The 122,142-nt window shown below is 37.9% G+C and overlaps 9 protein-coding genes and 1 non-coding gene across 12 annotated transcripts; 5 read left to right on the forward strand and 5 right to left on the reverse strand.

Annotated features, from left to right (window-relative positions):
* Window positions 1-31,911: 31,911 nt before the first annotated feature.
* On the reverse strand, window positions 31,912-34,825 carry LOC137012081 (uncharacterized). Its single transcript, XM_067375111.1, has 2 exons — window positions 32,570-34,825; window positions 31,912-32,055 (listed from the first exon to the last, which is right to left on the reverse strand). The coding sequence occupies exon 1, from the start codon at window positions 34,823-34,825 to the stop codon at window positions 32,756-32,758; it is 2,070 nt and encodes a 689-aa protein (XP_067231212.1). The 3' UTR covers window positions 31,912-32,055; window positions 32,570-32,755.
* A 121-nt stretch (window positions 34,826-34,946) lies between these two features.
* Window positions 34,947-39,473, reverse strand: LOC137004594 (uncharacterized). Its single transcript, XM_067365078.1, has 2 exons — window positions 39,410-39,473; window positions 34,947-38,897 (listed from the first exon to the last, which is right to left on the reverse strand). The coding sequence occupies exon 2, from the start codon at window positions 38,664-38,666 to the stop codon at window positions 34,947-34,949; it is 3,720 nt and encodes a 1,239-aa protein (XP_067221179.1). The 5' UTR covers window positions 38,667-38,897; window positions 39,410-39,473.
* Window positions 39,474-49,407: 9,934 nt separating this feature from the next.
* On the reverse strand, window positions 49,408-49,858 carry ighv4-2 (immunoglobulin heavy variable 3-33). Its single transcript, XM_067365089.1, has 2 exons — window positions 49,813-49,858; window positions 49,408-49,724 (listed from the first exon to the last, which is right to left on the reverse strand). The coding sequence occupies exons 1-2, from the start codon at window positions 49,856-49,858 to the stop codon at window positions 49,408-49,410; spliced, it is 363 nt and encodes a 120-aa protein (XP_067221190.1).
* Window positions 49,859-51,589: 1,731 nt separating this feature from the next.
* aldh3b1 (aldehyde dehydrogenase 3 family, member B1) lies at window positions 51,590-59,644 on the forward strand. The gene is made up of 10 exons (XM_067382148.1): window positions 51,590-51,836; window positions 52,735-52,907; window positions 52,990-53,100; window positions 53,262-53,382; window positions 55,560-55,645; window positions 55,773-55,854; window positions 55,946-56,338; window positions 58,300-58,466; window positions 58,545-58,644; window positions 58,737-59,644. The coding sequence occupies exons 2-10, from the start codon at window positions 52,746-52,748 to the stop codon at window positions 58,937-58,939; spliced, it is 1,425 nt and encodes a 474-aa protein (XP_067238249.1). The 5' UTR covers window positions 51,590-51,836; window positions 52,735-52,745; the 3' UTR covers window positions 58,940-59,644.
* A 565-nt stretch (window positions 59,645-60,209) lies between these two features.
* Window positions 60,210-65,496, reverse strand: clpp (caseinolytic mitochondrial matrix peptidase proteolytic subunit). The gene is made up of 7 exons (XM_067382149.1): window positions 65,400-65,496; window positions 64,941-65,042; window positions 64,418-64,489; window positions 64,218-64,314; window positions 61,576-61,763; window positions 61,383-61,488; window positions 60,210-61,267 (listed from the first exon to the last, which is right to left on the reverse strand). The coding sequence occupies exons 1-7, from the start codon at window positions 65,409-65,411 to the stop codon at window positions 61,041-61,043; spliced, it is 804 nt and encodes a 267-aa protein (XP_067238250.1). The 5' UTR covers window positions 65,412-65,496; the 3' UTR covers window positions 60,210-61,040.
* A 3,005-nt stretch (window positions 65,497-68,501) lies between these two features.
* On the forward strand, window positions 68,502-70,741 carry si:dkey-204f11.64 (uncharacterized protein LOC100537752 homolog). Its single transcript, XM_067375126.1, has 3 exons — window positions 68,502-68,657; window positions 69,409-69,535; window positions 69,638-70,741. Exons 1-2 carry the CDS (start codon window positions 68,571-68,573, stop codon window positions 69,532-69,534), a joined length of 213 nt encoding a protein of 70 aa, XP_067231227.1. The 5' UTR covers window positions 68,502-68,570; the 3' UTR covers window position 69,535; window positions 69,638-70,741.
* Window positions 70,742-71,957: 1,216 nt separating this feature from the next.
* Window positions 71,958-93,412, forward strand: carm1 (coactivator-associated arginine methyltransferase 1). Of its 2 annotated transcripts, none has more exons than XM_067382147.1 (16): window positions 71,958-72,139; window positions 75,584-75,709; window positions 75,856-75,962; window positions 76,179-76,283; window positions 77,720-77,830; window positions 80,540-80,717; window positions 81,546-81,636; window positions 82,562-82,643; window positions 83,642-83,727; window positions 85,311-85,400; window positions 86,066-86,203; window positions 86,291-86,380; window positions 86,472-86,584; window positions 86,717-86,797; window positions 88,116-88,184; window positions 90,094-93,412. In XM_067382147.1, exons 1-16 carry the CDS (start codon window positions 71,977-71,979, stop codon window positions 90,231-90,233), a joined length of 1,770 nt encoding a protein of 589 aa, XP_067238248.1. In that variant the 5' UTR covers window positions 71,958-71,976; the 3' UTR covers window positions 90,234-93,412. The 2 variants fall into 2 exon arrangements, with proteins under 2 accessions (XP_067238248.1, XP_067238247.1); XM_067382146.1 differs by having other exon boundaries at window positions 86,717-86,815; window positions 90,094-93,411.
* LOC137018232 (small nucleolar RNA SNORA74) lies at window positions 83,338-83,535 on the forward strand. The gene has a single exon (XR_010894860.1). It is a non-coding gene; the product is annotated as a small nucleolar RNA SNORA74 (small nucleolar RNA).
* A 997-nt stretch (window positions 93,413-94,409) lies between the features above and the next one.
* On the reverse strand, window positions 94,410-100,722 carry yipf2 (Yip1 domain family, member 2). 2 transcript variants are annotated; one of them, XM_067375139.1, is made up of 10 exons: window positions 100,655-100,722; window positions 100,429-100,509; window positions 100,279-100,346; window positions 100,053-100,198; window positions 99,863-99,943; window positions 97,706-97,793; window positions 97,443-97,559; window positions 96,740-96,906; window positions 96,473-96,655; window positions 94,410-95,358 (listed from the first exon to the last, which is right to left on the reverse strand). In XM_067375139.1, the coding sequence occupies exons 3-10, from the start codon at window positions 100,307-100,309 to the stop codon at window positions 95,254-95,256; spliced, it is 918 nt and encodes a 305-aa protein (XP_067231240.1). In that variant the 5' UTR covers window positions 100,310-100,346; window positions 100,429-100,509; window positions 100,655-100,722; the 3' UTR covers window positions 94,410-95,253. The 2 variants fall into 2 exon arrangements, with proteins under 2 accessions (XP_067231240.1, XP_067231250.1); XM_067375149.1 differs by having other exon boundaries at window positions 100,600-100,674.
* A 580-nt stretch (window positions 100,723-101,302) lies between these two features.
* Window positions 101,303-102,827, forward strand: timm29 (translocase of inner mitochondrial membrane 29). The gene is made up of 2 exons (XM_067375157.1): window positions 101,303-101,483; window positions 101,832-102,827. Exons 1-2 carry the CDS (start codon window positions 101,387-101,389, stop codon window positions 102,485-102,487), a joined length of 753 nt encoding a protein of 250 aa, XP_067231258.1. The 5' UTR covers window positions 101,303-101,386; the 3' UTR covers window positions 102,488-102,827.
* The last annotated feature ends 19,315 nt before the right edge of the window (window positions 102,828-122,142 follow it).

The following is a 122,142-nucleotide window of genomic DNA, read 5'->3' on the forward strand; positions in this document are numbered from 1 at the left end:
CTAATGTCTGACTGACACAATGCTAGAGTTACTGTGGCAATCCCCTTGTTTATCTTCATTAATCTCGGTGTACTATTTACATGTTATGCCTCTATTGCTATATTATATGGGTATTATATATATATTGTTTGGCACTTGGAAGTTTTGAGCAGATATATTCAGTATAATCTGTTGCACGTGTATTATTGCCAGTCACGTTTATGTACACGTGACACCCCCTAGCGGCAGTTTGTATGCTTCCGACTGTTAATAGTGTGAATTTCATCTGTTACTGTTCAGTTATCAGAATGAATGTATCTGGATATTTATTTAATAATGCTGTTATTCATAATTGTTATTTGTTTGTTTCAGAACCACACGCATGTATATACCAGTGATGGAGTACTCGAGTCCTGGACTCGGACTCGAGTCCGACTCGAGTCACTATTCTTTGGACTCGAGTCCGACTCGAGACTCCATTCTCTAGACTCGTGACTCGACTTGGACTCGCGGACTGATGACTCGTACTTGGACTCGGACTCGAGGATATATAAAATCGGACTTGAGCATTATTTAAGTTTATATATAATATTATATAAGGTTTCGTGCCCAAGACCGGCCGGGATCTATTTTTTTCCCCTCAGAGACACTGCTACCGCTCGCTCTCTTGACCACACACTCACTGACGTCACTCACTTTACGCTCGTGCATGATTCGCGGGCTAAATGTTCAAATTTGGAAAATTGAGGAAAAGACTGGGACAACTTCAAACTTTAACAGACACCTGTCACGGATGCACCCAGAAAAGTAAGTAAAATGCTTTCCATTGGCTAACGTTAGCTTTTAAAAAAACTATTATTGACTAATGCATATATGATAATAAACAGAAGAAGCTAGGGTTGGGCGATGTTTACACAATTTTTTTGTCTGTTGATAACTTACTAGTCACTGTGTCAGATCGGATTACATGATTTTTTTTGTCTGTTGCGATAGTCACTGTCAGATGGATGACGCAATTTTGACTCCTAAAATCCTGTGGTGTAGTGGTCAAGAAACATGTCAGACTAACGTTACACGTTGCTTTCTGACCAGTCGCGTGCTGTCACACACACACATTCACTTGAACACATACAAACGCACCCACGCTAAATCACTCGGTCACTCACAAGCGCTCTCTCTCTCTCACACACTCTCTCTCTCATATCGTATTGATTTTTACATTTTAAGTATTTTTAAATTTAATTTTAAACTCGAGACTCGACTCGGACTCGAACGCCGGGGACTCGAGACTCGACTCTGACTCGAACTCTGGTAATGGTGACTCGACTTGGACTCGACTCGGACCGTTCTTTGGGGACTCGGACTCGAACACTGGGACTCGAGACTCGACTCGGACTCGACAGTTGGTGACTCGACTACAACACTGGTATATACATATTGAAAGACTGTATGCCCGTGCCTACTGCAACAGTTTATTAAACACCCTCAATTCAGTTAATGGTCTGGTTCCTGTGTTCTGACCGACACCCGGGAGCGATTGCCACACCACATTAGATCCAGCAATAGAACTCAAATACAGTCCTTTTAAGTCTCCCCAACAATTGTGGTCCTTCGAGCCGGAGGTGTGGCAGTTTCTTTTAAAAGATGGACGATAGATCTTCAACCAGACCCAAGCGTCAGACTTATCCACCACGTCATTATGATGAGTATGAGATGGGGTATGTGCTTCCACCACGATATTCGTCTGAATCAAGGATCAGTAGGCATGGGCAAGAAGAGGAGTTATATTCTCCTGAGGAGGGAGCAGCCAAGATGACACCCTCTCCATTGAGTGACCATCAGACACTGAGAGATGCTGGTTATACAGAGGAAGACCCATATGCTGAAAAGAGACACCGCAGATACAGAACTGGTCCCGAGAGTCAGCTAGCTGATCAGTACCAAAAGAAAACGCATGCTGAGAAAAGTAGAGAATTTACTCCACACGTTTGGTCTACAACACAGCGAAGTCTGCCTCAAGCATCCCAAACGGATCATTTGCATCGAAGAGAAGAGCAGTTGAGTGCCACCTCAGCAGAGATCCGAGAGACCAGATCAGAGTTAAAGTTACTTGCTGAGACGGTGCGCAGTCTTCAACAGACCCCTCAACCAGCTATAACACGCTCTCAGTCCAGTACATCTGACCCACTTATGCCTGCTCAAACCCCATTATCCCCTCTAGACCATGGATTTGTGCCTCCTCCTTGTGCAGAGCTGGTCAGCGGTGAAGAAATCGGCGAATATGATGAAGTAGACTGGCCTGACCCTCCCCCCTGGCCAGAGCCAGAGGAGCCACAGCCTATTTGTGATGCACCTATAGTTGACCTTCTGGAGAAGATGATGAGTGAGCTTCAAGTATTAAAGCAAGCCGCTGTTCATCCAAGTAGACCTCTTACAGCCCCAACAGTGAGCTTTCCTGTCAAAGACTTCAGCCCTTCAGTCCCCCAGAAAAGCAGGATGCTTTCGGGGCATTCAAGTCAACGACAAAGCCTTCATCCTCAGCCACCTCCCAGAGCCGGTTCAGCTTATACATCAGAGCAGTACGAGAGTTACCTTCAGGGTGAGCATGGCACAACCTCACAGCCATACCTGCCGAGGAGGGCCCAGCAGAGACCCCCAATCGATCTTCAGCACCATACCGTCCCCCACTCTGAGCCGACATACCGAGGTCCAATGCCAACGATCCCCTATTTCAGTCACAGAGACCCCAGCGAGTTTGCTAGATTAAAGATCGCGTTGGAGAATCTACTGCCCCCAGATGGGACGAAGCTGTTTAAATTCCAAATCCTAGTGGATCACTTGAAGTTGGAAGAGGCAAGGCTAATAGCAGATTCGTATCAGAACTCCCCCACACCTTACCGTGATACCATGTCAGCTCTAAATCAGAAGTTTGGCCAGCCCCATCAGATGGCATTGAACAAAATAGCCAGTGTTATGGACTCTCCTGATATTCGACGGGGTGATCAAGCTGCTTTTGAGAGGTTCGCCCTACACATCCAAGCACTTGTAGGCATGCTTAAATCCCTTGGTCCCCCCGGAGAGATAGAGCTACAATGTGGATCTCACGTAGCACGCCTGTTGAGTAAGTTACCAGGCGCAGCAAGTTCCATCATCCAGGAACAACATATACCCTGACTGATCTCTCTGAGTGGCTGCAATATGAGTCCTGGTGCCAGGAATATGACTGTTTGTCACCAGGGAAGACCACCAAGGAGAGACAAGTGCTTAAATGGGAGTCTCGCCCGAAGAAGTGGACCACCACTGTATTGCATGGAGCCAAAGAGGTGATGGAGAGAGAAGTTTCACCAGTGCATATGAATCCCCCTACCAAACCCAGAGTTAAGCCATACTGCCCATTCTGTAACAACTCTGATCACTTCTTGAGCCAATGCACAGAGGTTGTAAAACTGACTAGAGACCAGTTATCAGAGTGGATCCGTACCAACAAAAGGTGCTGGCGATGTGCTAGATCCCACCAAGCTGCAAAGTGCAATCTGCGGAAACCTTGCAGCATTTGTCAAGGGAAACACTTACCAGTGCTGCATGAAGTTAATTCTAGGACATCCAAGACTGTGGTCAAGTCAACCAAAGAGGAGAGCTGTCTAGTAAATACGCCCTCTGAAGTGCTGTATGTGGACAGACCAGTGGATGGCAGTCGTGTGCTATTAAAAGTTATTAAAGTACTACTCCACCATGGCAAGCGCACCTTGAGCACCTATGCTGTCTTGGATGATGGCTCAGAACGGACTATGCTCTTACCGGCTGCAGCACATCACTTGGGTCTTCGAGGGGAGCCCGAAGACCTTGCCCTGCGGACAATACGACAGGATATTCAAGTCCTTCACGGGTCCATGGTGTCATTCCGTATTTCTCCTGCCGATAAGCCTCAGCACAGCTTCCTTATCACCGGTGCCTTCACCGCAGAACAGCTTGGTCTTGCACTCCATACTTACCCCATAGACAAACTGCAGAAGAAGTACAAGCACCTTGTGGGCCTCCCTATACAGGCATTCAAGCAGGTCCAGCCCTTACTGCTCATTGGAGCTGATCACCCTCACTTGATTACTCCCATTAAGCCAGTGAGGTTAGGACCCCCAGGAGGACCTGCAGCCCTGAAGACACGGTTAGGATGGACATTACAGGGTCCAACTAGATTTGTCGAGCAGTCCATTCACCCGCAGCAGTGCTTATTGACCTCCACCGTTCCCCAAATGTCAGAGCTCTTCAGGAATGTTGAGAAACTGTGGCAAGTTGACGTACTTCCCTTCAGGAATGAGAAAGAGGTTACCAGGTCCCTACAAGACCAAGAGGCCCTTCATATGCTTGAATTAAAGACCATCCGAGTTGAAGTAGATGGAGTCTTGCGTTACGCCACCCCTCTGCTTAGACGCAAAGATATGCCACATTTCCAAGCCTCAAAGGAAATGGTAATGCCCAGCCTCCGGAATACTGAACGGTGTCTTGCTAAAGATCCAGAGCGAGCCAAAGCATACAAAGCTGAAATTCTGAAATTGACCCAGGCAGGCACGGTCAAGAAGTTGAGTTCCAACGAGCTGACACAGTCAGGGGAAACATGGTATATCCCACATCACATGGTGGCCCACAATAATAAGAATCGCATCGTGTTCAACTGTTCTTATCAGTACCGAGGTCTGAACCTAAATGAGTGGCTGTTACCTGGACCCACATTAGGACCCTCACTCCTAGGTGTGCTGTTACGATTCCGGGAACACACCGTAGCCATAAGTGGTGACGTGAAAGCTATGTTCCACCAGGTTCGCCTGCTGCCTGAAGATCGTCCCCTTCTAAGATTTGTCTGGCGTGACATGGAGGGAGACCGAACTCCATCAGTATTTCAGTGGCAAGTCCTGCCTTTCGGTACCACGTGTAGCCCGTGCTGTGCCACTTACGCCATGCAGCACCACGTCATCAGTCACAGCCAGCCAGAGGACGATGTGAGGTTTTCCATTGAGAGAAGCTTCTATGTTGATAATTGTCTCCAAAGCATCTCCTCATCTGACCAAGCCAGAACACTGGTAGATAAGCTAAGGGAGACACTAACTTCTGGTGGATTTGAACTCCGCCAATGGGCCAGCAATAAGCCAGAGGTTATCAGCCACCTACCCAAAGAAGCCCGATCAGACAGTCTGGAACTCTGGCTTGCTCATGACAGAATAGATAATCCTGAGTCTGCTCTGGGCCTCCGCTGGCACTGTTCTACGGATACACTGGGGTACAAACATCGACCAGTGAATTATGATGCTCCTACCATGCGAAACATCTATAAGGTCTTAGCCAGCCAGTACGACCCTCTCGGGTTCATCCTGCCATACACCACCCGTGCCAAAATACTAGTGAGACAGCTTTGGGACAAACACAGAGACTGGGACGATCCCCTACTGCCCCATGATTTGCTACAAGCCTGGAGAGACTGGGAAGGAGAGTTACAAGTCCTGCCAAGAATCACCTTCCCCCGAGCATACGTACCTCCTGCCATGGATGAGAGAAGCATTACTCGGGAAATACATGTGTTTTGCGATGCCTCAGAGCAAGCCTATGGAGCTGTCGCTTACCTGAGGACAGTAGACAGTCAAAGTCAGGTTTATCTCTCCTTTGTAGTAGCCCGTTCGAGAATTGCACCTAAACGACTGCACTCAATGCCCAGATTGGAGCTATGTGCTGCCCTCACAGGAGCCCAACTCACTAGATTGCTGGAGCAAGAGCTTACTCTGCCAATCAGCCAGACTACCCTCTGGACTGACTCAACCACAGTCTTATCCTGGCTACAATCTGAGTCGTGTCGATTTAAAGTCTTTGTTGGCACCCGAGTGGCAGAAATTCAGGAGCTCACCGATTGACTTTCATGGCGATATGTTGACTCTGCAAACAATCCTGCGGATGACCTCACCAGAGGAAAGCGGCTAAAAGAACTGGCTGAGCCTAACCGATGGTGTCATGGACCACCCTTTCTCTTTGAAAGCCAAGACAAATGGCCTACCACGCCAGCAACAGTAGTGGACAAGTCTCATTCAGAAATTCGCAAGTCTGTATTCTGTGGAGTCGCAACTACCATACCTGATAAGAAGCCTCACCTTCCAGATGTGCATCAATACACCACTTGGAAGGAACTTCTACAGGCCACAGTGCAGATGCTTCATGGGGCGGCAGGGCAGAGTAGAACCCCTAATGCTGACGACTACCGGAAAGCTGAGATTCTTATCCTGAGAGAGGCACAACAGGATAGCTTTGCAGAGGAGTTCAGACTATTGCGAAATGGGAAACCAGTCCCACGAAGTAGCCGTTTACTTACACTGTCTCCAGAGCTGGATGAGACTGAGGAACTCATTAAGGTCGGTGGAAGATTGCGCCGATCTGAAGACTTGGACCCAGCTGCTGTGCATCCCATCATCTTGGATCATCGCCGCCCCACCACTAAGCTTCTGATTCAAGACTATGATTCCCGACTTTGTCATCCTGGTACAGAGAGAGTGTTTGCAGAGATCCGGCGCAAGTTTTGGATCTTACGAGGACGAGAAGCTGTTCGCCGATATCAGCATACTTGTACAGAGTGTCGTCGATGGAAAGCAAGCCCTCGAGTCCCTAAGATGTCAGACCCAGCTCGCCTACGTCTTTATAAGCCAGCATTCTACTCTACAGGGATGGACTGCTTCGGGCCCTTTATAGTAAAGGTGGGCAGTCGCACCGAAAAGAGGTGGGGAATTATCTTCAAGTGCCTTACAACAAGATGTGTACATCTTGAAATCCTCACCAATTTGGATACGGACTCCTTCTTGATGGCCTTGAGAAGGTTCATCGCCAGACGAGGGACACCAGCGGAGTTGTTCTCTGACCAAGGAACAAACTTCCGTGGAGGAGAAAGAGAGATTCGAGAGGCCCTTGCAGAATTGTCCCCAGAACTCCAACTTCAGCTCGCCAAACACAAGATAGTTTCATTTTAACCCACCTGGTGCACACCACTTTGGCGGAGCGTGGGAAAGGGAAATTCGTTCGGTGAAAACTGCACTGTACAGGGTAGTAGGCAGTCAAGCTGTTACAGAGGAAGTTCTTCACACTGTTCTCCTGGAAGTGGAAGGCATGTTGAATGCTAAGCCATTGGGATAAGTGTCCTCCGACCCTAAAGACCTTGACCCGGTGACACCCAATGTTCTCCTGATGGGGCGGCGGGACGGATCCCTCCCTCAGGTGGTCTATCCTAAATCTGAACTCCTGAGTAGGCGCCACTGGAGACATTCCCAAATTCTAGCCGACCAGTTTTGGTCTAGTTTCATTAAGAACTATCTCCCAAATCTGCAGTCCCGCCAGAAATGGTATGCCAACCCTACAGATATTACCCCAGGATCAGTGCTACTGATGGACCCACAACTGCCCAGAGCGTGCTGGTCTGTTGGTCGTGTCACCAAAGTTTACCCCAGTGCTGACGGACACATAAGGACAGTGGATGTAAGGATCAATGATAGAACCTACACTAGACCTGTAGCAAGGTTGATTGTTCTACCAGAGGTTCCTGATGAAGAGGAGAACTAAGCCCTTATACCTGTCCCTAAGTACTGAACTGAACATCTATTCAAGAACGAATGTGCTACACACATTTGGGGGCGGCTGTATGAAAGGTAGTGCAGATGATGCAATAATCATGTATGCGCATCTTTGACGCATATTGATGCGCTCCAACTCTCCCTGAGCGCACGCGACGACCACGGGCAGCGCAATGTTGCGTGCAGATTCAATAAAGACGGAGATTCGAGTGCATAACATGGGACTGCGCTGCTGAGAGAATTCACCGTGTTCGGAGAGTTTTATTCTTATATTGTGTGCGTCAATGCTGAATAGTAAGTGTTTCTATCTTCATCTGTTAGTTAATAATTAAGAAAATCACTTTGGTGTGTTATATTTAGATATTAATCGCTAATGTCTGACTGACGCAATGCTAGAGTTACTGTGGCAATCCCCTTGTTTATCTTCATTAATCTCGGTGTACTATTTACATGTTATGCCTCTATTGCTATATTATATGGGTATTATATATATATATATATTGTTTGGCACTTGGAAGTTTTGAGCAGTTATATTCAGTATAATCTGTTGCACGTGTATTATTGCCAGTCACGTTTATGTACAAGTGACACCCCCTAGCGGCAGTTTGTATGCTTCCGACTGTTAATAGTGTGAATTTCATCTGTTACTGTTCAGTTATCAGAATGAATGTATCTGGATATTTATTTAATAATGCTGTTATTCATAATTGTTATTTGTTTGTTTCAGAACCACACGCATGTATATAAGTATATACATATTGAAAGACTGTATGCCCGTGCCTACTGCAACAGTTTATTAAACACCCTCAATTCAGTTAATGGTCTGGTTCCTGTGTTCTGACCGACACCCGGGAGCGATTGCCACACCACATTAGATCCAGCAATAGAACTCAAATACAGTCCTTTTAAGTCTCCCCAACAGCGCTATTATTATGTTTCAAATATCAACCACTGGTCGATGACCATAATGTTTGTATAAACTGTAGGTAACAACTATTAAAATGTACACCTAGGTCATAAAAACCGTAATGATACCTACACTTAAATATTTTCTTCTCAGTCATGTCATCAATTGCTCTTGAGCGAAATCTCCTCCCATCCGTTGTCTGATCGGCATTTCGCAAGTATTCCTTGGTAGTTAAAGTGTGCAAAGCCTGCATCTATGCGGGCTTCACGGAAGACCGCTTCAAGGGTATAAAGGAGGCGCTGATGAGCACACTTCAGAACGTTAAAATGCTGAATGGGACGGCCTACGGACTCGTAGACTCTGCGAACACGTGCAATTTAAGTCCACGAGACCGAAAGTCCACATGAAGTGCGCTATAGAGTGCCCCAGGGATGACGCGTTTTTGTAGGCAAAACCCGGAAGCGATTTAGCATTTTAGGACTTCCGGTTCCAACGCCGTAAAGTCTATGGGTTTTTTTAATGGGTTTTTACTAAATCGCCTGAAATAAGGTCTGTGGTTAACAAAGCCTCTAAATACTTTCACGTTTTGATCTATGACATAAAACACACCAGTTATAACCCACTTGTGATTTTTTTTTTTTTTACTTTTACTGTGTCTTAAATTCGGCGGTTGCTAACAAATTGCTAAAAGGGACTACTACCTTTGGCGGGGACTTTAGACGTCATCATGACAAACAGGACATTTGGACCGCATTTCTCACGAAAAAGTGGATAAGCATTCATACACAACGCATATCATAATCAGTGAGCATGTTTTTAAATAGAGTTGTTTTCTAAATAAAGTCTGAGGACGCTTGGTGGTGACGACGTTGATCCGCGACCTTGGTGTGCTGTAGTCCGTTTATAGCCTACTGTTAGCCTTTTATATCTGACGACTTTATTTAGGCTTCAAAATCTATAAATGTTAACTTGTAAAGGTTATCTTGATAGACAAAATGTGTAAGTGTCATAACCCTTTGTTAAACACAGAGCTTAATTTTCTGCGATTTTTCCAAAAGTCTATGGGGAAAATTAATAGGCTTTCAGTCGAGGGAACCCGTGCGCTGCTAACTTCCGGGTTGGCCTACAAAAACGCGTCATCCCTGGGGCACTCTATTTGGGACAGGGCCTAGGTGGCGACAAGTGACTGTGTTTATGAGTGAATCATTGAGTCGTTCATTCAACATATTCGTTCAAAAACACTGATTCGTTCAGGAAGTAAACTCCACTATTGTGTGTTGCTCTGAGGTGTGGTGGTTAATTTGTTGTGGCTTCGTTTGGAAATATCTTCAGTGATACAGCGAAAATAGGCAAAGTAACTGGCAATACTGTCTAAAATGTATTTTTCTTAATATTATATCTTATTCCTAATGTTTATCAAACTATTGTATAAAAATCAATATCAAAATTGTGACTTTGTTCTGAATTGGCCTATAATCACGTCTGTGCTGATAGCAACAGCCCTCCTGCTTGTGTAATATTGTTTAGTTAGTATTTATATGAGCATGTTTGTTTTTTGATGACAGAGGGAAGCTTATAGTAGCCTATATGTCACTGTGATTTTGATTCAGTAAAATGCAGTCATGAGCCTCTGCAGGTCAAATAATGGCCTAGACCAGAAATAGTGTATCACAGCATAAGCATAATTCACACAAAACGGGCAGGACTGTATTGGAAACAATGGAAATTTAAAAGTGCCCACTTTTTCATTGCCACCTTAAAATGTTAGAACGAGTTTTGCTAATTGATTATTTTTATGCAATGCAATGAAGCTGATAAGTTAAAATTTATCATCTGTTTATGTGAATGAGGAAGTGGTTTTTGTATTGCTTTGACCCTGAACTCATTCACAGTGACTCTCTAGCACAGTAATAGACAGCAGTGTCTTCAGTCTTGAGGCTGTTCATCTGCAGGTACAGTTGACTGCTGGAGTCATCTCTGGACACTGTGAACCTTCCCTGGACTGACTGGGAGTAGTACTTCTGAGAACTGGATGTGCTGATGTATGCAATCCACTCCAGTCCTTTTCCAGGACTCTGTCTGATCCAATAGAGATTGCTGAATGTAAATCCAGTTATTGTACATGTAAGTTTATGAGACTCTCCTGGTTTTTTAACCACTGTTTCAGACTGAGTGAATGTCTGACATTCAGTACCTGTGGAAAAAGAAACAATATTAAATGTTAGAAACATGTTATAATGTTACATTGTTGCACTCTTAATGATTATCTTATGCAGTGACTCACATGGTAAAACTGCCAGAATTACAAATACAAGAATCTTCTTAAACATGGTGTATTTTAGTTTAAACCAGAAAGACAGACTTTGTTCCTAGAGTTCAGATGTCTGTTCAGATCACAAAGATTGACACATTTAAAGAAGGAAGCTGATTTGCATATATTAAAATCAGAGAACTGATGGTATGAAAGGCTGACGTATGTTTGGTCCAGATTTAGATTTTAATGGTTAATGTTTGAGATCTTCATAAACAGACCGTTATTTTTTTAATATAAGAGATAAAAGTCATTTTTGTGTATTGTATTATTTTTCATTTTTCATTCTTTAATGGATTTTAATGTAATTGTTTTTAATTATAATATGAAATTCAGATATGACTACAAACCCCATTTCCAGAAAAGTTGGGATATTTTGTAAAATCAAGATTCTGTGATTTGTTAATTTTCTTGAACATTTATTTAACTGACGAAAGTACAAAGAAAAGTTGGTCAGTGAAACATTGAAAATCATTGAAAAGTGTATTTTGTAAATATAAACCCATTTTGATGGCTGCAACACACTCCAAAAAAGTTGGGACAGAGGCAAAATAATAGAGAAAAGGTTATAGAATATCAGAGTTAAACAATTTTGAAACAGTCCACAATAAGCAGGTGAATTGGTAATAGGTGAGGGGATCGTGATTGGGTATAAAAGGAGCATCTCAGTAGGGCTGGGCGATATGGCCTTTTATAAATACCGTGATATTTTTAGGCCATGTCACGATACGCGATATATATCTCGATATTTTGCCTTAGCCTTGAATTAAAACTTTGATGCATACAATCACACCAATATGATGATTCTCTATGTCTACATTAAAACATTCTTGTTCATACAGCATTAATATATGCTAATTTTAAACTTTCATGCAAAAAAGGGGATATCACAACTAAGTCAAAGTTAACAATTGTATTTATTAAACAGTGAGTGGCACTAACATAAAATTGTCAACAGAAAGTGCATGTTTTGTGCAAAATTGTACGAGACAACATTTCAAAACAAGACATTAGGGCACGCTTGTGCATGCTGTAACTCACATGGCATTTCAAAACAAAATTAAAGTGTGAAAAAAAATTATTTAAAACAAATAAAAAAGTGCCCTTTTGTGCATGTTGTCATTAAGATGACATTTCAAAACAACACTAAATTTAAGTGCACCTGTTGTGCATAATGCCACTAGGATATTTAAAACAAATATATATAATGCGCTTTTGTGCAGGATGTCACAGGTAATTTCAAAATCAGTAAAATAAAAAATAGCTGAATAATAGAAAATCAAATGTTGGAAAAGAAAGTGTATTTATAAAAATGACCCTCCTTTTAGTTTTTTAATAAACAATCCTATGGTTTCAAACACAATACCTAAACATAAAACAATTCACAAAAGGTGAATCTGGTCCATTATGGAAAAGTTTGCAGCTTTAGTTTTGGTTTCTTCTGCATGAAATATATGGCACAAATAAAAAGTAAAAAAATATGTAGTTGTATTTCGCGCATACTATGTTGTCCCTTTGTTACAACAACCAGGGAATACCAGGTTGTTTAGAGGTTTTGTGCCAAAAACACAAGCCTATCAACGGCGTCTGGTTTGAGAGATGCTCGATGGCATGTAACTATATTACCACTGGTACTAAATACCCTTTCCGATGGGGAACTGGTGGCGGGCACACACAGATATTTTTTGCCACATTTTTCAGGTTTGGGAACATTTCCTTATGGTCGTTCCACCACTGCAATGGATTTGCTTCACTGTCAACATTAACAGACTGCAAGTAGGCAGACAACTCTTTTTCAATAAGCTCTCTCTGCGACAGTGTGGTGGAAGATGTTGCTGCAGTTTTAAAGAAGTTGCCCAGGGATTTCTTTCTTAGTGGCTCTTCTGGCTGTGATACTGTTGTTGCATCTTGAGGCAGTGAAGCAGCCAACTCAGCTGTGCCCTGGTCAGTCTCATAGAGCATTGCCTCCATCTCGGTTATGGCTCTGCTCTTGATGGCATCCACCTTTTTTTTCTGTGCAGTATGTTATCTTGAACCTGGGATCCACTAAGCCTGCCATGTCCAGCAGGTCGTTAGTGGAAGGATCAGAATACTTCTCCCTTAGGTAATCCAGGATGGAGGCTTTGATAGACTGGGTCAGTGGGGTGTCATTCTCCTGACGTGCCAAGAGGCTGGACTGGAAGAGATGGAGAACAGGCTTGACATAGGACACTGTGACATAGCTCTCACCGGATAGAGCGTCGGTGAATTCCAGGAGAGGTTTGAGAGCCTTGTGCACTGACTCTAGAACTTCCAGGTCTTGCCAGGTGAGAACGAGATGCCGGGTTTTCTTGTCTGCGGCCAAGACTTGAGAAATAGCTTGCTCCTGCTCCAGTACCCGCTCAATGATCTTCTCTCGGGATCCCCACCAGGTAGGAGACTCACTGATGAGCTGGTGTGCCGGGAGATTTAGCTCTTGCTGCGCTGTGGCCAGGTCTCTCCTCCTCTTCCAACTGAAAGAGAAGCTGCTCACTACAGCAACAGCACGGTCAATACGGGGGTACTTCATGCTTCTCTCTGAGAATGAAAACAAACATTTAAAATGTTATAATAATTTAAAAGGGTATAGTAATTGTGAAGAAATCCACTCAGCCTAACACTAAACTAATTCTTGGTAATTATTTATTTATATAGTACTGTGTAAAAGTGAAGATGCTATCAAAAAATATGTTTTGTTATGGCAGCCTTCCCCTCTGCATATATATTTTTTTCGAGAATTTGCACTCCTGTTGCTGTTTGTTATTCTGCACAAAACTTCTTGCCAATATATAAGAAATATTGCTGACTTGTGCGTTTCCAGCGCTCACGTTGAAAAAGGAAACGTCTTTTTTAGACATGGAAAATCGATTTTACAATCGATTCAATGAACACTTGTGTCTTAAAAATCGAAAATGATTTTTTCACAAAAGTGACAGCCCTACTCATATATCAATAAAGATAATTACTATTTTATCACAGTGGTAAAAAACACTCATCAATTGCAAGATGCAGGCGATGGCCAAAACACTGTAGACGTGTCCAGTTGTTCAGGCTCACAGCTTTGACGATGTTAGCGCCGTTATCGGTGGTGATGCACACCTGACGAGCTTCATTTAAATTCCATGACATGAGAGCATCTTGCAGGCCTTGTGCGATTATCCCGCCAGTGTGATCCTCAGGAAGAAAGCTCGTCTGAAGGCACTTGCTTTTCAACTTCCAATTGTCTAGTGGACCGTCAAACTGAGATATGGCTCACATGTTCGGCTGCTCCATATGTCGGCAGTTGTTTAGAAGTGGGTCACATTTACAAGCTGACTGGCCAGCTCTTCCCTCACTTTAATGTACAACTCAGGCAGCGCTTTCTCTGCAAAATATTTGCGACCCGGCAGATTATATCTTGGGTCAAGTGTGTTGATGAGCTTTCTGAACCCGGGCTTTTCAACAACATTAACCGGGGCCATGTCTTTCGCGATGTGGTGGGTTACTGCACACGTTATCTCCTTCTGTTTTTTACTGTTTTTGTCGTACGGCGTTGATCTGGAAAGAGAAGAGGCCAGACTCAGTTGCGTGAGTGCTGGTTGCTTAGGCACTTTCTTTGATATTGCACCGCTTTGAGATGTTGTCGTGCGGAGTTTCAAGCACTCTTCATTTTCTAGCGGGTGGGTTCTCAAATGGTGATATAAATTTGATGTACTGCTACATTTTGAAGCGATGCTTTTGCGACAGATTTTGCATATCACCGTTGTTTGTTCAACATCTTCCCTTTCTTGGGAAGCAAGACAATGTCAGGCTTCATTCTGCACATGCTGAAACAGAGTGGTTTCTAGACGCTCTACACCATAGAGGGGATGTGCTTGACTGTCTGTCTGCAGTCCAGATCTGACTCCTGTTGAAAATATATGGCCCATCATGAAAAGGAGAATCAGACAAGGATGACCAAAGACTGTTGAGCAGCTGTCTTGTGTCAGGCGAGATTGGGCAAAAAATTCACTTGCAAAACTTCAACAATTAGTATCCTCAGTTCCCAAACAATTAAAAAGTGTAAATAAAAGAAAAGGTGATGTGACACAATGGTAAACATGCCTCTGTCCCAACTTTTTTGGAGTGTGTTGCAGCCTTCAAAATCAAAATTTGTTTATATTTACAAAATACACTGGCCCTCTTCGTTTAGGTGTCACACTTACCTTCTTTACGGTCAAAAGTGAAAGAAGCCTTGGAAAATAACTTTTTTGTTCCTCAGGAAAACCAATGTAATATATTCTTGTTCTATAATATTTTTTGATTAATATATAAAATTTTGAGGGTATTTTATGATACTATGCAATATTTATACAATTTTTATTAACTATTTTTCCCCATTGAAAATAATATAATTTTTTTTTTAACATATTTTTAAATTATTTTTCAATTAAAGCAGTATTCCATGTTAAAATAGAGACAAGGCATTTAAAATAAATTTTTTTGAAGGTAGATTAGTGCCATTTGGTGAGAGTAAAAAAAGAAAAACTTATGCAATGCCATGTCGTAACCACTAGATTCCCATAGAGCTCTATATAAAATTCTCTAGTGGTTTTTGGACACAAACACTTATTTTTATTAAGTTTTGGATATGGATTTAAACTTAGACATTCTCAAAGACTACTTTTTGTCAAGGTTTAGATTTTTTTTTTTTCTTAATGTTGATTTGAAGCATCGGTTTTTGCATTAATTTTACTACAGTCAAACCTGAACATAGAGGGCGCCATTTTGTTACATGTAACATCAAAATTCAATAAAAAAATAACAAAAATGAACAGGTGTGTTTTATAACAGCTTAAAAAAATCTGTGTTTGATCTGATTTCATCCTCTTATTTGAGTTTTGGCTCAATTTTACCATACTATTACAGCCACACTGGTTCATTTGTATGTGTATAATGGTGTGTTGTGTGTGTGTTTGTCTGTGAATGTGTGTAAGTGAGTGGGTGTTTCTATTTTGTACTCTTGGTGTTTTAGAGTGTAACCCCTTTCTTGCAGTTCATTTTTTACTGCTTTGTGGCTGAATTTTTGCTTTTATTTCACACATTTGCATAAACTTGCTCTGTCTTATAGTCGTGCTGGTTCATATATATGTGTGTGGGGGGAGGGGGGTGGGGGGGGTGGTTGTGTCTATTTTGCACTCTTGGCATTTCAGAGTGTCCCCCCTTCAGTGCTGCACACTTTGTTTCTGCACAGTGTCTGATTTGTAGTTTGTACCAACAAAAGATTCTCTGAGTTGTTGTATTTTTTCGTATTTCCCATTCATTTCCTATGTCGGTCATTTTTGACCGAAAAGAAGGTAAGTGTGACTATTTTTTTTTACGATGCCTTAACATGTCCGAATCATGCCCTTGATTTTTTTTTTGTGTGTTCATATTGGTAATGCTACAAAAGTCACCAAGTGTCATCTCATTCCGACAAAGCTACGATTTTTAACAATTCAAAATATAAAATCTTTCGGTCAGAAATGACCGAAGAAGGCCAGAGGGTTAAGTTGGTCAGTGAAAGCATTGAACATCTTTTTTTTTGTACTTTTGTTAGTTAAATAAAGTTTAAAGAGAATTAACAAACCACAGATTCTTAATTTTATTGCATGTAGTCTACATTTTTTTTAAATAACACAATATTGAAAGTTTAAAACCACTAAAAAACAACACTCTAAAAAATGCTGGGTTAAATATGGACAAACACAGGGATTGGGTTGTTTTCACCCAGCCATTTTTTTCAACCAATTTTGGATTTATTTTTTTAGCCAGTAATATATTAATATAGTAAAAGGCATGTTTTTGCTCACCCCCAAATAGGGTCAAATTTGTGGGGTATTTTAAACTGAAACTTGACCAGACCAGAGACTTATATTACACCTTGTGAAAGAGGGCATAATAGGTGCCTTTTAACCCAACCTGCTGGGTTTGTCCATATTTTACCCAGCTTGGGTAGTTTTTAACCCAACATTTTTTAGAGTGAATAGACAGATATCAATCCAAGTGATGCATTACTGCCATCTATGTTTGGCCAATACTGTTGTAAGACTCACAGATTAAAGTGCTTCAGTTCATTGACAGACACAGATCTGTGCTGTTGAAACAGTTGCTAAAAACTCAAACACAGGGTCAAAACAAAGACAAAAAACTCTTTTAAAGTTTCCTTTGAGTCTGGCGATCTTAAAGAAAGCAAAGCCAATGTTGTGAGACACATAGAAGAGATTACTGATTTTTTTTACTTCATATTGAAACATATAATACTTTATCTGTAAATCTGTTGTTCTATAAATCTGTTGTTATAAAACTTTTGAAGAAAAACATGACGAATACTCTAATTTGTTCAATGATGATGTTTTTGTACAGGGAGGCTGTTTGTGTCTGTCACTGTGATTCTCTGGCACAATAATACACAGCTGTGTCTTGAGCTTGCATATTATTTCCCTGCAGTGTTATTGTGTTACTGGAGGTGTCCCTGCTGATGCTGAACTTGCTTTTCAGTGAATCCTTGTAGTATAAGCTTCCACCAGAGCTGATCAATCCAATCCATTCCAGAGCTTTTCCTGCAGGCTGACGAATCCAGGCTGTATGTTCACTAGTAACTGAATATGAGACTTTACAGTTGATAGTTAGAGTGGCATCAGGACGGACAGTCAGAGACTCAGGCTGAGTGAGTTCATATGAATGAATACCTGTATCAAATCAAATAACAGCTGTTAGTAAAATAGCATGAAGTTTAAAGATGGTTAACAAGCTTTTTAGCAACAATATGATGCATCACACAGAAAAGTAGATAAACTTACAGGATACTACTGCCAGAAGCAACACTAAAGATGAAGAGATCATGGTGTGTTTCACAGCACAGTTTGTTCTTCTCTCCCTCTAGTGATCAGATGAATGTATAAACTGACTCATGTCTGGTGTTTAAATATGCAACAGAAGATTTACATAAACACAATAATCAACTCAATAATCAAGCTAATAATCAACTCCACAAGCTCAAACAACAAGAATATTTGGATTACATGAAGAGGCATCATCACACTGTGCTGAACTTTTAGTTATTATTGATATGGTTGAAGATCATTAACAGAAAATGTAAACAGTTTATTGTGACTGTAAGTGATTCAAACTATCAAAATGTAAAATGTATTCTTCGATTGAATTTGCCCTGATCAGAGCATTTATGCCAATTAAAGATATACAATGAATGTCTTGTTCTTTTTTCTTCAGACTAGAGATTTTATAATATTTATTGCATATATTAATTATATTTGTGTTATTTTATTGATGTTACATCTGACAGCAACAACAGCAGTAATAATGTATGTTTCTGTTGGGTCATCATCAGAAACACTTGCTTTTCTCACCTGTTCAGTGAATTTAAATAAATATTAAGTTTTAAAATTAGCATGAAGATTGTCTGATCTGGTTTCTGCAATAGACCTGTAACAGTGCCTGTCTTGTTATTGAATAAGCTAAACTAATAATCTTGAATATTAATAACAAGCATAAGCGCACTAGCTGTCCTGACAGCTGCTAAAAAGATGATTGCGTTGAGATGAAAACCTCTTCATTCACTTTCTGTTAAATGATTCTTACTTTTTTTTTTTCTCCTGCTCGAGTTCTTTTGACTGTTTTCTTGTGATTTTGAAATGCTTTGTAATGTTTTGTTGTTTTCTTTTCTTTTCTTTCTTCTATTAAAAATTAAGCAAGAAACATTAATCCTATACAATATCTCTGATCTGCTGGACTCGCCTTTAGAGAAGAGCTTTTGTTAATTTTGTGCTCAGAAAATGTAAGTATTACTACTAAAGATAAGATTACCACAGAATGAACTGCATTGCTAGCACACCCCAACACTAACACACAATAATAATGATAAATGCTGACCAGTACTTAATTATATTACTTTTTTTTAATGAAAATTATGATTTTGCACTCAAGCAATGAATTAATGAAAGAATTAATCAAATAATTATATTTTATTTACTGACAACAATAGGAAACATAAATGAGTAAAAGAATGAATAAGTAACCATCACAATACATAAATAAATATACAATTCAACAACACATGAAACAAAGCTTCTTTTTTTTTTCAAACTTATTGTTATCTCAACATAGCTGTGCCAAAACTGCAGCTTTATTTTGATGAAGCAGCTGACCACCTTCGCCTGTCTTTGCCATCCAAGAAGATGTGCGGGACAATCTGGCTGGCGCTGTGTCTGCTCCAATCATTTGTGTGCTCTCCATGAGCATTACTACCTGTAAAATATTTAAACAGATTAAAACGTTTTACAATTCATGTCAGCGTTCTGTTTCTTGCCATATTTAATTTAATATTTGTACAATTAAATGCTAATTTCTGTTGTAGCATTATTACTTTAGTGGTGTGGTGGCCTAAACCACTGAACTGGTAAGCAGAAGGTTGCTGGTTCGATCTCCGTATCCGTCACCGTCCTTGAGCAAGACTCCAGGTTATTCCACATTGATCGTCCCTGTAATAAGAGCACTGTAAGTCACTTTGGATAAAAGCATCTGCCAAAAGCATAAATGTAAATGTCATTTTTGTAAATCCTTTTTTGTTAGTGTCTTGGGCACAAACACTCAATAAAGCTGCTTATTTCTTAAAGTTTACGTTTTAAGGTACTACTATAATATAAATGCATACATACATTTCATACAGTTTCTATTTGGGGACATAAAGGCTAAGTTCACCCAAACATATAAATTCAGTCATTATTTACTCGCCTTCAGGCTGTTCAATCCCTGCTCGTTTCTTTTTCCCTTTTTTCCCCACAAATGCTGCCGTCACCTGCTCCACCACAAAAGCTCATACAGACATCAAGAATAAGAAAAGTGCTGTAATAACTCTGTTTAAAATTTACAATAATTAAAATAAACTACAACTTAAGTTTTAAATTGTTTTTTTATTCATTTCTGTAGTATCCTCACTCAAACCCTTTGATGGCAGCATTCCTTCATCAGCCTCTCTCCACCGGATAAACACACATGTGATCATCTGTCCCTGTAACATCCAGACAAGACTCAAGCTTCCTCTGAGATTTATGTGCTCAATACTACATTTACATGTTGAGGTAGTTGATGATGTGTTAACTCACTTTTTATCCAACACAAATGTTCCTTAATTTATCAACAGTACTAACAGACAAATAAAATAGATAACTTATGTCTAGTTACTTGAACATTAGTTTTTTACATTACTTGCATTCATGTAATGTAAGCAGTGTTGACAACAGTGAATTCTACATAACAGTACACACACATCACTCAGACGTCTATTTCATGTTGTGATGTGCTTATCATCTGCAATATTTATTGAATATTTTCCTGTCAGGTGTTAAATAAACATTTAGAAACTTTAGCAACTTTATGATGTATATGGTTTAGATTTCATGTAAATCCACTTTGGAGACGAACGTGTGCTTTCTGATGCTCCCCTGTTAGCTGTACATAATAAAACGTGTTTGTAAGTTTTAAAAATAGTTTTATTGCTAAAAAAATAACCAAAGAAAAAAATAAAAAGGACATTTCATTAATCCTACAATATCTCTGATCTGAAAGTGTAGTATGGCTAAATTGACAGTATTCATAAAAGTATCCGGATGATCTACAAAATTCTGAGGTGCACATCCAGTGGACTCTTTACTATCCCATGAAGCCACAGGAGAGGATTTGTGAATGCCAGTGAATTGACCAACTCACGCTGGTAGATCACATGACAATGACAACATTCATTCTGCACACAATCATACATACAGAATTTACTTTTTTAACATTTGTAAAGTAATTACTTGTTCAAAACAAGTACCTACTCAGAGGGCCTGCAACGTTATCTCACACTACCAATTCGTACATGTTTTACGAGGTGGCAGACCTCTATGGCCAGCTTCGACTCCTGCCTCCATATGTCAGTGTGATGATTCCCAAACAAAATGTTCTGAGTGATACCAGTCCACAGTCTGACTTGTGATGCAGCCTTGAAACATAATCACACCATGTTAGTTTGTTTGGCCAGAAGAGGACTGGTCCCCCAACTGAGCCTGCTTTCTTTTTCCTCTTTCTGTTTTTTTTCTGTCACCGATGGAGTTTGGGTTCCTCTGGCTTGCTTAGTTGGGGACACGTAATATTCAGCAATATTTTTGACTGTTCTGACACTATTGGATGAGAACTGAGCTGAGCTGGATGATGAGCTGAGCTGGCTGTTTTCTCCAGAGCTGATATATAGCTGAACTGAACTCATTTCATATTTCATGATCTTTACACAGTTATTGAACAGAACTGAATCAACCCTGAACTGTCTTCAGCTGAACAATGACACTATTTTCTTTTTAGAGCTGCTTTACAGCAGAATTTAACTATAACCGTTTTTCCAGGGTCGGTCCGAATGTTTCTTATTGCACAAACGTTCCATTCCGTGACAATCCAGGCCAGCTGGTGCAGTTTCACTGCATAACGGCCGCTCTTTGGAATGAAATATAAAAGCATCAGTCGTTGCCTTGGTAACGCAACAGTTTACTGATGATATGAGATGTAAATAACTATTGCGTTATGGAGGATAATCAAATGTTTCTTTTAACTTTATTATTAATTGGTGTTTACGTCATGCAAGTAGAGCGCTAGCCAGAGAAGCCAGACAACAGACGAGTGACCAATCCTGAGTGGCGACGTCACATCATGGATTCTACCAGCACAATTCAGCTTAGACAACCGTGCCGAGAATTGCAGAAAGTTAAATTAATTAGATATTACACATAATTTGGTAGTAAAATTTAAAGTGTTGCACATGTAATTGGTGCAAGGATGAGTATATATATTTTATAAAAATACCCTTAATTAGAAACATCACCATTACTAAATTGTGTTGTCTGTTGCTTAGGGACCGACACTTAGAAGCAGGCACGTGCACACATACAGTACAGTCCAAAAGTTTGGAACCACTAAGATTTTTAATGTTTTTAAAAGAAGTTTCGTCTGCTCACCAAGGCTACATTTATTTTATTAAAAATACAGTAAAAAACAGTAATATTGTGAAATATTATTACAATTTAAAATAACTGTGTACTATTTAAATATATTTGACAAAGTAATTTATTCCTGTGATGCAAAGCTGAATTTTCAGCATCATTACTCCAGTCTTCAGTGTCACATGATCCTTCAGAAATCATTCTAATATGATGATCTGCTGCTCAAGAAACATTTATGATTATTTTCAGTGTTGAAAACAGTTGTACTTTTTTTTCAGGATTCCTTGATGAATCGAAAGTTCAAAAGAACAGCATTTATCTGAAATACAAAGCTTCTGTAGCATTATACACTACCGTTCAAAAGTTTGGGGTCAGTAAGAATTTTTATTTTAATTTTTTTGAAAAGAAATTAAAGAAATTAATACTTTTATTCAGCAAGGATGCATTAAATCAATCAAAAGTGGCAGTAAAGACATTTATAATGTTACAAAAGATTAGATTTCAGATAAACACTGTTCTTTTGAACTTTCTATTCATCAAATAATCCTGAAAAAAATATTGTACACAAATATTTTGTACAATTGTACACATTAAATGTTTCTTGAGCAGCAGATCAGCATATTAGAATGATTTCTGAAGGATCATGTGACACTGAAGACTGGAGTAATGATGCTGAAAATTCAGCTTTGATCACAGGAATAAATTACTTTGTGAAATATATTTAAATAGAAAACAGTTATTAGGGCCCAAGCGAAAATTCGCGCAGGGCCCTCTTGTTCTTCTAAGGATTATTATTATTATTATTTTTTTTATTTTTTTTTTTTTTTTCCGTCTTCCGGGGCTTTTTGGGGGCCTTAACATGCTCAAAAACTCTTGAAAATTGGCACACACATTGGAATCCGCGGCCATTAGGACGCCGGAGAGGCTGGTACCCGGGCGTGGCAGGGGGGCTCGACAGCGCCCCCTTGAAAAAAGTCTGAAAATTTGGTCCATATATTAAACACGCTTGCACGTATTAGTATGAAACTCGGTACACATATAGACCTCATCGGGCCGAACAACTTTCGCGCTCTAAGTTAATCGCCACGCCAACAGGAAGTCAGCTATTAAGGGTTGTTTGAAAAACGCATGCTCTGGAATTTGATATACTCCTCCTAGACGATTAATCCGATCGCCACCAAACTCGGTCAGCATGAAGTCAAGACACTGATGATTAAAAATTGCCAGGGGATTTTTGATATCTCGAACGGTTTGGCCGTGGCGAGGCAACGAATTTATGGCGAGAAAAAGGAAACAGGAAATGTGTTATAACGTCTTAATACATATATTGATCTTTATGAAACTTCACGAGTGTGTTCGTTATAGGAGTCTGATCACATGGATGTGACTATTGTGAGTCAAAGTTATAGCGCCACCAACTGGCAGCAGGAAGTGTATCACTTTTTGAAATGTTTTGAGATCACCCTCTTATTTTTACCTGATTTGCTTCAAACTTCATCAGTGTAATGTCAATACACAGCAGATGTAGACCTATGACAGGATTTTTGATATTTGAAATATTGTTGCCATGGCAACAGGTCAAACTGTAATAATATTCTTGAGTGTTTTTGAGGCTCTTAACATGCTTCAAATTGCATGAAACTCGACACACACATCAATATTGTCAACCAGTAGACATGGACAAAGCCATAGAAATGGGCGTGGTGGAGGGGCTCAGTAGCGCCACCTTTTGACAAAAGTGGGGGGGTTAGTTTTTCCTACAGTCACCAAACTCGGTACACATATTATTCTCATCAAGCCGGACAATTTTCTAATTTACATTCATTAGCTCCGACCAACAGGAAGTCAGCTATTTTGGTTTGAATGTTAATTTTTTGAAAAAAACAGGCTATGAATTTTATACTACTACTCCTACAGGGTTTATCCAATTTACACCAAGCTTTTTTAACTTGTTGCGAACACATTGAAGTTGTTTAATTGCAAACGGATTTTGGATATCTCAAACGGTTTGGCCGTGGCGAGGCAACGAATTTATGGCGAGAAAAGGGAAACAGGAAATGTGTTATAACTTCTGCATACATTGATTGATGTTTATGAAACTTCAGGAGTGTGTTGGTTGTAGTAGTCTGATCACATGGATGTAACTATTGTGAGTCAAAGTTATAGCGCCACCAAATGGCAGCAAGAAGTGTATCACTTTTAAAATGCTTTGAGATCACCCTCTTATTTTTACCTGATTTGCTTCAAACTTCATCAGTGTAATGTCAATACACAGCAGATGTAGACCTATGACAGGATTTTTGATATTTGAAATATTGTTGCCATGGCAACAGGTCAAACTGTAATAATATTCTTGAGTGTTTTTGAGGCTCTTAACATGCTTCAAATTGCATGAAACTCGACACACACATCAATATTGTCAACCAGTAGACATGGACAAAGCCATAGAAATGGGCGTGGTGGAGGGGCTCAGTAGCGCCACCTTTTGACAAAAGTGGGGGGGTTAGTTTTTCCTACAGTCACCAAACTCGGTACACATATTATTCTCATCAAGCCGGACAATTTTCTAATTTACATTCATTAGCTCCGACCAACAGGAAGTCAGCTATTTTGGTTTGAATGTTAATTTTTTGAAAAAACAGGCTATGAATTTTATACTACTACTCCTACAGGGTTTATCCAATTTACACCAAGCTTTTTTTAACTTGTTGCGAACACATTGAAGTTGTTTAATTGCAAACGGATTTTGGATATCTCAAACGGTTTGGCCGTGGCGAGGCAACGAATTTATGGCAAGAAAAGGGAAACAAAGTGTTATAACTTCTGCATACATTAATTGATTTTGATGAAACTTTGGCTTAGTCTTCGTTGTACAAGGCTGATCACATGGATTTGACTATTGTGATTCAAAGTCATAGCGCCACCAACTGGAAGCAGAAAATGTGTCACTTTCAGCATACATTGAGATCACCCTCTTATTTTTACCTGATTTGCTTCAAAATTCATCAGAATAATGTTAAAACTTGGCACATGTAATCCTTTGAAAATGGGCAGGGAGGAGGGGCTCTATAACGGCACCTTGTAGTGCAGTAAATGTGGAGTGAATTTGACATAGTCCTTTGATGTTTAACCGTTTTAAGTGCCTATTGCCCGCTGTGCACAGTTGCCCTGAAGCCACCGGGGTGGCGGTGCCACCGGGCTTGGGCCCGCCATCGCTGCTCGCAGCTATATTTATTATTATTTTTTTATTTTTTATTTTTTTTATTTTTTTTTTTTTCCGTCTTCCGGGGCTTTTTGGGGGCCTTAACATGCTCAAAAACTCTTGAAAATTGGCACACACATTGGAATCCGCGGCCATTAGGACGCCGGAGAGGCTGGTACCCGGGCGTGGCAGGGGGGCTCGACAGCGCCCCCTTGAAAAAAGTCTGAAAATTTGGTCCATATATTAAACACGCTTGCACGTATTAGTATGAAACTCGGTACACATATAGACCTCATCGGGCCGAACAACTTTCGCGCTCTAAGTTAATCGCCACGCCAACAGGAAGTCAGCTATTAAGGGTTGTTTGAAAAACGCATGCTCTGGAATTTGATATACTCCTCCTAGACGATTAATCCGATCGCCACCAAACTCGGTCAGCATGAAGTCAAGACACTGATGATTAAAAATTGCCAGGGGATTTTTGATATCTCGAACGGTTTGGCCGTGGCGAGGCAACGAATTTATGGCGAGAAAAAGGAAACAGGAAATGTGTTATAACGTCTTAATACATATATTGATCTTTATGAAACTTCACGAGTGTGTTCGTTATAGGAGTCTGATCACATGGATGTGACTATTGTGAGTCAAAGTTATAGCGCCACCAACTGGCAGCAGGAAGTGTATCACTTTTTGAAATGTTTTGAGATCACCCTCTTATTTTTACCTGATTTGCTTCAAACTTCATCAGTGTAATGTCAATACACAGCAGATGTAGACCTATGACAGGATTTTTGATATTTGAAATATTGTTGCCATGGCAACAGGTCAAACTGTAATAATATTCTTGAGTGTTTTTGAGGCTCTTAACATGCTTCAAATTGCATGAAACTCGACACACACATCAATATTGTCAACCAGTAGACATGGACAAAGCCATAGAAATGGGCGTGGTGGAGGGGCTCAGTAGCGCCACCTTTTGACAAAAGTGGGGGGGTTAGTTTTTCCTACAGTCACCAAACTCGGTACACATATTATTCTCATCAAGCCGGACAATTTTCTAATTTACATTCATTAGCTCCGACCAACAGGAAGTCAGCTATTTTGGTTTGAATGTTAATTTTTTGAAAAAAACAGGCTATGAATTTTATACTACTACTCCTACAGGGTTTATCCAATTTACACCAAGCTTTTTTTAACTTGTTGCGAACACATTGAAGTTGTTTAATTGCAAACGGATTTTGGATATCTCAAACGGTTTGGCCCTGGCGAGGCAACGAATTTATGGCGAGAAAAGGGAAACAGGAAATGTGTTATAACTTCTGCATACATTGATTGATGTTTATGAAACTTTGGCTTAGTCTTCGTTGTACAAGGCTGATCACATGGATTTGACTATTGTGATTCAAAGTCATAGCGCCACCAACTGGAAGCAGAAAATGTGTCACTTTCAGCATACATTGAGATCACCCTCTTATTTTTACCTGATTTGCTTCAAAATTCATCAGAATAATGTTAAAACTTGGCACATGTAATCCTTTGAAAATGGGCAGGGAGGAGGGGCTCTATAACGGCACCTTGTAGTGCAGTAAATGTGGAGTGAATTTGACATAGTCCTTTGATGTTTAACCGTTTTAAGTGCCTATTGCCCGCTGTGCACAGTTGCCCTGAAGCCACCGGGGTGGCGGTGCCACCGGGCTTGGGCCCGCCATCGCTGCTCGCAGCTATATTTTTAAAATTGTAATAATATTTCACAATATTACTGTTTTTACTGTATTTTTAATTAAATAAATGTAGCCTTGGTGAGCAGACGAAACTTCTTTTAAAAACATTAAAAATCTTAGTGGTTCCAAACTTTTGGACTGTACTGTAGACATAAAAGGGGGCTTGAGCCCCTGCCCTTTTTCTTCCTCAAGAGAAAGTGCCCTTTTTTTCTGGATTTTTTTTTTTTTTTTTTTTAAATAAATGAATAAATATTCCTGTTTGCGCACAGCTTTCCTGTCAAAAATATATTTACTGAATAATAATTTAAAAAAATAATAAATACTATATATCAGGTCGGCTTTGTTGAGTTCAGATACCCTCCCTCAGCAACACGCCATTCATTCCCGCATGCGCGCACGCGCCCCGCCCCACCTCACCTCATGTTTGCTGCTGGCTGAAAACTTGTGACAACTATTCCCGGGAAAATACAACTGCTGTCTGGCGATGAGAAGCGAAAAAGAAAAAAGCCCTAGATGGATCCATCCCGTGCATTTCTTTCAGGTAGCCTATGCATGTTCACAAACATGTGAAATTTGTGAAACTATTTAAGGGTGAGATTATTTATACGTTTAACGCCGCGTTAATAGTTTGACCACCAGCAACGCATCTGCCTGATTTGATACTAATGTAATTTATGTCATTTTATAATTTTAATTATTTTAATGTGCTATGCATTGCGTTTTGAACCATGTTAAAGATATAGGACTGTCAATGCCAGACGAGGAGCATCCATGAACCACATTATTAGACAGTTTTCTAAGGATGCACAAATTATTAAAACTATTTAAAAATCATAATACAGCATTACATAATGCTATTCTTAAATATATGCTTACACAGGAGAATACATCAATAAAAGTGGCTGTAGTATTTCTATCAAAAAAACAAAACAAAAAAAAGTGGCCAAATATTATTATTTAACTAATAATATATTTTTAATTATGGTTGTTGGCTTTGATCTTGGATTTGATCCAAAATCAGCAGGCTTTTGGCGTCCTCTGCAGGCATTTGTTATAATATATAATGTATTTATAACATTTCAGGGGAAAAAACTCTTGATGTGTTTAAATATGCAGATTAGCTTGTTTTGGGTAATTAGAAGAAATCTACAGATGCAAACAGATGGATGGTAGTAGGCTTAAAACAAACTCCATCTAAATGTGTAGGGTTAGGGTTAAGTTTTCTTTCCATTAGAGTAAAAGTCATGGAAGCAAAAATGGACCAAAATCTTAAAATTGTCCACTACACTACATCCAATAACACCAAAAGAATTAAAACGATTTACTGATTTGTGCAAAATAAACAAATTATTACTGAAACTATGTCCCTTTCCTTGGTGCAGTCATTTATTCTAAATATATAGCTAGGCTACTTGAAAATAGTAGTGTAGAAAACATGCACATTGTGGCATAGTTTCCTTTGCTGTTGCCTGCTCTTGTGATAAACCTAGTCAATACTAAAGAAGAACATGGTCTCTGTGTGAACTGATTATTTTGTAGAAATCAAGAATAAAACAATTGCGTGAGTGTGAGGGAATTAAAATAAATTGGTAAGGAAGTCAGAGTTGTCTTAATATATTTAAGGGTTTATTATTTTTTTTAAATAAATAATTATGAGAAGTGCCCTTTTTTCCACTTGAGCCCCTGCCCCCCAAAATGTCTGTGCACGTCCCTGCTTAGAAGTTTACTTAAATGTACAATGTATTTTGTGTTAAATGTACAAAAAGTGCAAATATAGCTCTGTAAAAACTTCACTTACAATTTTACAGCACTATGTTGTAATTGTGTTTCACTGAATGATCAAAAGGTCTACACAACCAACACTTTCACCAAATATAGGAAACAAGTCATGTAAGTAGACAAGTGGTCAAGTGGAAAGACAGCATTTGCGGGTATTGGAAGAAGAATATGCAATTTCCGATGCAGCCAGTGGGTAAGAAAATACATTGAGGGGGTGATCCAATTTTTATAGAAAAATAATTTGTAATGACGATGATAAAGATGTTTTTGTACAGGGAGGCTGTTTGTGTCTGTCACTGTGATTCTCTGGCACAATAATACACAGCTGTGTCTTGAGCTTGCATATTATTTCCCTGCAGTGTTATTGTGTTACTGGAGGTGTCTCTGCTGATGCTGAACTTGCTTTTCAGTGAATCCTTGTAGTCTAAGTCTCCATCACTCCAGATCACTCCAATCCACTCCAGAGCTTTTCCTGCAGGCTGACGAATCCAGGCTGTATACTCACTTGTAACTGAATATGAGACTTTACAGTTGATAGTTAGAGTGGCATCAGGACGGACAGTCAGAGACTCAGGCTGAGTGAGTTCATATGAATGAATACCTGTATCAAATCAAATAACAGCTGTTAGTAAAATAGCATGAAGTTTAAAGATGGTTAACAAGCTTTTTAGCAACAAAATGATGCATCACACAGAAAAGTAGACTAAACTTACAGGATACTACTGCCAGAAGCAACACTAAAGATGAAGAGATCATGGTGTGTTTCACAGCACAGTTTGTTCTTCTCTCCCTCTAGTGATCAGATGAATGTATAAACTGACTCATGTCTGGTGTTTAAATATGCAACAGAAGATTTACATAAACACACAGAGCTAATAATCATCTCCACATGCTAAAAAATATTTATGTTACGGTTCATATTTTTTATTTCTCTCATAGAGAATTTTATGACATCAAGCTTATGTTTTGTCAACTTTTTTTCTCTACTGAACATTTTATATATCTCCATCTAGTTTAATTCTTTTAATTCAGGTGTTGATAAAACTAATATTGGAAAGCAACAAAAGCAGTAGGTCAGTAATCTGGTTCTGTTGGACCTGCATCTGAAAGTCTAAAGGCCTCGATTTTGCCTGTAATAATAAAGCAAAACTTGTGAACTCAGAAAATAAAAAACACTTGAAACAACTCTTGCATTTTTATATTCAAAGGATTTTTCTTTTTATTCAAGATGTTTTAGAACTGCTTGTTGTTTATTACTGTATTCACAGTACGATGCTGATATTCATTATTGTATTTTGCCCTTGTAGAGTCACTTTCACTTGTAGACTCCTGGAAGAGTCTCTGGTTAATTGAAACATATTTTTAGTTTGTCACTGTAAAATGCGTAGCCACTACCACAAATCTACATATCAAAAATATGTGTTGTGTTAAAGGAGTCAGATATGCATTTGTGCTGTGTGATGTTAGAGCTTTTATAGTGTGTAAATTTAACAGTAATATAATAGGCTTTAATAATGATGTGACAGATGGTATATCTTCTCATTAGGCTGTATTTTATGGATTTTTTATTCTCTGCTGCCACCTGTTGAACTCTAGTGACAAGAGATGAAACACTCAAGTGGTTTTTGTTCAGCTGTTCAATAACTTTGTGTCACTGTGTTTGTTTTGCGCAGTAATATGTGGCTGAGTCTTCTGTTGTCAGGCCCGACAGTTTCAGATATACCATATTCTTTGAATTATCTCTGGTGATTTCAGTTCGTCTGTTGAAGGCTTCGGCGTAGTCATGGCTGTTACCATGACTATAAACACGTCCAATCCACACGAGAGGTTTTCCAGCTTGTTGTCTGATCCAGTGCATGCTACAGCAGCTAAAGCTGAACCCGGATCCTCTACAGGACAGAGTCAGAGTTTCTCCAGGCTTTTTCTGAACCGTGCTTTCAATGGACTCCATACTTTGACATTTTAAACCTAAAAGAAAGATTGAAATGACTGATTTCATTTGAAACATATATGTATTAGAACTGACAATAGAAATGTGTTTCATGAGAAAACTCACGGTGTACGCTGAATGAGAGCAGCAGTAAGCAGAGTGAACTCTTCATCTTGAAAGTGGTGATGTAATCCAATCCAGATCCAATCAGAAGCACATAAATACTGAACAAACATACAGGAGTTTTTGATTTGCATTGGAGGGTCACAAGATACAATCATGACTGAAGGACTAAACTATTTAAGAACAGTATGACGTGAATGTGAATATGTACCTTTCTGCCCAGCTAACAGGGAACATTCCCATAACTTTCACTAAAGTTATGCAAAAGTTTTGTAAATGTTAGAAAAAAACATTTCTAAAATAATGTTTCAGGAACATTCTTATAATGTTGTCATAGTTAAAATACATTCTCATAACGTTGAGAGGAAACATTCTTAGAACAACATTGTTGGAACTAGTTACCATGTTATTTGTACTTGATTGATGTTCTCATAATGTTGAGCAACAACGTTCTCATAACAACGTTCTTGTAACGTCTTTATCACGTTATTTGTACTTGACTGATGTCCTCTTAATGTTGAGTGAAAACATTCTTGGGATAACATTCTGAGAACATGCTTTTAATGTTATTATTAGTTGCTGAATGTTTTCATAATGTTATCATAATACATTCTGAGTACAACGTTTATAAAAAGCGTCCTTACATTGTAATCTGTACTTAATGAATGTTCTCATTATTAGGGTTGGGAATCGTAAGAAATTTTCCGGTTCTGGTTCCGATTCCGGTTCTGCCTAACGATTCCGGTTCCGGTAATGCACTGTGAAGTAACATGAACAAACTCTGAACGGCTGTATTTTTATTAACATTAACAAAGATTAAAAAACACAGTAACAAAGGTATTATGATGGTTAGTTCATAAATTAACCTTATAAAGTGTTACCACAAATTAGATAAGATGCTTGAACAAACATGTAAGATCCAGACAGGTGAAACAGAATATTTTTGTAAGTTGGATTCATAAAGACTTGTTTCTGACAGAATGATTCATTGATAGACACATTTTTAACAGTAAATTTGTTGCCACTTAGTGGCGTAACAATGCAATCGATACAGTCGTCACTTTCAGAACAGAAGGTAATTTATTACACATAAACATCAGCGTTTCTATCTGAATAATAAACTTTTGTATACTTCTGCTATAATTGGAATAGGCCTATTTGTCACGCAGAAATAATGATACTGTGCTTTTGAAAAGATTTTTTGTGAAGCTGTTTATATACACATTACAACTCTCTTCAGATCAACGGCAGCGCGAACCGAAACTTAGAAATCTTGCACGGTTACGGTTCTTTTAAAAAAACCTGTTCAATAGCAGGTTTGAATAGGTCGGACTGTATTAGGTGATGGTCTGTTTCTAGCTTTCCTCAATGGGGTGTCGGTTAGAACACACTGAATCAGATCAGTTCCATGAAAGGGGGTTTAATGTTGACAATTTGGGTGGTACACAACACAGCAGTACACAGGATTTACAGGCTTTTGTGTGTATAAATTTAGGTGTGGTCTACAAAGGAAAGAAATAAAGATATATATATTAACAAACATCTTGGCTATTATTACACAGCATTACTTCAATTAACAGTCACAAATCTCTCAAATAAAGAAGTTCAAGTTAAATCTAGAATTAAATAAAGAAATCACCATACAAGCCATGAATTCTTATACAATACTGCCACCCAGTGGTCAAAAACGGGAAAACATTCAAAACGAAACTAATCGTAAAATTATTCAAACGAGCAGCATGTAATCAGGAACATCGCGTGCACAAACTATAAATAGCAGATATATCAGTAACAAATGTGATGATAATACATCCATACATAGGTATCAAACACTGATTACAAGATATATCTTAGTAATATTGAATATAATCAACATATTCATGGGCACTCGACAGCACGCGATAATGGCTTCAATGATGATAAATACTCGTCTGTCATGAACAGTATAACATTGTACTAATGCAGTACCTACACTTAATCAATATTTATCAACTATTGATTATGTAAAGAACTTACATTTGTTTATCAACGCACACGTTGCATACACACAGCGCCCTTGCACCTTCTGCTGAGTCACTCTCTCTTCAATGATGACTGATGGAATCAGCGCATGCGCACAGAACTCGGCCTTTCTAACACAGCCGCCCCCAAATTTGGTCCCAAATTTGCTCCACTGAAAGGCGGATACTATATGGGTTACCATTAGTCTCTAGTTTGGATGTGATCTTCTTCATCTTGGATCTCTGGCAGAACAATCAAGCGAGCGATGGGTCTTGTATAGACTCTGTCCCTTATCTGTATCTCAGCTGTTCGTACTCGATCATCAGCCCCAGGGAATACATTTACTACTCTTCCAATCTGCCAGAACGAACGTGGTAACTGGGGGTCAACGAGCATTACAACCATGCCAGGTTGGATGTCTGCTGATGGAGTCTGCCATTTTGTCCTGGTCTGAAGTTCAGGTAAGTAGTTCTTTATAAAGGCTGTCCAGAATCTGTCAGACAATACTTGTGAATGCCTCCACCGACGTCTTCCCAGGAGCTCAGATACTGGGTATATAACCTGAGGCAGGGAACCATCTGGCCGCCCCATCAAAAGGCAGTTTGGGGTGATGGGATCCAAATCAGCAATATCCGCTGAAACATACCCAAGAGGTTTAGAGTTCAGGATGGCCTCTATTTCTATGAGGACAGTTCGAAGCACTTCTTCAGTTACTGTGTCTGATCCCAGGGTTGTGTAAAGTGCAGCTTTGATAGAGCGAATCTCTCTTTCCCACACTCCTCCGAAGTGTGGAGCAGCTGGAGGATTGAAATGAAAGCTAATCTGCTGCTTAGCCAGTTGCTGTTGTAGATCGCCACTGAGCTGACGGAAGGCTTCTTTCAGCTCTGTGTTACCTCCTCGGAAGTTGGTGCCTTGGTCTGAGTATAGCTCTGCTGGTTTCCCACGGCGACCTATGAAACGGCGAAGTGCCATGAGAAAAGCATCACTGTCTATGGATGTCAGAACCTCAAGGTGCACAGCCCGAGTGGTCAGACACTTAAAAAGAAGTCCCCATCTCTTCTCTGTACGACGTCCCACTTTGACCAAGAAAGGTCCAAAGCAGTCCATTCCAGCTGAATGGAATGCAGGCTTGAACAATCGAAGCCGAGGTGGAGGGAGATCAACCATTTTCTGAGACGCTGGCTTCGACCTCCATTTGCAGCATTCAGGACACAATCGCTGGTGCTTCCTCACAGCCTCTCTCCCTTTCAATATCCATACCTTTCGACGAAGCTCAGCGAACACTCGCTCTGGTCCTGGATGGCAAAGGCGAGCATCGTAATCCCTTATGAGCAACCGAGTGTTAGGGTGACTGGGATCCAATACAATAGGATGTAGTGTGCTTGGGTCGAGTCCTTCCGCACGTCTTAATCGTCCTCCAACACGTATTAATTCACTGGCTTCATCGAATTCTGGGGAGAGACAAAGTAACCGGCTGCTGGAACGAACGGGCTTACCATTCTTCAACAGCTGGTAGTCATCAGGGAAACTGTCCATCTGGATCTGTCTTAGTACAGACATCTCAGCTTTTTGGTAAGCACTTGCTAGAGTGGAGCCCCTCTGCTCTGCCGCCCCCTGAAGCTCCTGTGCTACTGCTTCAACCAAGTCTTTCCAGCTACTGAACTTGCGGCCATCTGCTGTCAGCGGTGCTGAGTTAATCATGCCACAAAAGGCACTACGCTTTAATTCTGTGGCATCCTCAGGCTCTGAGCTGTGCATGACTGGTGGTGATGGCCAATTACTCTGAGGTTGAATGAGGAATTCTGGTCCTTGTATCCACCGATTGGGTACAGTGAGGTCCTTCAGGCTCTTACCACGGGTAAGATCATCCGCAGGGTTCCTGGCAGAGTCAACATAATGCCATGATTTGAGATCAGTTAATTCTTGAATCTCTGCCACCCTCGTTCCCACAAACACCTTAAAGCGGCAGGATTCAGAATGCAGCCAGTGGAGGACAGTTGTTGAATCTGTCCAGAGAATGACTTTCTGGATGTTCAAGGTGAGCTCTTTCTCAGCTAGTTTGGCCAACTGCGCTCCTATGAGAGCAGCGCATAGCTCAAGTCTAGGAATTGAGCACTGCTTACGTGGGGCTACACGTGACCGGGCCAGGAGGAAGGAAAGGTGTATCCTCCCACTAGGATCCTCTGAACGAAGGTAAGCAACTGCCCCGTAAGCTTTCTCCGAGGCATCTGTGAAGATATGAATCTCACGTGTAACTTTCGGTGTGTCCATGCTGGATGGAGTGTAGCACCTAGGTAGGACTACTTGAGGTAAGTACTGAAGCTCAGTTTCCCACACCTTCCATGCCCGCTGAAGACCCTCAGGAAGTTGTGGATCATCCCAGTTCCTATCCTTAGTCCAGAGTTGTTGAACAAATCACCTTGGCACGTGTAGTGTACGGAAGAATAACACCAAGGGGGTCGTATTGACTTGCTAAGACACGATATATGTTCCGCACAGTCAGAGCATGGTAAGTAACAGGTCTGTGCCGGAATCCTAGACAGTCTGATTCACAGAGCCAATTCAGTCCCAGGGTGCATTCACGTGGGTCCACTTTATCATGTGAAAGCCACAGCTCTAGCTTAGAAGATCTGGCTTCTGGGGGTAAGTGACTGACAACCTCTTGCACATTGCTGGCCCACTGGCGGATATCGAATCCTCCTGTTGCCAGCAACTTACGAATTTTGTCTAGTAACTGTCTTGCTTCTTGAGCAGATGGTAAGCTCTGCAGACAATTATCCACATAGAAGAATCTTTCAACAGAATGCCTCACATCTTCATCTGCTGTGCTATGTGACAAGACGTGCCTTTGAAGGGCGAAGGAGGCACAGCAGGGACTGCATGTGGTTCCGAACGGCAGTACTTGCCATTCATAGATGTCAGGTGGGTCATCTCGTCTCATGTCGCGCCACAGAAAGCGCAGGAGGGGCCTGTCCTCAGGTAGGAGGAGGACTTGGTGGAACATTCCACGTATATCGCCGCTAATCGCCACACAATGCTCCCTGAAACGAAGTAGAACACCCAGAAGAGAGGGGCTCAGGGTTGGACCAGGCATCAAGGAATCATTAAGATTCAGTCCCTTATATTGGAAGGAGCAATTGAACACAATGCGGTCCTTGTCATTGTGGCTGACTAAATGGTGTGGGATATACCAGGTCTCTTCTGTCACATTGCTTCCACTCGATGAGAGTTTGGTAACTGCGCCATTCAGTACTAACTTCTCAATCTCCGCATTGTACACTGCTGCTTTCTCTGGATCTTGGGTCAGTCGTCGTTCCATGCTCCGAAGACTTGGCATCACAGCTTCTTTGGGGGCACAAAAGAGGGGTGAATTCTTTCTGCGCAGCAAGGGTGTAGCATAGCGGAAGATACCATTCACCTCTACGCGGGTTGTCCTGCTCTCTAAGAGATTAATGGCCTCCTGATCCTCCCTGCTCCTTGTCACCTGCTTTTCACAGCGGAAAGGCAAAATATCAAGTTGCCATAACCTTTTAACGTCTCCTATGAGTTCTAGTTCAGTTGGGGTGAGAGACAGGAAAAGGCACTGATGTGGCTGCAATTGGGTCTCCAGGATTTTGGCTGGTCCCTGCAGTGTCCATCCAAGCCTCGTCTTTATGGCGGCTGGACCACCAAGAGGACCAATTCGGACAGGTGCGATAGGGGTGATTAGGTGGGTATTATCAGCACCGATGAGAAGTGAAGGACTCACTCTTTCAAAGGCCTGCAGTGGGAGATCTTTCAGGTGCCTGTATTTCTCTAGCAAACTCACTGGATAAGAGTGATCGGCCAGACCAAGGTGTTTGGCAGTGAATGCTGCATTGATCTTGAATGTCTTCCGAGGTTGAGTTGCAGGAGATATGTGGAAGTCAACTGAAGTACCACTGATGGTCTGCACATCTTGGCGGACGGTCCGCAAGGCTATATTTTCAGCTTGACCTTGTATACCAAGTACACGAGCAGCATCAGGAAGAAGAATTGTGCGCTCAGACCCATCATCCATAACAGCATAAGTGTCAAGCGTCTTGCCTCCATAGCGCAGCAGAACCCTGATGACCTTAAGCAGAACACGTTTGCAGTCAGTGGGTCTATCCAAGTACAGTGTCTCAGTAGTTGAACTAACCAGGCAGGAACCCTCTCTGGTACACCTGGTGTTGACCTCATGCAGGATTTGCAAGTGCTTCCCTTTGCAGATGCTACAAGGCTTCTTCAGTGTGCACTGGGCTGCTTGGTGTGCACGTCCACATCGCCAGCAACGATGATTGGTTTGGATCCAGTCAATCATTTGCTGTTTATCAAAGGACTTAAAGGTCAAACACTGACTTAGAAAATGGTCATCTTTATCACAGAAAGGACAGAAGGCTTTAGGTGAGACTTTGGGTTTCTCCACCTTAACTTGGGCTGCTGCAGGGGGTACCTTTGTGACCGTGTCATTTGCCCCATGAAGGATAGTTGCTGTACGAGCAGTAGGTTTGGTTTCTCGCCTGCGTTCTGGTCTCTGCTCTGGTCTTTGGCTCTTGTAACTGATCTGCGACTCACTGCTTTGGCACCAAGCCTCATACTGGAGCCACTTAGAAAATTCACGGAGGTTATACACCGACCCCGGACGGTGGTACATCTGTCTTCGAAATCCTGATCTCATTTCAGCGGGTAACTTACTCAACAGTCTCTCCACATGTGACCCACATTGCAGCTCAGATTCTCCTTCATCTCCAAGAGTCTCCAACATACCAACAAGAGCGCTAATTTGTAGAGCGAATCTGTCAAATGCCTCGATATCTCCTCTTCGGAGATCTGGGGAATCCATCACTTTGGCTATCTTCTTAAGTGCTAACTTGTGTGGCTGGCCAAACCTCTCGTTCAAAGCAGCCATAGTATCTGAGTAAGGGAATGGTGAGTTGAGATAGGAATCTGCCACCAGACGTGCTTCATCTAGCTTCAGATGATCTAGTAGGATTTGGTATCGGAACAGTTCTGTGGCATCTGGTGGTAAAAGGTTATCAAGGGCTATCTTCAATCGAGTAAACTCGCTGGGATCTTTAGTACAGAAGTTAGGGATGGTTGGCACTGGACCTCTGTAGGTGCTTTCTTGTCCTGCAGGATTCAGGTTAAGAAAATTAGTTCTAGGTGCTAACTTCAGCCCAGTGGGTTGCTTGTACTGATAACGCTCTTGTTCAGGATATTCCATTGTTTCCTTAGGTGATTCATACAATGTTCTTGAATGCCAGTGAGGGACAGGAGTATTAACATAGAAGTCTGGTATTGGTTGAGCTGTATTCTGATAATTGGTTTTATCAGGATGCTGCCAGGGAGGTGTATTATGGTGAGGAGGTTCACCAGTCTGAGCTAAATCAATGCGTGATTTAGTAGGTGTGGCAGCCAGGATATGATCTTTCATAATTTGAAGTTCACCCATCATTGTTCCCAAAATGTCTAGCATGTTTGTGGCACTCTGAGGCTCTACTGTTCTCTCCATTGCTGTGTTGGACATAATATGATAACCAGTCCCTTGATTCAAACTAAGTGAGGAGCTACCAGGGTTGATATGAAAGGGTTGGTATGGGCCCAAGGATGGAGATAACATAGATGGTGGATGGTAGGATGCTTGCTCACGATGTGGGATTCTCTTAGTTTGTGGAGTGTAAGAGATCTGAGGCGAAGGCGTGGACTGATGCTCTTCCCATGGCCGATGATATGGAGAAGACTGAGGATGATGAACTGGCTGCACTGGGCTGTATCTGGCACTAGGTGGTTGCAGTTCAGTATTATCCATAACTTGAAAGGAAGGAGCCCTTTCGCCGACCATGGACCATTTATCCACTGTATCCCATGGACCTTGACTTATGGGACTCGATACTCTGGTAGAGGGCGAAGGAATGTTCTCTGCAGCATCTCCAAGAACCTGTGTATGCTGTGTTGTGTCAGGTAATGCCGGCTGGCTAAGTACTCTATGACGCACAGTCGTAAGGTCAAAGTCTTTAAAGTAGGCAGGAGGATGAACCTGACGTTTGGGTCTTACAATCTGTGCTGATGCTCCTTCAGGTTGCATTTGGCCACTGATCAAGGCTTTATCCATGAGAAACGCCAGATCCGGCTCGAAGGACCATATGTTCAATAGCAGGTTTGAAAAGGTCGGACTGTATTAGGTGATGGTCTGTTTCTAGCTTTCCTCAATGGGGTGTCGGTTAGAACACACTGAATCAGATCAGTTCCATGAAAGGGGGTTTAATGTTGACAATTTGGGTGGTACACAACACAGCAGTACACAGGATTTACAGGCTTTTGTGTGTATAAATTTAGGTGTGGTCTACAAAGGAAAGAAATAAAGATATATATTAACAAACATCTTGGCTATTATTACACAGCATTACTTCAATTAACAGTCACAAATCTCTCAAATAAAGAAGTTCAAGTTAAATCTAGAATTAAATAAAGAAATCACCATACAAGCCATGAATTCTTATACAATACTGCCACCCAGTGGTCAAAAACGGGAAAACATTCAAAACGAAACTAATCGTAAAATTATTCAAACGAGCAGCATGTAATCAGGAACATCGCGTACACAAACTATAAATAGCAGATATATCAGTAACAAATGTGATGATAATACATCCATACATAGGTATCAAACACTGATTACAAGATATATCTTAGTAATATTGAATATAATCAACATATTCATGGGCACTCGACAGAACGCGATAATGGCTTCAATGATGATAAATACTCGTCTGTCATGAACAGTATAACATTGTACTAATGCAGTACCTACACTTAATCAATATTTATCAACTATTGATTATGTAAAGAACTTACATTTGTTTATCAACGCACACGTTGCATACACACAGCGCCCTTGCACCTTCTGCTGAGTCACTCTCTCTTCAATGATGACTGATGGAATCAGCGCATGCGCACAGAACTCGGCCTTTCTAACAAAACCGGTTCCGGATGAAAACCGGTTCTCGTTTCCCAACCCTACTCATTATATTGAGAAAATGTTGTGAGAACAACGTTCAAGGAACGTCCATACAATGTTATTTTTTACTAAAAGAATAACATTGAGAGAAAACGTTCTTAGAACAACATTACCGTAACGTCTTTATGATGTTATTAATATTTGCTAAATGTTTTTAAAGTTCAATGTTTTGAATATTCTTAAGTGACCATAAAATTACCCAAAATGGAATGTCCCCCTAAAGTCATATAAGAACATTGAACTGCAGCACTTTTATTACCAAAAGAGGACGTTTATGTCACAAATGTTCTGTAAAATGTCAGAATTTTTGTCACTTTTACAGAACTTTTAGGCAAAGTTGCACAAGGTCACGAGAACATCGCCTTCTACGTGTGTTTTATAGAAAATAATAAAGTTTGAAGTCACCGTTATAGAGGTGAGCGTTTGCTTTAGATGCGATCTTGATTCTTGATGTTTAACATCAGTTTTTTTCTGGCTGCTTTAACTGTGTTGTCAAGACATGTTAGTTGTTTAACAAGTGATAAAAACATGAATAATTCAGTATTTAAAGCGTGCCATATGGCTGAGATCTAAAACAAAAATATATCTGTATTTAATTAAAAAAAAAAAAAATGTTTAAGATCCTGCCCGATATTGTCCTAGAAACAATATTCATACTGAAGGCTATAAAAACAAACATGAACATAACTGTGTAGTATATCAACCCAGAAATTCCAATCAGATGTATTTGGGTCGGTAAGTGCTGGCCATCACCAATGTCTCAAACTGTGAGTGTATTACCTGTTAGCGTTATTAATGCTTTTTTTTATATTTAACTAGACCAACAAGAGTTTTGAGCAGGGTTTTTTTTATCATGATCAGCGTTTTATCCTCAACGATGGTGACACTACACAAAAATCTTTTTTGTGACTTTAGTAGCTTGTTTTGTGATGTTCAGAGTTAATCTGTATATCTGGAAATTTTGTCACCATTGTTGAGGATCATATGCAGAATCTTGATGTCTGTGTCAATCTACATGATGCTATCTGAATAATATCTGCCCAATAATGAATGTTTTTTTTTTTTTTAAATATCTAAACATGATTAACTTCAAACAGAATTTGTATGACTACAACATGACAGAAAATACAATATTCAGAGACCAGAGTATAAGTCCACTGAATGATGAGAAAATCATCTGCAATGAGCAAACCCCTTTGATAAGATTTCTCTCACAATTTCTTTTGCAGTGAATGCTTTAAAAACACAATTACAACAATTGGAAAAAAAACATAATCAAAATGTTAAGGGTCAGGAGCCCAACTAAAACAAGCGCTTACCTCCATAATGGTGCCATTTATAAATTTGATAAAACATCAACACCTCATTAAGAAGATTTGTATGAAAGAAACAAAGTCAGAGTGGTTTGTAATAAGTGAAGATGCAGATATCTAGAGAGATCTGTTAGTGTTTAATGTTGTTTCTGTTATCTGAGTTTTGTAGGTCACCATTGTGCTGGAGAGTAGAGCCTGTGCTTCAGTCAGTGATGATCCAGAAACACTGATGTTCTGCTGCATGTTGCTTTATTTAAAGACAGTAACTGTGTATAGTTGCTGGTGCAGTGATACAGCAGTTACATTAGCTCATGCATGTTCTGTTTTTTGGGGTTTTTTTGTCTTTTGTAAGACATTTAAGAAAAATTAGTTTTTGTTTGAGCAGATACTTTTATTAATTTCCTTTTTTGACAAGGGCAGCAGGGATGTTCCCTAAAAAAATAAAAATATGGTTTCCTAAATGTTCAGAGAACGTCCTAATGTTCTGTGAAGGTCCGCCAAATAATGTCCCCCAAAAACCTTAAAAGAACTCCACATCATGACCGTCTCTAAATGTTCTGGGAGCATTACTAGACAACGTCCTTAACTCCAGTGGGGACGTTTTGAGAATGTTCTGGGAACGTAAAATTTTTAGCGGGGCAGGGTGTTTTGAACGTTCATAAAATAACGTTTTCATAACATTTCCAAAATGATAGAATGGAATGTTCCTCTAACGTTCACATAAACCCAAAAAAAACATTCTTGATAAATTAAAAAAACTGGACGTTTTAAACATTCCAAAATAACATTTTCATAACTTAAAGAGAATGTTAACAAAACGTTCTGACAGCTCCTTTTTGTTAGCTGGGTGTGCAAAATACACAATAAGAAAAGTTTTTCTGCATTTTTTTTTTTGTTTGTTGATCACACGTGCTCATGCTGTTTGCAGTCAACTAGATAACAAGATATTTATTCATGCTGCTTGATAACTGAATCAACAGAAAAGAGAATCAAAAAAATAATTAATCTTTTGTGGGAACTGGTGCATATTAATGTCTGTTAAACAATTCTGTATTTGTATTTTCCCATTGCTGAAAAAATATAGAATTCACATGCTTTATTATTACCTATTTTGATCAGATAAATTAGCTGTAAGCAATTCAGACAATAAATTCTTCTACATTACATTGCAGCCTATCTATCTATCTATCTATCTGTCTGTCTGTGTTTAAGTCAATGTGGTTGTACAAAATATAAGGATTACCACCAAATCTCACACTTTTATGAACTAGTGTGTTTTTGATGGAAATGGAATTGTTTCTGCTGTACTGTTGATTAAATGTTATATTTTAAATGTATTAAATGCCTTCATTTGTACAATGATGATGTTTTTGTACAGGGAGGCTGTTTGCGTCTGTCACTGTGATTCTCTGGCACAATAATACACAGCTGTGTCTTGAGCTTGCATATTATTTCCCTGCAGTGTTATTGTGTTACTGGAGGTGTCTCTGCTGATGCTGAACTTGCTTTTCAGTGAATCCTTGTAGTCTAAGTCTCCATCACTCCAGATCACTCCAATCCATTCCAGAGCTTTTCCTGCAGGCTGACGAATCCAGGCTGTACTATAACTAGTAACTGAATATGAGACTTTACAGTTGATAGTTAGAGTGGCATCAGGACGGACAGTCAGAGACTCAGGCTGAGTGAGTTCATATGAATGAATACCTGTTGAGAAATAAAATAATCATACAAAATGATTTAAAAGCTTCATCTAAATCTGCAGCAAAAAAAAAAAAAGTATGTTAAAAAAAAAACCTACAGTTTACACTTGCCAGAAGCCAGATTAAAACTGCAGAGAACATGGTGACTTTTTAGGACAGATTGAATGAAAAGAGCAGCTCGCCCCTCCTTCTAGAGATCAGATGAACTGACTCATGTCCACTGGTTATATATGAAGCAAAAATTTACATAAACACATGTATCAGTGGTTTTTCTTTTGTTTAATGGTGTCAAAACCATAATAGGCTAGAATCATTTTAAATCATTGTAGTCTGGAAACACTGAATTTAATACACGGAATAAAAATGGAATGTCTATGCTGTTTTTTTTTTTTTTTTGTTTTGTTTTGTTTTGTTTTGTTTTTTTTCAATTATAACAGGATAAAGATAAACTATATAACTTTTTTTTCTTCTTTTTTTTTTCAAAATTAGCAACATTTAAATAATAAGTCAATAGGCCACATCATTAATCCTTCTTCCAAAAAGTGATTTTGTTTTACCCTGATTAAGTCTATTTTAAATGTTTATATTTTAGACCTGACATAATGTTTTTTGCCAGAAATTGCATACATGTTGGGATGGGATTTTTATTACTCAACAGATGAGGTCATTTTATTGAACAGATAAGTTGCCATACAGTATGTAGCTCTCTAACAGAGTCCATTGTAAAGCATTATCTATTGTAGTGATTCCCAAACTGGGGGGCCCAGTGTTATAAAAAGGGGTGCGTGGCAAGGCTAAGGGATCATCTACAGTCAGCAGACTGTTATCAAAAGAAATCTCTTCAGGGTTATACAAGACCCTCCTGTGAAATGATCCTGCTTATCATGCTTCTACCTGCCACATAAATACATAATTGAACACAAAATTATAAAAAAAAAAAAAAAAAAAAATATATATATATATATGACATTTTTTTTACATCATTACATCATACATTGTTTGGCACTAATGGGCAAATTTGTGAGAGGATTGCCAGTGCAAGGTAAACGTAATGCAGACAATCTACTTCAAATGTCACAACTACTAAAAACACCAGACGCAAGCAGTGGGACATGACAAAAAAATAGAACCCATTGTATTCAGTGATGCTGTCTATGGATGCGGTGCAGCACAACACGACACAACAACAAGACGGTGTACACAGTGTTTTAAATACAAGACAAGCATAGGCAGACTTAGTGATTTGGGGGCCTAAGCAATTCCAGGTATGGGACCCTAACAAACTTATTATGTTCCCTTTTATTTTTGTAGCCCTTATTTTTCTGTCTCTCTCATAGCACTGAACCCTTTTTTTCAAGTGTATCATGCACTTATATGGTATATATCCCAACAAATCCTAAATAATGTTAAAACTTCAATGGTAATATCCTGAACAAACAAAATGTGACTGAAAATTAAAAGGGTATATATGATTTTTATAGGCTTCTGTGTATTTGATGGGGGGCACCTGATTCCCTGGGACCCTAAGCTCACTTATTGGTTAAGTCCACCACTGCTCTGCACTGTAAAAAAATCCCCGTAAAATTTGCTGTAAAAAAAACAGCAGCTGTGGTTGCCAGAACTTTACCATAAAAAATATGGTAAAAAATACGGTAGCAACATTTTAGGTTTTACTGTCTATTTTACAGTTCAAAACTATAATTTAAAGGTTTATATTGTAATAATTATGGTTCATAACTGTTTATTTTAGACACTGTAAAAAAATCTGTTAAATTTAAAAACATGGCAGCTGTGGTTGCCAGAAATTTACTGTAAAAAATACAGTAGCAGCATTTTAGATTTTACAGATTTAACTTAAATTTACAGTAAAAAAAAAAAAAAAAAAAATTCATTCACACAAACACTAAACACTATCATGGTAACAGACACGAAATTTTAAAAATGCAATAAACATAAATTTAAAAACATTAGATGTAACATAAAACCCAATGTACATAACTGATTAGGAAAAAAACTAAGAAGAACCAAAATAATGTTCTTCCGCAAAAATGCATGCAGTTTTGTTTTTTAACAGCTAAACGGGCCAAAAGTTACATTGTGTACCTTTAAGTAAAAAAATATATACAGCATGTTGCATGTATAATTTAGTGCATATTGAACAATACATTCAATATTTTAGTGATATCTTCCCTTTCTAGCTAACTAAAGAGCAATGGGCATTAATTGACTGTAAATGAAAGTCATGATCACCAGCCTCTTGTTCACTGACATTCACCCATGAACTACACTTCCCATAACTCTCTTCAAATTATTCTCATCATGCCTGATTGTTTTCGATCTGTGGTTCATTAGCTTGTTTGTCTTAGTCTATTTAAGTTGTGTTCTCATTTGGTTTGGTTTTCATGTTCTCTGCCTGTGTTCTTGAATTCTGCCTAGTCTGGAATAATGTATGTATTTGACCATGTGCCTGTTTTGACTACTCTTCTGGATTGTCCTAAATAAATGCTGCACGAGGATCTTCACTCAAGTCTCTTCACTCAAGCAGTGTATTCTATGCTAATTTCACTGACCTCCCAGACTGTGCTCTCATTGACTTCTTTTGCTATGGACTTAACAACCCTCTACAGTCAATGTGTATCTGTGATGGTCCTTGAGGATCACTAAGTGATTTTCTAGATTACGCCCTTCAGCTGACTGGGTCTTCCTTTGCTGTTGGAGAGATTGAGGAGGACTCTTCTCCATGTTCTCTGCCTGTGTTTTTGGATTCTGCCTAGTTTGGAATGCTGTGTGCATTATGTGCCTGTTTTGACCACTCTTATGGCCTACCAGTGTCGTGGTTTTATTGGTGACTTTCTGCAGGTGAAACACTGATTGGACTATTACACCAGAGATGGTACATTTCAGTATAGTTGCACTGCATGTTTTAGCATAACCTCTGATGTTAATTCATGTTTATTTCATGCTATAACTAGTAGTAAAGAAGAGTAAACATGAGGGCTTAAATGCACAAGGGCTAATGACTTAACAAGACTGTGCACATTCAAACCAACAGTCTTGTTCGACTTACAGTGCCGCAAAGATCGGCTGCCGCCTGACAAAAAAAACAAAACAAAACATTCTTGCTAGAAAATGTGTCTGTCTTTGATCTGTGCTGCAGCTGCCTTACGATCACATATACCATCAAAGTACCGCAAGACCAAAACGAGACCAGCCTCCTAGGTCAGGCGCTGCAGTTGCTCAAAATCGGCTGTAAAAGCTTTGACAACGATACACTTTATTCTTATTGGTCAGATTCTGTGATAAGGACGACGTGTATATATTTAAGTTCCTGCATTTAGCCAATCTTGATATTGAATATCTGAAATTCAAAACATGGGAATTTCAATCGCATCCACTTCTTCGGCTACAATCAACTCAAATCGTCTGGTCTGCCATGAATGAAGTTAGTTCAGCACACTACGGAAAGCACAAAGTGTCCAACTGTGTAGTTCATCTCGAACAAGCCTAATGAGAACATAAAATGAAACAAGGAGGCACATGACAGAGGAACACATGGAGGATCACATGACTAGAACATAAACAAGGTAAACACGTGGTATACAAGAAACATGACGACTAATTCAAAAATAAGACAAGAACTAAAACTATAGCCTACGTGACACTTATCTAGGGATTATATACACCACAGATATGAGCTTAAGAATGAGGTTGACGTTCTAATTTTTGGCCTAAATGTAGGACAAGTATAAAAACAACAGTGTTTTACTGCATTATAGAACCATGACTTACTTTCACATAATACTGATCTGATGTCAGTAAGGGTCAAATGAAGGGTATATAGGCTAGACTGTTTGGTTGAAAAAAATAAATGTTATGTCTGGTAGTGTGTTTCTGGGAAAGACCATGTTAATTTGAAATCTGCTTTTCAGTATGTCACCTTTACCATACAACCGTCCAACCCAGAGCAGCTTGTCATGTCCAGTCAGTGCAACTCAGAAGAGATGATTTTAATGTAAAACATTTTACACATTTCTAGCTTTAACTATAATTTTGTGTAGTCATAAGTTAAAGAGGATTTCTGCTGTATAAGAAATAACTTAGCCCTAAATGAGTTAGTAAACTTAAAAATCAAAACTTTGTCATCATGTGTGCACTTTCATGTCCTTATAAACATGTATGACTTTCTTTCTTCTGTGGAACTAAAAAAAAAATGACATTCTGACAAGTGCTTCCACTTTTTTTTGTCTGTAAGTTAAACAACTATAGACACCAGTGACTTGAACAAATGAGACATTTTTTTTAAAATATCTTCTTTTGTGTTTTAAAAAATAAAGTCACAGGTTAGCCTTCTTTGTTAAATCACTATTAGTAAATATGACTGGATGTTTACAAGTACAGATAACAGATGTCATGTCTGAAAACTATGAAAATATACCCAAAACTGTAACTTTCATTCCAAACCTTTGCACCCTATTTGAGTTTATAGAACACATAACAGGTTTCACTGTTGACCATGGTTGTGGCTTTTCTGCCATAATGGGTTTCCTGCTCTTTGGGCTTTATTTAAGACATACATTATAAATATGCAGGAAGTGTTTATCAGATTGAGTCATATGTGGAACCATCGACCTGTCACTATATGTGAGGAGTAATTCTGTTCAATAAAGTCAGACAATGGAAGATTTTCAAGTTGAAATTCCAGAAATTGAAGTTCCAGAAGTGGAATTTTGTGATGTGGAGACAGAGATGGATTATGAATTAGAGATGGAGGATGAGAATGTGGTGGACATAGAAGATGGAGAATCCGAGACTGAAAGACAATCTCGTCCAAAAGCTCAAAATCCAAAACGCCAAATCCAGCAAAACCGGCAAAAGCACCAAAGTCCTCGCAAAGTCCAAGTAAAAGTGAATGACTACTTGCGTTGCTCTGTGATGACCGTCACGCTCTGCAACTGTCTGTTTCTCTGTACGGCTGCATTGATGTGCTCTTTAAAGGTAAGGACTATGCAACAATTAATAACACATTGTAAGAAGTTCAGCTGGTGCTCTGACTGCCAATATTTTTGCCATCATTACAACCATCATCACCATAATCGTTGTTTCTGTTGTTTTTCCTAATCGTTATAACCATCAGTGTTAAGTCATTTAAATGTTCAGATCCATCCACCACAATGAAACAAAAGCAAAGCTCCAGCTTTATGAATATGATACAAGAATATAATACAATCTGCAATTAGTTTTGCAGCACTTTTTTTCTTTTTTCCTTACTGTTTGCTGCTTAGTATTATTATTAAACATTGCATACAATGTACAAACCTTTGTTTGTCTTTTCATTGGATGTTTTTAATCAGAAGTATACTTACATTTAGTTTTCCACACAGTAGTTACCGCTCTTTGGAGGGAAAATCAAGAAAATAAATGTCTGAAGTTATAAGTGCTACTTAAACCTGTATTTAAAACATGTGATGAAATCACAAAGGAAATACATGCTACATTATGCATATACTTTAGAGTTGAACCAGCATAAGCTCCAGATTAGCAGCACATCCTTGACCAGCAGGAGCATTTAAGTGCATGATGAAGTCACGTGTACTTAAATTATTTTGTGTATACACGCACATGCACATATAAAATATGAGTGTTTGTGAAGTGAACTTTATCCAGTAAAGAGGAACCATAAGCAGTGTATCCTGATTGTTAATAGAGTGCCTGATAAAGTTTTGAGACATATTTAAAAAAGTATTCTTTGACTGTGAGTCATTGTGTAGTGGATGACTTTACTTCTTGTATTTCACTGCACCCTACTGACACACTTGAGAACTGCTGTTTTAGACTGTAAGTGCGACATGTCTTTCTAAACCAGTTTTTGTATTATTTCCACATATGTTTGTGTCACTGTGCTTGTTTTGCACAGAAATACACAGCTGAGTCCTCTTCTGTCAGTCCAGACAATTTCAGATACATCATGCTTTTCGAATCATCTCTGGTGATTTCAAGTCTCTGCTTAAAGGATTCTGCCTTATGTCCACTTCCATCACTGTAGCCCAAACCAATCCACACGAGAGGTTTTCCAGCTTGTTGTCTGATCCAGTGCATGCTACAGCAGCTAAAGCTGAACCCGGATCCTCTACAGGACAGAGTCAGAGTTTCTCCAGGCTTTTTCTGAACTGTTCTTTCAATGGACTCCATTTTTTGACATTGCATGCCTGTAAGAGAAAATATATTTTTTTTAAATAAACAATCATGTATGTATACATGTATATGTATGTAAGTATTAAGAACTCACAGTTTAGGTTAAACAAAATTAGAATTAAAGGTATATTCTTCATCTTGTGAGTGTTAATGAGACTCTACAGCATCACTTGAGTCAGCAGCATATAAATACTTGTCATAATGGATTTTGAATTTGCATAATGAGGAAATGATGGAAGATCACTGAGATGACCATTAGCCACGGTTACAAAGATGATAACCAGAATCCAAAGGGCATCTTAACATTGATTTCATTTCTAACTTTCAATATTTGATTGGTATGATGTTTATGTATTTTATTTTCATTCACTTAAATAACCAAACCTAAAATAAAATGAATTAGAATGTTTATCAAATGAACTTAATGTAGTGAAATGCTTTAAAGAACCATAAAAATGTATCATGATGTCGATAGAATGTCTGAGAAGGTGTTTAAAAGAAAATATGTGATTGTGAGTCACTATTCTTGTTGGATTCTTCTACTGCACCCTACTGACACAAATGATAACTGCAGTTTTACACCATATGTGTGTTTTGACAGTTTTAGTATTATTTGCACGTAGGTTCATGTCACTGTGCTTGTCTTGCACAGAAATACACAGCTGAGTCCTCCTCTGTCAGTCTAGACAGTTTCAGATACACCATGCTTTTTGAATTGTCTCTTGTTATTTCTATTCTTCCCTCAAAACTTTTGGCATAGTCATGTCCATTTCCAGAAGCCCACACACGGCCCATCCAAACCAGTGCTTTCCCAGGTTGCTGTCTGACCCAGTGCATGTGGTAGCTTCCAAAAGTAAATCCTGATCCTCTACAGGAAAGACTCAGAGTTTCTCCAGGCTTTACCACTGATTGAGAAGAAATGGACTCCATATTCTGACCATTCACTCCTATTGAAAAATAAAAAAGAATTAAGAACACAACAAATTTCTATTGTACAATTTGAGATGGTATAAGGGTCCACATTATGACACACACTTGCAAAGGCCAGTAAAAGCAGAAGGTAAAGCAGGTTGTTGGACATGTTTGAGTCGATGAAGTGACCTCCTCATATGAGATGCAGAGGAGAAGGACTGATCATATATATCCATATCAATTGTAGGGTGGTGACGTCACACAGATTTAAAAAAGACAAATGGCTGTTTCAAAGACTACATTTGTTGAATTGTATGATTTGTACAATTATTGCGAGTATGTAGTTAAAATCAAAATGTCTGTTGGAGTTGTTAACGTGTAGATTTCTATCATTTTGACACTCTAAATACTTTTATGAATAATGATTTCATGTGGCATAATTTTATACAGTAGCTGTTCAAATTCATTTTTGTTTGCCTACTTAAAGTGGAAGCCATTTATTCAAACCAGATTAACACGACAACAGCTATTTAGGGATTGACAAGTTATCATTGTGTGATGAAAAAAATATATATTTGGCCTTTAGTGAGAAAGCATTTTCATCCATTCTATGACCATCATTTAAAAGTAACAAGGAGTTTTCCCATTTTATCAAACTATTTTGACACAATAAATGACCAATTCAGATTTTTTAAATGAGCTAAAGGATGTAGATTTACATTACAAATATAATTTGAAAAGATTAAATCTTTCTGGTCTTTAGATGTCCAATATAAACAGATCAACATTTATAGCTACTTAATACATAGATTATAATATTAAACATGATACAAACAACCATATGATAATGCAAAAAAGAAAGAAACAAGTTTCAGCCCACTTGAAGAAGTCAAAATAACAATTCCCATGGGGCAAGTCCCAAAACCATGTCTACCCAAGAGAATATAAGGCCAAAGCTTATTACAGCTCACTGAAACACCCTTAAAACTAGTGAACCTTTCAAGCGTTAAACCGCCGCGTTTTGTTAGTCAAAACATCAACAGCTGTGCCATGCACCTGTGCATTAGCTCTTTTTTTAAACATGTATTTATTTGGGTTTTTATTAGTTCATATTTTCATGAATTTTAAAAGAATGTGCATTAAAATTAATCTGTAACAAAACCATTAAAATCATAGCAATTAGAAAATAAACATTATAATTAAAAAATAAATGAATAAAAAACAGAAGTACAAGATGCAACGAATATAATATTACCATTAATTTCCAGTATAGAAGGGACTGTAATATTCAAACATACACTAGTCAAGCAGTTTCATAATATTATCATTATAAATGATAAAAAAAAAGGGCTCATAAACTTTCAAATGTAGCTTTCCTTAAAGTATATGCTCACCACAACAGCCATTTAGCTTGTACACATTTTAAACAACCAAAAAACAATTAAAAGGCTATCTGAATATCCTTTTCGGTATTTATATGATTTGAAAGAATACCCATGGATCAATTGTAGAAACCAATGGTGGTCACATAATTCATTTCTTTTCAAGAATTATGATCACATTCCCACAATTGAGTACCTTTTGAAGTGTTACATTTCATTTAATGCATAGCCTATATACATATGCACAAGCCAGCTTCAACAAAATTAGTCTAATATAGAAACTTCAGAGCCTGATATGTTCATTATTATGTGCATATTTAATAAACATATATTGGTCTAATCAAAAGTCATATACATCAACAGTGCAAAATTAAATCCCCCGTCTCAGCAATATTTGGGGGAAAAAATCTGGTTACTGTTTTAATAAACTGTTGTTTTAGGTTTAGTTCTTCCACATGAACTCCTATTTTATATTACAAAGGCATCCAAAAGTCTCTTCAGCTGCTGCTGGGGTTTTCCACGCGAGAACAATGTAATCGCGCTGTTGCTGTGTGTGTTTGAAGTGTTAGTATGATAGTAGCCAATGTTAATATGGTTATAAAGTTAAGACTAAAAATCAGGTTTTACGGGCTGCAGTATCTGTTAAGATGCCAAACTCGACAAACTTGAATTTTCTGAATGAAACGCGAAAACCCGGAACTAGTCTTCACGTGTTAGTGAAAAACACTGGGTTGTACTAGTAAGTGGACTTATTTTCTTTGAAAGGTAAGTTTATAAGATTATCTTTATCCTCGTTATGTAAACTTGGTCACACTTGGATGATCCTATAAAGTGCTTCCTATTTATCATACATGCACTTTGTAAATAAGCATGTTGTGTCGTTTATTTAAGGCTCTTCCCTATTTACCGTATTAAATGGCATTGTTATGGCTTTGACAATAAGCAAAAGTAAATCGCCTACAATACCGATGTGTAAAGAGCTGAGAGACAAATAATGATTCAGCGATATCAGCATCTCTCCCCGTGTGTTCTGGGATTTTGATTAGAAACAAAATCCTTTCTATTAAATATGTGAGCTAGCTAACGTTAGTATCGAAAGAATCGGGAGATAACTGTAGAAAGTAAATCAGAAAAGAGGATAGAATAAGTTTAAATGATACTGAATGGGCGAGGCTTCGCGGCCCGGAAGTTGTTTGTCATTTGTGAGGAGCAAAATGTCTAAATAATAATTCTCCTATAAATGTATACACTATGTATTTCAGTTCGAAGTATCTCAGTGTCGTTATGTAATTATTGTCCAGACAGAACCACTTGACGGTGTTGTTAGTACTTGGTTCCTGTTACTTTTGTCAGCGCTGGTCATGATGGACTAATCACAGTAGTTTCTGATTGCTGCGTATTGATTTGTAAACAACTGCTTTTGCAGGTTTTCATGTGTGTCGGGTAACACATTTAAATTCTGTTTTAAGTAGATTAAAAAACAAATGTGGCTTAATGGAGGATTTGGTTTTCAGAGCCCCATGCACCATTCCTTGGAGAAACCCACTGAAACTGAAACCCATCTCCAAGACGTTTATTGTGCTTTATCTAGAAAGTTTCATGGTCTAAATATTGTGTGCACACACAAATTCTCACCACTTCTGAAACCCCATTTCCATCACAGGTGTTCTCACTATGGAGAGCCAGAAACAGGTGCTGGAGAGGCTGCGGGGTGCTTTCCGCTCAGGTGTGACCCGTCCAGCCCAGTTCCGTTTGACTCAACTGCAGGCCATGATGAAACTGTTTGAAGACAATGAAACACAGATTTTGGAGGCAATGCATAAAGATCTTGCTAAGGTATAAACATGCAATGGTTCACACACACATATACTTTTAAATTCGACACACAAATGATGTTTTAATCTTGTCTGTCCTGCAGCCCAAGTTTGAGGCAGTGCTGTCAGAGATTGAAATTGTGGTGAATGACCTTTGCTACACCATCAGCAACCTGCAAACCTGGATGCAGCACTCTTATGTGGGCACAAACCTGGTGAGATAATACAATTTCATTGCACCATAAACACACACACTGATTTTTTTTTTTACTGTAACACAAACAAAATATTAAAAAACTTCCAAAAGTCTAGTCAAGGCAGATTTCCCTGAAAATATTTTAAATCGTTTCCTCTCCCCATTTCATTTGTGTTTCAGGCAACAAAGCTGGATGACTGTTTTGTTCGCAGGGAGCCATTAGGTGTAGTTTTAATTATTGGCGCATGGAACTATCCTCTTCAGCTAATTTTGTCACCTTTGATTGGAGCAATTGCTGCAGGTACTATCTATAGCTTTTTCAAGGGTTTTATGGCCCTTATATACACTACCAATCAAAAGTTTGGAAACATTACTATTTTTTTATGTTTTTGAACAAAGTCTCTTATGTTCATTAAGGCTGCATTTATTTCATAATAAATATATAATATTGTGAAACATTATTACAATTTAAAATTATGGTTTTCTATTTTAATATACTTTAAAATATAATTTATTCCTGTGATGGCAAAGCTGAATTTTCAGCATCATTACTCCAGTCTTCAGTGTCACATGATCCTTCAATAATCAGTCTAATATGATGATTTATTATCAATGTTGGAAACAGTTGTGCTGCTTAATATTATTTTATAACCTGTGATACTTTTTCAGGATTCTTTGATAAATAAAGGTTAAAAAATATCAGCATTTATTTAAAATAGAACAATATACACTACTGTTCAAAAGTTTGGGATCAGTATTTATTTATTTATTTTAAAGAAATTAATACTTTTATTCAGCACGGATGTGTTAAGTTGTTAAAAAGTGATAGTAAAGATTTATATTGTTAGAAAAGATTTATATTTTGAATAAATGCTGTTCTTTTTAACCTTTTATTCATCAATGAATCCTGAAAAAAGTATCACAGGTTCCAAAAAAATATTAAGCAACACAACCGTTTCCAACACTGATAATAAATCATCATATTAGACTGATTTCTGAAGGATCATGTGACACTGAGGACTGGAGTAATGATGCTGAAAATTCAGCTTTGCATCACAGAAATAAATGATATTTTAAAGTATATTAAAATAGAAAACCATAATTTTAAATTGTAATAATATTTCACAATATTATTGTTTTTGCTGTATTTATTATGAAATAAATGCAGCCTTAATGAGCATAATAGACTATTAAAAATAGTAATGTTTCCAAACTTTTGACTGGTAGTGTATGTCTCATGCACCTTCTTTTTGAGAGGGCACTAGTGACAATTCTTCATTATCTTCATTAGTCTTAATAGACTAGTGGTGTAATTTTATAGTATGCATTAGAGTCGGGATCTAATACGATTATAATATAAATTGTATAATGAACCATGAAAAACTGCAACTGATCTCGACTGCCAATTATCGCCCTGCAAATAAAAATAACCATTATTATTTCTACTAAAACTTTACTCAAGATTTCACTGTAATAATTACTGAAATGTCTTAAATCTGCCAATTAAATCTACCACTTTTGAATTATGAACCGAAGTGAGAACATGCATTATTAACACATTTACTGTCGCTATCGATTCAGTCCTGCATCAGTTTAGTCTTCTACATCTGTAGATTATAGAAACAAATGAATTTTAACCATCAATATTGGACACAACTGTTTGGAAACAGATTTTGAGATTCCCTAACACAAAAGGCTGATATTTAAATAGATATATAATACAAATCTTATTAAATGCTAAAAATCTTCAGTTGTTTTCTGTTGACAAATGAATGTTTTGTGAAATTTTAGACTAATTCCCCTAACCACCCATAAGCAACCCTGTGGTTCTGCATGAATCATATGACAATCACATGGCAAAATGACATATTTTGTCTTTAAAAAGGTGAAAAAAAGGAAAATCCTGCACACTATTAAATTGCAAAACTGTAAAAAAGTTATTTTATTGGCAACGTTTCGATCGTATGATCTTCATCAGGCATCAACATACTATTCAAACTCCATTGTATTTAAAATGATAACATGACAAAATACAGTGAAGAATCATTAATTTCCAATCGCGATAAATGATAGAATAATCATTAACTCCATCATTAACACCACATAGTTAAATCCACAATCACATATTGTAAATAAAGAAAAAAATAATAATAATATTTCATATCATGTTTTTACGGTTTTGCAAGTTGATAGTGTGTGAGATTTTCCTTGTTTTTTCGTATTTTGACTTCACTAGTCTTTCCTACGCACCTATCTATGAACTACAGGTGTGCGACGCTAATTGATCACGGCTTTAAAAAGGTGAAATTCACCAAAAGGTGATGATTTTGGGGCATTATTAATTTTATACCTTCAATAATTGTCCATTTTGAATTGTCCATTTTGATTTCATGGTGACTTTAAAAATCCATTAACAAAAATCTGCCTTATATCACATCTGCAATATGTTTAACTCAGTAATATCTTTTTTTTTATTAGGTAACTGTGCTATTCTGAAGCCATCAGAAATAAGTCAAGCAACCGAAAAACTTATTGCTGAACTCATTCCTAAGTACCTGTCCCAGGTAATCATTGGGAAAGACCCAAAAGATCTAACTATACACTTAGTTGCATGGTTGCATGCTACTGTGTTCATGATGAGATCTGTAATCCTTCTCTTATAAAGTGTGCTGTGTGTGTTTTGTCTTGTAGGAGTGTTATGCAGTAATTTGTGGTGGAGCAGAAGAGACCAAGACATTGCTGGAGAATAGATTTGATCATATCTTCTACACAGGTTAGAGTTTTCATTGTTATCAATGACAGATTCAAGAACAGTTGTCGTTTTTCCATATTTGCCTCAACATCTCTTGTCTTCTCTCCTCTAGGCTCACAGTCAGTGGCTCGTTGCATCCTGCAGGCCGCAGCGGTGCACCTCACCCCAGTTACTCTGGAGCTGGGTGGCAAGTGCCCTTGTTTGATATATGGCCGGCTTGACATGAAAGCTGCCGCTAAGAGGCTGGTGTGGGCCAAGTATTTCAATGCAGGACAGAGCTGTGTGGCTCCAGACTATGTTTTATGCACAGCTGAGACAAGAGAAATGCTGTTACCTTTTATAAAAGAGGCTCTGGAGAGCTTTTATGGATCTGAGCCCCAGCAAAGCCCAGATATGGGACGTATCGTGACAGACAGGCACTGGAACCGACTGGTTGAGCTGCTAAAAAAGACTGAGGGAAAGGTAGTGATTGGAGGAGAGAGTGTCAGAGAGAACAAGTACATGGGTAAGTAAAGTATATAGACACAAAGTTTGAGGTCAGTAAGATTATTTTTAAGGAACTAAAACTTTTATTCAGCAAGGATGAAATTGATCAAAAGGGACAAAGACATTTATTATGTTACATAAGATTTGAATTAAAAAAAAGCTGTTCTTTAAAAAAAAAAAAAAAAAAAAAAAAAATATATATATATATATATATATATATATATATATATATATATATATATATATATATATATATATATATATATATATATATATATATATATATATATATATACCACAGTTTCCACAAAATATTAAGCAGCACAATGGTTTTTGATGTTAATATAAGAACTCACTTATTCCATTAGAGGAATGAATAAATTACATTTTAATATATATATATATATATATATATATATATATATATATATATATATATATATATATATATATATATGTATTGATTAATCGCATCGACCATAAAAAGTTTTTGCTTGCATAATAAGCATATATTTGCTTGCATAGTATGTGTATATATGCATGTGTGTGTGTACTGTATATACATACACACACACACACACACATATATTTATACTTGCGAATATATATATATATATATATATATATATATATATATATATATATATATATATATATATATATATATATATATATATACACAGTACAGTCCAAATTGGAACCACTAAGACTTTTAATGTTTTTAAAAGAAGTTTCTTCTCCTTTATTTAATTTAAATTTATTTAATTAAAAATCGAGTAAAAACAGTAATATTGTGAAATATTATTACAATTTAAAATAACTGTTTTCTATTTGAATATATTTCACAAAGTAATTTATTCCTGTGATGGCAAAGCTGAATTTTCAGCATCATTACTCCAGTCTTCAGAGTCACATGATCCTTCAGAAATCATTCTAATATGCTGATCTGCTGCTCAAGAAACATTTAATGTGTACAGTTGTACAAAATATTTGTGTACAATATTTTTTTTTCACGATTATTTGATGAATAGAAAGTTCAAAAGAACAGTGTTTATCTGAAATCTAATCTTTAGTAACATTATAAATGTCTTTACTGCCACTTTTGATTGATTTAATTCATCCTTGCTGAATAAAAGTATTCATTTCTTTAATTTCTTTTCAAAAAAATAAAAATAAAAATTCTTACTGACCCCAAACTTTTGAACGGTAGTGTATAATGCTACAGAAGCTTTGTATTTCAGATAAATGCTGTTCTTTTGAACTTTCTATTCATCAAGGAATCCTGAAAAAAAAAAAAAAAAGTACACAACTGTTTTCAACATTGAAAATAACCATAAATGTTTATTGAGCAGCAAATCAGCATATTAGAATGATTTCTGAAGGATCATGTGACTGTATTTTTAATAAAATAAATGTAGCCTTGGTGAGCAGACGAAACTTCTTTTAAAAACATTAAAAATCTTAGTGGTTCCAAACTTTTGGACTGTATATATATATATATATGTATATGTATGTGTGTGTGTGTGTGTGTGTGTGTGTGTGTGTGTATATGATATATATAAATATAATATATACACACATATTATATAAACGAAAACTTTTATGGTAGATGTGTATGTACCAATATGTATTATTATAGTGTATACATATACACTATATATATTGAAATAAGACTTTTTTTAATTGTAAAATCTCAATATTATTCTCAAGATGACTGTTCTTGATTACTGTATTTTTTATCAAATAAATTCAGCCTGGGTGAGACTTCTTTATAAAACTCCCCATACTTTTGAACAGTGCACAAGTTCAGTGCATTTACTATACTACTCTTACTATTGCTGCAGAATGTAGTGTGATTTTTCTCAGAAAAATTTTTTTTTAGTTTCCTAAAATGTGCAGTATACATTTACACAAAAAAGCAGCTAAGCTAGTATTAGATTCTGAATCCTCTCTCTTCTGCTTTTCCGTGGACTATCTCAGCCCCCACTGTCATCGTGGATGTAAAGGAGTCAGATGCTTTAATGCAGGAGGAGATTTTTGGCCCCATTCTCCCCATTCTGACCATCAAGTCTCTCGATGAAGGAATCAATTTCATCAACGAGAGGGAAAAGCCCCTGGCACTTTACGCCTTCTCTGACGAGTCTCAAGTAAGGAAAGAAAGAACAAAAGTCCTTAACTACACAGTAAAGTGAGCAATGAACTAATGCATATCTCTGTTTGTTAAGGTTGTTACTACAGTTCTGGAGAGGACCAGCAGCGGAGGCTTCTGTTCCAATGATGGAATAGCTCACATGACCCTTCCTGGTTTACCCTTTGGTGGAGTGGGTAAGTCTGAATGCATTTCTTAATGTAACAGCTGCAGTGCATTTCTTCAGGTGAGTGAAGACGAAATCTGACTTTTTGTGTTTTGGTGCCAGGTGCAAGTGGGATGGGCAACTACCACGGTCGCTGGACCTTTGAGACATTCAGTCACAAGCGTGGCTGCATGCTGAGGGGCTGGGGGCTGGAGCGTGTCAATGTGCTGCGCTACCCTCCCTATACTGAAAGCAATCTCAGCTGGCTGCGCTGGGCCACCACTGCCAAGAAGAAGGGGTGGTGGGCTGGATGCTCTGTTATGTGAGGGCAGTTATGTGTCTGATGCTGACAGATTGCAACCTGGGAATCGAAAACATATGCCTTCGCTTTCACCAAAGTTTGGTTACTGTGAGTTTGGTCATCAACACAAACCTAATCTTTGGTTTTCAATTGTGATATCATTCAAAACACCACCAGAGGTCAGCATTGAGATAAGTTGCTTCTGCGGGATGCTTCTGTGGTGAGAGAAAGAGGCCATTTACTTGATGATGATTCGTTTATTTTAACTGCCATTGTTCTAATACACTACTCAATTTTATGTGTTTATTCACATCTGTGCACTAAAAAAATCCAGTCTATGGACATTTAATGAAACAAATCATCCAACTTTTGTAATTAAATACTACAGTAAAAGGGGGGCATGGATAGCATTATGTTTGGATACTTCATTTAGTATCTTATACTGCTACATATTTTCTGCTCTATAGCTCATTATACTTTCTATTGGTGAACATATCAAGGAGCATTTCTAGTTTATTAGTTGTATACTTCATGCATCATTTTCATCTGTAAAGTTGAGTACAAAAATAAAGTCTGACAAACTTGTTTACCCTCAGGAAACATGATGGTGAATTATTTATACTTGTGTAATTGCATTTGTTCATGTTTCTTGGTTTTGTTTTGTTTTTTGGAATTCTGATTATGTTGCAACCATGAATTCATTAGAAAATTTGGTGACACTTTACAATAAGGTCTCATTTCTTAACATTATTTAATGGATTAACTAACATGAACTAACTGAGCAATACATTTGTTACATTATTTATTTATCTTTGTTAGTTAAAGGCATAGTTCACCCAAAAATGAAAATTCTGTCAAGTTGTTCCAAACCTGTGTAAATGTCTTTGTTCTGCAATTTGAGTGTGAGTAAATGATGACTGAATTTTAATTTTTGGGTGAACTATCCGTTTAATATTGTAAAGTGTTACCAAAACTCTCATCACACATCATGTTACATAAATTCTTTTGACAATTTGTCAGTACCTTTGAAATGTTTGGGTTTTGAAATAAGTCTCTTATTCTTACCAAGACTGAATTAATTTAATCAAAAATACAGTAAAAATGTGAAATATAACAACATAAAATAACTGTTTACTATTTTCATATAGAACATTTCATGTGATGGCAAATCTGAATTTTCAGCATTATTACTCCAATCTTCAGTGTCACATGATCCTTCAGAAATCATTCTGTGATGATTTGCTGCTCAAGAAACATTTATTATTATTATCAATATCATATCAACCCCAAGTTTTAAATGTTAGTGTCCCTCTGATAAACTATTCTGACTTCATGAGCTTTAAACCTGCCGTTTGTAACCTTCCACTGTTTCTTATTTTTATCAGTGTTAATATGTATTACTTTTGTGGAAATTGCTAAAAAAAAAAAAAAAAAATTCTTTGATAAATGGTATGTTCCAAAGAACAGCATTTTTTTTTTAAATTTTAAATACTTTGAAACGACGTAAAAGTCATTACTGTCACTTAATTTCTTCAAAAAAATACCGACCCCAAGTTTTGAATGTTAGTGTCCCTCTGGTAAACTATTCTGATTTCATGAGCTTTAAACATGCCGTTTGTAACCTTCAAGAATTTGAACTGTCTTTTAGTTTAGTAATATCACAAAGTTAAAAAGACAACCATCCTAATTTACCTAAAGATTTATTTGAATCATTATCTATAAACACTCTTGCTTCAAATCAGGGATTATATTAAACTGAGGGGCACATTTACAATTCATAATATATTGTGTGACATGGTAACACATTTCACCCAAATATTATACAGACATCAAAACCTGCACTGTAATCTTGTGTTCCCTCTAGCTTGTTTACAATTAACCTAGTTTTTGCTAAGACATCTATATTTGCCGCATACAAATATGAGGGCAGACTGAGTGTCATTTCACTGGCAATTGTAATGTCCAGATTCCAGTACTGCGTCTCAGGACTAGACTTAGTGAGTCTTAATAAAATGAATGATACAAAAGGAAGGTCACAGGTTCAGATATGGTGTATGAGCTTGGCGACTGTCTGCCAAAAGAGACACTGAACCAGTAGTTTACTCGCTCCAGCAGGGAGTTTTTTGTCAGGGTTCAGGTTTGTACGAGGAGGGAGGGTTGCTGCCGGACTGGCCCGGCTCAGAAGCTTGAGGCTGAGGGGAGGTGGAGGCGCTTGCAGGGCTAGTGGGTTCTTTTTGAACAAGTTCTGGCTCGTCTTGCCCAGCTTGTGGTGGATGAACCAGGACCTTGTCGATAATCCCGAAGTCCTGTGCTTCCATCGGGCTCATGTACCGGTCTCTCTCCATCACGCTCTCTAAGTGAGGACAACAAAACTTGATGATGTCAGGAAGTGACACAATGTACGTTTAATTAGCCAATATAAAACAAGGTTGTTATTATTATAATATTAATGAAAAGTATGTAATTACCTATAAGCTCCAATTTCTGCCCTGTGTGTTTGGAATAAATGTGGTTGATCTGTCTTTTTAGTTTGAGAATCTCCTCAGCCTGGATGGCAATATCTGTTGCTTGCCCCTGAAATTATAAATATCTGTGTTAGTTTTCGTTACATTGTTACAAAAGCAGTCCCCTCTTTTTTATTTGTTTATCCCCCATTCTTACCCTTGCCCCTCCGGAGGGCTGGTGCACCATGATTCGGGCATTGGGCAGGGAATGCCTCATGCCTGCGGTTCCTGCGGCCAGAAGCAGACTGCCCATACTGGCAGCCTGGCCCACACACCAGGTAGAGATGGGATTTAAGATGTACTGCATAGTGTCATAGATCGCAAGTCCAGCCGTAACCACTCCACCTGCAAGACGGAGACAAAAAAAATTGCCAGAAATGCACACTGCTGGCTTCAAACACTGAAAAAAAATTATGATTCACTTTTGTTATACTACTTATTTTGTCTATTTCAGTCTATTTTTAAGGTCAGTGTCAAATCAACCAAGTTTCAGAAACTTCCTCTGCTCAATTTTTTGATTTTGTTAACATTTTTCTTTAGAAAGACAAACATAAAATAGTGATGAAAGCCAAAATATTAAATGACACAGATGTATATTTACTGAGTAATCCACTATTTTGTAGAGGGGGGTCAAAATGACAGATCAGATTTGGAGCCAAATTAAAAGGGTGTAAAAATGACTTTTGAGCTCCTTTGAGATCCCCATATCTATGGGACTGAACTATAGAGCATTGAAAATGAAGATTTCAAAAGTAAAGTTTATTGGGAATGAGAATCTAGATACATTTTACAGTTACAGACATGCAAACTTGGAAAAGGAATATTTATGGCACTCAGACAGGTATGTCCTATGCAACATACCTGTTGAGAAAAAAACATGAGATACATTTCTATTAACATTATTTGTTCTTCAGATAATTTTCTTTTTTAATTTTTGTTCTTCAGAAAGAAAAAAAGTATCAGCTGTATGCAAAGTGACCCACATTTGGTTTTTGACCACTGAAAATGTGTACAATTGACCAATTTACTCATGGAGCCGCATTAAAGGAACACTGAACTTTTTTTGAAAATAGGCTCATTTTCCAACTCCCCTAGAGTTGAACAGTTGAGTTTTACCGTTTTCGAATCCATTCAGCCGATCTCCGGTTCTGGCGGTACCACTTTTAGCATAGCTTAGCATAGTTCATTGAATCTAATTAGACCGTTAGCATCTCGCTCAAAAATGACCAAAGAGTTTTGATATTTTTCCTATTTAAAACTTGACTCTTCTGTAGTTAAATCGTGTACTAAGACCGACGGAAAATAAAAAGTTGTGATTTTCTAGGCTGATATGGCTAAGAACTATACTCTCATTCAGGCGTAATAATCAAGGAACTTTGCTGCCGTACCATGGGTGCAGCGGCGCAATGATATTACGCAGCGTCTGTGACCCCCTGCTTGCACAGGAAGCATGCCTTGCAACCATGGAGACATTTGTGTAATATCATTGCGCCGCTGCACCCATGGAACGGCAGCAAAGTTCCTTGATTATTACGCCTGAATGAGAGTATAGTTCCTAGCCATATCAGCCTAGAAAATCACAACTTTTCATTTTCTGTCGGTCTTAGTACATGATGTAACTACAGAAGAGTCAAGTTTTAAATAGGAAAAATATCAAAACGCTTTGGTCATTTTTAAGCGCGATGCTAACGGTCTAATCAGATTCAATGAACTATGCTAAGCTATGCTAAAAGTGGTACCGCCAGAACCGGAGATCGGCTGAATGGATTCGAAAACGGTAAAACTCAACTGTTTAACTCTAGGGGAGTTGGAAAATAAGCCTATTTTCAAAAAAAGTGGAGGGTTCCTTTAAGATCTCCATATCTCTGGGATTAAACCATCGAGGGCCTTTAACATGCAGATACCAAAAGGAAAGTTTGTTAAGAACCAGAATATAAAAGGATATTAATTTATATTTAATACTTCTTGTGTCACAGGCATGCAAACTTGAGGCAAAAAACACAAGAAGTGCTTTTTGCCATTTTTGAATTGTCACTGTTGGCATATAATGAAATAAAGATTGCTAAAGTCAACAAATTTTACTAATAGACCTTCCAAGCTCTGTGTAAAAATAAAATAATGATGCTGCCATCTTTCTAAAGTCATTTTTACACCCCTTTATTTTGGCTCCAAATCTTAGGTCAAAATTGTCATATTGACCCCCCTCTAAAAAATAGTGGATTACTCAGTAAATATACATCTGTGACATTCAATATTTTGGCGTTTATCACCATTTTATGTTTGTCTTTCTTCAGAAAAATATTAACAAAATCAAAAATTTGAGTCGAGGAAGTTTCTGAAATTTGGTTGATATGACACTGAGCACGAAAATAGACTGAAATAGACAGAATAAGAAGTATAACAAAAGTGAATATAAACAAAAATTTGAGCCGGGGACCTCTGGTTGAGTTGACACGGACTGACCTTAAAGTGAATGAATGAAAATTGATTTTCCATGATGCAGGGCAAGTGTTGTTTTCATACAGCAAATAGTAGTGCATAAATAAAAATGTAATTTTTCACCATCAGAAAAGATTTCTGGGAGAAATGAGCTGCAGTACTGGACATTGCCAACATTTGATCCACAATCTGTCATCTAATTTAAAGTGCTGTATTGTTGTGACAGTGAATTCCCATACAGGAATCAAGCAATCTCATCAGAAAATTGTAAACAGGACAGATTTAGACCATGGGACGCTGGCTGAGAATCCAGAGCTGCTACAATCTTTTTTTCTGTCAGTGCACTTATGTGACTCTCACCAGGACTGTTGATGTACATGTGAATGGGCTTGTTGTTGCTCTCTGACTGGAGAAAGAGCAGCTGAGCGATAACCAGAGAAGCTACAGTGTCATCGATCTAGATAAAGAGAAGGACAGAAAAACAGGTAGGAAACAACTGGAAGAGGCTTTTTGGAAATTATTTTAGATCCTTGTGTGTTTTTCCTTGCATTTGAACTTACTGGACCCATAACACATATGATTCTCTCTCGAAGCAGCCTTGAGTAGATGTCATAGGCACGCTCTCCTCGTCCCTGAAACAAACGAAAGACTTCAAGTAGGGGTCAAGTTCCTGCAACTTGAGTAAAGTTGGTTTTATATTCGCACATTCAGACATCCGTATTCAATAGCCTTGTTAATCACACTACATTGGACATTCACTGGACATTCACAAGTAAATACGCCATTAAAACAATACTTGCCTATTTTAATCGACTGTGAAAAATGTTGTCGTTTGTTGTCAATATCATGTCGCTGATTAAAATTCGCAAACATTCATTTATTGCACATTTATTGGAAAGTCTGAATGTATCAAAGTCCGAATGTGCGAATATAAAACCAACTTTACCAAAGTGTTCCAGCAACACTGAAAGCTGCATCTTTCTTGAAGTAAACCATTCAATATACAGAGATGGGCTCTAAAAGTAACTTCTGGATACTATACGATCAGCGTAAGACAAGTGATTAAGAAAAATGTGCCGTTACCGTCTGCTCAACAACTATAGGTATGAGTGGACTCCTCCATGGCGCACTCTGATGAATGGACCGACTGACTTTGAGTGCAGAAACACCACACTGCAAGACCCTCTAGAAAGACAACAGTTATCGTGGTGATGATGATCAGTAGATCAAGGTCGTTGGACATTTCAGTGACGAGCTTGACATCACTGTGACACTCAACAGAGCTCAAATCAGCATAATGACATGTTTTACGAGTCAGTTAAAAAATAAAAGCTAATTCTCTAATAACATTTAAGTCATAAACTGAAAAATACACATACAACAATCCTGTTAGCAAAAGAATAGTTGTACAATAGCGTGTTTATCATATTTGCCATTGCTAGCTGCTATTACGTTACTACCGTAAGAGTTTTTTCACACACAGAGACACGTTTATTTTAAATGCATGAAAATCTAATATACAGAAGGCAGTTTAATACTCACACGTAACAACATGTTTCTGTTGAGCAACCCTCACGCGACCCCTATTGACCCGGATGTGATATTCGGCAGCTTGATAGTGAAGCCAGAGGAGGAGATGGTGAAGTCGAGGAAGTGTAACTATAACGTTTGCGGATGCAATGAAAATCTTTTTGTAATTGTGTAACGTTATATACCAAGATTTTTTAGGTGGATATGGAAAATATTACTTGAAGGAAAAATTTTTTTTATTTACAATTTAAATACTAATGATATAGCCTATACATTATTCCAATAATAATAATAAAATAAAAATAATAATAGTAATTTTATTTTTCATGTAGACCTACAACTTTTTATTATTTTGGGGGAAGTTCTTCATACACAAGAAGAAATGGTCAGGGTCCAAGCCAAATTTCATTCACTTTCTCAAGGACTACAGCACTTGACGAACATTGTCAAAAAAATGTATCACACCTGTTGCAAAAATTGGATATAAAACATTTATTATATGACAAACTTTTTCCACACAAACACAATATATAGCATATAATCTGCAGAATAATTTAAAATTCGTTTCATCTGCTCACCAAGGCTACATTTATTTAATTAAAAATCGAGTAAAAACAGTAATATTGTGAAATATTATTACAATTTAAAATAACTTTTTTCTATTTGAATATTTCTAAAAAGTAATTTATTCCTGTGATGCAAAGCTGAATTTTCAGCATCATTACTCCAGTCTTCAGAGTCACATGATCCTTCAGAAATCATTCTAATATGCTGATCTGCTGCTCAAGAAACATTTAATGTGTACAATTGTACAAAATATTTGTGTACAATATTTTTTTTCAGGATTATTTGATGAATAGAAAGTTCAAAAGAACAGTGTTTATCTGAAATTTAATCTTTTGTAACATTATAAATGTCTTTACTGCCACTTTTGATTGATTTAATGCATCCTTGCTGAATAAAAGTATTAATTTCTTTAATTTCTTTTGAAAAAAAAATAAAAATAAAAATTCTTACTGACCCCAAACTTTTGAACGGTAGTGTATAATGCTACAGAAGCTTTGTATTTCAGATAAATGCTGTTCTTTTGAACTTTCTATTCATCAAGGAATCCTGAAAAAAAAGTACACAACTGTTTTCAACATTGAAAATAATCATAAATGTTTATTGAGCAGCAGATCAGCATATTAGAATGATTTCTGAAGGATCATGTGACACTGAAGACTGGAGTAATGATGCTGAAAATTCAGCTTTGCATCACAGGAATAAATTTCTTTGTCAAATATATTTAAATAGTACACAGTTATTTTAAATTGTAATACTATTTCACAATATTATTGTTTTTACTGTATTTTTAATTAAATAAATGTATCCTTGGTGAGCAGACGAAACTTCTTTTAAAAACATTAAAAATCTTGGTTCCAAACTTTTTGGACTGTATATATATATATATATATATATATATATATATATATATATATATATATATATATATATATATATATATATATATATATATATATATATATTTATTTATACCATGTCATAGGCTATGTTATGTTTTAATCTTGTTATTTTTTCTCTGCTTAATGAGTAAAATACATCTTCTCCGTTGCTTCCATTCAAACAGAAGAGGAAAGGTCCCGACGCGGTTTGGCTGACTTTGAAGGCTCCTCTTGTGGAGGGTCTCTGGTGAAGCGGATCCACTGTCACATGATGAAACTAGACGCGAACACTAGATGGCGCAATTCACTTTATTCATAATCTTACCTTTTTTTTGTAAAGCAACTTTAACTAGAAACAAGAAGTGTATAAAAACAACTCTCATATTGAAAATGTAATTTGTTGAATTTAATGTTTTAGGCTACCATGTATGATGTAATATCTGTTAGGCTATATGTATCCCCCAATTTCAATTTTTGTTAGTGTTCTGAATGAAGTGTAATTGTATGTTTTTCTGAAAGTTTAATAAAAACGTAAAGCAACTTTAAAATTATAAAATGGATTGTCTTATTAGCATGAATATAATTTATTAGTAGCTATTAATAATGCACTTACCCACCCAACTCACATTTTCATTCATTTTTCTTAAGTCTAAAAAATGCTGGGTTAAAAACAACCTAAGTTGGGTTAAATATGGACAAACCCAGCAGGTTGGGTTAAAGGGCACCTATTATGCCCTCTTTCACAAGATGTAATATAAGTCTCTGGTCTGGTCAAGTTTCAGCTTAGAATACCCCACAAATTTGCCCCTATTTGGGGGTGAGCAAAAACATGCCTTTTACTATTTTAATATAGGCCTATTGCTGGCTAAAAAAATCCAAAATTGGTTGAAAAAAATGGCTGAAAACAACCCAATCCCTGGGTTTGTCCATATTTAACCCCAGCAGCAGTTTTTAGTTTTTGATGTTGTTTGCTTTTTTGAAAACCAAAATAAACCTTTAGAATCTACTGTTAACTTTCTTATCCGTGTGGAAAAATTTCACAAAGATTTCTTAACAAAATCCCTACTTTTCTAGATGTCTAGATTAACATTTAATCAAACCACTAAGAATAATTAATAACAAAAAAAAAAAAAAAAAAAAAAAATGCATTTCTCTTTTGAAGAGATATGATGAGATCTTTCATGTAGGCTACCTTCATTAATACTTGTTTTGGTGTTGTTTTTATTATTATTATTATTTTTTATCCTTTTACTTTCTTTGTTCTGGTCCTGCTTTTCTTTATGTTCTTAAAAAAAGCTATTTAAATGTATATTTCTCTTTAAACGGTCATTGTCAATTTATTAATTTTTTTCTCTTCCATAGCCTATGTTGGACGTATTGTATTATTGATACATTCAGTGTAATGTAATGCAAAATTGTATTTCATTAAAGTCATCTCTGAATTGTTTGCAATTTAAAAAAAAAAAAAAAAAACATTTAAATGAATAAAAATGTAGAAAAAGTGGGTTGTGGGTATAAAACAGAAAATAAGATGAGCTTATAATAAAAACAATACAAGTCAAAGGGGTTTTTAAAGGTTATTTATTCAATGTAACCTATGTCTGTATTGTCCTCACGCGCCGTCGCTGCACGAAACCACGCGTCGGTTTCGCAGATAGGGGCGCAATTGAGCCGCTTATTGCCAAAGTCAGCCTCGTCTTGACATTTGTTTCAAACTTTCGCCGATCTGTCAGCAGACATGTCGAATAACAGCACAGGCGGTATGATGAGCCTGCAGAAAAGCGTCAAGCAGCTGCGATTCGAAGCAGGGATCCGCAGAATTAAGGTGAGTGAGAATAAACGCATAAAAATCCCAAAACTTTGGAAATCTTTGCTAACAGGGTGTGACTTGACAGACTTGTCGATCCTGTCCGAACATCCTGCTTCTTCGTGTAATTATGGTTCTGTTTTTAAACTTTCCTTGATTCACGTGAGAGCTTTTACAACATATCTAATACAAAAGAAGTAACGTTATAATACATAATGTTTGGCTGTTTGCAAGCTTCCATCGTAATGGCTGGTTGTGCAATTACCTTCGTTTTCACCACTTGCTTTAATCGGATGTTATCAAACGTTGTCACACAACAGTAATATTTCAGTACGTTTGTAAAGTGTATGATAATCACAGAGTTCAACTTAAAAGCCTCCAAACATATTTCTCTCGCACAGTCGTGTTTGATTGTAAAGCCTCTCCACTTCAGGCAGTAGCGCGCGACTCTGCTGTATGCTGTGGTGTCGCGCGCAGCGCACAGTGGAGCTCTTTGTTAATTGTGAGTGTGTGACACAGTCGCATTTGTTGGCCTGAATAATCCAAATCTATATTAGTTACCACTCGCCCAAAACACTATTTTAAAACAACACAAAGCTTTGTGTGTTATTACTAATCTTATAATGAATCAAATAAACTTCTAACCGCGTGATTTCTAGGAAAATGTGAAGCCTTTATTGCTCCACAACCCCCTTTTATCTGTATATATATGCATACATGTCTACCTATCTGTCTGTTTATACTTTATTTCACCTCTCCTCCTTCTTAGGTTTCTCAAGCTGCAGCAGATCTGAAGACATTCTGCTTGCAAAATGCCCACAAGGACCCTCTCCTCATGGGGGTGCCATCCAGCGACAACCCCTTCCGACCCCCCAAATCATGTGCACTCTTCTGAGGTACCAACAGTCAGCTCAGTGTTACTTTTTTGTCTGTACACTTCCTGTTTAACAGGAATGTGAGCGGGAATATCAACCTCTGTCTCTCTCTTCCCCCTAAAGGTGTCGTGGAGAATTTTGGAGAAACTGAACATTCCTCTTCCGCACAAACGTTTCTCACTACACTGCTCTTAGTTCCCCTTTACCCTGCAGCAGAGCTGGATCAACACTATTACACTAAATTGTTTAATTTGTAAGCTGCATTGTGACTTGAAGTCGTTCAATAATGTGATTTTTTTTTTTAAGAAAACCTCTGAAAAGTGATTTAAAAGTGTTTAATTTGTATACTGTTAATTAAGGACGTATTCGTGCAAAACTTACTTACACTAGTAGATGGTTTCAGGAGGAAACTAAAGTGCTCAGTTGGTCAAACAGTCCATTGGAGAAGTGATATGCAAAAATATTCACTACATTACTTACTGTGTAGCCAAGTCAATTTGAATACCAGTCATATACAGACAAAAAAAAAATTATTTCTTCTTGTAATGTGTTCGGTTTTTTGATGAAACACTGAATCTCTCTATTTGTTTATTGATACGATTAGGCTTATACATGGGCAGTTGTTGCCAAGAAACTCATATATTTAAGATATATTGTATTAACCATTGAAGGAGAGAGATGTCTTGAATCTCAGGTTCTTTTTTTAAAAAAAAAGATCAATGCTGTGTTCCTGATATATATATTCACTTTTCTTATTTTCTGAATGAGGTACTGCTTTTTGTTCAAATGTATTTTCTCTAATCTGCTGGGTAATGGTTTCTGTATCATTTTGAAGTTTCATAAATGTTAAACAGTGTTTACACAAGTGCAGATCTTCATTTCTTTCTCTTTTTTTTACTGATATTTGCTCATGAAAGGGTGCTGTCTGTTCTCTGCACCTATGAATTGAACACCAGTGACTATGAACATGTTTTTGCATATACCCTCTGCCCTCGCATGAATATTTATCTCATTTTAAATCTGTACTGTGCCTTTATCAGTCAACCACTGGACATTCATGCAAATGTCATTTGTTTGTGGGGGTTTTACTGCTGCCCTGCATTGTTAACTTTTTCAGTCTGTTTACCTCATGTATGTCTTGCCTTTTACGTTTAAGTGTACCTAAAGGAGCAACGTCTGATTTTGTGCAGTAAGACTATATATTAAACTATACCTTTCTTTACTAAACTTAAAGGATTAGTTCACTTTCAAATTAAATTTTACTAATAATTTACTCACCCCCATGTCATCCAAGATGTTCATGTCTTTCTTTCTTCAGTTGAAAAGAAATTAAGGTTTTTGATGAAAACATTCCAGGATTTTTCTCCATATAGTGAACTTCAAACGGTTGAAGGTCAAAATTATAGTTTCAGTGCAGCTTCAGAGCATTCCCAGATGAGAAATGAGGGTCTTATCTTGAGAAACCATCAGTCATTTTCTAAAAAAATAATTTTTAAACGTTTTAACCATAAATGTTCCTCTTGAACTAGCTCTCTTCTTCTTCTCTATAAGAATTTCAGCAGTGTAGGCACTGATAAGGGTATTACTGCCCTCCACAGGTCAAAGTTTGAACTAAATTGTCATATACAATATGCTAGTGCAAGTATATAACAATTAGTTCAAACGTTGACCTGTGGAGGTCAGTAATACACTTAGCAGTGTATTAGCAGTATATATTTTTTAATTTTTTTTAGAAAATGAGCGATTGTTTCGCTAGATAAGACCCTTATTCCTCGTCTGGTATTGTTTAAAGCCCTTTGAAGCTGCATTGAAACTGTAATTTTGACCTTCAACCATTTGGGCTCCATTGAAGTCCAATATAAGGAGAAAAATCCTGGAATGTTTTCATCAAAAATTTTAATTTCTTTTCGACTGAAGAAAGAAAGACATGGACATCTTGGATGACATGGGGGTGAGTAAATTATCATGAAAATTTAATTTGAAAGTGAACTAATCCTTTAATCAAGATGTCACTAAAAACATAAATAAAAAGGAGAGTCTAAAAAGCTTCTTACAGAGTACAACAGTTATATTCAGGTGAAAGTCACTACAACAGGGTTATTATTGTTAACTAGCATGTAATGTAAAATACTGTGATTAATCAACTGGGGAATTATGCTGATATCTATTAGTTATTTTTTCACTTGTGATGGCCTGCTTTAAACGAGACACCATGTTTTCACAAACAGTACAATAAAACAGAGGTTTCCAAGCCACACGTTTCATGTATTTAATTGTTATTATTATTCTTAAATCTACTCAATATACTCCTTTTTTTCTTAGTAACCCATATCATGTCTTGAAATTGAACTACAGCTGGGGAGGAAAAAAAAAAAAGAAGTGGCCATGTGGAGGCAGTAGTAAGTCAGGCCTATCTTGACCATTGACTCCGGGGGAGATCTGAGCCGCTGCGAGCTGCCTGCATGACTCTCCCCAGATCGAAGATGGCGGTGTCCGTGTTCTCAGGCGTGCGCCTCCTCTCCATCGGAGACGCCAATGGAGACATACAGCGACATTCAGAGCAGCAGCCTCTGCGACTAGAGATCAAAACCAACCAGGACGCGGCTCTCATAAGCCTCTCGAACAGTGAGTAGATGCTGGCTTTAAACACTTTGCATCCGGCCTCAGCTGAGCTGTGTATCCTAGCTTAGCCTAATGAGAGTGATATGCGTGCGGCATGTGCGTGTGTTGCAACCCCTGATCACAGGGACCGGCGGCGTTTGAGTTGTGATCTCAGACCCGGCTCTCGTGCCCGTGCATGCTTTCTAAAAGATGTAAAGTTGTTGGAGCCAGGGGTTCGGTTGTAACATGCTTGCCACAAACCACGTTGATCGTAGCATGTTAGCATCCGTAAACACTTCGTATTGTGTTAAGCTGCTTATGGTTAGCTGCTACCCAGCTAATACGCACGAGCCGCGGCAATTCAACACTGAATGTGTTTCTACAGTCTAAAACATACATGCATGAGTGCTTTTGTTCCAGATGCATGTCCTGTGTATCCAGAATTTTTTTTTTTTTTAAAGCTGGCAGTCAGGAAGGATTTGGATAATGTGGATTGGCGCCTATAAAGTTAGCCGCAGTGAAACCATCGGTCATACTATTACGCTTCAGAAAGTGTATTAGAAACGTCTTTAGTTTTGTTTTGCATTGGTTTATTTGTGTAAACGTTTGATGTGTTTGTTGAAATGGATTTAACCTGGATGGATGGTGGGCTGAATGGATGCTGTGAGTTAACTTGATTGATTGCGCACATCCCCGGCGCGCAGTTCTGCGCCACCTCTCTACTTTTACTATACTGTACTGTACCTTCACGCAGCCCGGTTTCTCTTTCTCAAAGTACAGAAAACATGGCGAAAGTAATGTGAAATTTCGCGGAGGTTTCTTACGGCACCGTTTGGACATTCATCTTTGTTCTGCGGGGAACAATAGCGGGTCCCCCGCCTCCTTTTCTCCAGTGTCCCGCCTGTTCATTCAGCGCTCAGGGCTTTTGTTTGGAGCCTCATGCTGCCGATGTCCCGTGGATGAGATGAATGTCTTACTGAAACAGATGCGTGACCCACATCCCATAGATTTATTTTCTAGAAGTTTTAATTCCTCGAGCTCAAATGCCGCAGCACCCTCAGCATTTTTCGTCGAAAGGCCAAGTTTATTCATAAAAATTAATGTTGGTGTGTGACATTTTGCGCGTTTTTATGCAGTTACGTGAGAGAGTACGCTCATTGTTGCGTAAACATTATAAAGAGAAGTTTTTTTGCATTTCACAAATAGATTAAAATTTTCTTGAAATATTAAAATGACTTACACTTGTGTGAGATGAGTAGTTATCCATGGAGCGGGTCGCCCCCTTTAGCTGCACGTCACATGGCCGAGCTTGTTGTGCAGTTGACTTTGTTGCTAATTTAAAAAAAAAGACTTTGTTGCTAATAATGATAATAATAAAGTCTTTATATTGTACTTTTAGCCAGTGCCCAATGTGCTTTACAAAGCATAAGATTGTGTGAAAACCGGAAAATAATTATACTGTACGTTAGCCAATGAAAACATACTAAGTGCAACTTTAAGGAAGTAATTCAGCTCTTCCACACTCTTGTGACTTGTTAATTCATGTTTTTTATATATATATATATATATATATATATTATATAGAACTTTGTTTCTTTCGCTTTCAAGTCATTTTCATTTATACAGCGCTTTTCACAATACATATTGTCTCAAAGCAGCTTCACAGTGACAATAGGAAAATTATTATCCAGCTAAAGTTGGTTTTTGATTTAATCTCTTCCGTTGTAAAAATTAATTATTACTTAGGGGGCCGCTTAAGTGTTTGGTTTGCTTGTTTACGTCTCTTTAGCTTGTTGTAAACAGTTATTTAGGCCCGGTTTCACAGACAGGGCTTAGCCTAAGCCAGGATTAGGCCTTAGTTCAATTAAAGCCTTTAAATAGATTTTTATAAACGTTCACTATGAAAAAAAACATTACTGGTGTGCGTCTTGAGACAAAACAATAGCACTGATATATTTTAAGACATGTCAGTGCAAGTTACTTTCAGTTAAAACAGCGCAAACCTGCATTTTAGTGTAGGACTAGCTTAAGCCTTGTCTGTGAAACCAGGAGTTAGTCTTTTAGGATGTTTTTGTTGTTTGTTTTTTAGTTTTTTGAGTCCAAAGAGCAAAGCCTTCAGCTATGAACAGTAGATGCCAAGAATCACTCCTGTTCTAAAGCTCAGATTTTCTTGGCTTCAGTGCCCTGCCCCTGTTTCAGAGATATTTTCTTGAGCTGCTGTAGAGACTGTACTTGTTTTCAACTCATTTATATAAATGAATACCAGCCTAATCTATGGAAAGCCTGACCTAATCCTAAAATAAATGACAAAATCCCTCATCCTGGCAATGCCTCTTAATGTTGCTGTGATTAGAAGGCCAGGTTAATGTCTTTCAACAGGACTAATTTAGTTTGCTTGGCTTAATTTTTGTTTGGGTAGTTGTGGTAACCTTTAAGGAGCTAGTGTAGTTCATTTTAAGGTTTAGTCCACTTTCATATAAAATTGTCCTGATAATTTACTCACCCCCATGTCATCCAAGATGTTCATGTCCTCCTTTCTTCAGTCGAAAAGAAATGTTTTTTTGATGAAAACATTCCAGGATTTTTCTCCTTATAGTGGACTTCAATGGAGCCCAAACGGTTGAAGGTCAAAATTACAGTTTCAGTGCAGCTTTAAAGGATACCAGACGAGGAATAAGGGTCTTATCTAGTGAAACAATCGGTCATTTTCTACAAAAACACAACTGTATATGCTTTATATAAACAAATGATCACCTTCCAAGTGCTTCCGCCAAAACCGCACTTTCGTATTCTTCAAAACGCTTACACTGTATGTCCTACGCCTTCCCTATTCAACTTGCGGAATGAACGGAACTGGCGCTGCGTTCGTTCCATAAGTAGAATAGGGAACCGATCGTTTCTCTAGATAAGACTCTTATTCCTCATCTGGTGTCGTTTAAACCCCTTTGAAGCTGCACTGAAACTATAATTTTGGATGACATGGGGGTGAGTAAATTATCAGAAATTTTATTTGAAAGTGAACTAATCTTTTAAAGCTGAAATGTATGTTGTTGAAATTGTTTTTGTTGTTTTTTATCATTGTTAAAATAAGCTTTCTCCTGTAGGATATGAAAATTGTCATTTACTCTCTTTCATGTTGTTCCAAACCTGATAAACCTGTATGACTTTTTTTTTTTTTTCCGTGTAACACAAGTTAATGAAAAAAGTGGTTCTATTTTTTATTTTTTTATTTTTTGATATAATGTAAGTCAAAGGGTGGTTTTTTTTTTTGGTTTTTTTTTTGACCCAGTTGGCTTCCAATGTATGGACAAAAACATTCTTCTAAATATCATTTTCAAATAATTCTGTTTTACTTAAATGAAATGATCTGTTTTACGGCAGGACTGTCTGTTTTTTTGTTTGTTTTATGTTAACATTATATATGACCAACATGAATATTAATATCCATGCTATTGCTTTTCTCCACAGATGAGGAGACATGCGTCTTTAAGTGTTCAGTATCACGGGAGACAGAATGCAGTCGTGTTGGGAAGCAGTCCTTCATCATTACTCTGGGCTGTAACAGCGTCCTCCTGCAGTTTGCATCTCCAGCAGGTAAAGTTCACCTCTTTTTACAAGTGCATCAGTTCACTGAGACATTCAGACAAGCACAGCTGCAGTCACTCATACTGTACAAACTCATCTCTGGTGCTATGAAGCATGTAATCTCTTAATGTATCCGCTGTTGTTGTTTTTGCCAGATTTCTCGTCATTCTATAACCTCCTGAAGAATTGCCGTGGACACAGGGGCGAACGTTCGGTCTTCAGTGAGAGGACGGAGGAGTCCTCAGCTGTACAGTATTTCCAGGTTTGTTTGGCCTCGAATTGACTTGCATATGCAAAGCGGTCAATTGATGAACCTGTTCTTCCTCATCTTAAAACCTTAAGAGATCCTTTTAAATTAGTTATAACGGGAATCAAGACTACCGTTTAATTGTAATAGTAATTTTATTTGAAATGGTCTAGCATAAGCATAAGTGACATGTTATGAATGTCTTCTTGTTTTTTCTTTTTTTCCTTTCAGTTTTATGGCTACCTCTCTCAGCAACAAAACATGATGCAGGATTATGTGCGAACTGGAACATATCAACGAGCCATCCTCCAGAATCATACTGACTTCAAGGATAAAGTACTGTTATTTCTCTCTTTGTACTGTTAAAGGGGTCATGTTATAAGGGGTGTAATGTTTCTTAAGGTGCACTTTGTGTTTGTATGATTCATAGACCAAAAATTGTAATTTTGTACCCTGATTTTAGCCCTCTGATTTTAAAGGGACGTGTCTGCTGTGAGATTTCAATGTAAAGGCCCACTGCTATGATTGGCTAACATCTTTGCATATGAAATAAGTATTACACGCGGAACTCTCTCAAACTTTTACTATGTTTTTTCTATTGCAGCTGTCGAGATTAATTGCCAAAAGTGTTGATTATAGCATTATATTTGCATCTACTCGGTCATATGAAAGAGTGCAGCGATGAGCATTGTAGCCGTAGTTGATTATAATGGGAGTTTTGGCGAGAGTACAGAACTCGGTCGCTGTGTGATTGACAGCTCCCGTGAATATAAAGGGAGTGTACTTTGATCGCTTTTTCTGTATTCAATTTAATCACAATTTAAATGAGATTATTTTTATGTAACTAAGAGAAACAATGTGAAGTTAGTTTAGTCTCTGGCTTGATTTACTGATGCATAAAAGGCTATAAATGATGAACTTCTGACTGTACATGAATCATTACGTATCAGAAACCACTGATCACAGATTAGGCTTTAGAATTAACACAGTTACATATTGTGGCGTTACTGTCGGGTCCATATCTTACAGTAAAAGTCTGTTTGCAAGGCCTGCACCAAAATTGCGACTGATTTACCAAAGAATCCATGGTGAAATGTACTGAACAAACAAATAATGGTCTACTGAGACATTCACGTAGTTGAAAATAAATAACCACTTTCCTGGCATTAGGATCATTTGGAAAGTAATGTTATTTTTAATCTGGTGATCCTGTGTCAGTGTAGGTGGGGCCAAAGACGCAATGATGTAGAAATAGGCAATGATTTTCTTTCTTTAGTTGCACTATTATGTCACAATGTGACAAAAACCAAAATGAGACATTTTTCTGAGCTTGGTTTCAACAAGTTTTTTTGGACAAACAAGGAAGTTTTGAGTTCTAAAACTTGATATTTTATAGTGCAACAATGGTATAATGACTTCTTACATGTCAAAAGATCAAGAAAATTGATTTCTCAACTCATGACCCCTTTAAGTGTACTTGGCATGGAGTTGAGTAGTTTCAGAACTGCTTTCTCTTTGCTTATTGTAGCATTTCTTGTTCTGTAAATAAATAAATAAATAAATAATAATAATACATTGGTCAGTCAGACATTAAGACTATTATGACCTTGACTTTTAGCTTTAATGTTGTCCAGATATATATATATATATATATATATATATATATATATATATATATATAATATAAAAAATATGGTTATTCCTTTGTGAATGCTTCTCTGAATGTATTGATTCTTGTTCTCATTCCTCCCTCTGTGTCCTCCTTGTCTCAGGTTGTGCTGGATGTAGGTTGTGGCTCTGGAATTCTATCATTTTTCGCAGCTCAGGCTGGTGCCCGTAAAATTTATGCTGTGGAGGCCAGCACCATGGCTCAACATGCAGAGGTATAACATATTCGGATACAGATTCCTCAGTCACTAATAGGGCTGGGTATCGTTCAAAAATTTTCGATACCGAGACGATACCGATACCTTGACTTCGATACCGATACCTAAACGATACCTTTTTCGATACCAATTTTATAAAATCTGTTTAAACAAGATTACATAACCTCAAAAAAAAAATATTTGGTTTTATATTTTAATTTTGTTTACTTTTTTCAGACTCAAAGACTCATCTCCTGAGCCACTGCGGGGAATAAAAAAAAGCACAAATTAACTAAATTTACCCAACACAATAAATCAGTGCAAATAGTTTTAATAAAGTTTAGTTTTCAATGCAAAAATTCAGTATGTGAGGCTCTTTTTAAATCACTCAGCAATTGTTCTTCTTCAAAAAATTAATTATTATTAACAAGATCAAAGCGGAAGTAAGAGTGACGCAAGTTCGTTGAAATAAGAGTTCTGTGTCTTTATTAAAATCAACACATTAATGATTCATCTCTCATCCACCCGCAATTAATTTGAATGTTATTTTTTTATTACTTGGCCCGACCCGCAGATTATCCGCAGTATCAGGAGGACGCTGATACCCCTTTTTCAGCAGAATTGTTCGCGTTCTGGAGCCAGAGGCAGAGCCTGTGCTCGTGCAGGCGAACGAGTCTGTCACGAACCGGTCGCGTGTTTCCATAGACTTGAGGGACGAACGCTGATGTAAAGCTGCTGTGTGTTGTACCTGTCCATAACTAGTCTAAAAAACATTGCGCGTTCCGCTGTTTCTGCAGGCAGTGCTACACTTTTGTTTTCTGTTAACAGTATTATCTGTAGTGAACCGGTTGCTCACATAAACAGCCGTTTCTCACCCGTCCATTCGGAGATAAACTGAAAACGAAACCGTTGATTCACTCGCCCTCTCGCACATAGGGTCTCTCTCGCGCGTATAGTTTTATATATTTAGATATAAATAATAATGTAGCGCAACGTTACTTGCTCCTCAACGAGACAGCGAAAGCATTTCTCCGCCCCTCTACTCGGCTCCATTCTGAGGTACCGAAATTTGGTACCGAATGACAAGACACTTTTCGATACTCGGTAGTATCGAGGCAGATCGATCGGTACCTAAAAAGTATCGAGTTCGGTACCCAGCCCTAGTCACTAACAAACACTACCGTTTGAGGTCTGTAATGTTTTTTAAGAGAAGTCACGTGATCCTTCAGACATTTTTCTAATGTGCTGAATTGGTGCTCAAGACAAATTTCTAATTATTAATAATTAATACATATTTGATACATATTTTTGTGGAAAGCAGAATGTGTTATTTAAGGATCCTGTGATGAATAGCAAATTGTAAAATGTCATTACTGTCCCTTTTAATCATTTTAGTGCATCCTTGCTATTCATTTCTTTCCAAAAAAATTCAAGTTTTGAAATATACTTGTAAAGTAACATTTAATCAGGTAATTGGGCTGTGATATACTGGTACTAAAAAAAGCATGGTGGTATAGTGTAATTTAATAGTTGTAATATTAAAATATTTTAATATGTTCAGTTTTGAGTGAGAGAGTATTTTTTTACTTCTTTTAAGAAATCTGAATACATGAAAAAACAAACAAAAAAATGTATTGATACTGAAAAGCTGGTATCATGCCAAAGCTAAAATTCAAGGATTGTTTTTTCATGGCAGCTATTTAGTGATTCTTTAGTGATTTTCAAACATGACTGAATGAATTTAAAGTGCATTTTTGCATTTTGGGTTTCTCCTCACGGTGTTCTTTGCACTGTATTACAGAGCCCCTAAAAGGCCCTTCACAAAATTTAAAAAAATATACAGATTTTTGTGTGCGTAGGACAATGCACACTGAGCCACCTAATGCGCCATCAGTCCATTTCGTGGTGTGGTTTCTTGGCCGCCACAGAGTATGCATTAAAGCAGATAAGGCATTGAAATATGACGTACTACCTTAACAAATGTCAAATTTTGTACTTTTGTACTTTTTTACTGTTTTTTTTTTTTTTTTTTTTTTTTTTAAACAGTACCCGTCTTTTTTATAGACCCTTGAACTTGGCAAATAGGACAATGCACACAACTGTATTGTGCCATTAGCCCATTTTGTAACATGATTTCCCTGCTGCCACAGAGGATGTGTTAAATTTGATATTAGCCTTTAATATTAGAGGTACTACTAAGGAAAGCCAATTTTTGAGCAAATCGTTCTGTATTAATTCATGTGCATCCATGCTCTTGTTTTCTTCATAGTAAGATGGCACTGACGAACAAAGGAAAGCACGCAACAAATTCCCGTGCACATGTGAATAGTTTCTCGAGAGCACGAAAAAAGTTTTTCTTGAAGTGCATGCAAAAGTCTGTCTGTATATATATATATATATATATATATATATATATATATATATATATATAATTTTTTTTTTATTTTTATTTTAGAGGATCTGTATGTAGTCATTTCAAGAAAATCAATAAAAAAAATAAAAATATTTACAGATGACTACTAATATACCAAATATAAAGCTAATTAAATAATTCTGTATGAACAATTTATGGTCTGAAAATCTACAGAGGTTGGGAAATTTGAGTCTGGAAAAGTATGGAAATTTGAAATGGAAAATGTGTAGGAACCCTTTAATGAGATGGCCTTTGACCTTGACTACTCAAGTCATTCTATAGTGATAGTAGTGCTTATGATTGTGCTTCCACAGGTTCTTGTAAACAGTAACAGGCTGTCAGAGCGTGTTGTGGTTATTCCTGGGAAAGTGGAGGAAGTATCCCTACCTGAGCAGGTGGACATAATCATCTCTGAACCCATGGGCTACATGCTGTTCAACGAAAGGATGCTGGAGAGCTATCTACATGCCAAGAAATTCCTCAAGCCTAATGGTAAGAGAAAAAGGATTATTCAGTTAAAAGAACAAATCAACAAAAGATAGACACATGCTTAGGTCAGGGGGTGTGTAACAGTACACAGAAATGATGGTTCGGTATGTACCTCGGTTTTACAGTCACGGTTCGGTACAGCAGGTGGAAAAATAAAGTTTTTTATTATTAAACAGTGGTAGGGCTGTGTAAAAGTCTGTGTTTACATAATATATATGTGTGTGTTCTGTGTATAATAATTATGTATATATAAATACACACACATACAGGTATAAAGCTTAGAAATATATGCATGTATTTTAAATATTTTATATTACATATAAACATAAATATTTTATATATAAATATATATATATATTTTTTTAATATATACATGAATGTGTGTGTATTTATATATACATAATTATTATACACAGAACACACACATATATTACGTAAACACAGACTTTTATTTTGCAAACTATTAATCGCGATTAATCGTTGCAGCCCTCAACAGTGGTTTACTGAACTAACGGCAGCAACACACCGGTGCTGTTGTAATTGGGGATTTAAAATATGTTTGAAAAATATTTAAGAATAAGGTTAGAATTATTGCGCTCCGATTCTAATCCACTCCTTCTGTTTGAAGCGCATGCACACATGAGCACTCATTCATTACTCACTCATTCATTCGCTTGCAAAATGGGATTACTTTCGTTAATCTGTAACATTTACAAGTATAAAACCGTTAAGCCCAAAGGTTTTTTTTATGTGTATGAGTAGTCAAACGAGTAGCCTTTTGACTAATACTCTAATACTATTTGTACATATCACAACTTTGTTCTTTAACAGGCAAAATGTTTCCCACCATTGGAGACGTTCACCTCGCTCCTTTCACAGATGAGCAGCTTTACATGGAGCAGTTTACGAAGGCCAATTTCTGGTGAGCTTTCTAAAAAAAAAAAAAAAAGAGGATAAGGACTTTGGGTGGGGAAGGAGTAAAGATGCAAAATGTTCAAGTGTCAGTAAATAAGCAGCCAGTCATCATGTAACGGGTAGCAGATGTCAAATGATAGACTCAAAGTGTAAATAAACGGTCATTTAAAGGGTTAGTTCACCCAAAAAGGAAATGTCTGTCATTAATTACTCACCCTCATGTCGTTCCACACCCGTAAGACCTTCGTTCATCTTCAGAACACAAATTAAGATATTTTTGATGAAATCCGAGAGCTCTCTGACTCCTCCATAGACAGCAATTTAACCACCACTTTCAAGGTCTAGAAAGCTACTAAAGACATAATTAAAACAGTCAATGTGACTGCAGTGGTTTAACCGTAATATTATGAAGAGACTAGAATACTTCTACGTCAGAACGCCGGCTCCGTATTGGCTGATGTTGGTCATGTCAGCAGCACGACTCATTCATGTGGTGCTGACGCAGGAGCCGGCCAATACTGAGCCAGCGTTCTGACCTAGAACCTGGAAGCGCTGAACATAAACGGTGTACAAAGTTGTTGTTTTTGTTCACAGAAAGTATTCTCGTAGCTTCATAACATTAAGGTTGAACCACTGCAGTCACATCGACTGTTTTAACAATGTCTTTTTATTTACATTTCTGGACATTGAAAGTGGTGGTTAAATTGCTATGTATGGACGAGTCATATAACTCTCAGATTTCATCAAAAATATCATAATTTGTGTTCCAAAGATGAACGAAGGGCTCACGGGTGTAGAAACAACATGAGGGCGAGTAATTAATGACTGAAATGTAATTTTTGGGTGAAAACTTTAAAACCGTATGACTAAGACATAACTCTGTATGATTTCTTTTGTTTATACTTGAAAAACTGAAATTTCCTGTCTTTCAGGTACCAGCCATCTTTCCATGGGGTGGATTTGTCTGCACTGAGAGGAGCTGCAGTTGATGAATACTTCAGACAGCCTATTGTGGTGAGAAATGGGAGGGAATGACTAGCGGATTGGGTGTGTGCTATGTTGATTCGTAAGTACATGCTAGCTTTTTCGAGTTAGCCGCGGTTTGGAAAGTTCATAAGGCAAAAAGCCATAACACATTAGCTTGTGTTTGTGCCTTCAGAGGAAAGATTATACTGATAGTGTGTGAAGTATGAAGGTAACTGGAGATTCGTCTCCTCGCATGTAATAGATGAGCAGCGAGGGCTTGAGGGTAAATACGGACAGGATTGAGTTACGTACTTAAGCCTAAATGAGAATGATGAGGATGTTTCTAGGTAATGGAGAAAGGCAGCGTGCTTCGTGGATTAGGAAAATGTATTCCACGGTAGTTTCGTGTAGAAAACGTGGAAGTATGTATGCTTGCCTTTGTGCCTGTGATGAAAGGCTGTACTTTGTGGTCTGGGTTTCTGAGCTCACAGTTAGTGTGTGGTCAGGGGGTATGCAATAAATTTATATCCATCAAGGATGGTTTATGAAGCATGTCTTTATGTGAACAAGGACGCATTCTAGTTGTGGATTTGGATATAGGATCCTCAGTGTTTTGAAATCCATCAGAGCTACTTTTTCCACTTTCGTGCCCTTGAGAGGCCAATTAACTTGTCGATTGTGTGCTTGATTTTCAGTCCACTGATTTCTATACATCATAATTGTAGTGTGTGTGTGGTTCATGTCCAGCAGTAGTCAGCTGTTCAGGCATTTGTGTTGTCTGTAATGGTGTTACACTGCTGGGACAGTGACCTGCTATGGTCTGGCTCTAGGGGGCGCTGTTGTAGCATCCTCCAGAGTTCAGGTCGAGGCAGGAGAGCCCTCTGAGCTAGGACTGAGTCTGATTTACTGTGGCTCAGCCCTTGACAAGAGGCCTCACAGCATGTCGTCCTGTTTGATTGGACCCGTCTCATCCTCCTCCGCATGCAGGATTGAGTGTCATATTGGGATGTCTTGCCACTTCTCATTTATTCTCTGATTTCTTTCAGGACACTTTTGATATCAGGATCCTTATGGCCAAATCAGTGAAATATACAGTCAACTTTTTAGAAGCTAAAGAAGAGGATCTTTACAAGTATGGTTCCTCCAATTGCATCCTTTTTATTGCATTTAAAGGGTTAGTTCACCCATAAATGAAAATAATGTAATTTATTCCTCACCTTCATGTCGTTCCACACCCGTAAGACCTTCGTTCATCTTCAGAACACAAATTAAGATATTTTTGATAAAATCCGATGGCTCAGTGAGGCCTGCATTGACAGCAAGATAATTTACACTTTCAGTGCCCAGAAAGCAATAAAGACATATTTAAAACTGTTCATTTGACTACAATCGTACCTTGACAAAGGCTTTGTTACGTCATAAGTGTTTAGAAACGTTTAGAAATTTCAATGGTTCACGTGTAGGGATGTAACGATTCACTCAACTCACGATTCGATACGATTCACGATACTGGTTTCACGATTCGATTTTCTCACTATTTTTTTTAACAAAATGAGATTTGAATGAGAAAGTGTCTTTTTATTATTTCTCAGACAAAATGCTGTATATTTCTTTGTGAAATTGAAATATCTTTATAACTAAATTGAAATTTTAAAACAAATCCTAAATCAAATAAATAATACAAATAAAAGAAATCTCTTCATATGAGTACATGAACAAGACGTTTATTTGCTCTATTACAGGCTGAACTATCTGTAGCCATTTAAAATTAGAGGCAACCACTGCATTTTAATCACAATCCCAACAAAGATGCTGTTTGAGCAGTTTTTAATTTAAATTAGATTGTATAATTTTTAACATCTGAAGCAAATACAGAATGTTCAGACTTTAGCTTTGTGAAATTATGCTACATAAAACTTCATAAGAGCAGAAGGGCTGCATGAGAACGCAAATTCACTGTCTGACAGCAAGTGGCGCTTATGGAACAGCGGCAATACAGCGCTTCCATGGTTACCGCTCTAAACAAACAGTGCTGTGCGCTAAAACTATTTTAAAAGCCATTGTATTGAAGTAAGATGAAAAGAAAATACCATCTAATCTTTTCTGAACACAGTCAGTTCTCCTCAGCTATACATTCATATAACCCCCCGCATCTCAACCGACTTGAATCGTCACATATTTTAATCGATTTTTAACCGGTTCCAGATGCATCGTTACATCCCTATTCACGTGACTTTGGCAGTTTGACACACGCTCCGAACCACTGATTCGAAACAAAAGATTCATAAAGCTTCAAAGCTTCATGAAGCAGTGTTTTAAAATCGCTCATCAATAGACGTTGAATAACGTTTTTTTGCCGCACAAAGTATTCTTGTTGCTTCATAACATTAAGGTTGAACCACTGTAGTCACATGAACTGTTTTAAATATGAATTTAGTTGCTTTCTGGTCACTTGAAAGTGTAAATGAACTTGCTGTCAATGCAGGCCTCACTGAGCCATTGGATTTTATCAAAAATATCTTAATTTGTGTTCTGAAGATGAACGAAGGTCTTACTTGTGTGGAACGACATGAGGGTGAGTAATTAATGACAGAAATTTCCATTTTGGGGTGAACTCACCCTTTAAATGCAGCCTTTTTATTTTAAGATATTGTAAAAAAGAATCATGTCAGCCTGTCCAATTGTTTTAATATATTCTTTTCTTTCTCTTCGCAGGATAGAAATCCCCTTCAAATTCCACATGATGCATTCAGGGCTTGTACATGGGCTGGCTTTTTGGTTTGATGTCGCATTCATTGGATCAGTGTACGTTCCAACACATTCTCTTTAGTCACCCCTCTTTCCATCAAACATATTTTATTGGACTGTCCCAACAATTTTTTATGTAATAAACTCACTTAAGTGTTTAGTGAGCTTTTAACAGAAAAGGTTTTACATTTTTATCATATGTTAATGTAAAACAAGGTCTATAATATTAACTGCTGTTTTGTTGGGTTTTTATTTTTGTTGTATTTATGCAACTCTGTTTTTGCCATGAAGATGCAGACATGGCATTAAAAAGCTATACTACTACTACTTGAGTCCTCTCTGACAGAGCCACATTCAGACTATTTTAAATGGTCAAAAATGTGACCCAACAAGTGAAAGAACACTGTTCTCTTTGCATTCATGGTCACTAGTGTTCTCCCATCTGATTTCGGTTCATTTTAGTCTATATTTGAATCCTGAACCAAGTGAATATTGTGAATTTTCGCAATAATAATTAGAAAAATAATAACACTGCAATAAAATTAATATAAAATTATAATAATTGTAATTTTGTGACGGAAAGCTCTGTATCTGTACGGTAAGGATACATGTACCATTGCAGCCATTGCTATTACATGGAGTTGCTATGTAATGAGGGGAATGTAATGTTTTGTAATCCGAGTATTGTGACGGGTATGCTCTTTTGCTTTGTCTGTGTACAGGATGACGGTGTGGCTCTCTACGGCCCCCACCGAACCCCTCACTCACTGGTACCAGGTGCGCTGTCTGCTGCAGTCACCTCTCTTTGCTAAGGCAGGGGACACAATGTCAGGCACTGCACTTTTAATCGCCAACAAGAGGTGAGCACACACAGTTCTTTGTGTTAACCCTCAGATTGTTAACGTTAGGTGGTTAACGGCCTAATTTGTTTACGCTTCCTCTTTCAGACAAAGCTATGACATTAGTATTGTTGCTCAAGTGGACCAGACAGGCTCCAAGTCCAGTAATCTACTTGATCTCAAGAACCCCTTCTTTCGGTGAGAGGATGCATCGCTTCGGAAACCAATAAGAGCATAATTAAGAGGATGTCTGAAACATGTGTTGCTTACGCTATGCTGTGTTCTGCAGGTACACGGGCACAACACCCACCCCACCTCCAGGGTCACACTATTCCTCCCCCTCAGAGAACATGTGGAACACTGGGGGAACCTATAGCATGAGCCAAGGCATGGCTGTGTCAGGTAGCTCTTACACAATTATTCCTCCTGACCTCTTTTCGCATTTACATCAGTAAGCCGCAGTTCCTCCCATCCAGCTGCTGTTGCATTACTGGAGTAATATCACTCACATTTTGCTCTCTTTTTGTCTGTCAGGGATGCCTACAGCCTATGATCTCAGCACTGTCATTGGCGGCAGTGGGACAACAGTGTCCCACAACAACCTCATCCCCCTTGGTACAGACACGCATGCACGTATGGATATTTACACAAACACACACACGCTCACACATACACACAAATGAGCTCCTGGTGTGGTTCATTTAAAGAGAGAGTTCACCCAAACATGAGAATTCTGCCGTCATTTGCTCACCCTCATGTCAAATCCATAAAACTTTAGTTCATCTTTGAAACACAAATAAAGATATCTTTAATATTCTCTTATAATTTTGTCCACCTAAATAAAAATCCACACAACCAAAGTTCTTATACTACAAAAAGACATGGTAAAAGTAATCCATAAACTCAGACCTCATTGGTTCTCGCACATCAACTTCTGTGTTTGCTGTATTTTTGATGATCTCTAAGTATGCGTGTTGGTCAATGTTTATATATATATGAATAAATGCCTAAATTAAATCTGCTCATTATATAAAGCAGGGGTCTCCAAACTCTGTCCTGCAGAGTTTAGCTCAAACTTAATCTGCCTGGAAGTTTTATTTCCCCTGCCTCAACGCACCTGTCTGGAAGTTTCTAGAACGCCTGGTAAGACCTTGATTAGCTGCTTCAGGTGTGTTTAATTGGGGTTGGAGCTAAACTTTTCAGGACAGTGGCTCTCCAAGAGCAGGATTGGACACCCCTGATATAAAGTGATTGTGTCTCTTCAGAAGACTTGGATTAATCAACTCAATTCATATGGATTACTTTTTAGAATGTCTTTTTGTATACAACCAAAACTTTGATACTTCAGTAGATGGACAAAAACGATGAGTGGTTAATAAAAATATCTTCAGTTGTATTCCGAGGATGAAAAGAAGCCATACAGGTTTGGAACAATATGAGTGCGTTTAATTTCTGGGTGAACTATCCCTTGAAGAACCAAAGGCTGAGATAAAAAATAAATAAAGTTTGTGATATTAAAGGGGCCACATCATGAAGGATCAAATTTTTATCTTTAAGTTGATGTTTTGAGACTATACTTATTATGCAGTATGTAGCTTTTTATATATTAAAGGTTGAGAGAGGGTTGAAATATGGCCATTAAAACTTCTTTGGTGCAGAAAACATAATTTATAATGGGACAACAGGGGGAAAATAAATGTATGATATGACCCCTTTAATGTATGCCATACATTACATTCTTATATATTTATCTCTTCTAAAAGCCTTTACAGGACAATAAATCATTTTTTAAATACATTGTTATTTGGGAGAGTTTAAGATCTTCTATATTACAGTCGGTCATCTCCTGCTTCATTTCAAGTGTTCATGTGTTTCTTTTTGATCACTTTGCTCATGTAAATTGAAGAGAGGTGTCTGTCTTTTTCCCCTCCAGTGAACACGGGGATTGTGAACCACACTCACTCCAGAATGGGCTCTATAATGAGCACCGGAATCGTCCAGGGTGAGTGTCTCTTCTCTTACCGTCTTCACAGTGTTTTCTGATATTAATAGTTCACCCAGAAAGGAGCATTCTGTAATTTACTCACCATGTTACATCTAACAAAAATGAAACTTTTGTATGAAATGAAACCATTCACTGAACCATTCACTGAACCAAAAATATCAGTTAATTACGTAGATAATGTAAAAGTAATCCATATGAACTTGAGTGGTTTAATCAAAGTCTTCTGAAGAGACATGACACGCTTTACACGATGAACAGATTTAATTTGGGTTTTTATTCATATATAAACATTGATCATCGCAAGATGTTGCTTCATGCATGAGAACAAACCTCATTGGTTTGGGCTCCTGTGATGATGAGAGAATATTAAAAATATTCTCATTTGTAGTGGTTCAACGGATCACAAAACACACGGTTCTGATCACATCACTGTTATGAAGTCACGGATCTGATCATTTTTCGGATCAGCAAAAAAAAAAATAATAATATTAATTAGGAGTTGGTGGTAACTTAACTTTGCATTTATTACTTAGCCCACTTTAACTACTCTGATACCACAGCAGAAACTACAAGCATAACTAATACATTATTAAAGGCATGTGAACAGACTGTAAAAAGGACAAATACTGTACACCAATTACAAGCATAGATAAATACAACATAAAGTTACAAATAAAATATAAGTTCTAACTGTAGTATTAATTTTCGTGTACAGAAATGTAGTAATTAAATATAAAATGAAACTGTTCACTGTGTAAATGTACTGTAATATAGATTAATCTTTGTTATAGCTGTGTTTTGTTGTTTGATTTACATGACAGACAACAGCAGGTATTTTTAGGAGTAAGAGTAAGACTCCATGCACGCGCACATCCGATAGACATCCGATTCCGAATGCTCACCTCGTTCAATTAACACAACCGAATGTGTTTTCGAGAATACTTTATTATTTTGACTTACATAATGCGTGTATGTGACCATCCAAGTGCATTAAGGACGCGAAAGAGAAATTAATTTAGAGTTTAAGAGCTATCTGGAACGCGCCTCTCTCTCTCTTTCTCGCTCTCTGTGCGCGCGAGCCTTGTATGCGCATCTGAGCGTACCGATAACAGCGCTGCGTGCGATACCGAATTAAATCCTCTTTTTCCTCTTCCAGCGCTGGAATGGTTTTATATCTATTTAATGTGTGAAATAGCGAGACAAAACACGTTCATATTATAACCTGTTCACTCTATTGCGGTGAAACTTGCAAATGATCCGTGAATCACATGCGTCCTGAACCGTGGGGCTTGATCCGAACGGATCAACAACGATCCGTTTAATCACTACTCATTTGTGTTAGACAGAAGATTAATATTTGTCTTGTGGGTTTGAAACTACATGAGGATGAGTAAATGACATGATTTTCATTTTTAGTTCGAGTGAACCAAAAAAAAAAAAAAAAAACATTAATTTTAATATTGTTGCACTGAACATTTAGTTCTTGGTGAAATATGAATAGGCCTTTATAGTACAGTGTGTGCTGACAGCCTGCAGATGGATATATTGTATTCATTCTCAAACCATGAGGGTTGTATTTTCGAGATGCCATGTTAAGTAAAAACATCTCCACTTTATTCTAGTCCAGTCCAGTCGAACAGTCCAGTACTTAGGCTAGAGTTGCAGGTGTCTCTTTACCACCTCACACAAGCACTCGTCAACACGGCATCTGTTTTTGTTGTCGTCACCAGTAGTTTGAATAAGTGCACAAAAATTTAAGTACAAGCTAAGCTAGGTAAAATCTAGCTGCACACATACAATGCCGATGACAATTACATCATGCGCATTTTACGCATACCTTAGCGTATACATTGTACTTAAACATCTTGGACATCAGGTGTTCATAAATTTCTTTATCTCTTCTCAGGGGCCACAACTGCCCAGCAGGGTCCCAGCAGCGGCAGTCCTCATTACCCCGTCACCAACCAGTTCACCATGGGCGGCCCGGCTATCTCCATGGCATCTCCTATGGCAATCCCCAGCAACACCATGCACTACGGGAGCTAAGGCCAAAGGACGGCCTCTGCATGTCCAATCTCCCCAACCCCCCCAACCCCTGCAGATCAACCACAGCCAAATTCAGAATACCAAAACCAGTGCACCAGTCTCTGACCATCACTTTATAGTCTCTCTCTTGCTCTCTCTATATATAGATATACATGTATACGTATATATATATATTCTAAACTCTTTATCTCACTGGTGTTTTATTCTTACATATCCGTCCCGCGGCCCTATAACGTTAGTGTGCGCAGGCATCCTGCCAGTTCAACACGTCTGAGGTGTGTCATTGTTACTCTTCCCCTCCCCAGCCGCACACAGCACCTGCTCCACAACCAGCCACTAGGAGGCAGCACTTGTCTGTAAGCATGCTGAAAAAGCACAAACCAGAGACTCAAGACTCAACGGAAAGGACTCGGTCGGAAGAACGCTGTCAACGGGACACTTTTTTTTCTTTTTTTTTCTTTTTTAAACATATAAATGATTTACAAATGCGCACGTTCCCCCTTCATGAATTCCCACTCTTTTTAGCCTCACATACACCATCATTGACTGACTATTGATATGAATTTGAGATCTATTGCAGGATCTTGCCACTGTTCCTTACAAGTCCAGCTATGTTGAACCTACTCTTCACTATCGGCTTTAAGTTTCCAGCGACATCGACTGGCCATCGCATCTCGATTCTCTCAGCATTGGCTTTTGACGACCACCCCGACTCACCAGAAGAGATGGACACGTGCTGTAGATGCTCCCAGAGTTCAATACGACTACTAGCACAGTACCGCTGGATCCTGCCTGTAGACAAGCATAGCGTAGATAGAGATCGTCTTACTTTTCATTCCATTTCTGACTGTGTTTTAATGTAGTGCAGTCCCAGATTTATGTATTTTGCTTGGTGTTCCCTGAGGTGAATTCTGAGCGTGGTTTATCGAGACCGCTTCTGTCTTCCCCCGACTCAACACAAAGCAAATCTGACTTATAAATTGGCGGATTCATTATCAGTCAATTATAAGGACATAAAAGGTTTCAGAAATAAAAGACCAGCAACAAACCCTCCACTACCAGCCGAGGAGGACGGCGGAGTGCTGGGAAGGACAGTCGGCAACTAGTGGGAAGAAAACAGAAGGATGAATGATATAAACAGTGAGGTCCGTGGACACACACTGACCGCTGCAGCAGGACAACTGTTTGGAATTGCAGTATCCTAGTTTACATCCCTTAAACTTTTATTTTGTCAACTTCTGTGTGTTGTGAGACTCATTGAGGAAAGGAGGAGATCAAGTGACGCCTGACTAGCTATAACTTTCCTCCTCGTTTCCTCCTCTCTCCCTCCTTCCCCTCCCACATTGGGGATATGACAATAACCCCATCAAAGACTTTGAAGTTGTATGCACCGCTTCCAGGCAATTTCTTTTTTTTTTTTCTTCTTTTTTTTTCAGTTCATTTGGTTTGAAATAGCAACTTTCATGAGATCATGAGATGAAAACAACCATGTCTGTTAGTTTGTAGAATTGACTTTTTGTTTTGGTTTTCTTTCACAAAAAAGCAACAGACAAAAAAGGAGCAAATTAAATGTTGATGGAGAAGTCCCTACGTGTGGCTACTTACAGTAGCATTTTGTTTTATGGATGAGTGCAAAAAAAATATAAAATCAAACTTGATGGATTGAGGAATCACATGATCTGGATAAGTTATAGATGGCTTTCCATTGAAGCAGATCTTAAATAGAATAAAAAAAATAAATTCAATACACTTTACATTGATGTTCAGTTTGTTAATATGCATTTGGTGTTATGAACTCACAATTAATTTTTACAGAATTTATTAATCAAGGTTGTCAATTTTTAAATATACCGTTGTTCATTCATTTGTGTGTTTGTTAATATTAGTCAACATTTGAAGTGGATCAGAACCTTTCATCAAGTTTTCATAAAACCTTCTTCTTAGGACAACTTTGATTAACTTTTTTTGATCCACTTTAAATGTTAACTACTATATTAATGTTTGAAATGTGTAAAATATATGTAGAAATTAACCAAGATAAAAGCTTAAAGTAAATTGTTCATGCTAGCCAGTGTATTAACATACAAAACATTACTGTAAAGTGTTATACAAAATTTGTGTAATAGCGCATGTTGTTCAACACCCAATGACTAGCTTTGTCGTTCATGAAACACAAAAAAGAGAAATTTTGCAGCCTGAGCTTGTCTAAGTTGCTCTTTTCCATACAATTAAAACAGTCAGTACATGGATTTTGTCTCTTTTTAACATAAAGCTACTGTATTTTTTTTTTTCAGAATACTTATAGGGACTAATTTTAAGGTGCTTTTATGCCCTTTCTGCTCGTCAACCACTGGTTGCTGTCCACATTTGTTGTATGAAAAAGAGCAGATTGGACTAGATTGGTGAAAGAAATTCATACAGGTTTGGAGCAATATGAGGGTTTACTAGTTTAAAAAAAAATATATATATATATATATATATATACCAAAATCTATTTAAAGTACATTTATTTCATACTTGGTATACTTCAGATCCATTAACACCTTTATTGACATATTACATAAGAATAACTGATGTGAAATTATAATTAAACTTTTTTTTAAACTTTAATTACTATTTATTGCACAATGTAAATTTCCTAATATTATGCTGAAGTGTTAATATCACTATAAATAAGGATCGTATGATCTCTGTATAATATCAGTCTTTAAAGCAAGATATTTAAAGTGTACCTAAGTATGCATTAGTTCCACTTTAGCACAATCAAATATACTTAAGTATATCTTTAGTGCTTTGGATCTCAGCACTACTTCCATACAATAAATTAGTTCCAATTTAGCAGATTTTAAGTATACCAAAAGAGCTGTTCCAGGGTGTTTTTAAGCACATAAATATGTAAATGTATTTGTAGAATACTTAGCACAAAATAAATGTATTTCAAATACATTTTAGTATATATATTTTTTTTCACTAGGGATCCCTTTAGCTTAGTTTTGAAAAGGATAGTTTATTTTTTGCTCATCCTCATGTCGTTTCAAAACTATGAGTTTCTTCTGTTTCTCTGAGAATGAACCTTTTGGTTTTCACAGGCATCAAGCAAACATGCTTTAGCTTCTGTTTATCATGACTGATGTGTGAGTTTCTTCCGTAGAACATAAATATCTAGGGCTGCAACGATTAATCGCGATTAATCGTTTGCAAAATAAAAGTCTGTGTTTACGTAATATATATGTGTGTGTTCTGTGTATAATAATTATTTATATATAAATACACACACATTCATGTATATATTTAAGAAAAATGTTATATTTGTATATAAAATATTTGTTTATATGTAATATAAAATATATATATTTATAATACATGCATATATTTCTAAACTTTATACATGTATGTGTGTGTATTTATATATACATAAGTATTATACACAGAACACACACATATATATTACGTAAACACAGACTTTTATTTTGCAAACGATTAATCGTGATTAATCGTTGCAGCCCTATAAATATCTTGAGATTTTTATTTTTTTTTTAACACATAATGGAAGTCGATGGGCACCAGAACTGTTTGGTTTCCAAAAATCTTCAAAATATCTATTTTACACAGAAGACAAAGATGCATTTTGAACAATATGAGGTGAGTTAATGACAGCATTTTCTCTTCTGGTTGAGATACCCCTTTAAAGGGTTAGTTCACCCAAAAATTTAATTTCTGTCATTACTCACCCTCATGTTGTTCCAAACCCATAAGACTTTCATCTTTTGATGAAATCAGAGATTTCTGTCCCTCCATTGACAGTCTATTTGCAATTTGACACACAAAAGTTCATAAAGAGATCATAAAACTAATCCATATGAACTGAGTGCTTTAATCCAAATTTTCTGAAGAGACTTAATTGCTTTATATGACAAAGAGATATGATTTAAGCTTTTATTCACATATAAACATTGATCAGCAAACAAACAGCTCAACCGAACCTGCTTGACGAGTGAGAACAAACGTCTTGTGGAAGCTCAAACATGCTGCGTAACACACAAGAATGAACCTTGTTGGTTTTCACAGGCATCAAGCAAACATGCTTGAGTTTCAGTTTACCACGACTGATGTGTGAGTTGATGAATGTTTATATGTGAGTAAAACCCTAAATTAAATCTGTTCATCATAAAAAGCGACCACGTCTCTTCAGAAAATTTGGACTAAACTGCCCGAACCATATTGATTTTTTTTTTTTATGAACTTTTTTGAAGCGTCAATTTGTTAGTTGCATAGCTGTGAATGGAGGAACAAAGCTCTCAGATTTCATCAAAAATATAATTTTTGTTCTAAAGATGAACGGGTCTTACGGTTTTGGAACGACATGAGGGGGGAGTAATTAATGACAGAATTTAAATTTTTGGGTGAACTAACCCTTTAAGAGCTTGACTTACATAAGCACAAAGCAAACCTATTTAGAAATGTATAGCCTAAAGTAAGAGTTTCATATCCATTCATACCAAACAAGCTCAAAATGAAAAGGTCCACCCTGACAATAATGATTTTAATCCACAGTGTCATCAAACAGAAAACTGCCCAGGAAAGCAAAATTAAATACTCAATACAGGTACTTCCTCTCAATTTACAGAACAGGGAGAAACTAGTCTTGAAAGGAAAGAAAGCAGTCAGGCGTTATAAGGCAAACCTCAAATCAGTTCACAGTAATGCAAGATCACACTTTTAAATTACTTAATTTTTGAATGAAAGAAATACAAAAATGGACAACACCCTATCAAATTAAAGGTAATGTTTTCAAGAAAAATACTACAAACTAAAGTCATCAGTAAATCATTACTGTGATTTCACTTTTGATCTGAGGGAGGTTATTTCATCTGCTAAGTTAGATACAGACTGGCAACACTTTCGATAGGCTTGCTGGGAATGCATGTGTGCGTCTAGCATTAGCACACTTATGAGAACTCCTTCATTGCATTTTCCATGTCCTTTGAATCTAAAGACTCCAAGGTTCCCATTCAGTTGGTCATTGAGGTTTTCCTACGTTAAGTGCTGTGTGATTTGAGGATGGGGTTATCTGTTGCCCGGAGTGTGATGATCCTGTGTACGTTGCCGTTTGGAAGAAGTAGAGCTAAAACGAGAGAAGAAATGTATTAAATACTAAAGCTGAGTGTCATAATGGATGGTGTCATTGTACCAGAAAAAAAGAATTAATGAAAATGCACATGCAATTGGAAGGGGAGTTTGTTTATGCTACATGTATTTCAGTCGATCTCAAAGGATACACTACCGTTCAAAAGCTTGGGGTCGAAAATATTTGATAATGTTTTTGATAGAAGTCTCTTGTGCTTACATAAGAGACTTCAGTTTTGTTTGTTTTTTTACTGTATTTGAAATATTACAATTTAAATTAACTTTTTTATATTATAAAATGTAATTTATTCCTGTCATGTCAAAGCTAAATTTTCAGCATCATTACTCCAGTGTCACATGATCCTTCAGAAATCATTCTGATATGTTTTACCACTCAATAAGCATTTATTATTAACAATGTTGAAAACAGTTGTTCTGCTTAATATTCATGGTGCATTTTTTGATGTACAAAACATTAAAAAGAACAGCATTTATTTGAAATAGAAATATTCTGTAACACTGAAATTGCATTTACTGTCATTTGATCCATTTAATATGACCTTGCTGAATAAAAGAAATCTTACATATTTCTTCAAAAAAAAAAATACTGACCCCAAACTTTTGAACAGTAGTGTATGCCAGATTATAAATCACTCAAGCTCTATCAACAGCACCTGTAGTTGTCAACTGCCACAGAAAATAATATGGACTCATCATTTGATTTGTAAAAAGTGACAGACTTGAAAGAAAGCACAAAGCAAATCTTAAAATGTTTATTCCCGTGCTTTCAAACTGTCTCAAATTAAAAGTGTTAGCATAAGACTGGTGTGAAAGAGTCTGTGTCTGTGCAAAATAATATGCAGTCTCTCAACTCATGCCGTAACCAGTGATAAAAGTAAACTTGCCTATTTTCACTTCATATTCACATATGTATATCAGGAATTACGGTAACACATAGCCAGTAGTTGCTCCTAGAAAAATTATCCAACCTTGAAACGCCAATTTAAGAAACATAACCACTCAAAGATGAGTAAAAATTATTTTCTGTGATGTAGCTAATTGCTTTTAAGGTGTATTTGACCTGGAATATTAATTTGAAGAGTTTCTCTCACCTTGCAGCCAACAGCCAGAAGGGCATGAAGTGACACTATAACTGCCATGGTACTGAAAGCCGTTAGTTTTGTGTCGTCGCGAACAGCTGGCCAGAATGTCAAGACCAACACAGAGCCAGAGATCACCATGGCAATGACAATCAACAGCCACTGGAGCCAGTATAAGGGAATGGTCCATAATATCTAAAAACAGAGATCAAGTATGACTTATTAGGTCTAACATGATGAAGCCTGATGATGTGTTTTTGTACATTATCTCAAACTTACCGAGGTAGGGATATAAATGAAGAGAGAGTAGCCGTAGACACAAACAGTCTCTAAAAATGTGTAACCGCTGATCTGTCTCTCAACACTTTGACGCCACGTTAGGAAGCCCCAAACTCCTAGAGGCACCAGCCATGCATAGAGGAACACAGCGACTGCTGCAATTGAGACTAAAACAGAACAAATCCTTCTTTTAGTATATCCATAAGCGATTGACAGAAACAGAAGTGCTACATGACTTGGTGCTTTTTAATGAATCGAATGAAAAGACTCGAATTAGTTGAGGGTTTAGATTCACTGAACCTCAAATCTGATTGGATGTTCATATATTAATATGTAGTTAATGTATATGAATTAAAAACAAATGTTAACAAAATGTTCTATTATTTTAGTTTAATGTATTTTGTAGAATATATCGTTAGGTCCAATTACTTTTAAATTGTTAGTTCACCCAGAAATGAATATTTTCCTACTATGGAAGTCAATGGGGGGCGAGATCTGCTTGCTTACAAACATTCTTCCAAATGTCTTCCTTTGTGTTCAGCAGAACAAAGAAATTCATACAGGTTTGGAACAACTTGAGTGAGTAAATGATGACGGAATTTTCATTTTTGGGTGAACTATCCCAGTTTAAATGACTAAAAATCATTAGGAAATCAGAAGCAGAATCATTCTCTACAAAATCCCATCCCAACCGCCCTCTCACCTCTGTGGAATTCAGGTCTGTAGTGATAATCTGTGTCTCCCATCTCACTCAGAAATGTGGAGAGGTTTCCACTGATGGCCACTGAGAACACTAGAGTCACACAGATCCAGAAAGGACCTGACAGGGGAAGGAAAACAAAAACTAAACTGTCTGAGAGTTTCATAATAATCCAGGAAAGGAAAAATACACTCAAATATAAAGAAATTGTTTGGGTGTGCTGTGAAGGTTTGTTCTGTGAGATTAAAAATAACATGGTACATTACCATAAAGATCAGGGTTACTTCGAATGTTGTGTTTGACGAAATTCCTTCCTGGCAAAGGCATAACTGACCCCTTTATCCTATCCAGCACCTACAATAATAAAGACAACATCACATACAACTAGACATGTACATTTCCTGAAGAAAATGATAGTGGTGCTTGTTGTGCGCAACTATACTGCCCACTACACTGTGCATGTTTTTAGTAAGATGCTAACATGTTGCTAGCATGATGCTAGCACATTTTGACTTTTATTAATCATGTTTTAATGGTAAACTAAATGCTATTAACATGTAGCTATTCACTGCTAGCATGTGTAACAAGTTGGAAGTCCAGTTTGCTAACATGAGCCAAAAGAGCCAATCCCCATCTCTATACGATGTTCTGATGCAGAGATTTAGGTGTTTTACTAAATGGCTGCTAGGGTGTGGATTGGCAGCTACCAGTGATGATATTCCAAATGCTGCTTGTCAGTATGAATGATATAAACCAACCCCCATGCCTCTATGACATTCAGATTTGAAGATATCCTTCTTTGGATTTGGGTTGCTAAGGCCTAGCTAAGAAGTAGTTAAGGTGATTTGTGATTGGCTGTTTGCTGCCCTGAGTCAAACAAGACCACCCTTACGTTTCTATGACACTTCTATCTAAAGATATCCCTTTGATTTTTTTCAATAGAAGTCTATGCTCTATGCTCTAAATGGTTGCTAGGGCATGTCTTGATAGCTTCACATTGATCCTGGAGACTGATTGGTTGCTTGAGTTAAATGAGCCCACCCCCCTGTCTCTATAACACTGTGATCCAGAGTTATGTTCAATACAAAATCCCTATGCAAGTTTCCATAATAGGAAAAGCATGCATGCACAATGGGCATTCCATTCTCCATAGTATGTCAATGGACCGATTTTGGGTGGCTCTTACACCCCAGGAGTACAACTTACACCCCATTTTGAGGTATGTTCTGACAGAGCCTGCCAGCCTCTTCAAATGTGGTAACCTACATGTTTCTACAAAATCCTTGCTTGGAGCTATGACCCGTCAAAGTCTGTCGCAATGCTCAATGTTAAGTCTATGGGACATTTTTGCTCACTTTTTCGCCCGCCGGGCGAACATCATACACCTAATCACTTATAAATGTCACAGCACACCTTTCCTCAATAATCTGCACGATTTGACACCTCATTCATGGGTCTATGACAAACGGGAGGAGTAGCGTGTCAAAGTTTTGTGTGGAATAATAATAATAAGTATGCAAGAGAACAATGGTGACCACTAATAATTACTAGGGCACTCGAGTTGTTGATGTTCACACTTGAATGTGATAGCTCCAAGTAGGTAAATGACCAAGCAACCAGGATCTCCCTTTAAAATATTAGTAATTTATCAAGATATGAGATATCAAGACTAAAATTATGTTGCAGATTCATTTGGAATCAGCAAACAAAAATTTCTTTACAACAGTATGTTTGTGGGTCAATTTGCACAGAAGCAAAATGAAAATACTTATTTTTGATGTATTTTGTTATGTCTGTTTCTCAACTACCCTTTTATTTATATTTATGTATTTGGCAGATGCTTTTATCTGAAGAGACTTGTTATGATGGCATACTTTTATGTCAGTTCCCTGCATGTTAATTTTGCTGGGAAACAAACCCAGATTTTGGGGTTGCCAAGGTTGAATCGAGCCAAAATAACGTGTTATTTAGTCCCTGGAATGCAAATTTTACCTGTGGAGTCCCGCCAAAGATGCAAATTTTACCCCCCAGACGGTGATTTTTTACTATGGGACCCCCTTGTAATGCGATTGGGCTAGTTTTGGGCTAGTTTTGAAGAGCAGTTAAGCAGGTTTTGTTGTGAAAACCTGGCAACCCTGATGCTTTTCCACAATTTAAAATGTAAAAATGTTTTTAAAATAGTTTTTAAAAAGTTACAATACTGTAAAATGTACAGTTTGTGTGAAAAATGTTTTTAAAAAAAATCATATGTATGTGTGGTTAATGTTAAAGTTTTACCGTTTGTACCCCATAGTGTAATTTTTGGTAAATTATACTGAATCTAGTTAGGGTCAAACTGACCCACACATCAATGTGGTCTTACCCAGATTTTTAATATAATACAAGGGTTATAAAAAAATGCCAGAAGTAAGAAAACAATGTACCTGCACTGTATCTACGTTGAAGAACGACTGATAGTATTCAAACGTCCAAAAACCACCAGTTTGTTTTTCGCCTGCAAGCAGCTGTGGGAACAATGAACAAACTGGTTTAACCCATTGACTGTAAAATAAGAGGCATGTGAAATAAGCAGCCACTTGTGAGCTAATTTCCCCGTTTTGTTCTGCAGCTCACCTCTGAACTCTCTTGCTGGTTGTCTTCATCGTCTGACAGATCCACTTTAACTTCTCCAGAGGAGGCTGCAGCAATGCTGGAGCTGGAGATGCTGAGGGTTGCAGCTCCAGGATTTGAAGACAGGAGATCTGCGGCTTCCTCAAACTCTGGAAACGTGCAGGATGAAGATTAAAGCAGAGAGACAGAAAGACAAGAACAAAGTGGCACATATCAGAGGCACAATTACCCTGAAACTGTAGATCATCTGGACTAGCCATGACTGGAGATCTCAGGGAGCTCTCATAAGAATACTATCTGCGAGGGGAAAGAGCATAAACATTATCATTCGACAGCCGTCAGCACTAAAATCACATCAGATTTTGACTAACTCACTCACCTGGCTGCTACAATATGGTAATCCTGCAGTGTGCCAACGCTGACTCCTTCTGGAAACTTCAACAGTCGAGCTTGTTTTAAGCTAGCAGGTAAAACAAAAATAATGGTTTCGTCAGCTCGGATGCTTTTTAACCGTATATTTTAATGAACTGATATTTTAAAAATCATTGACCGATTCTATTGTAGCCAGAGTGGGTTTGATACCGTCTTAATACACAGGGATTTACCGTTATCGTCCCCATGTTCCACGTCACCTGCAGGATGCGTCAAAACATGATCACGTGACCGGAACAAAGCCGGAATTAAAACCGTTTATGTTTTTACCTGTTCATATTTTTTTTTACAGTATATTGATGGCTCAAAATGAAGGATCGTCAAGGCATGTTGTATTATATCTTAAACCAATAGGTTATGAAATAAAACCTCTGTGTATTGTTTTTATTATTGTTGTTGACTACTTATGATAAAATAAATACAATTTTCTGACTGTTATGTAATAATTAAATACTTGTGACAAACATATTTATTAATACAGACGTATATGAAATTTTCTTGTACAATAAATTCATATTCGCTTGCCAAATTCCACATTCACAGATCCAATTATAGACCACTTTATTTTGCTTTTATAAAAGAAATTTAGCAATACCTCATATCAATTAAATTGTCTAAAGATAAAAAGCTTTAAAAAACATTAGGTAAACAAAACATACCCTCCCTTCTTTTGTTTTATTGTTTGGTGTTTAACGTGGAACGGAAAAAGGAATTTTGTGTTTCCCGACCGGACCAATAACATTTCACGTACTGTGCGTCTCGCCATTTTGGCTCATCAGTTTCAGTTTCACCGCCGCCACCGTTACTGCGTCGGGCCAGTCTTGAAACTGTCTGCTGAAAGCTCTTCCTGTGCTATATCCGCCGTGAACTGTGAACTGTAACACTTCGTGAGTTCATTTGCTAACATGGCCGCCTCGTGGCTGCTGAAGAGATGGTGCTCCACAGCAGCCACTGTGACAACCAAGGGCACAAGATGGCAAAGACTGATAAACAGTCGCGCAGGTAAGATTAAGCCACACTTATTCTTTTTCCTTCTGACATAAGCAGAAAGATAGTGTTCATATTACCTTTAGGTGGTCAGTCAAGTGAGTCAAGTTTACATTTCTTTTAGTTATCATCTGAATTTACTGCAATGCAGGCGTGTTAAATTTATCTACAGAAATACAACTGTATTTGTACGTTACTAGTTTGCTAACTATTTTTTGTTTTTGCTAACACTAAGATGCTTCCGTATTGCATGCTATATTTTATTATTATTATTGCTGCATTATTTCACGTACATTGTGACAATAAGAAAATTGTATTTTTTGAATGTTAATCAAGATCTGCTATTTTCTTCACTGTTTTTAGGTGTATGGTGCCGTAGTCTTTTAAGTGATTATAAGGAGGCTTGTCGTGAGGCAGTTTTGGGGGCCCGGGAGCAACCCCTCAAAGCTTCAGTGTACCTGGGTCTTATGGGAGGAATGTACGCCTGCTGTTACACCAACCCGGACGATGGTTCCTTTGAGACCAGCCTGCTAGAAACCTCCAACCGTCTGGCTCTCCTGTCACCATGGATACGCAGTGGCACCTCAGATGGACATGTCCAGACCATTGTGAAACTGCGAAATGAGGGCAGGCTGCACTATGTCAGTTTGGGCATTGCCTCTTTGGCTTATTACACAGACTACAACTCTGAGGCCAGCCTGTATGAGGCGCGTTGTTCAGCAATCTCTGTGCCCTGGACAGAGCTGCCAAAACGTGTGCTGGATGTGGGCTTTGCAGGACGCTGGTGGGTGCTTGATCATAAAATGAAGTATTTTGATATAAATGAGGAGGAGTTCAAACATCTTCCTCCTGCTCTGGTGGCAACAGTCCCCCCGTCAGCACAGATAACTGAAAGGAACGAAAAGCTTCATCAGGAATCGTGGAAAGCTGTGGTGATGGAGGATGAGAGCTATGAATTAGATAGTATACAAAAAGACATGGACATATCCGATAAAGGAAAGGAAAGCAACACAACATAGAAAGATGAACGTGTTAACTTTGTATTATCTCACAAATGACCCCAGTGATCGTGCTTGCAAGAATCAGCTGTCGATAAGAAATGAAAAGCAAAAGATATGATAGCGGAAATCATTATTATAACGTGTTTATGGAAGTAAGCAATATTACAATGTATTCTGTAACTTCACTGCTAAAGTTGTGCACATAAGTGTGACAGGATGACTACAAAACATTAAAGCATCTGCAATGTTTGCTGACCTTGTTTTCTATGACAGAATAGCACAAAACTTAATGAACTGATCAAAAATATATCCCTTTGTCAAATAACCTTTGTTTTATAGAGTTATAGAATGAATATATATATATAGATAGATAGATATCGATATGTGTATATATTTATATGTATATATTTATTAATAAAATTCAGTTTTCCAAAAAAAACTTTATTAATAAATATATATATACACACACACACACACACACTATATATATATATATATATATATGTGTGTGTATACATTTATTAATAAAGACTTTATTCATTTTTCCCAAAAAATGTTTTCCAAACATTTTTCCAAAAGAAATTTCTAATTTCTATTCATTAAGCAGCACACCTGTTTTCAGCATTGAGAAGAAATGTTTCTTTACCAGCAAATCTAACCCTAACCCATATTAGTATGATTTCTGAAGGATCATGTGACACTGAAAACTGGAGTAATGATGCTCCATCACAGGAATAAATTACATTTTAAAATAGCTTAAAAAAAAAACTAGTTCTTTTGAATTGTAATAATGTTTCACAATATCTTTACTGTATTTTTGATTGATGAGCATATAATTTCTTCGTAACTAACCAATAATATTTTTGCTGGCTTTTTAAAAACAGTTAATTTAAAAAAAGAGTCGGTTAATTATGTCCATTAATCCCATTACCTTTGACCTTCTGTTTCTGTGGCCGACTTTGATTCATTTTCAGGGGAAATCCTCTTTTACATTAATCTCTTTACTCTTCCTCTCTCTGGCTTGTCTTCCTCCATTAGTCTTTCGCTCGCTCCCCCATGCAGTCCTTTCTAAGATGGTTGGTATTGATTCACTGGCTCATGGAGCAGCATTCGTCTCTTTTTTTCTGATTGGTATCTCAGCTCCTGGAGAGGATTGTTCATTCTGATCATGCAGTTCTCCAGCAATAAAGCATGTAATCGCAGTGCTGACCCGTTCATGTCAAACTAGACCAGATCATAATTATAGTAAAAGGCCAAATAATGAAAGTAAAGGATAGTACAAACTTGATGATGAAAAGCACTTAAGATACACTAATGAAGTAGGAGCCCATTCAAAGACGTTTCCATAGCATAGCAGTGGCAGACTGCAGGGGCTTATCTGTGTGTAACTTAACCCCGCTACAGTCAGTGTTGAAATAATAATGTCATTAGGGTGCATTTACAAACTGCCTTACAGAAATATTGCATGTCACTCGAGACGAGTATTAATGAGAGAAGACCTATGGCCTGCTTTAGGCAAAGGCTGAACCATCTGAAATCCTAACGATCCCCTTTTAACTTCTCCGCTGTTATAAATGACTCTTACTGTTGTATATTGAAATGGTCACTTAGCATTATCACACCGCTGTTATCCAATCACTAAAGATTTTCAGCCGGTAGGAGGATGTTGCTTTAGCCTTGGGCAGCGGTATCTGATGTGCCTCAATCCTCATAATGTACTGAAGCACTCTGTCTGTCCATCAGGGTGTCCACAGGGACCCAGACATTGGCTGATTGCTAAAATGGAGGAGCTTTTCTAACAGCGTACCGCTCTCTGTAAGACACTCTCAGCTCCGACACACCACCGCTGCGTCCCAGTGCTTTTAAAGTGCTGTCCCTGGCCTGTCTTATTGCCTTCAAGCTCACTGAACTGAGATAACTAGGCAGTGGGAAGCAATGGAGTGGAAGCCCACCATGTTTTTTTCAGGTAGTGTCGCTGCTGTCTTGTTTGCTTTTTACTAGGCTAAATGATGAGAGAGATGGAAATCTGGTACTCATTCATTTTTGCATTTGTTTTGTCTTTATATTTCACAGATTCTTGGGTCTCGATTGTCAGAAGCAACATTTTCCCATAACACCGTGAAACTAAAATAGCTAATACAATATTTAAGGGACAGTTCAGCCAAAAATGAAAAGTCTGTCATCATTTACTCACCCTCATGTCATTCCAAACCTTTTGTGACGGACTTTCTTTTTAGGGAACACAAAAGGAGATTTTCTGAATGTCCAAAACTATTGACTTCTATTGTGTGGACAAAAAAAAAAAAAAAAAAAAAAAATACAAAAAGAAAAAAAGAAATGCTACTTGTTCAAGTTACTTTGAATGAGCTAAATGAGCTAAAGCAACAATTATGTAAGCAATATTTTGTCACAACTTAATTTCATTATGTTCAGTCTGCTGTAAAAAAAAAATAAAAAAAATAATAATACATTTTGACCTACATGAATAATTTTTGTTGACAATTAACTGGACAGTTGATCTGTAGATCCCTGACTGCATTAGGAGAGGGAATGTTAAAATTAAGTGAAATGTTATGTATTTTTCATTAAAGAGAAAGGCTTGTTAATGTTTAATGCTCACTTATGATGGATATCTAGAATAATTTCTATTGTTTTGAGGTTTTGTGGTTACCATTATACTAAAGGAGGCAAGATGATGATGAGCAATAATTTTATGCTAGAAGTACATACCAGTTATGAGATCAGTCACTACTTACTTGCTCATTTCATGTTACATATAACAATAAATGCAACTGTCTTTTTCATGCTAACATGCTAGTTATCTAATAGTTATCTTAGCATAATAGTTAACACAGAAACTTTCATTCCTTATTTGGTTCAGCAAAACATTATTTGTTTAAATAAACTTGTTTTAGTCTTGTTGTACAGGCCTAAACTAATTGCGTGTAAAAGTTTTACTTAATTTAATTAAGTTCATTGAATAAGCTTAATTGAATTTCTTTTATGTTCCACAGAAGGAAGAAAGTCAAACAGGTTTGAAATGACATGAAGGTGAGTAAATGATGACAGAATTTTCATCCCTTGTACTATATTACAGTCTCCCTCATTCATCCTTCGATCGACTTGGATCCTCCCCCACCCCCCACAACCTGTCCTGTATTGACTATTGACTGTCACTCTATCCATATACTCAGCTGCCAATGTCAGACAGATACGGTGGCTGAGGCTGATCAGTGGTCAGTCTGGAAAGGGGGAGCTTAGGGTCAATGAGGACATGTTGGGAAGGGGGTGAGGGAGTCTAGCCACGGCTCTGACCCCAGTGACCACATCTCCACCACCCCCTCCCATTATGTCTGATCAATATGTCACTATAAGCGAAGAGAGAATGGAAAGCGCGAGGGGGAGGAAAATGTTAAAGGCACGTAGACGCGACCAGACACTAGATCCGTTAATGCAGCGTCTGAAAGTAGTATGAGTTTAGCAGTGTCTGTTGGGAAAATACTTTACGCAATTCTTCTGACACCACACATACTTCACTCAGATGTCTATTTGAAAGCTTAATGCAAAGCATCATGCACATGCTAAATGCATTTATATGCCTGTTACATTTTTGTATGATCAAGAAATTGTTAAATATATTTATACTACAGGGTTGTTGAATGCTCGAATCTGATTAAGGTGTGCAGTTATTTTCAGGGAAACACATGGCTAAAGTGGTTCTAGCAGGTCTTGACTGCATTACAGTTCCATTTCACTTCCCCAAATGATTTCAGTTATTTCAAAAGGTCCTTACAGCCTACAACCACAAAAGAAACAAAACCCACAATGTCACTGACCAATCAAATAAATATAGAATAAAAACAACGAATTATGATGTTTTTTTCCACAAAATACATTTTATTACGTCCTGAAAGCACATACTCTCTTAAAAGCTACAATTCTCATCAGCGGTACTAATCATAATAACTGTGCTGTTCTTGAGGTTGATAAACTTACAGTTTCGCTATTAGTAGAGACACTGCTGCCGTGAGAGCCGCACAGACTCAGGTAAACTAAATCACATATGCTCATTCTCTCTCTCTCTCAACTGTGTTAATAACTGTATTAAGTCTATCAATGGCTCAAGAACCATTGAATTATTAGAAAATAATGCACAATTCCGCTTCGCGTTGTGGCCGCATTACCACCTTGGTGTGCATTATTTTCTAATAATTCAATGGTCCATTGTCAATTATTCCTTACATACGCAGATGACTCACCTATATTGCTCAACGGATTTCAGCTCCCTCCGCCACTGCCACTCCTCACTCTCGACTTGTTCCTATCACAGCCAGGGATACGGGGGGAATAGTGTGGGTTCGGGCCAAAATACAGAGCTCTGAGCCCTCTCCTCGGACAGCATGCCAAATACATATACTCTTTACTCTATCTGAGTTTACTCTATCTCTATTTTCAAAGTAGCACTCAACACAATTCATGCATGAAAACAACATTTTCCCCTTTAAGAACATAATAGTACATCAGAGGTAAGTAACATAATCCTTTAGCCAACAAGGCTTCCGAACATCAAGTTCTAGTGGTATGAGTTTGTGTGTGTAGCAAGCAGTATTCTCAGATGGAGTTCTTGGTGTGCATGGAAATGCAGTGAGATAGGAAGCATTCCATTGCTCAGAACATATATGCCCATCCCAACTCCAGTATCAGTAAACTTTTAGTGTCCTTTAGAAACATGCACAGGGTTCCGTAACCCTGACTTTATCCCACTCCTGAAGCACCCCACTTCAGTGTACTTTTCATTTTGTGTTGCGGCCTTATAATCCTTTGGTGAACCGTCATGTCAGTTGTTGTTTGTTTCTCACCTCTCCCTGATGTCCTTCGTGCGCTATGGAGACTAGCACAGATCGAAGAGCAGCAGGAAAAATCGGCCATGACAAACTCCTCATCAACATCATCAACAGGAACTGGAGCAGCAGCATTATCTGCAGGAGAAGCAGGTAAGGGCAAACATGATAGATAATCAGCAGGGGCATTGAGAATCACCTGTACATATGATTCATCAGGAAGAAGACTCTCCATTGAAACAGTATGACTAAGAACAGCAGGCTTGTTGGTCGGAAGAGACACTTGTCCTTACTGAGCTACAATCCAGCAGCTTCTAATCCAGGGGTGTCCAGTCCCTCCAACCTCAATTAAACACACCTGAACCTGCTAATCAAGGTCTAACAAGGCATACTAGAAACATCCAGGCAGGTGTGTTGAGTCACGTTTGAGCTAAACTCTGCAGGACAGTGGCCCTCCAGGACTGAGTTTGGACACCCCTGTTCTAGTTGTTGAAAGAACTCTTGAAGTTCTTTGTCATGCATGGACATGTCATGTCCGTGGATGGGTGAATGTGATTTCACCAAGTACAACATGTTCCTGGATCAACATCTTTGTAGATCCTGAAACAACTTTTCAATCAACTAATCAGATTTGAGGGACAAGTTTACAATTTATGTCAAGTTTAGGATGGCACCGGTTTTCGGTGCTTTTACATCAATGTTATTCACCTATTTTTCCCCTCTGATTTTAGGAATAAGTTATGGGTAGGATTAGGTTTAGAGGTAGGAATAGGGTTAAGACTAAATTTTCGGACAGGAATGTTGTTCCATGATCAACAAAGTATGTTGATCCAGGAACATGTCTTACTTGGCAAAATCACATTGACCATCCATGGATGATAATGTCATTCAGGTAACTTTCAAACCCAGTCATCATCTTTTGAAATGCCAAAGGTGCCAGTATGTAAAAAATGGGACAGTCCGTCATAATAAAGGCTGTAAGGTCAAAACCATCCTCATGCAGCAACACTTAGTAGTAAGCATTAGCCAGGTTGATGGTAGAGAAAACAGTAGAACAGGGATGGGCAACTCTGGTCCTGGAGGGCCACTGCCCAGCAGAGTTTAGCTCTAACCCTAATCAAACACACCTGAACCAGCCAATCAAGGTCTTTAGGATTAGTAGAAAGTTATAGGCAAGTGAGTTTTTATCAGGGATGGAGATAAACTCTGCAGGACACTGGCCCTCCAGGACCGGAGTTGCCCATCCCTGCAGTAGAACCTATTAGAGCAGAGAGCAGTTCATCCATGTGTGACAATGGAAGAGTCCACAATCACTGCTTTATTTGACTCTCTGAGGTCAACGCACATCTTAATCTTACCTGACTTTTTTTCTGTGTAACAACAATTGGTGACACCCATGCAGAGGTGAACAAAACGGTGGCAGACGACAACGTTTTTGGCACACAGGTGTGATGGTTTCATCCAGCTTTACACAGTGTATAAAGTTTTTAGCACATCCAAACTTAGTTGACTCAGCAACAGTCCACTGAAAGACTAGCACAGGAATGGCAATAGGAGGCAGGACTTGATTGTTCTCAATCTTCACATGCAGTGCAGACATTAGATCCCTCCCCATGAGTGGTGTCCTTTACAATGAAGAATGTAGCAGGAACTGAGTGGTCATGTAGGGAATCGTTCACTGACAAACATCCAACCACTGGAATTTGGGTTTTTGAATATGTCACAAACCTGGCAGTGAGTTGAGACAGCAAAACGTTACTGAAATGGCATGCATAAGTGCTGTAGGGCAGAATAGATATGGAAGACCCACTGTCGATCACCAAATCCACCACACAAGTCTGTGAGTCAGAAGTAGGTATTCAGGTATAGGTAGTCACTGCGCTTGCAATGTTGGGAGTACCAGCTGAATGTGCCGTCTAAGTAAAGTAACTCCTTATAATTCAATTCCACAGACCTTTCTCTTGTTTGATGGCGCTGATTGGCACAGTTTAGCATATAACATCCAATCTTTTTACACTTCCTGCATGTTGCAGTTGCAGCCAGGCAGTTTGCAGTATTAATTAAGTGTGCCTCCAATCCACAGAGAAAACATGACTTCCTCTTCCCCACCTGAGCAGAATTAAGAGGTGCATGTGACAGTTTCCTAGTTTTACTTTGTGCTGCACTGCTTGAACCGGGTAACTTGGCAGGAATTTGAAACGGACTTAGCCTGATCGGCAGCAGATTCAATCTGGCTTGATATCGTAACAACTCTGTCCAGTGTGAGATCAGTTTCTAGTAAAATTTTCTCACGTATTTGTGGGGTAAGCACATTCTCCACTAACTGATTGTGATTCATTTTATCAGTACTGGCACCAGACTCACATGAAACAACAAGCTCTTGCAAAGCAACAACGTACTGTAAAACTGTCTAGTTTATGGAAGGTTAGCATGCATGAGTGTTGAATTTATCTCGGCATAGTTGAATAACAAGAGTTCAGTACATGGAAATGACATACAGTGAGTCTCAAACTCCATTGTTTCCTCTTTCTTGTGTAAATCTCATTTGTTTAAAAGACCTCTGAAGAACAGGCAAATCTCAAAATAACACCGACTGTTATGTAACAGTCAGGATCTTTAATATGTACACCCCCAACTTTTGCATATGCCAGCCCATGTTCAAGGCATTACACGAGGGCAGCCAGTATTAACGTCTGGATCTGCACAGCTGAATCATCAGACTAGGTAAGCAAGCAAGAACAGTAGCGAAAAATGGCAGATGGAGCAATAGTAACTGACATGATCCATGATTACATGATATTTTTAGATATTTGTAAATTGTCTTTATAAATGTTTCGTTAGCATGTTGCTAATGTACTGTTAAATGTGGTTAAAGTTACCATTGTTTCTTACTGTATTCACGGAGACAAGAGCCATCACTATTTTCATTTTTAAACACTTGCAGTCTGTATAATTCATAAACACAACTTCATTCTTTATAAATCGCTGTGTAATGTTAGCTTTAGCCACGGAGCACTATCAAACTCATTCAGAATCAAATGTAAATATCCAAATAAATACTATACTCACATGACCCGATGCATGCATGCAGTATGCATGACAAACAACTTGTAAAGATCCATTTGAGGGTTATATTAGCTGTGTGAACTTTGTAAATGCACTGTATTATAGTCGAGAGCTCAGGGGGGCAGGGAGCGTGTGATTTAAAGGGGCCGCAGCCTGAATCGGTGCATAGTTAATGACACCCCAAAATAGGCAGTTAAAAAAATTGATAAAAAAAAAATCTATGGGGTATTTTGAGCTGAAACTTCACAGACACATTCAGGGGACACCTTAGACTTATATTACATCTTGTAAAAGCTGGTTCTAGGGCAGCTAGTGGTTGAAATGGGTACTGCAGTTAAAATTCAAAATATTGTTCTCCCCGCCCCTCCTCCTCAGACACAAAGCTCTCGCAGGTTGCCAGTTTGAAGACACGCGACAGGAGTGACATTGGAAGCTCAGGTGACTTACACACTGTAAAATAATTAGTTGATTTATTGATTTATGATGAGTTGATATCACATTTTAATATGCTCCCATTTAAAGAGATTTTTATATAGATGCTGAGGCTTTTTAGGTCAAGTAGAATCTGCGATTTCTGATCCATTTTGTCTGCTGGCTTCCTTGGCTGCAATTCGCTGCATGTGTTTTCTGCCAACTGGCAACCCGGGGTGGCGAAATACTATTGGGTAAATTGGCAACGTGCGGTCTTGCCCAGATGAAAACAAAAACAGAAATTCCAAAATTCAAAGTAAAATAACTGGCTGTAGTAATGGTTTTCAGAGAAACTAGTATGTGAATTTAGCATGTTTAATAATTATCTGCAAACATATAATGGTATTTTTATGATTTAGTACAGTCAAAAACTTACATAGAGCCCCTTTAAATGTCTAACGTTCTGTGACACATGCTGTTCCAGTATCATTACTCAGAAAAGAACACTAAAATACTTTACACAGTAAGAGTTTATTTCATTACATTCAGTTATTTCAAACAGCTATATATACCTTTTGGTTCACCTCTCAATTGCCAAACCTTTACACATGAATAGAAGCCATATTTAAACCTAACATTAGGCTCGTTCGAGATGCATCGGCGCTGCTCAGACCGATCAGAGTATGATATCAAAGTACCGCAAGAGTGTTTGGAGAGCATACGACTACTTTTGAATCGCTCTTGTGTTACTTTGATGTCATACGCCAATCGGTCTGCACAGAGCTGATGCATCTCGAACAAGCCTATTTGCTCATGGAAGATTACTCCATCTGGTTCTGACCTCATGGGGGAGGGGGAGAACGTGGGATTTAAGTATGTCCTTATAGATCTTAATTGTTTTGAATCATTTTGGATGTAAATGTTGCATGTTGTAAATGTTGCATGTTGTAGAGTTGAAATGTAATGAATGTCTGTTTGTTTAAATCCTGTCATCTGTTTGTAACATATAGGTTTCCCCCTAAAATGATGTGTTCCAAAGGTGGGCGGAGCCAAAGCCTATAATAGAGCTCCAGGCAGCCATTTTAGGGGGAAGAGTAGGGTAGTGTGGAGGTTGAATTGCATTGGTTGCGGCACATTGGCATAGCCAACTTACATTTCTGTATATATTTTAAATAACTTTTTACTATTGCCACTGTATCTATCTCTTTGCATACCTTGGGAGAAACACATGTTTGCACCTTTCGGATTAAAACCATTTTGAACTGTAGTTTTAATTTTTGACCGTCACCTCATTTACCTCACTGGCCACTGGTACATCCTAATGGGCATGTTATGAACAGCCATCTTTGTGAGCAACAATGGCGAAAAAATGTCTAATCCTCGTCGCCAATATGTGGTGTTGTGTCAGGAGTTAGTAAGCAGAAATAAAGCACACGAGACAGACATAGCGAACTTCATCCATCTTGTTTACTCATCACTTAAGTTGTCACACATTACGTAATTACACAACAGTTTTCAAAATAGTAGTCGACACAATTCACACATTAACACAACATGTAGTCTTACTTGAAACAGTTAAACAAGTTACAATGAGCTCTTTCAAAAACGATTACTGAAGCTAAAATCCAAAAACCACAAAAATATGGATAATATGTGAGAATAATCAAAACACAAATGTGAAAATTAATAACCATAAATAAACATTGAGAATGTCCGACACCAAGCTGCATACACTATTTTTAGGGTAGTGGCTCACAGAATACAAAGGGTTAAGTGTCTGGCGCACAGTCAGGAAAGCATGAATGTGTGTGCATTTTGTTTAAATGAGGAGAGAGAGAGAGAGAGAGAGAGTGATGAGAGAGAAACACAGGGGAAGGGGGTAAGTATAAAAATATAAATGTCTGTCTGGAGTGTGAAAATGTTTGAAGATGGGAGGAAATACAGACGGAACAGGCACCCAAAAGAGAGTGAGAAAAAAGGGTGCGCAAGAGAGTAGGGTGGGGATGAAGGGGGAGGGAAGGAAACGAAGAGTGAGGGAGGGAGGGAGAGAGAGAAGCAGAGGGAGAGGGAGAGGGAGAGGGGGAGGATAAGGAAGCAGAGCATTCACAATTTTCATTCAAACTGACACAGCCTGTGTATCCCGGTTTGCACTCCCCACTCCCTCTCTCTACACCACACACACATACACACAGAGAAAGAGAGAGAGAGAGAGAAACACCAGACCGTCTGCAGTTAAGTTAACAGCGGCTAGAGGACAGCTTCAAGAAGAGTGAGAGACCGGGACGAGAAAACCCGAGGAGACCGGCGGAAGTGGTGAGAATGGAAAGAGGAGGTATGGAATTCACAAAGAGATGTCAGGGTGGAAGGTGAGTAGGGAGAGGACGAAGAGTTTTAAAATAGAAGAGAGAAAAAGGGAGGTGGAGGAATGCAGGGGTGGAACGGCCAAGCTCGACGTATGGAGGGGGGCAGAGATCGACTGGAGCCAGACTGGGTGTATGCATCTGAGAGAGTCACTGTGGTAAGTGTGTTTTTCTTCTCGAACCCCTGCCACCTCCCTAAATGAAGAGCCTGTGATCTACTGTGACTGTTTGAGCGCATACGAGAAGACTTTTCCATTAGGATGCATTGTCATGCTATTAGAATGTGATACAAATTTGATTTGACAAATGTGACAAGTGTTGCTTATGCGGTCAGACATCACTGCAGGACATTTTAATGTGATGTTATCCACCAAGGCATGCATGAGTGTTGTGTTTGCATGTGTTTGTATGCTAGTTAAAGCTTTGGGACATGTTCTGGGCTTGTATTTTTAACATTTTTCTTTTTTTTAAGAAACATAAATGTCTTTTATTTCAACTAACTTTGACTAATTGTTGGATGTAAACATTAGTTAGAGAGTGGAATGGTCTCCTAATGGTGTGTGTGTGTGTATGTATGTTTGTGTATGCATGTGAGGTGATATCAATCCCTATGGAAGTGAATGGCAATTGGATTAAACTATTGATTTAGTCTGGAGCAGGTAGACATACACCCAGTCGGCCAGACAAGGGGGAAGGGCCATCCACATTACTGCAGACATCTTCATCAATAATCCTCTCGCACCCAAAACTAAACCAACAGCAGTGACTAGCACAATAATGGCACGTGAATTGTTTGGATGTGCTATAAATGATGTTTATGAAAGTTCGGGAGGAGTACATTCAAATGATACCCAATCAGCACGAAAGGCGGCCTATATATACATAGCCGACTCACCTATGTTCCTTTGCAGTTTTCTGCATCCCTTGCCAAAACTCCATTTGCTCTGTCCGATTATTTGTAAGTGCAAACTCGTGAAATTACCAGCTTTTGCACAGATACAGACTACCATGTGAATTTATTTCACATGCATGTTACAATGTGCTACTTCTGAACTTTTTCCTTCAAAAGAAATGTGAGGACTGTCTTTGTGCTATGACTTATTTGTATTGCTTTTATGTCTGTCAACTTGATGTAATTTTTACTACTTTTAAATTGTTGATTCTTTTAAAAATTGTTTAATGCATTTGTCAGATATGCTAAAGTTTCCTAATTACGTGTTTTACACCCTAAAATCCTGTTTTAAAAGTTTCCCAGCGAACTTGTCTGGTCCACAAAACTGGCTGTGATCCCTATGAACTCATTCACCACAGGGTCATGAGTTCAAGTCCCAAGTGGGGGAGGGGGGCTGCCATGGTAGCCTTATATTTTCTTCCAGACCCTTCCCCCTTTCTTTTCCGCATCTCACACAGCCGTCCTATCGACGGCTGGACAAACACAAACATCAGGCCTGTTACTTTTGCCTGCTCATATAGTCAAAAGATCGCCTCGTAGGCCAACAGCTGGTCCCATTTTGTGAAAATATGGGCTTTGAGAGCAGTTTCTTTGCAGTTTTTGATGGCAAATAGTTGTCATGTAATGCATCACTAGTTTCAAAAGTCCTGTAAAACTTGCTTTCATGTTTGAGATTGCATACACACCGCGCCGTCTGTTTGCACGTGCATACGTGAGCGCGTTCCAAACACATCGAGCCAACAAACGGACGAGGCGCATTTCAGACAGCCCCTCTTTCATAGGAAATGAGACCCTTTGACCTTTGCCATTCAGTCTGTCTGGAAATGCCGAGCCTGGAATCGATCAACACCCCCTTGCCCAGACATGCACTCACCACCTCCACTCTTCTGCCCGCTCTCTCGATTCCTCCTTCCCCCTTCCATTTTTCTTTCTCTCTCCAATCAGCAACCCCCTGTTCCCGCTCACTCTCAGCTCCTGGTCCCTTCCCCCCACGATCAGATAATAGACCCCACAGAGCTCATGCTATACTTCATGCAGAGCTCAGCGCCCACTTCCCTGTGCATATGACCAGATCTCCACAGCCCCCAGTGCTCACACAAAACTTCCCCTCAGCGACTGTGAGTGCACAGTCCCATATGGCTCAAAAATCTATTTGTCCTGGCCAAAATATATGCTAAATACATGCTTAAGGACATGTATTTTTCAAATCAACAAAATTTACTGCAATATGTAATGCAATATTGCAATGTATTTTAGGGGGGAAGAAAACACATTCAGTCTTAAAATGCTGCACTTTGGGTAAATGCAAAATGTGTGTCCATTTATATATATATTTATATATATATACAACTTATTTACTGTAGGCATGGGTCATAGATTCGTTAATGTGGTTAACATAATTGAAACTAGTTGTAAGCAATATTATGTGAGGTACATAACTGTGTTCATGTCAATTTTTTAATGTGCATGTCTAAAATCACACAATTCCAGCAGTACCCAAAGTATGTGTCAGTCCCAGGCGAGTCTCAGTGAACATTCAACGCTGTCGGTGAGTTTGCAAGTCAAAGAAACCATCGAGTGTTGAGTGTACCCTGCCTCTCGAACACACTCCGACCACATAGACCTTCTGAGTGCCAGCAACTACATGTGCGAGTCCATTTTGTTGCTGAGCTGGCCAAGATGGCTGCTGTAGTGTCTCTAAAGCTGTCCCAGCTGATCAGTGAAGCGAGAGACTGTATTCTGCATCTACTGTCACGGCTCTGAGTCCTGATTCACATTCATTGCTGTCGGTGGGTTTTTATCTCTCTGACTCGCCGGACAATGAATGAGAACTATGGCCCTTCCTGCGCTAATGTACACCAAAGCTGTGGGTTGAGAAAATAAGGACTGTTAATCTTTTTCACTATTAGACATGTCACTCAACCCATGTACATCAAAGAAGGTCAATAAACTGGGAGTGAAATGAGAATTGGGAATCTGTTGTTGTCTTTTACTGCATGTTGTGTGAGTGTGAGTTAAAGGGAAAGTTCAAGCAAATATGAAAATTCTGTCTTCATGTCATTCCAAACCTTTATGGAACACAAAAGAAGCTATTATTCCATAGTATTCAAAAATAGTTTCTCTAAATTCCAGAGAAGAATGTCATACAGGTTTGGAATGACATGAGGGTGAAACATGCGGCAAAATTATTATTTTTTTAGTGAACTATCCCTTTGAATACTACAGACTATGTTTTCTTTTTAAGTATATTCATGGTGCCAGTGGTTTGAAAGCCACAGTGTCTAAGGAAAACCCTAGAGCCAGCAAACCGGCTCACTGACCAATGTGACCCGCACAGACAAAGACAGAGTCAACATTACTCACAGCACAGTGCTCTTCCTCGGGCACAGTGTGCATGTAGCTAAAAATGGTTTGGCGAATCTAAGAGGTGGATCACCAGGGAAACTGTCATGACTCTACAGAAGGTGTGTACTGAACTCCTCACAAGACAAAGCTTTGAATTTTGAGACTAAATAAAGGAGCTCTTCAGGAAATGTGTGCTATTATTAGGTTCCTTGCACACTTAGAGAGAACAGGATTTAATGAATGAACCCATATGTTTTGGGGTTCTGTGACAGAGCTGTTCCCACACTGTGAACAAGAGCTTCACTTTACCTCCCACTGGCAGCAAGTCATTAGAGAACTACAGCTATGAGCAAGAGTGAATCACAATCTTCAGTCGATTACTATCACAATGGTCCTATTCCTAAACAATAATACATTTATGCCACATGCTGTGTTACATCAGAACATAACAATATATTGTTGTGAGTCTTTGACCCAGTTCATTGTGCTGGCGGTTCAAAGGGGTCGGCAGCCAATTAGACTGTGACTTCAGTAATTGGGTTTGACCAGATTGGTCCAAAGGCAGGGAAAGGGAGCCTGATTGGAGAAGTCAGCTGTCTGATCTGATTGAAGACTTCACTGTAATCAGCAGCAGCACAAGACTCTGTGCTGGCCACACTCTCCACTACCCTCAAAAGACTGATCACTACCAGACAGAAAAATATGAAACTTACAATACTTAGTATATCTGCATCTATGTATTCCCTCCCTCTCTGAGAAATTCATTCATTTGTTACATTGACTCCTGCAACAGCTTTAACACAGAAGCTCAGAATGCATCACTCAGACGTCACTCCAAGGTTATATATATATATATATATATATATAGAGAGAGAGAGAGAGAGAGAGAGAGAGAGAGAGAGAGAGAGACTGTACATTATATTTTTTGCTTAATTTAAAAAAAATCAGCAGAAGAACATATTTAGGTTCTGTAATTTTTAACAGCTATAATAGATATGCATGATATAGCAATGTTTTGATAAATACCAGCTACCCTTTAATACAAAACCTCATCATCAGTGTTTAGTGGATCCAGGTTAATGTTAACTGTATCCTCATCCCTGATAGAAGGAACAGAATAAGACACAACCATAAATATATAATAAACATACTTTCACATGTTAATATCTCTCCCTGCCACATACAGACATATCAAACTTTATCTTCTTTCTTACCTCTGTGTTGTATACAGTCTCCACTAGTTATTATTATATAATTTCAGTCCTCTCTGGCAGTCTCCCCAGGTCATGCGTTACCTTTGCTTTCACCCACACACCACTCCATTTCCCGGGTCAATGCCGCTATCAACCTGAGAGCATTAGACATTTGAAAGAGAGGTGAAGGGAGGTCAGAGACACTTTGTCTTGTCATCACACACATCCATATCTCAGATAATGCTGAAAAGTACTCCTGTCACTAGATACTTTTCTGGTGTACCACTTATTAGTAGAGGCTAAACACAGTAGGGAGTACATAAAGACTATGAAAGCTTACTGTGATTAAAAAAAAAAAAAAAAAAGTTTAAATTTAGAGGACATTTCGCAAAGTCTGTGAACTTTTCTGAACAAAGATATGATCTTCTACAAAGATGTAAAGTTCTACAGTCCCAAAACAATGAAAGCACAGAGTCTATGGGCTCTGACTTGGTTTCAACCGCTGAGAAGGGCAATGAAGGTACGCGGCTCGAGGAATTTGAGCCTCCTGTGAATTCTAGACGCAAATCCTCTCGGCAGCCCCTTATAGAAACATATGTCAACAAGAGACTGTCTAAAATTGGAGCCATCATTTCAACTTAGCACGCGGTGAGAGTAAAGCCAGAAAACAATAAACATTCATAACATGGTTTCATAGTGACTGAGCACCACATGAAAGCGTAAGAGAGACTGAGAGAGAGGACAAAAAGCGGGTCACTCTTTAAACTGTGCGAACACAAAAACAGTTTTTGAAAAGACGATTGGAAACATTTCAACAGACTGTAAAGCTCTGACACAAAGCTTCTGCAATTCTGAGCAATACACTGAGGCACAATCGCACACAGTTGGATGATAGATTTGTATTCATTATCATGGCAACAGAGTTCTGGCGAAGAGAGAAAGAAATTGAGAGTGCGATCTGGGCAGGCCTGCAGGGCTGTTACTTCTGTCTGCACTGATGATGAACAGTCACTCGGTCATCCCCAGTCTGCACACGCACCAGAGACCTGCATCACAACACGGTGCGGGCATCCATCGCAGGCACGCAGTCATAATTCATCCCACTGGCAGCTTGCAGGGGTCAACGCAACATAAAGTGCCGCACATGAGCGGAACACAAAGGAAACATTTTGTGATGGCTGGAAGATGTGCATTAGAAACAAACTCTCTCTTCACCCATTTGTCTTGCGGTTGAAAGATAAGAACTCTTCACTGCTTTAAAATGCAGATGTATAAAGCAGGTATTTAATCACAGAGATAAGACAGGGACCTTCACATAAATAAACAAATGGCTTTTGTGAAAATCATGATCTTAATAATCAAAAAATCCTCTGAATCATTCTAAAGCAAATGTATTAGTTGTATACAGAGGCACTTTAGGTAGTGAAGTGATGCAGAAGCCACAAAAGAAATGACCAAAAATTCTAATGATTCAGTTTGTATATTAATTTTTTTTTTTTTTTTTTACTGGAGTTTAGTTATATAAAGTTTTATATAAAACTTTTACATTTTACATTCTAAACATTCTAATTTTTACATTACTAAAAAAAAAAAAAAACTCTAAATATAAAAGGTGAAAAAGGCTTTGAGAGCCACGAAACAGTTAGCGCTAAACCCTACATGATCTCTTGAGAAAACATAAGTTCTGTCATGAAACTCTAGATGGCGCAGACTGATGGGCTCTTAAGGGGCCGTTCACACAGAACGCGTCTTTGCATCTAAAACCGCAGCATAGAACGCGAGAGTCTCGAGATGCGCCTTTGAGACGTGATGTAATAATGACAATAACGGAAATAATAGAAATAGGCAAACTGCAGAATTTACAGATACAAGTTTTGACATGGAAAAAAAGAAAATAAGATAATAATGAGCACCTCCTCCGCCATGTTGCTATTATATAAAACAGTTGTCATGCCAACTCGCAAACGCTTGCCCCGTCTCAGAGTTCTTCTGATTGGTCCACTGTTTTGGAACTGACATTGATGAGCGGCGCTGCGTGTAAAAGTTGAAATTCTAACTACTAACTTGACACGGCGTCTTAAAAAAGCAGCGCTCATGTGTGGGGCGCTGCAAAAGACGTGAGACGCGAGCGTAGCGGTCATGCACATCCGTCAAGCGCGTGTTTACATAGAAAAATAATGGGAAAGTTGCGCATTGGAATAGAAAAACGTGTTCTGTGTGAACGGCCCCTAACTCAAACTACTTGCAATCACATCAATCTCCATGGGGCACTGCGAATTTGTTCCTGCTGTATCAGTAGCCAATGAGTTTGCTGCTCAACTTTCAAATACCTCGTCAGGATTTTCTGAAGCATTTGCAACATTGTTCCAGAAACCCTCCACCTTCCCCAGCTCCACCTGTACAGAGCAGCTATGAGAAATTTACAGCAGCAGCATGTCTTACTTGCTCACAGCAGCGGGTTGTGTATGTATTGGCCATAGCAAGTCCGTACTTGCTCTGCAGCAACAGCATCAGCATCAGCATCAGCGTAGCAGATCTATACAGCCAAGACCAAACATATCTATAGTGTGATATCCATTACAATGCCAAACACTCAGAGAGTTGTCATGACAGAACTACGTTTTGGTCATTTGCACGAAAACTGTCAGTGAACTGTCAGTGAAATATTTGATCATAATAAAAATGTAGAAATTTATATAAATTCAGCACCAAGTGCAGTTAGGGACTGAAACTCAATTCGTTCAATAGTGTGTGTACCTTGGTGTCAATTGAATGAAATGTTGGAAATATGTCATGTACAAAAAATTATCATTAAAAAAATCATATTTTTAAAGAAATATTGCAGTATTTTTTATATTGCCTTTGGATAACTGTACAAACTTCAATAATATCAATATCAGAATGGCAAACAATGATTTGGCTCATTAGGTTACATTACTTTAGTCCTTCTTTATCTCAGTTTCAGTTGCGTGTAATATCATTAACCAGCCTTGCAGCGCACCTGCAGGTGTTTACCTGTAGACAATTAGTCTCAAACTGAATGTCTTCACAAAGCTTCTGTCAGGAGCTTCACGGTTTGTGCGTCACCTTTCCCTATCATTACAGGGGAAATTAAAGCCTCTGTGGCATGCATAGTGGGGGAGAGGTGTCCTGCATGCTGAAAAGCAAGTACTTATCTCCTTGAGAGAAAATTATATGTTTGCCGCTTTATCTCTTGTTAGAAAAAGCCTTTATTTTTATATTATTAAAAGCCTAGTATTTAGGGTTTAGATCTCAATACATTTTTATTTCAAGTCTCTATTGTAGTAGGTGCAGTCTGATCATGATAATAATGTGTTAAGATTTTCAGATGTAGATGCTGGAAAGGCTGGAGAAGAATAAGAAAATAAAAGACTTGGGGCTTGAACACAATACTGATTTTATGATAATATTACAAACCTTCAATAAAAAGATTTTTAAAAAAGTTATGGATTTCTCATAAAGTGCATATCGAACCATGCCATTCCAGCTCATTATAATAAATGTTTCCAAGCATTGCAGCCTAATTATGTATTTATGTCCTCAGGCAGGATTCGATAAAAAGAGAGAGAGAGCAAGACTTTATACATTAAACCGATCTAACCGCTATCTCAGCCACCCACATCTAAATATTATGGGGATTCAGAGTTCTCTTATTAGTCTTCATTGTGCTATTACTTTGATTATTTTGTATTATGGGCCTGAGTCCAACTCTGAGAAACATCTCTGCAATTATATATGATTTTATTATGTAGGGGATATTATGGGTCAGTATTGCAAAATAAACCCCACAAAGAACTTCTGCTAAGACAAAGTAGTCCACTACAACGTACAAAACAATCAGCTAAACAACAAGAGGAACAATGCAACAAATGCAACTTAAATGCAAGATAACGGCAGTTGCGTTTGTATAAAACAGTAAATAAATAAAAAATTCAATAAAAATCCATGCCATCCACGGATTTGCCTTGTTGACCACCAAAAAAGCTGATTGGTTTAAAAGTGGCTTCAGTGTGAGCTGTGCTTCATACATTGTTAAACTACTGACAATATATTGACCTTTTTGTCTGTAAAATTTTGCTGAAATTTCACTAAAGTGAAATTTACATAATGTACCTTTTCTTTTTTTCATGTTTGTATTCAGTTTATTAAGGTGCATCGTATTTTCTAACTCAAACAAAATCTCAAATTTTCCATTCGAAATTATGACTTTGTAAATGTAATCTTTCCAACGTGACTTGAAAGCACCATACAGAATATATTATAACAGTGAATATATTAAATATATGAAAGCCAATATTTGCTAAGGTTTTGTGAATTAGGATAAAACAAGCTGCTAAACCCTCAAGCCATCAATCAATTGTAATGTGAATTATACCCGATGAAAAATGGCACTGAAGATTCACTCCGTGAATGCCTTGGAAATCTCTTATCTGGCACAGGAACAGATCCCTGGGATTGGAAAGGAAATATAATTGTTACTGTG

This window comes from Chanodichthys erythropterus, chromosome 3, assembly GCF_024489055.1.
Source record: "Chanodichthys erythropterus isolate Z2021 chromosome 3, ASM2448905v1, whole genome shotgun sequence".
NCBI classification, from domain to species: domain Eukaryota; kingdom Metazoa; phylum Chordata; class Actinopteri; order Cypriniformes; family Xenocyprididae; genus Chanodichthys; species Chanodichthys erythropterus.

Coding starts and splice junctions, on each gene's coding strand:
- LOC137012081 (XM_067375111.1), bottom strand. CDS start 34,825: ATGGACACACCGAAAGTTACACGTGAGATTCATATCTTCACAGATGCC.
- LOC137004594 (XM_067365078.1), bottom strand. CDS start 38,666: ATGGATAAAGCCTTGATCAGTGGCCAAATGCAACCTGAAGGAGCATCA.
- ighv4-2 (XM_067365089.1), bottom strand. CDS start 49,858: ATGTCCAACAACCTGCTTTACCTTCTGCTTTTACTGGCCTTTGCAA. Junction 49,725..49,812: donor GCTTTTACTGGCCTTTGCAA/GTGTGTGTCATA, acceptor ATTTTTCAATAG/GAGTGAATGGTCAGAATATG.
- aldh3b1 (XM_067382148.1), top strand. CDS start 52,746: ATGGAGAGCCAGAAACAGGTGCTGGAGAGGCTGCGGGGTGCTTTCCGC. Junction 53,101..53,261: donor CTTATGTGGGCACAAACCTG/GTGAGATAATAC, acceptor TTTGTGTTTCAG/GCAACAAAGCTGGATGACTG. Junction 58,467..58,544: donor CCTTCTCTGACGAGTCTCAA/GTAAGGAAAGAA, acceptor CTGTTTGTTAAG/GTTGTTACTACAGTTCTGGA.
- clpp (XM_067382149.1), bottom strand. Junction 64,490..64,940: donor CTATAGTTGTTGAGCAGACG/GTAACGGCACAT, acceptor CGTTTGTTTCAG/GGACGAGGAGAGCGTGCCTA. Junction 61,764..64,217: donor CATGTACATCAACAGTCCTG/GTGAGAGTCACA, acceptor TCCGTCTTGCAG/GTGGAGTGGTTACGGCTGGA.
- si:dkey-204f11.64 (XM_067375126.1), top strand. CDS start 68,571: ATGTCGAATAACAGCACAGGCGGTATGATGAGCCTGCAGAAAAGCGTC. Junction 68,658..69,408: donor CAGGGATCCGCAGAATTAAG/GTGAGTGAGAAT, acceptor CCTCCTTCTTAG/GTTTCTCAAGCTGCAGCAGA.
- carm1 (XM_067382146.1), top strand. CDS start 71,977: ATGACTCTCCCCAGATCGAAGATGGCGGTGTCCGTGTTCTCAGGCGTG. Junction 75,710..75,855: donor GCAGTTTGCATCTCCAGCAG/GTAAAGTTCACC, acceptor TGTTTTTGCCAG/ATTTCTCGTCATTCTATAAC. Junction 86,204..86,290: donor CTTTTAATCGCCAACAAGAG/GTGAGCACACAC, acceptor TTCCTCTTTCAG/ACAAAGCTATGACATTAGTA.
- yipf2 (XM_067375139.1), bottom strand. CDS start 100,309: ATGGCTAGTCCAGATGATCTACAGTTTCAGG. Junction 96,656..96,739: donor TCATTTATATCCCTACCTCG/GTAAGTTTGAGA, acceptor CTCTGTTTTTAG/ATATTATGGACCATTCCCTT. Junction 95,359..96,472: donor TTCTGGCTGTTGGCTGCAAG/GTGAGAGAAACT, acceptor CTCTCGTTTTAG/CTCTACTTCTTCCAAACGGC.
- timm29 (XM_067375157.1), top strand. CDS start 101,387: ATGGCCGCCTCGTGGCTGCTGAAGAGATGGTGCTCCACAGCAGCCACT. Junction 101,484..101,831: donor ACTGATAAACAGTCGCGCAG/GTAAGATTAAGC, acceptor CACTGTTTTTAG/GTGTATGGTGCCGTAGTCTT.